Genomic DNA, 144,179 nt, shown 5'->3' on the forward strand with positions numbered 1-144,179 from the left:
TCGTTATCTTCACCTTGCATAAGTCACATGACTTTATCAAAATAAAATGAGGGTGAACAAATGCAATGTAGTTCAAACTTAGGATTTTAAACAAATTCTCTCTGATAGATTTGTTACAATTAGAGTTCAATTCGCGAACGGTCCTTTCTTTGGACTACTCACTGCTCCCGTGATTATTTTTAGCTGATAACAATGAATGCTAGGTATATAAACATGGATAATTCTCAACATGGCTTTCAGTAGGTATCGGTATTTTATCAAAATATATCTAAGATTTGAAAAGTAGAACTGCGATCTCAATATACAACTCATGTCGCTTCTTTCACTGTAAGTATTAATTCCTACTTTTTAGTGTAAATCTGAGACAAGGTGGTGCGCCAGGATCGTCGTTTTCACGAGGGGAACATACAATTATATATGAAGCAACCGATAGGAATGGGGCTTTAGCATCCTGTTTTTTCAGCTTTACTGTAAAAGGTAGATACGATTTCAAGTACTATTGCTTATTTAAATGTATCGCTAAACACTAAAAATGACGATAAATGACAGATAGCTGGATAACTTATCATTTGATTACGAAGTTTCATGTAATTGTAGAAATAAATAAAATTAATTTTGCTATTTTCTATTGAAGTTTTGTCTTGTGATCCTCCTCAATGGCCTTTACATGGTTACATTCGCTGCGACAAACCGGAAATAACACTCGGTACATCTTGTACAGTGGGTTGTTTCCCTGGATTCCAGATGACACCTAATACCAGAAGAATAAAATGTGTATCAACCAACAACAAAGCATACATGGATTCTTCAATTCCATTATGCAAAGGTATATATGTATATCTATAGTCAATATTCTTCTGTGTCCCTACTTTTGTATAACTCCTATGAGTAGATGGGCCGTATATTGTGATGGTAATGGTTCTGTATACCTTAATTGGGCAACATTATTTACTGTTCGGTTGTATTTCTAAAGATGACAAAACTTTGAATGTATAGATAAATACTTACATTTCCAATGTTTTTACTTTGATATCTTTACCTTACCTTAAAACTTTACCAATTGAAATGATGACCATTCCCTCTTGCTTGAGTTTCTGGAATTACTGCATTCTAGAAATAACTTGTCCTATGAATGTCACGAAGATGAAACCCCAACACGGCAAGCCCCTCTGTACGCACAACAGTCATAAGTTTGACAGTGCTTGTACCACGCAGTGTGACAGAGGATACAATGTCAAGACAGTGATGTTTTCGGTGTGTCAGAATGATAGAACGTGGTCCTCAAAACTGCTGGATTGTGAAGGCAAGTGAACTTGTTTGATTCCTTCTTTATTCAATAACATATAAAATATCAAACGTTATGTTACACGCAATGATGCTGGGGTAAACCCTAAATGATACATAAGTATAGTCACAATTTCTGCTTAGACGCATATACATCTAGTTACAAGACTTTTAAATTTGCCAATCACAAAAAAAAAAAATGAACGGATTTCGAGACTCTAGAGCAAATAATTATGGTTACATACATGGGTACGTTAAGACAGGTTATGAAAATCTTTACGGGGATAAAATCCACGGAACAATGTGACGTCATAATTGAAATAATTATATCACTAAATAAATAATGAATTCCGATTTTTTCTTTTATGTAAGTTTTATTTATGCATAAAATAAGCCATGCAGCTATTTTATTAAGATCTAAAGAAATTCGAAATATACTGCTGTCGTGTAATTTTTGTCTGATCAATATGAAAGTAAACTGATGACGTCATGACTATACATCGAGTGACGTTGACACATGGAAGGAATTTGTTAATATGTGCCATGTGAATATATCGACAAAATGTGGAGTATTTGAAATATATGACATAGGATATATGGAATATATATGTGCAACGCTGGGAATTTATTGATATTATGAAGGTATGTTGATTTCATTCATTGACAATTTTGTTTAACGGGAAAAACATTCCATTTAGCATGTCGATCCGATTTTCCTCTATCACACACTAAAATAACACTGCAAAAGTAGCACACTGCGCCGCATACTTTTAAAGACTTTTTATACACCATGTGAATAATGTACACGGCAATTACTGCTAGAATCGTCTGTTAAGAAAACTTTTAAAGAAAACTGCGGAGCATCAGTGCTAAATGTAAAACATGGTCTAGAGGGTTTAGTGTTTCAATGTTTAATAATTATTTCTTACCATAAGTGGCACGATTCAATCAGTAATTCTGATAAACTATAAGTGTTTTATCGTCATTATCGTCAGTTAGACCAATATTTAAATCCTGGGGTAGTGTGCTACTTTCCATTTTCTATTCGGGTACATCCGTGATCTATTTATAACAGTCATGCAATGACGCCATACGGAAGCACATGTTTGTCATGTTGTTATGATACAAAATGTTTTCATGTAAACAACCAAAATAGTTTTTAAGAGTTAGTAGCTCCCTCTCTCTGAGTAGGACAGCTTTTAAAAAGTATGCAGTTTACGTGTATAAATGGAGCATGACCTGCCTTAACATAAAAGCGTGTGTACGTTTCTAAAATGTAATTGCGCGCCGCGCCAAAGTGCGATGGTTTGTTGACGTTACGGACGCCAAATTGCGATAGTTTCTTTCTTATATACATGCTTCATTAAAATGTGATGGTCTGTATCACCAACGCGAAATGGTCTGACACTGCAAAGTCCGATAGTGCGCGTAATGTTTATGAGGTAATTTTCATATGACGGCATTTGTAACGTCGTGCGTCAGTTTGCCCCTATGGAGGATATTAATGGATAGATTGAAGCAGGGAACAAATGACCACTTTGGCTGTCATAGGAAAATTAAACATATCTGCAAGTTAAAAACGGATAACCCTATGTAGGGAGCGACTAGGATCAAAGAAGAATTAGGTTTACAGATGGGGTAAACGTCTATCCTTAAGTACATCCCCAACTACAAGCATATACAGAAACTGTTAAGAACAGCAAAGTACATTTGTTGTCGAAATGTCTACTCCTCTCAAATATGCTTTGATTCATGATCTTTGATTCCTTGCTATGTGCATGTAATAAATTCCTGGATGGGGGAGGGGGTACGGAACAAAGATAGGAAATATTCCAAAAATGTGTGTTTAATAATACAACAACTAATTAATGATTAGATAAATTATCACAGTTTTGTCTGTATTCTTTGTTAAGTTTTTGCTATCGATTTTGCCAAAACTTTGGTAGAGTCTGTATAAATAGATTGTGTTCATTATATTTTGCAAACGAATAACTTCGTCGTGTTACATCACTGCACTTAGGCATATTGGTCTCACAAATTCGCAGTTGGCTTGTGTCATTCGATATTGGTGTGTCACATATCGCGCACAGACACAAGATTGTGGACCATTTCTCTTTCCGTGTCACACCAACGGAGTTTGGATCCCGTGGAGATCCGGGTTGAAATAGGTAATTGTTATCCTTGCCTATCGAAAGTGGTGACTACATGGGGGAGGTCCTCCTCAAAGGCCTTAAGCGCCGAGCGTAGGCCTAAATATTCGGCCCTTCATCGACAGTGGTGACGTCATATTAGTGAAAAATTATCAAGCTGATTATAATCAGACATACTCTTAAGTTAGCAATTCTTTGATATACACTGTACTTTGTGTAAATGATATATAAAAGAAAAAATAAAGATAAGAAATAGTGAAAAGAACACGAAAATTAATGGAGAATTACGGACTCCTGGGTATACAAGAGGTTGGATCAGGTGCATAGGAGTTCCGAGCATCCCCGTTTATGTGTCTTACTCACCATGATCCCTATGTCTGAATAAGTATCTGTCTTAATAAGGTAAACGGGGTAACGCGTAGTTCAAATCAGTACATGGAAGTAAAGATTTGTCCAACATTTGGTATGAAACAAGCCAGAGAGCATTTCACGTAATAGAAGTTTGTATTTGCAAATAGGATAACTAGATAATGACAATATAGCACCAATTCGAGAGTAGAGCTAACACATACCCCAGGAATTACAAGGCATGTGTGACCGGTCGATAAGGAATACTTACTCTTCATAGACACCTGATTCCAAATTGGTATGCCTATGGGACCTTCTTTGGTGTGCCCTTCTTTTAATATTGTACTCACTCTTCATTGGATTTCACTTCCTCGTGATATCAGTTTTAAACACAATAAAGTGATATCAGGAGTAAAAACACCACAGAGTCTTCCACATCTGCTTCATACTTTGATATTTTGTTGAACATAGAAGTTAACGACAAAGCAAAATCTCAATAATTCAACTTTATGACAAGTGGGGTGAGTTCAACTTCATCGTCATCTTCCCATAATTATGAACTAGTCCATTATTCACTGGTATTAAAATGGTGATAGTAACAATTGTTACTATCATCTCAAGATGGCGGAAGGAAATTCCGGAAAGACCACATTTACTTATTATATCTATTTGTATTGTTTATTTGCGAATGATATGTAGGTAAGAAATATCATACACTAGCAACAATTACGATCAGGTGTTATTTTATCTTTTATACGGCTCATATGAACAGAAAATTCGTCGTTGAAAAAACAGCGAGGATGATAGTAACGGAAATGAATGATGATAGTAACGTAAAACTTTCGTTACTTTCATCCTCGCCGTTTTTTCAAGGGTGCTGTCACCTAACATTTTTTATTTGTATATGAAAATAATTGAAAATGGTTATTGTCCATAATGGGAGGGGGCGTGATTCTACATGCACGTGTCTCTATTGCATTGCCTACTTCCCTCATTCGATTAAACATAAATCTTGTCAGTTCTGTAATGCCAATAAAACGAACATGATCCCACCCCATGCTTATTTGGGATGGGGACACACGCTTCGATAAAGGATAGGGATTAAACATTAATGATTTACCATTTCCTTTTCATAAACATTACAATGTTTGCTCTTTGCTATGAGTTGCCATTGTTATTCATTAGAGGCATCACGGCGGTTGTGACCGCGTATATGTAAGTCTCATTTATGCAACTATTTTCGTCAACATAAATGGAAAAAAGGAAATAATCATACATGTATGTATTGATCATTTATTCAAAAATTACTAAATATTACTCGTATGAGGTTTCGATAAATCCTTGTGTAGCAAAATACATGAGCGGATCAAAGGATCTAATTTAAATTAAGTTGCAAGTTTGTATTGTCTGTTGGATTATGAGATTAATCACTGATTATTGTTTACAACTTTCTAAGTCATCCGATTCACACATGTTCTATTGTAATTAGCCTCAGATCGTCGTCCATCTGGATTTGTCAATCGATATGAGTTTTGTTTCATGTTAAAAAAAACAACCGCGACCCTTGCCATTCATCAATTGCGGGTTAAACTAATATCGGCTGAGATTCGAATCCACTGAATATTTTGACTGACGCCTTCACCAAATCCCGTACATGTCAATCGTAGAAGTTAGAAAATTAATTCCAGGTCAATTAAAAGACATCAAGGCAGGATATGGTATTTCAATTGTCGCACATTAAGTGTCAGTATCAATATATTTTATATAGACTCAGAACGGCCAGAAATCAACAACTGTCCAAACACTATTTACGCCTATACTGATCGTAGCAAACATACAGCTACTGTAAATTGGACAATCCCAACAGCCACTGACAACTCAAACAAAGTCACAATAAAAAGGACAAGAGGGCCGGCACCAGGATCTTCTTTTAGAGTAGGACTAACGGAAATACGCTACAAAGCGACTGATTTAAGCAATAATGAATCTCCGGAGTGCATATTTTTCGTTGCAGTTGAAGGTAATTATTAAGAATAATATGAATTGATGATAGAACATAAACATCCAATACCACGATTAAACTTATGGCGTATTTTCTAGAGGTGCGGTGTGTCCCACCATTGATAACAGATCGATACATGACATATCGGTGCCCTGATGGCTTTACCTATGGATCCGGTTGCCGTCTTGAGTGCATGGGCAGATTTCCTCTTGTAGGAAATGAAGACATTGTATGTGAGAGGAATTCCACGACTGACCCTCCGCGTGGATATTGGGATTATGGAGGTGTTAAACCCTACTGCAAACGTAAGGTTATACTAATTATTCAAAAGAACAGATAATCGTCAATAGCGATATCAATATTAGCAATACATCCTAATAATAATCCTTTATTTTGATAATTTTACAGATGTAAGATTTTATGACATACTGTCATTTAATTTCATTTAACTGTATTTTATTGTTGTATTTCTCACGTTTCCCCTTGTAAAGCGCCTTAGAGTAATTTGTTTTATATAAGGCGCTATGTAAATTTTATTAATTATTATTATTATTATACATGCATTATGTATGAATAGATGTTTGCAGCAATCTTTATATAGTATATCAATTTAACAATTTCTTAGTAATTCATATTTAACCAAACAATTTTGATCAAATTTGAACGCCAGTTAATTATTCTTATTTACTAATCATTTTGATCAGGAATACCGTGCCATGACTTGCCAGCTCCCATCAATGGTGCAATATCATGTGATACGTGGATGTTCGGGAGACAATGTCAAATGCAATGTTCTGACAAATATGACATACCTGCTCTAGGTCCTACAGCTTTCAATGGTGTTTTCACCTGTTCTGAAAAACAGGGTATCTTTAAGCCTGTAAACATTGTTCCTAATTGCACTGGTAAGCTGTTGAGAAGACACATAAATGTTTTTGCGAATTGTTATATCACAAAAATTCAGTAATAGTTAATTTTTCTTTTAACAAATGTTTTAACATAAACTATTTTTAGAAATTAGACTTCCAGGACATATTGAAACATTGGGTGAGTTTTTTTACTACACGGGGACATGTGGGGATGGAACGGTTTTGGAGCAGATTAAAACGAATTTCATCAAGCAAATGGAATATTTAGAGAAGAACGGATTTGCTGGTGTTTGCTCCGACTCAAATCAATGCAATGTTGGAAATGTCTCTGTAACTTGTGGACCCAGTTCCACACGAAAGCGGAGATCTTCAGACTCTATTATAAATACCTTTCGTTTTAAAAGGGCTGGCAGTGACATTCGGGTAGAAATAAGACTGTTTTCCGTCTGGCGGAATTCGAATTCTTCCAGATCAGACTCCTTTGAGTTTGCCAAGGAAATTCAAAAGCAGATGTTCGATCAAGTGCAAAATTTAAGTAGGACTGGAAAGCTAACGGTGAATGAACTTGTCCCAGATTCTGGGAGTTTCATGCTTGGTTATTCTGCGCCAGTATGTCCAGAAGGCTTATCCATCCGTATGACTACCCTTACATGTGGTTAGTTTCACATACTTCATTACATCTGTTTCACTGCTTCGTTATCTTCACCTTGCATAGTACAAATCTTAACTTCGATTAAACTATTTCAGTACCTTGTACAAGTGGTTCATATCTGACTGTCAACCATAGAAGAAAGCCCGTTTGCTCACCTTGCCCCAAAGGTTCCTATAAGGAGAACGAATTTGACGTACTTTGTACACAATGCCCAGACGGCACTTACACAGAGGAATTTGGCAGCACACATGTATCAGATTGTATAGGTAAATCAATCATTTTTGATCAGTCATAAGGAGCTGGTTATTCCTCCTGGGCACACGATTCCACCTCCGGTATGTCCAGGGTTCAATGTTTGCCCTCTTCTTAAAATTTCTTATTGCGTTGGTCAGATTAAACATTGGTCGTTATCTCTACTTTTTGTATTGCATGGATATGTGAATTTTGTTTTCAGATATCTGTCATCCAGGGGAATATTCCAATACTGGATTATCTCCGTGCACACCTTGTGACAAATCGACTTATCGAAATACTTCGATGTCAACAAAATGCATTCAATGTCCAAAAGACATGGCAACAGCATTTACAGGGAGCACAAACGAAAGTAATTGCTCCGGTATGTAGTATTTAAGCATCAATATTTTGTATAAAGCTACAAGACAATTTTTAATGCTTATATTTTTTTTCAGACTTTGATGTAGTGTTTAAACAACATGGGCGCAAAATTGAACTGAAGAAGTCTTCAAGATCTGGTGTTTCCCTTGGTCTAACCATAATGGTCTGGATTAAATCATCTGACGTCACAATGGAGATGACAATTTATCAGTCCCGAAGTTTCAGTGTTAAAATTCAAGACAAAATTCTAATCGAGAAAGCAAAATTAAGGTGCCTTTAATCATTATGATAAGAATATTATCCCACTCTTTGAATTCTAAGAAAATTTAGAAAATATAATGAAACATAATTATTGCTATTATCAAGAGAGTGGATGCCAACAGGTGTATCTATACAGAATGGAACATGGACGCATGTTGCGGTGGTAATACAGAAAACCGATCCTGTCGTGTCTGTGTTTATTGATGGAAAACAAGAATTCATTTCCCGAAATGGTCTTCTCGTTTCTGATGCAGAATTAGCAGTGGGATTAGATGATGCTAACATGATGCTTAATTCTGAGACAATTTCAGGTAGCTGTATAGTTTGTATACTATCAACGTTATATAAATTCATTGAATATACGAGTATGAATACAAAATTATGATTTTCAATACTTAGGTGTGTTTTTAAGTGGATATCAAGTTGTGCCTCAGCCATTTTCTAGAGATCAAATTGTCCAGGTAGCCAAGACGTGCAGCAGCAAGTCAGCGCAATCAATTATAAGCATGGAAGATCTGAAAAATGCAAATCCAAGTGGAGTAGAAATCATTGTACCCAGTCAATGTGATAGTAAGAATATGATTTTTTATGCTAAAATTAGCTTTCCAAACCTGTATCATGGAAATTAATGATTTGATTGCAATCTACGGTAACCATCATATATTGATAAATCAGTAATTAAATAACACTATTTTTGTACGTGTATTTAAAAAAGTAGCTGTAACCCCAATTATGCAACAAATAGGACGCTGTTTGAAAATAAATGCAAGGTGAAAATAACGAACAGTGATCAATCTCATAACTCCTATAACCAATACAAAATAGATAGTTGGGCAAACACGGACCCCTGGCCACACCAGAGGTGGGGTCAGGTGACTAGGAGGAGTAAGCATCCCCTGTTGACCGGTCACACCCGCCCTATATCCTGATCAGGTAAACGGAGTTATCCGCAGTCAAAATCAGTGTGCCAAGAACGGCTTAATAATCGGTATGAAACACATCAGACAACAATGACCCAATGCGAGGTTGTATTGACGAACTAGATCGTTATAACGACCATATAATTTGCGAAATGCTGACTTCAGTCGAGACTGTTGAAACCCGTGCACCATCAACTTGTTTGTCAGTAGCTTACCTCGATTTAAAAACTGACTATACACAGAACAAGCTCTTGCATATCGAATCAGTTGAGATATATAAACACCATATACAGGTGATAATGGAATATTGCTACATAAATATTGGAAGTTGACGATGGAAATGTAATACTGGATATATATTGAATGTGGTATAATAACTTGGAAAATGTGACAATACACACTAACAAAAAGCGATAGTATCATGGTCATTTTGCTCATTTAGCAACCGCAAGATCTTAGGTTCTATCCACTGCGGCCATGAATGCGGAAATCATATGTTGTGTGTTCCATCGCCAAGCACCAGGTGCGTGTTCGACCTTTCCGTAATTTCATAGGATTTATGTGATTGAGCAATGTTCGCTATCTCTACTTGGCTATATGTATTGCGTAATTTTATTTGCCATACCATCATCCTCGATAAAGCACAAGATGAGTTAATTTTTCATAGGAATACACGATACCTTTTAGAAAATAGTCTTATGATGATCTTAAAGGTCATTAATTACATTTGGCACTTCTAAGGTAGAGTAATTGAACTTAGCTTAAATCATAGCAAATCAACAATAATTTTGATACAACGTTTAAGATGGGAAATTGCAATTACTAAGGTGATCAATGTGTCATATTGGCCACTTTTTAAAATCACAGATGTAAATGAATGCCAGAGCAAGCCTTGTCATGGTCATACGTGCATTGATAGAAAAAAGGGGTATACCTGTCAATGTCGGAACGGCTACTCTGGAATTAATTGCGAAGAAAAACCCGACTTCTGTAAACACGAGCCATGTCAGAATGGTGGGATATGTACTAATACAGATGGTGGTAACTACAACTGTTCATGCGCTGAAGGTTTCAAGGGCACAAGATGTGAAAAGAAAATTGGTGAGTAAATGGGGAGGGGGTAGAAATTTGAATGTTAGGATTTTCACTGTTCAAAGCACAAATGTTTTAGGAACGAAAGTGACTTCGATTGCAAAATATTCATAAAAATGTCATCTATGAAAGCTGCCCCGACTTTATATCGTATAGATTAGAAAATATCCTTTCATTTCTTTGGATTTGATTTTACAATGCATTCCCTGTCATTTGACGAATATTAATATAAAAAAAGGATTGTAATCGACGCGGAGCAATGCTGCCGTGGAATAAAATGGTTACAAAGGAGCTAAGTGTATATTGACGTCATTTCCAGCATGTCATATGGCACAATATGACACAATTGATATTTGACATTACTCTCCATAATCGTAGCGAACGGTGGTTGGAGCACTTGGAGCCAGTTTTCTGATTGTTCTGTGTCCTGTAATGGTGGAACAAAAGTCCGAACGAGAGTTTGCAATAGTCCACCTCCTGATCCAGAGGGCATTCCTTGTAACGCTTCTGAAGCCACAGAACATGCGTCCTGCAATTCAGAAAAATGTCCCTGTAGGTATTTGTTTAAAGATGGCTATTGAAAAGAATTTTTATTTGCGTTTGGAATATTATTTTCATTTGTCTTTTCATTTTTTTTTTTTTTTTTTTGCTTTTAGCTTGTTCACATTTACGAAGGCAGTTTGGAAATATATTACATTGTCAACGCTCAATTGATGATCATGAAGTATGCACAGTAACTTGTAGACCTGGATATTCCTTTGTTCCTGGACATATTCCATTACCGGAATATACGTGTGGCAGAAACACTTCATATAAATGGACAGGAACACCTCCTGCTTGTGGCGGTGAGATTGAAATGATGACGACTATTTGATCGATCAACGAAAGATAATTGTTTTTCGAACATATGAAAAGGAAGAGATTTTTCAGACATAGAAGATGGTGATTCATACATAGCTTGTAAATAATGAATCTTTGAAACATCTGTGATTTGACTTTTTATTACAGAGGTAGACATCCCGGAGCAAATCTCAACGATAACTGTGGTATCTTATAAAGATCCAATACCATGTGATAAAGCATCACAAGCATCTCGGAATCTCCAACAAAAACTGGAATCCTCCTTGCAATGTGCAAAAAATAAAACATGCACATTAGCAGTCGAGGCAAAGGGTACAAAATGCAATGTAGTTTTGTTTTCTATTTAAACCAAATACATGCACAGTGCAATTACTAATGTTATCTTCAAGGGAAATATTTCCATAATTGTGATATCTATGTAAATATATCGCATGCGGTCTTTCGTTGCAGAATGCTTGTCAGATCATAGGAGGAAAAGGTCAGTGTCCACGCATTCTCATCATGTTACTTTAACATCGGCAGTCAGTGAGAAGATTGACGTGGAGACCATTGCGAAAACGCAAAAACGTAATTGATTTATAAAATGCTAATACAACCATTGGGCCAAAGGTTGTCTGACATGTTTCATACCCATTGTTAGGCCGTTCTTGGCACACTGATTTTGACTACGGATTACTCTGCTCACCTGATCAAGACTTAGGTCTCACGAAAGAAGTGACCGGTCGACAGGGGGTGCTTACTCCTCCTAGGCAACTGATACTACTTCTGGTATGTACAGGGGCCAGTGTTTGTCCAACTCTTTAATTTGTATTGCTTATAGGAGTTTTCAAGATTGATCACTGTTTGTTGTCGTCACCTTTCATACTTTAGATTATTAGTTGTTCAACTTATTCTTTGAAGACAATGGTATTATCTAAAATCTGTATGCATATTAGTTTCCATATATCTTACAGGGGTTGCAACAGTCTCACTTGTATCGGTAGGACGGTCGTTATAATGTTGTAATTGCAAATGCAACCAGTCACTACGTCGAATGTTGTCCAGCGTGATTAAATCAATTGCTGGACTGTTTCTTGCACGTGAATGCGAAATAAAAGACACCACAATGTCATCAATTTTGGAATCAATTGACATATATTCAATTGTTAAAACAATTATGTGATGTCATCTTGTGTTCTATATAGTCTCACATATTTCATTTTGTATTAAGTGTGTCCAATAAATTACCTGTAACACTCCAAGAATTCTCACAAACTCACATGTGATGACTAGATATAACTAATAGAAAATGTTTGTAGTTTTTATTACAACTCAGAACTTAATGCAAGGTGAAGATAACGAACAGTGATCAATCTCATAACACATTGATCTAACAAAGGTCTCCGGTTTAATGACAATACAATGCTGAAATCTCAGCTAGACCACAGGCGACGAGATATTTAAGAATCCTGAGAATTGAATTGCACATTAACGGCAACACATATATCGATATCAAATTTGACAGACACTATAGGACAACATTCTTTTTCTATAATTTTCTTACTTTTCCAAGCATTGCTCCCGACAATTTTGACAAATAGCACAATGTTACAAGGGTTTCAAATAGTCTAAATATCGTAATAAAAAACCCAATACGAATCAGTTGAAAGATATAAACATCCTAAGCAGGTGATAATGGGATATTGTTGCACAAATATGGGAAGTTGACGACGGATAAGGTGAAATCATCCTGTTTTAGTTTACCGTTATGTTAATGTTTATGTTCAATAAGATATCCAAATATAAGGCAGATATGAGATACTCTGCTTGTGGTTTTTACATTGACACATGGATTAAAGTGAGCATTGTTAATATATGAAACTTCGTCGATATATCTAAAGACCGAGTTATTTAGGCATTCCAATAATCTTATTTTAGTCGTTTACAATAAGCTTTAAGTCGCATATATTTCCCAATCTGGTAATGGCAAGGCAAATGTTGTGCATATATCTTAACAGTTCTTCTGTAAACTAATGGGCGTATAGGTGATCAAGGTCGTTGTCCGTGTTAGAGTATCTTTTTTGTGGTAACCCCACGTCTCTTCTTGGGCGGCATAGTGTGAATGCTAATGGACTTTATGACAAAGGCTACTGCTTACAAAATGTGCTAAATCTGACGATACAATGCTGCATGAGATCACTGACCAAGGAGGCTTGATTGAATAGTACAAAATATGATTACTGCATATAGTCGCCAAAACAATTGGATTCTAACAAGGCCACAGGAGTTGTCACACTTGCCGTAGGATTAAAATATTTTTTCTAAATAATGATAGATGGCATTTTCAGAGAAAAATATATGGACCCTGAAGCTTACAACATAAGGCAACATTAACTAATGGTATTTACATCACATAAAAAATTGGGTTCATTGTGTACAATAATTCATTCTTATTCAGTCATTTTGTTTTAGCAAATGATGCGGCGAAAAAATTCATGTTGGGAGTGTCGGAACTAGAGTTATCCGTCCAACAGCTAAATTCATCAGGCGACATGTTAAATCTAAACGTGAATGGGACAATCTTCATCTCTACTGGTCAAATAACCAAATCAGTGATTCATTGTCCAAGTGGTCAAGGAAGGGTTTTATTTTTCTGTGGTATGTATTTTCTATCGCTTTGAATACGCAATACACTAGTAATCTATATTACATTTATATATATATATATCTATTTTGTATTGCTTGTAGGAGTTATGAGATTGATCACTGTTCGTTATCTTCACCTTTTATATATATAATCTTGCTAGGCAGCGGGTGCCGTACGACGCTGGTTCGACCCCGGGCTGGGGCGAACATTTTCAGTACCTAGTTGTGATTATTTAGTGCTTTATATATATATATATATATATATATATATATATATATATATATATATAATTCAATAAAAAAAAAAACAATAATTATTAATTGGTATTCATGTGAGGATGAATGTTAAAATCCAGATAACGCTGGTGATTTATTTAAATATATTTTGGAACTGTATATTTTCCTGCTTCTTATTGAATTATTTTGACATATATTGGTATTACTGTGCTTTATATATATATATATATATATAGATATATATATATATATATATATATATATATATATATATATATATTTCAATAGAACAATCGTTAAATTTGTGTCTCGCTAAAAATCCACTCATACGGTACCTTAAATACAAGAAATTCATGTATTATTCATGTATTAGAGCACTGGTTCGCATAGACAAATATTTGCAATGATGAGGTTCTAGCAAACCTTTTAAAAATTTTAAATGCATCACGTGGTCTTGTTTGAAACATTGACATTCTATAGTAAGAACATGTTGGTTGGTATGAACCTGTAGACAATGTGTTATTCCTAGCTATATATTGTTTTATTCAAGAAAACAATGTATGAGATTAAAACGTGCTAAAATAACACTTAAAACATTTAATTACGCTGAATCTGTCTTATGACGATTGTAAACAGTTACCTTATCTTTTAAGCGAACTGTCCTCCCGGTACCCACTCGTCGTCTGGAGAATGCGTTCTGTGTAGTATTGGAACGTATCAAGATGAAGCTGGACAGACGGAGTGTAAAAGATGTCCACTAGGAATGACCACCAAATACGTTGGGAGCCAAGACCAGATAGACTGTGCTGGTAAATATATATACCATGCATGCACTTTAACAAAGTATTTCTAATCCATCAACATTGTTGTACTGTATGTGTATGAATATTCACTAAATAAGACGCTTGATCAGTATCTGAAACATAATGCTTCAATACACGAATAACTCGCGCATACAACCGGTATATCACTAAATATGATCACTGTATATTATCATATATTCTAATTCATGTATTTTAAACAACACTAAAAATTGTTACAAAGCCAGGCTTGTGCCGGCAACATTCAAGTTCCTGTAATATCCCCACAGAAGGATATACATGTACATGGGGCGAATTGTTGTTTCATTTCTGTCTTTTTTCATTCTTGTGTACAAGATTTAATGAGAGAATCGTTGAAAATTTAGGTTCCAATGAATCTTAAATCTAAATATATTGTAGACAGAGGTAGAAGGTGTTACCAACATAACCTACTACTAACACCCTTTAATGATAGATGCTATAGATATATCACACAACGTGCATACATATATTTGTTTCATCTCGAGAAAAAGATGACAATATCATGTCATTTTAGAAATCATGGCTTTTTATTACATGTTCGTCATCTTCGCCTTTCATGTACATGTGTATAGTGATGATTAAACTTATTTTCATATGATATAGTAGCACCACTACTTTGTGGGTCTATACCATGTTTTATCATGAAATAGTTCACCGAAAAGACAAGTGTTTCCTTCCTGTGAATAGTTTATCCATTTTTTATATTCGCGATGTATTTCACGTTAGCAGTAATATTTCCCGGGAGTACCAGGAATGGTTTTTGGAGTAACTATGTTATGGTTACCACCACTCATTCCCTTCCCACTTTGTCAATCCCCTCATTAAATGCTACCGGTGTTGTAAATGGTAAATATGATACATTACAAGTGGGAAGAGCGCGCATGTAAGATTATGTATACATGTATACATGTATCTACTGAAAATATTGAAGATAGCGCTAAGATATACAATAAATCGTATAAATCCTACGACGAACACAAAATTAAAAGTAGGTAAAACATGGATACCTGGACATACCACATTTATACGAGTAGGGTAAACACGAATCCCCAGAGAAACACCAGAGGTGGTATCAACACCCTGTCACCATCTTATTGTAATGTAAAACTTATACGGTACCAATTTTGATTCACCAGATGCGCATTTCGACAAATAATGTCTCTTCAGTGATGCTCAACCGAAATCTTTGAAATCCGAAATAACTATGAAGTTTTAGAGCTAAATATAGCCAAAAACAGCGTGCCAAACAAGTGGAGCCAAATTCGTCCAAGGACAAGAGCTATGCACGAGGGGGATAATCCTTAATTTTGAAATGAATATATATCACATGCAATTGTGTTTCTGTCGTGCAACTCGTTCGATACATGTGGATTCCGCTAATGACTAATTTCTAAGCCGATGCAAGTTTCTGACAAATTACAAATAAATTCAGCATATCGCAAATTTTATGGTCGTTAAATTGATCTCATATGCAATGACAACCTGTTGTTAGGTTTCATATCAATAGTATGATCGTTCAATTCTTATTTATTTTGATTACGGATCACCCAATTCATCTGATAAAGAAAGAGGGCTTAAGGAGGATGTAACTGGTCAACAAGATACGATTACCTCTTCTAGGTACTTGATCCCACCTGATGTTTCTAGGGGTCAGTGTTGGACCTGTTGTCTTTGTATTCTTTTGAAGGATTTATGAGATTGGTTGCCCGTTCTCTACTTGTTCGTTGATCAATGTTGCGATGTAGCTATGTTTATATTTTCCATGTAATCTACACAATGAAAACCCAGGTTTTCTAGACATGCAGGATTGGTATAAAGACTGGTGTTTAAGCCAGATTTATCAAGGAAACTGGACGAGAAATTCTAACAAAATGAACAGGGACCTGATACACGTACAGCCAAATTGCCTTGTCAACTACTTGTTCTGGTGTGGCTTGTATTTGATTTCAAATATAGCCCCAGTGATGGTATCCCTACATAAATACCTTGCACATTCTTTTACTATTATCCACTTTTTTGACACGCTGTTTTTGGCTAAATTTAGCTCTAAAACTTCATAGTTATTTCGGATTTCAAAGATTTCGGTTGAGCATCACTGAAGAGACATTATTTGTCGAAATGCGCATCTGGTGAATCAAAATTGGTACCGTATAAGTTTTATATACAATAGAGTAAAACAATACATGGACTGAAATCCCAAGATTCTGTGTGTTTAAATTTTATAAGCACTCACGAGGTGTTGTCTATTACTATTGTATGCTGCAAATTGATGTTCCCTTTTCGAAACCTTTGTGTACATTATGGAAAGCAGGAAAAGTAGGATTTACATCCATTTGCACTTACTGATCCAAGATTATCATTGTATTTTAGCGAATTCCTTTAGTTCAGCTTTCTCTCTAAATGGACAACTAAAGGCAGTGTAGAGTTTCGGAATACTGCCATTAAATGTTCAGTCGTGGTACTACAATTAGATCACTCTATTATCATTCTCAATCAATCTATTTATATTCTTTCAAGTTAAGGGAGAAGACTCATCCGAAAGAAGGGATTTGTCTCGGGGAAACGGTAAGTTCTTGTCATAGTGGATTTTGTTTAGGTGCATATGGATATTTTGTTTTGCTTTTGAAGAAAAAGCAAATCCCACTAATTCTTTTTATATATTTCAGCTGATGAAAACAAGACCCTTATAATAATTACTACGACCATCAGTGTGTTAATTTGTCTCGGATTAGTCATAGGATTCAGCATATTTGGATACAAAAAATATCTCAGGTAAATTGGTTGGTATTACATATATTGTATATTATAGATTTGATACACAAGTATAGTGTATTAATCAAAATATGAAAAATTCAAACTCACAAGTTTGTAGATTGTCTGAACTGAATTGCTTTGCTGATGTGATTCGTCTATGTCTTTCTATATTCTCACGATTAAGATACCCTGCCCTGTACACAATGCGTGGTTTTCAATCACATTTGATAAAGATCATCCTTTTATTACAAAGTTCATATTTCTCAATTTAACTTTATTATCAATTAAACAGACGTACAGCAATGAAAAGGGCGTCATTCAAAGTCTTCAGAACCTTTCACCCAGAATAAAGAAGCCACTAGATTTTCGCTTAGTCTTCTCCTACAATTGAAGTTCTGTACTTTATTTATTATTTTTCCTCTAAGAGGAAAGTAACCCATGCGAACATTGAAATCCATCTTCTCTTATTAAAATTTATTTTATTGTGATAACTTTATAGGTATAAAATTCATTATATTTGGATACCAAAAATATCTCGGGTAATTCAGTTGAGATTAGATTTGATGCACAAATATTGTAACATCTTCATATCCCTATGAAGCGAACTACATTGAAAACAATTAAATGTCCTCTGGTTATCACTTTACGAAGCAGATATATCTGGGTATGCATCACTGACAATATTATTAATCATGAAAGGATAATTTCAATAAAAACAGATTCGGTTATTTCTTGTACCTGTACCTTTTTATTTCGTTTGGTACCGATTTCCATCAATCCCTTACAACTTAATAACATTGAGATGATACAGTAACTCGTACATGAGCATTGGTGAGTTTGCAGAAAAGTAACTGATTCTATGAATGGATAACATGAAATAAAATATATCATAGATTGAATGCATCGTGTTGTGCTCTTATTAGATGGGCACTTTCATAGGTTATGGGTGACAATAGCCCGGAATCCCAGCTAAACTTCATTAACACAATTCAAGCAATGAACAACTTATTTGTAATAAGACATATCAATGAAAAATTCTATCTCACGGTAATGTAGGTCCAGTTTCCGATGAAGTAATATCCTATATAAATCCACAGAATGTAATTCTCTACCCAGAGTTCCGGCTTTTTACAGAAATCTTGTAAAAGTTTCTTTGATCCAACATTTATGTTTTGGACTAAATATTTAGTCATGTTATGATATGTTTTGGTGCAATTAAATTGATGCTTACTGTAAATTGTTTAAAATCACCGTTTTCTGATCATAAATTTGGAACTACTTCGTAATATGCGTATGAATGTAGGATATACACGTGGTGGAGATTTAAATGTAAACATGGAATCAAAAGTAAAAAAGGCTGTAAAAATACGATAAAACTTGTAAAATAAGAGACAAACAGCTAAACGGTAAATATGCACTTACTAAAGTGTCAGTTGGCTATAAAAAGAGCCTGATGTATAACCTGTTGTCTGAACTTTTAAAGGGAAAGGAAACCGAGAATGATTGTTTATATCATGTGATTATATTGCCACGTGATTCCAAGCGTTGACAGAGGTGTATGTGAAGCTTGCGTAACACGCCCTCTGGTGAGAGAATGACAGACTGTTTGTAATCAAAAAGTATTTATGCTAAAACACGTACATGTATATAAAATTCTAGCAAATTCCGTTCTAGAAAATGTAAAAGTGTTACTAATGAATGCTTCGAAAAATTTCTGGGCATCACTTTTTCTAAAATAGTCACACTTGTTTTCAATTGATGAATACCGAGGTAGCTCAAATGCCTCAATTCCATCAAAGTTGATTTTAGAATACGGAAGTAGCACTTAACTCTTAAATAAATATAACTGTCCTAAGTGAATAAATATTTTATATCAAGCACAGAAAATTTCACAATGACACGAACAACCAGATTGTCAAAATTTCGGGACGACCTGTCCCTTCTTCAGGACAAACGAAGATAAAATTTGTTCCTATCGTTTGCAATTTAATGTTATACATATGTATGTATGTATGTATGTATGTATGTGTGTGTGTGTGTGTGTGTGTGTGTGTGTGTGTGTGTGTGTGTGTGTGACAGGATGAAATAATTCATATTTAACATACTAATATAATTTCATTACGTTACTCATTTCATCGTAAGTCGTTTCATTTCATTCATATTCATCGGGATCAACGCTGATTGGTAGAGAGAGAAGTGTGAAAGGTCAGTATGTTTTGTGTATGATTGTGAGTATCTTGTGGGTTGTTTTACTGGTTTGGTGCTATATAAGCAATATTCGCGCCAATTCCAGAAACTAACCCAGCAACACTCCTACCCGGACTGAGTGACCATATTATTCATTATCATATCCTAATCCTGGAGTGTAACTGTCATGTATTTTAGTGAAAACACACTGGTGGTTTGGGTTCATAAATATCTTTATTATTATATCCTAATCCTGCAGGATGATCGTAAACTCGGAAGAATAGAAACTGTTGTAAAACTTATTTTCTTTGATCTGACGATATATATAAATAATATGGTATATTGATATATTACCGAGTGCATAATGGGCAAGAACACATCGTCTGTTCAATGTTGACGCTCGTTCTGAACAGACGTGTATTATTCTGTTCTGGGAGGACTTTTGCAGCTGATAAATACATTTTATATAAATGCGGCCTTTATACTTAGTAGACTAATCAATAAATGATACAGTGTGTGTACTATGATGATTTTCTGTTTCAGACTCAGACGTAGACGCAATTCAAAAGCAAACGGAAGTCTGGCGTCTCTAAGCATGGTGTCTCCAAGCAAGTACACCTCACGTGACTATATACCAATGGAATCCAAACCCAAGTTTTCTATGTAATATTACATGTCAAGGTCTTGTATGACATTGAAGACCATTGGTTTCCATGTATCATTGATTATTTCGTATATTTCTTACTTTAAATGATTTAGATATAAATTGAGTAATAGAATTGATTGAGTGATTAACGCAAAGAAGAATTGACAGAATTTGTATATATTTATGTGTGTGTACTATTACTAATGTTAATCATTCAATATGCGATAAGCTGTGATTTCATATCATAAAGCAGAGATAAACAAAATTCAAAATGGTTCATTGTTCTTTCCGTTATCTATCTCTTTTTTGGGATCATTGTATCCAATAGGAAATGAAAATATGTGACCAGCCATGATATTTTCGTTCCAAATGAGGATTTTTATCAAACATTGAGATTTTCGGTTTAAAATGACACACATGTATGCATAATTGCGCTTTGCAAATTGTATGGTCTTATCTTGCATGGTTCCCGGGGTATGAAGTCAGGAATATGATATTGTATATTGTAATGTATTAATTCATTTAGAAAAATCAATGATACACACAATTTGAAGTCAATTCTAAACAATGCTATGATATTTATTAAGAACGAACATGTATATCATACGGAAATTATCTTAACTAACAGTTACCATAGGAAACATCCCCATTAGAATACTATCACAATAGCAACCATTACAATTATATGATTATAAATGAAAAATGTTGTTTCTTTAACTTTCTCGGGTGAAAAAATTACAAATTACATGTAGCGCTGTGTTGCAAAATACTTCAATCCAATAGATGATAACTACCAATACCCATGCAGTCAAACTCCATACACCATGCTATCAAGGTAATACAGTATCTATATATAATACGGTGAAAAATGACGGCCTAGTATTCCATTAGATGTCGAGAATTCTCTCTTGTGATTTAATAATTATGCTCACTTGCTTTTAAAGCTAACATGGTAAGTTTGTATTCTAAACTAACTTACCATGATAGATTTAAAAGCAAGTAAGAATTATGGTATACAAAAGTCTGAAAAATGTTGTAATATACCGGGTGTCGAGTTTTATAATAACTAAGATCATTTAATGATTATTAACATTATAATGTACAAGTAACAAGTTAACGTTTTGCAACTTTGACTATTCAATGTTGTCAATTTATTTTTGAATTCATTCAATGCAAGTTACATTTTTCATCTCAATTGATAGGCCGACCAATATTTCATAGACGTACTAATTTGTTTGAAAAAAAAAATGAATAAAACTGATACTTTTTTCAAAGTATATAGTATGTACTGGTACTCATGATACTGTATGAAATCTAGAAGTATGGAAATACAGTGAAGCGAACATTCAAAGCAATTTTCATAGGTAAAATCAAATGTTATGATATTTCTTTTTTTTTCTCCTGCAATGTTAAGTCGTAATGAATTACTGCCGTATATTAAATTTCTATCATGAGACAATAACTGATATTCAAGAATATAAAGTACCAAATTCCTCTGCACAAATGTCAAAGCTCCGACACTTTTTTGATGTTTTAAAGAAAAAAGTGACCCAACTTTCTGATCATAATGTTGGTTGTTTGTTAAACGTCCCGTCGATAATTTTTCACTCATATTGAAACGTTATCAGCTGTATGTCAAGTACTCAGGGTCGTAGCTGTGATTTTTTTAACGTGCCAACGCCAGCCGCGACAGATTTAAGGTCATATCCAAAAGACCCGTGATCTATAGTATAGAGCGTTCTCCTTGTAAATGGGAGGTCGTGAGACAAGGCTGCGTCAAACCCAAGACTCTAATATACATATATAGTTCGTCTATTGTGATTACTCTTTCTCCAAACACTCGGTATTTAGAAGTGAGGATCACGGGTCCTGAGCTTAATATGACCAATGAACTTGATATGTATATTTATATATAGTTAAAACTGTAATGGAATGCTGCTTGTAGGGGTGAAACTTGGATAACCCACAAAATCAAATCATGGTGCAATGAATTAACTACTTGACATGCGTATTAATTACATTATCAACTGAATTCGTATAGTATCCCCCATTAACACACAAACCAGTTGGTATAAATTGCATATTAGTACAGGAATTGATACTGAAATTATATTCATCAGCTATCATTTCTACAGGTAATGCAAATTTGACATCGTCGAATACCCACGGTTGATCTCGTCTTTTACTCATTAAGTGATTAACAGAAGATGAGATCAGTCGTGGGTATTCGACGATGGCAAATTTCTTGAATTTTCATAATCGATGCACAAACTATTATATCTATTTTGATAATTAACCATGGGCCTATTAACATTGATGTTGCCAATTCACAATTGAATTCGAAACTAAAATATAGATTATTAAACATATCATTTTTATTTTCATGTATATGAGAGAGAGAGAGAGAGAGAGAGAGAGAGAGAGAGAGAGAGAGAGAGAGAGAGAGAGAGAAATCCTTCTTTTTTGTTATATCCAAGTGAAAAGTTCCATGCATTGACTCGTTGCCACCACTCACGTTTTGTTTATGGCAACGAAAACAAAAGATTAAACCAAAGAATTCAACCTTTGCCCCCCCCCCCCCCGATTTCCAACATGTTCCCTTGTTGTCACACCCCTCTCCACTTTGGTACTATGCCCCTGTCATCACATTGTTCTCGGTGGTGATTTCTCTGCATTTTAGCAATGTTTCCAATACAAGTCTATGCATGCAACCACGCGAGTTTCGACAAAAAATGTACTTGCGTATTTATTTTTTTCTCCTGTAATACCTGTTGAATCAAACTCACAAACTCAATGATTGTTTATTTCTGTTTTCACCGTTATAATTAATTAACCATCCTAACAACTACCATCGCTCTCAGATATATAGGCCTAATTCTATACTTCGAATATCGTTCAGGAAAAAAACCCGGGTCGTTTCTTCTTTGTCGTATACAATGGATGATTGAAAAGTGCAGAGTACAGACACTCGATTGACTCACACTGAAGTTTTACATTTGATCTTTCACATTCCTATTTAGCACAGCTGTTTAAAGCTGAATGACTCGATGTTCATGTATCATTTTTGTACATTTAATTACTTTAAAGCCGATCGATTACTTTACAAAGTTATTAACTTTCCCTTAATTACATGCTTGAAAACATCTGCATGTAAAAGAAAACAGTGAGAATATTATTTAGAAAGTAAATATAGTGTGGTACATATATAAATCATCCGGAAAACCTCGGGCCTTTCACCCAAAGCACGGTGTATTCGGTGAAAGGCCCGAGGTGTTCCGGATAATGCATAAATTATACAGTGTTAGACGTCTATAAGTAGCCCCACGCGCGTCGAGGAATCCCAAGATGATGTATTAACTCAGACGGAATTGTCTAGTTTTAAGGCTGAAAGAGCGTAAAACAACGAATTACTAAGAGGTGTTTGATATTTTTATTTCTATTAAACTTATGTCACGATACTGTTGTAACAAAATACACAGCTTTACACAGATAAGACCACCAATGATCTGAAAGTTTGAACTGGTCACGTGACTATCACTTGAAATGGCAGAGTGACGCGGCTGTTTGTAAACATCGATTTAGAATTAAATTATTTTTTGTTAAAACAGGTGAAATAATGTATGCCATGTCATACAGCCTCATAACTACATACGTGCGATGATTTAATAGCGTTTTTACGAGATGGGAAAAAATGTTGTAATTCGGATCATGCAGCTTTAAAAAATTGCAAAGTATGTCATTTTTTAAAGGGGGAAAAACTCATTTTACTTTCACTCCCGTTATATATTCTACCAACGAGCAACATTTTCTCTTCTGTGCCTAAAAATTAAAGTTCTGAATATAGGTACTACTAAGTACTATAGATATTAAAATTGTTCGGTTGGTTTAGACCAGAATGTCTTATTGTTCCTAATCATAATGAGATCAAGTGTATTACCGGATCGATGTGTTTGACAATTTACAAGTTGAGTTATTTTGTTACAGTTTCATTATAAACAACGACAGAGCACATTGATCAAAAATACCCTTAAATAAAGGTACAAGTTGATAACAATTGAATAAGCAAAAATGTGTTTTGACGTCCTTGTCATGACCATTTAATAGAAATAAAATAATCAGAAAAATACAAATAATGAACAAATGTATGCGCCAATGAGAGATATTTGGCAGCATAAACAGTCAGCAATAGAAGTGCCATCTTGATTCAGGGGGCCTGGGAAAAAAAACAGTACTCCCGGAGATCGCAATCTATGCAAAATTATGCCAAATGGGTCACGGGACGTCCTCCCAAAACCCATCCGCCATAACCAAGGTAAGGCGGCAATTTCGCAGCCCCAAAACAAATACATAACTAACTTGGATACAGATGGTTTCATTAATATATATAAATATGGAAACACAGATTGTGCTTCGACACTAAATTTGAAATTCAGATACTTTTGGTACAGATGGTACTCTCTCTCTCTCTCTCTCTCTCTCTCTCTCTCTCTCTCTCTCTCTCTCTCTCTCTTTTCGCTCTCTCGCCGGCCCTTCCATTTCCGCCAAGATGGCGGCTCTTCCGTTTCCGCCAAGATGGTGGTCCTTCCGCTAAGATGGCGGCCCTTTCCGTTTCCGCCAAGATGGCGGTAGTTCTGCTAAAGTAGCCATCACCCTTTACCAGGACTTTTGACCTGCTGCCCGTAGGCAGGTGGGTTTACTACTTTTTTCAACGGGGAAAATGAGTCAGATCTAGGCACACAGCAGCACAAAGCTAGTTCTCGTACCGACCGGATCAGCGTTCATAGCCCAATCATCGATATGAGGATGAACGTCCTCGAGTTGGTTTACGGGTTTCTCACGACCGCACCAGGGACCCCTCAAAAGGCAGCCTGACCCACCCTTTTCTTTTTGTTTTTTAATCGTTATTCTAAAAAATACTATTACGCGTGTACATTGATACATATAAAACATAAATAATACCTAATACATTCTTATACTGACCCCCTTTTTTATACATTGGGTTTTTAAATAATGTTAAGTCTCAATCTAACGATATAATTGTATTGAGACATATATTCAAAGATTTATTCAAAAACTTCTACGTGAGAAGAAAAAATCTCTCGCTGTGACCTTCAATTCGACTTTTAGATGTATCGATGACGTTTTGTCTATTAACAATGATAGCTTTCATTCATATGTCGATTTGATATATCCCTGTGAGCTCGAAATAAAGGACACCACAGAGTCGTCCACTTCTGTTTCATACTTAGATATTTTATTGAAAGTAGACATTAACGGCAAACTAACAACTCAACTGTATGACAAACGGGATGATTTCAGCTTCTCCATCGTCAACTTCCCATATTTGTGTAGCAATATTCCATTATCACCTGCATATGGTGTTTATATATCTCAACTGATTCGATATGCAAGAGCTTGTTCTGGGTATAGTCAGTTTTTAAATCGAGGTAAGCTACTGACAAACAAGTTGATGGTACAGGGATTTCAACAGTTTCGATTGAAGTCAGCATTTCGCAAATTCTATGGTCGTTATAACGATCTAGTTCGTCAATACAACCTCGCATTGGGTCAAATGCTGTCTGACGTGTTTCATACCGATTGTTAAGCCGTTCTTGGCACACTGATTTTGACTTCGGATAAGTCCGTTTACCTGATCAGGATATGGGGCTCACGGCGAGTGTGACCGGTCAACAGGGGATGCTTACTCCTCCTAGGCACCTGATTTCACCTTTGGTGTGTCCAGGGGTCCGTGTTTGCCCAACTATCTATTTTTATTGCTTGTAGGAGTTATGAGATTGATCACTGTTCGTTATCTTCACCTTGCATACATAAAACTAACGCACCACTCCGGTCGATCATGCCCATGCAATTCAGAGCACTTTCCTGTCGTGATTAAGCTGATTGAAATTGTTTTCATATATTTATATTTTTCATGATAAAACAACCGTCCAGTTGCTGTCTAAGCATTCTATAACAACGGTCCGTTTTCTTCGACATCGTGATTTTAAATGACCAATGTTCTCCAATATCTTACAAATAATCTCACTGACTAATCCTTCCGACACAAGCTTCTTGTTTCTATCTTTCCGCGGGACATACTCTAATTATGTAATATTAAACAATTTGCTAAAGATTGAAGTATTCAAACATCAAGTTGTTATTTAACTTTACGGTGATCCGGGACTTTATCTGTCCGAATGACATGCCGTATTACGACGCGACAGACGGAACTCATGAACATCCCACCCTGGTCCTGTCTGTGACATTCTTTGAAGTTGTTTTTCCATCGATACTTCAAACTGACACCCCTTCTCCCTTTTATCCGCGACAGACATTGATTAACATCCCTCCGGGTTGAAAATAATGGACTGGTCATCAGGGTAAGGTTCAAACAATGAAGGGTGGTTTGGTTTATCCCTTCAAAAACTCAAGCAATGTAGTTAATAAAAACACATTTGATTTATGTCAAATGATTTATTCTAAAGTTTTAACATAATATTATATTACAAGCATGTCAACCTTTTCTACATAGAATTAAGGGAGAATATCTGCACTTCCTGCCCCCTCATTTCCCCCGGATAATTAAGCTATTTCAAAGTCTCCCATCTTTATACCCAAGAATACTTTGAAGGATGTGGAAGGTTATAATAACACTATGCATATTAACATCAATAAAGCAGAAATGTAAAGTTAAGAGGAACTTGGTGGAATGTCACTCAATACGGGAGAAAGTAACCTGTAGAAATGTGAGGTCCAAACTCTCGCATGCGGAGAGACTCATCTTCATTTCTCCTAGAACGCAAGTACTTAAACTCACTCCCGTGTGCTCCCCGAAATTGAGAACCATAGAACCATAGAAGGGGGACGGCAGGGTACTTTTTTCTTTTGATAACTTATGACAATCCTCCTCCTCTTCTTCCTCCTCCTCTTCCTCCTACTCCCAGCTGCTATCCCAAAAAAGTATAAAAGGACATTTTTGAGCGGAAACGACGCATGCATGAAAGAAAAACTAGGTTGTTGGTGAGAATATCCATTTAATTCTTGTGTGAAAGGAGAAGTGGTAAGGTTTATTCATTTTATCCTAGACAACAATGCCTTCAACATGGTGCACTGTTTGCCAGCGGCCATTTTCCAGATTTGATCATATGAGGAGACATGAACGGATTGCCCATGGAAGAAGTCAACCATACACTCCTAGAAGCAAAACTTATCCTCGGCTCACTGGAACATTTCCTCCTCCTTTTCCTTCCCCTACTTCTCTAGGGAAATCATCAGAAAACGACGGAACTTTTAAGTTTTTACACCCTTTCACCATGATTGTTACGGGGCCACGATGTCAGGAAAATCCACTTGGATTAAAGAATTACTACTACTGAAATCCCAACTCATAAGTCCTGTACCAGAAAAAAATCTTGTGGATTTATAAACTATGGCAACACCTTTATGATGAACTCGAGTATTGGATTCCTGGGATAACATTTATATGAGGCAACATGGAAGATATCAAATCAGATACATTTATCGACTCTCGTGAAAGAACGTTGCTGATTATTGACGATGAAGTATGCAACCCAGGATAAGGAAATATATGAATTGTTTACAGAGGGTGCACATCATCGCAACCTAAGTGTCGTATGCATCATGCAGAATGTGTTCAACAAAGGAAAAGAAAAGCGAACCATGAGTTTAAACAGTCCATGAGATCGACAGCAGATTGGTGTCCTAGCACGACAAATATACCCGGAACGTTCGGAATCTTCTAGATGCTTATGATAAAGCAGTATCAGTCCCATTTGGAGCATTAGTGTTACATTCAAAGTAAACGATCCCAGAATGGAAGCGATTCCAAACAGGCATATTTGAACCTCATATCAGAGCGCGAGAGTACTCTGTCATCATTTGCCTCTAGACAGTCAGCAAATGAAGGCGTCTTCAGAATACACGTCTTACAATGCGAGTGAAAAAGAAAGTGAGATGGCCTACCAGCAACGAATGCAGAAACATCCTCAATGTGATCCGACGATAACATTACCAAATTGTCAACAGAAATCAATTGGAACACCTGATAATTTAAAAACCTATTCATGGCCATCGCAAGTAAACATGAGAAATAATGATGACAGATACCCATCGTGCTCCGAATGTGGAATCATGTATGCAAGGTGAAGATAACGAACAGTGATCAATCTCATAACTCCTACAAGCAATACAAAATAGATAGTTGGGCAAACACGGACCCCTGGACCCACCAGAGGTTGGTTCATGTGCCTAGGAGGAGTAAGCGTCCCCTGTTGACCGGTCACACCTGCCGTGAGCCCTATATCCTGATCAGGTAAACGGAGTTATCCGAAGTCAAAATCAGTGTGCCAAGAACGGCTTAACAATCGGTATGAAACACGTCAGACAGCATTTGACCCAATGTGAGGTTGTATTGACGAACTAGATCGTTATAACGACCATAGAATTTGCGAAATGCTGACTTCAATCGAAACTGTTGAAATCCCTGTACCATCAACTTGTTTGTCAGTAGCTTACCTCGATTTAAAAACTGACTATACCCAGAACAAGCTCTTGCATATCGAATCAGTTGAGATATATAAACACCATATGCAGGTGATAATGGAATATTGCTACACAAATATGAGAAGTTGACGATGGAGAAGCTGAAATCATCCCGTTTGTCATACAGTTGAGTTGTCAGTTTGCCGTTAATGTCTACTTTCAATAAAATATCTAAGTATGAAGCAGAAGTGGACGACTCTGTGGTGTCCTTTATTTCGAGCTCACAGGGATATATCAAATCGACATATGAATGAAAATTATTATTGTTAATAGACAAAACGTCATCGATACATCTAAAAGTCGAATTGAAGGTCACAGCGAGAGATGTTTTCTTCTCACGTAGAAGTTTTTGAATAAATTCTGCTTCATATGAATATAAAAACAGGTCAGCAAACAAAGGAGCACAATTCGTGCCCATGGGAATTCCAAAAGACTGCTGGAAGACCTGATCACCAAAGACCACGAAGATATTGTCAATGAGGAACTCTAGCATATTTTTTATTTCAACTTCAGAGTACTTGTGCGTGGAATCAGAGTGGTGTTTAACAAAGTTAGTTTTTGAATGACTGATCACTAGATATGAATATTTCCGTTTTCCGTTTTTGTTGAAGAAGCAACTGTCTATGATGTCAAAAAGTCTAGTATTTAATTTATCGTGAGGAATGGTCGTGAATAGTGTTGAAAAGTCATGAGTTTTAATGCTATTGATTTGGGAAAAATTCTGTGATTTCAAGTTTACTAAAAGTTCTTTAGAATGTTTTAGAATCCACATTTGATTAACACCAAATCTGGCATATGTAGTCGCACAGTAAGTTTGAAGTTTCTCCTTCACAGCTGTTAACATTTTCGTGAGGAGCAAAGATAGGGGCTTGGTAGAGCATTTACTGGATCCAGCAACGTATCTTTGTTTGTAAGGGTCTTTATGTAGTTTAGGAATCCAGTATAGGTACGGTAACTCATATTCATTCGACCCATTGACTGGAATATTAAATGTGTCTAAAACTGAAACATGGTTTTGAAGAACTTCATCTTTTGAAAGGGCAGTTGGAGTATAAGTATGATTACCAAAAGTGGAATTAATTCCAAGTTCGTTTAAGATACAGTTGTAATAATGAGCCTTACAAACAAAGACAATGTTGTTACTAGCTTTGTCAGCTGGAACCAAAACATATTCCTCATGTAACCTATCTAATTCTTTTATCACTTCTGGTTTACTAAACACAGAAGGATAGATGGTACGTACTTTTGTTTTCATGTGTCTAATGCGGGATTTTAATATCCCTCTTATGCTTTTAACCCATTCTGACCATTATCAAGTTCTTCTTTTTCGTATTTAGCCCATCGTCTGGCATAATCTTCGACAGAACTCATAATAGATATGAAGTTCTGTCGGCAATTAAAAGATCGAGGTTCTCTGTATTTAGGACCTTTAAGAATAAGTGATTTGAGGTCCTCATTTTCAACTATATCAACATCACCAGTAATGACATGTCCAGCTGGACTGTAGTTGAAAGAAGATGAAGAACAAGAACATGTTGGTGGATTACCTATAAGATGGTCTATATCTATGCACTGCAAAGTTTGTTTATATTAAAAAGTTTGGATGCAATAGTAGAAGTATAGCTGTAGGAAATACAGGGTGTAGACTTGAACTTGAAATAAGTTGGAATACACGACTGAACCCTTTTATGACGAAGAATATTGCTTATGTTGACGGCATCTATTCCTTTGTTTGTAAATTTGAGGTTAAGGAACTGACGGCATGATTTGGAAGGAATATCACCCATGGCCCGTGCTGTTTTATAGAGCATGTGGTAGGCAATATCCATAATCATAGAGTCCAGTCTATATTCAGGTGTTGAAAAATCCAAGTTTAGACTAGCCATAGCTTCTTCAAATAACGTGTGTAAAACCCTCAAAGGAATAGAGTAAAGTTTTGTACGAATATGATGTGGACCTAATTGTCTGTTGACGTGAGGAAAGTGAATGTATGTGAGCTCTTACGATTCACAGCGCCATGTCAAACATGGTTGTCCAATGGGCGAAAATACGCATGAAAACGACACCATGTCTGACGTGAGTGACGAAGATGACGACGTGGGATTCAATTCTCTAGTGAATGAAGTATGGAAGGGAAATCTACCTTCGTTCAATAAAAAGGCTGATGAACCTATGGAGAAAAATCCAGAACTCTCAAAGAAAGAAATTCGAGAAGACGTTAGCAAAATAATGTAACCAAAGACAGAGTCTTACTTCTCAAGAAATACGGAAGAATCCTGCCAATTTGGATGCAAATTGCATCGTACTATCAAAAAGGGAGTTTCAACCTTAATCGAGAAACGGGATGTGGATTATGATAAAGTTATATCCCGCACATTCAATAAATACAGAAAAGAGTTTGATCACATGCTAGAGGCTGACGATAGTTATTATGAGAACACACAAGGTGATGACGATAGTTATTATGAGAACACACAAAGTGATGACGATAGTTATTATGAGAACACACAAAGTGATGACGATAGTTATTATGAGAACACACAAAGTGATGACGAAACCTCGGATGACCAATCCTCCTACTCCTCCCACGTGTAATAATAAGACAACATTGTAAAAACTAAACTGTATACTTTTTTCTGTTGATCCATTATAATTAATTTTCCTCCGCCTCCTCCTCCCTGGCCTTCTTAATATGATACCGATGGCAGAATTTAAAAAAAGTATAAATAGGAGGGAAGTTTTCCTGGATTTCAGTCATGTTTCATTATTTGTTTTTGTCTGGGACACCCTCTGACTTTACGGTAGAATTAAATCAGCCCCTAAATTTAGAAGAGTGGGAGGTGGGACTTGTAGAAATGGTGGAGTTTCCCTCCGTGTCTAGCCTGTATTACATTCTGTCTAATCTGTGCGAGTATAGCATCCTTAATTTTCATTTACTCCTTGTGCTGCTCAGCATTTTCGCGGAGCGTTCGTTTTTGAAAGAAGTGTATCTGCCCACTGTTTACCTCTCCGTAGCTAAATCTAGAATTGAACACGTGAGAATCTATATAAAGGACGTCAACTTTCAGATTTCCTCAAATTTTAACAACATGTTGAACTGTACACTTCATTTAAGGAAAAAATGAATTTAGAATCTAAAGTCTAATCCGTGGAAGAATTGGAGGACTATTTCCGAGCTCAAACCAACTGGAAAGGACTTTCTCCTCGTTACTGGATCGTAAGTCAAAATGGTAAAGGCGAGAAAGTCGAGCCTAAGATAGAACTGGTAAGTCCCATTGCCCAAGAATTAAAACGAGCCGAATCGTATTTGAAGCGAATGAAAAAGGAGGGACAGCCCATGCCTCGTGAACCCATTCTAACTCATTTAAAACCTCAACGTATGCCCCCGGGAAGGAATAATAAAAAACGCTGGGAAAAGTATAAATAGGAAGGTTGATTAAGGGTGGGCATCAGTCGTCATGGAAGAAGGCAAGAGTTACGATCATCGTTTGCAATTATTTTTCGTCCTCCCTTGGAGACGGCCATATAATGCATTGATTACGTAGAAATTAGACCCAAAGGCAGATAGTGAAGGACGGTCCCATTGAGTTTAATATTCAGGGAAATACATATAATTATGTAGATTTGAAAAATTCCAGGTTGCGTTTGAAATTAAGAATAGTGCAGGAAAATAATTCTCCCATTAAAGCGGAGAATAAAGTTGGATCACTCCCTCCACAGTATTTCTCTCAGTGTGAACTCAGTCTCCAACAGCAGAACACGACCAAAGGAGTGTGCTCTAATTACCTTTATAAGGCCTATCTAGATGTAATCACGGCTTCTGATATTAAATAAAGGGAAGAGTGTTTATCTAGTCAGCTCTTTTTCGAGGATTCGGCAGGATATATGGATGAAGCAGACCCAGTAGAGGGGATAACACAGGGTTGTTTATTAGATCGCAATATACGAAGGGAGGGAATATAGTGGATTTAGAAGGTCCGCTTTATGCGGATCTCTGTCAACAAGACGCGGTTGAGTTAAGGCTTTCCCCATAAATCTTTTAATACCAGTGCTGTACATAAATATACTTTACCGCACTGGCACATTGCACGACGTCACAATGAAAATTACGTCATGACGAAGGTCATGACGTGCATATCTACTGTCCTTTTGTGGTTGGAAATGTCAAAATATTGTTTTGTTATTTACAACCGCTGTCAAACGTTAAACTGCAATCGCGTAAAAGTTTCTGTCAAATGGGTTATATTAATTGTTTTTGATATTGAAAAAGTTTCAATTTCTTCTTTATATAACATAAATGCTAAAGTAATATCCATATTATATTGTGATATTGATATCGCCCCTAATCTACACGTATTGTTACTTTCACAATGGACTCATTTGCACAGGGTTTCCGTACATAAAAATTTCATCATTGGCACGACACCCCGAGGTTTTTAACCGAAAGATGTTTGATTTATGTGACATGTGAACTTCAGTGCCAAAGGAAAGTTAGGAGAACAAGTTCTGGCTTCAACAGAAAATATGTTTTTCAGGTTAGATTCAACTTCGCATGTGCAAAAATCGCTGCATCTTGCATATTCAATGCAAAAATTAGACATGTTACAAGTCACAATAAACTTGCTCTCAGCACATTTCAAATTAAGAAATTAATATGCTTTGAAGGTATTTTAACTTCAACTTGCATTGATATCTGGATATCGTGCCAATTCTACGATTTATACATACACGATACGTTTTTATCTTGATATTTGATCACGTGATAGAGAGTTGATGTTGAGACTGTCGATCTGGTGAAAAATGTATAAGAGGTCAATATGCACTTCATGATATATACATATTGTTTTTGTATAAAAGGGTTGTGTTTACAGAATTTGTCACAAATTGATCTGTTTATTAATGCTTTTTCCCTGATATATTTCTATGGCCCTACTTAACACAACTGCGGATAGACTGATCATCAACGGGGTTCAAATCGATTAGAGTTGCGTCCGCACAGAGGTGGGGTTTCCATATTGACCGTTGATAAAGTAAAATACAAGGTGGGGGTCAGGGAGGCCGTGTTCAAAGTGTGTTTTGTGAAAATTCATCCCAGCTTCATCCTGAGTCATAACAGAATCTTGGCTGACCACCCGGTTTTATACCCCATTCAAAGATCTGAGATTAAATGTTTCAGCATTTTCAGAGGAGAATTTAACTTTAGTGCCGATAACTTCTTTAATGCGGTTCCCGAGATTCCGTACGTATGATTAGTCGGTTCTGAAGCTTTTCAAAAATAGATACCCTCTAAAACCTTTCAATCTCAATTCCAGATGGGGTACCTACTTATATGTGTATTCGGCTTTTATCGAGGAGTCTTGTTTAGTATCCAGGAGTGACTTTTCCAAGGGTAACTGCATTTATGTTTTCAAAAATAAATACGAATCTCAGGGCTTGCAGCCTGTCTCGGAAAAAGGTCAACTGAGATTAGACTTGAAATTTGCCAACCCCTACCGGAAAGTGTTATGGTTATTTGTTACGAAAAATTTTCTAGTGTGTTGACCATTGACAATACGAGGAACGTCAGTGTAATATGAATACCGTGCAACTCCTCACTTCTATGTATCACGACTTGGGGATGAGTGCTAGAGCGGGTGGGGTATGGCCGGCTGATGCTTTATTACATCTTCAGTGGGAGAGACCGTCATCTATGATAGTAAACACTTCTGAAAGTCTAGAAATGGGGATACATTGGGTAGCGTTATATCTACCGGAAAGCGGACCTGCCGAATTTTGTTTACCCCTTAGGTCACCCTCCCGAACATTATCATTTTTATTTTAAGAGGGTTCTTTTAGAACATGGATATTTTTGGAATAAGGTGGCATATCAATCCCCCGAATCAGTGTTGTGTGGGAAGTATTGTTTATAATTTGGTTACCATCGCACTAGAGAGCTGAGTATGGAACGGATATCAAGAACAATACGATTAAGGGATGATGATCAAATGCATCAGTTTTATTCTCAAACCCTCGGTAGAAAAGTATAAATAGATGGTCTTTCGCGATAAATTATCAGTTATGGAGGAAACAAGATGTGAGAAACGGGTGAGGATTTTAAAAATCGTGTGGGGATTAGTCTTGTTCACTTTCATGTCGGCTATCCTGGGACTAAATGAAAATAGAAGACACTGTAATGAATGCGACGATATTAGTGGTCATGTATATAATGTTAGTGGCTGTACCCTAACTGCATCATGCGACCTACCGGATCATTACATCATCAGAGTATGTAAAAAGAAAGAAACGGTGACCCTGGACCTGCGGAAATATATGAATAGGAATTTTACATCGGAAGGATTGACATTGACCTTTAGTCAGTAGGATTATTTGTACAGAATACGTGATATTATTTCTAATAAGTTATTGGAGAAGATTGCTCATTTACATTCGTGATATCGAAGGAATCAACTGATTCGATATGCAAGAGCTTGTTCTCGGTATAATCAGTTTTTAAATTGAGGTAAGCTACTGACAAACAAGTTGATGGTACAGGGATTTCAACAGTCTCGATTGAAGTCAGCATTTCGCAAATTCTATGGTCGTTATAACGATCTAGTTCGTCAATACAACCTCACATTGGGTCAAATGCTGTCTGACGTGTTTCATACCGATTGTTAAGCCGTTCTTGGCACACTGATTTTGACTTCGGATAACTCCGTTTACCTGATCAGGATATGGGGCTCACGGCGGGTGTGACCGGTCAACAGGGGATGCTTACTCCTCCTAGGCACCTGATCCCACCTCTGGTGTGTCCAGGGGTCCGTGTCTGCCCAACTATCTAATTTGTATTGCTTGTAGGAGTTATGAGATTGATCACTGTTCGTTATCTTCACCTTGTTATAGAATGCTTAGACAGCAATTAAACGACTGCTTTATCTTGAAAGACAAACGTTTAGTGTATAGGAAAGGTGGGGAAAAGAAGTTGGATGAGATAGTTGAGAAAACGGTTCAATTATTAAATATTAAGGCGAAAACATTAAATTAGAGAAAAATTAAAGAGGGCTTTCCTTTACATCCAGACTGTTTGAGGGGGGGGGGGGGGAGGCTGACCATATTTTATTGTCCGAAATGTCTGAGTCATACCCGTAAAGTAAATATGCAGAATAAACGAGAGAAAAATAGATTAATTAACCGTGTGTACTGTGCATGCTCGGGATGAGGTATACAAAGAGTGTTGTAAAAGAAATGTTTCATAAAAATGAAGGAACCCCAGATGGTAAGTTTCCACAATCGTTTGAATACGTTTGTATATTAATTGGAAAGGATCAAATGTCCTTCATATGGCTGCTAACGGATTTTTCTTTAAAAGGGTCCGGGGATTTAATGCAATGTTATGAATGTGGTTTAAAATTAAAGGAAACTGGAAACAATTTCATTCCCCTTAAATTGAACACGATCAATGGTCTAAATCTTGTCCGTGTGTAGAACAGTACCTTGAAAACAAATTATGAAAAGAATCCGAAACAATCGATCAGGACACGAAAGTGCTCCGAACTGTATGGGCATGATCAACAGGAGTAGTAAGTCATAATGAAAAAAAGTATTGCTTGGGAACCTTCATTTGTGGTTAAACTGTTTCATTAAAAACAAAAACAAAAACGAGAAGGGTGGGTTAGGCCACATTTTGAGGGGTCCTGGCGCGGTCGTAGAGACTCGAAACCCCCTCGGGGGATGTCTTCCAAAAATGGTCCCTGGCGCGGTCGTAAAGACCCGAAACCATGAGTTAGTCCAAGGCGCGGTCGTGAAAACCAACTCGAGGACGTTCCCCCCTCGTATCGATGATCGGGCTATGAACGCTGATTCTGTCGGTATGAAAACTAGCTTTTTGCTGATGTGTGCCTAGGTCTGACTCATTCTTCTCGTTAAAAAAAAAATTAGTAAACCCACCTGCCTTCGGGTAGCAGGTCCAAAGTCCTGGTAAAGGGTGATGCCTACTTTAGCGGAAGTGCCGCCATCTTGGCGGAAGAGGAAGGGTCGCCATCTTAGCGGAAACGGAAGGGCCGTCATCTTTGCGGAAGGACCGCCATCTTGGTGGAAACGGAAGAGCCGCCATCTTGGCGGAAACGGAAGGATCGCCATCTTGACGCCGGTTCGACTCCGGTTCAAGGGGGTCAGTTTGTCTCTACTATACTACTAATACTCAAACTTTTATCTATAACGCTTTCGCTATGTAGTTAATAAATTATGACCCTAAATTACATGTAATCTATAAATACTGGTGCTGGTGCTGGTGCACAAAACCTGCTCTGAGCAGGTTCCTTTTTTTTTTTTGCTTTGATTTTCACTCATTTGGGCTAATCCGCACCACCCCCACACCATCACAGTACCAAACATGGGGATTTAGACACTGTGCACAATCAAGAACCCTATCTGCCCTTCTCAAAAATCTACCTCTCATATGGGGCCATCCACCTTTCCTCACAGCTACAGACCTTTTGCTAGACCCTGCATGTTTTCACCGGAATTTCTTCAGCAACTGACCACGTGTCCTAGTTTCGTATTTGCACCCATCTATATCCTAGGAATCAAGGTGACACCTACATGTTGTAAATCAACATTTTTATTAAGGACTCAGCTACATTTGACATGCATCCTAAAATTATTGTATACATTTTTACACATGTAATATCAGTTCAAATATGTGGTATTTCCATTTTTTGAAAAAGTTGACCGGACCTATAGTGCAAAACTGTCCCCTGCTACCTAATTGGGTTAGCTCGTTCCACTTGAGATTAATTAAGTCTATTTCTATCAATTCGTACATTTTAGATCAGCTCTTTGGACAAATAACGCATGTCCTAATTCGCTCCATTTTTAACATTGATTGGCAAGCCTAAAGACCAAATACATGTAATCTGTGTTGTAAATACGTTTGTAAATTAGTGTAGTTGTAGTACTAGATGTATGTATATGTAGTTTTTGTTATTATTATCTGTTGATATTGGCCACATTATGTAATTCTTTTCGTATAAACCTGTCGTCCCGAAAATTTGACACTCTAGTTGTTCGTGTCGTTGGTCATTTTAGTGCTTTATATATATATATATATATATTTCTATTGAAAATCAGAATGACACATTCCATAAAAAAACAATCATTGACTGATATCGCTTTCTCCATGTCTACATGGTTCATCAGGCAGTTCAAATATGTATACGAAAATTGTTTAGTAACGTCTTTGTTATGACGTCAATTAAACGAGTCCTTTATGGCGTCATAATAACGTTAACTGGTAGCGTTTGGTAATTGTCTATAATTCCCACATATTTTGTAAAAATATTATGCTAAATTGTGGTTCAATTGTTCAAATAATTATTTTCTATTAAGGCTAGGATTGAAAAGTTTAATAAAACAGTCTTCTTTGGCTTTGGGAGTTATTTCATTTTCAGTCCACATTTTAAAGAACGGGAACACTTTGAATTTACTACCCCCGCATTCCGCAAAATGTTCACTACATGGGGTGTTCCGCACACTAGGATCTTTTATTTGTTGTTTGTGCACCCTCACTCGAGCATTAAGTTTGTTCGTTTGTCCTATGTAGTTTTCTCCACAAGTTGGGCAAGTGACACAGTAAATAAGGTTCTCGGATTTACAGTTCATGTTGGCATTGACTTTCAATATTTTCTCGGATTTAAAAGTAATGGAATCACCCTCTTCTATGTATTTGCACGTCCCACAGCGTGGGTCACCACATTTTTTGACGTATTTGACCTTATTCTGGGAGAAATTGGCTCTAGTTAGCAGTTTTTTTAGGCATGGTGCCTGACGTCGGCTGTTAATAATTTGAGATGAATTCACCACATTTCTCATATTGTGGTATTGTTCCAAAATTTAAAAAAAAATCGTTTAGCTGTATTTAAAATATTGCGATTCCTTGGATTGTGTGTGACGACGAAAGGCACATTGTTGTCCTGTTTGGTATCTTTTTGGCATGTTTTCCAAAGTTCTGAAACAGGTATTTTTTCTGCTTATTGGATTCCAGTATCAATAAGGTTTTCTGGGTAATGCTGTCGTATCAAATGTATCTTTAACTCTTCTAATCGTTTTTTTTTTTTTTTTGCGTAATGTTGAATTTGGAACTATGGTGCGTATACGAGAACCAATGAGGATTTACAAAGATTTCATACAATTTTAAATAATTTACATGAATCAATCCAATTCACAATGGAAGCGAGCACTAAAAATCTACCATTTCTGGATTTATTTGTCATAAAATAGGGCTATCACATTACCACCGATTTATACAGCAAAGAAACGGATACTCATCAATATCTAGATTTTAGATCGTGTCACCCGTCACACACTAAACGTAATATCCCATACAATATGGCCAGACGTATCCCTCTTGTAGTTTCCTCAATAAATAGTTCGTGTTGCATATATGAAAAAATGCTATATTTTACGTGGTCAAGGACGCAGTGGTGTTCCTCTAGTTGGTGGTTACTCTTAGAAACTTTGGTACTTTTACATTAAGATGCAGATTTCCCTCACTGTGATTCAATGAGTTTGTGGACCCAGTGATATTCTAAAATGTTCTAGATACATACATATTTATGTAGCAATATTCTATTATCACCTACATATGGTGTTTATACATCTCAACTGATTCGATATTCAAGAGCTTGGCCTGCGTATAGTCAGTTTTTAAATCGAGACAGGCTACTGACAAACAAGTTGATAGTACAGGGGTTTCAACAGTCTCGATTGAAGTCAGCATTTCGCAAATTCTATGGTGGTTCTATGGTCAAATTATATTGTATTCGTCAATACAACCTCGCATTGGGTCAAATGTTGTCTGACGTGTTTCATACCGATTGTTACATTGGCACATTGATTTTGACTGTGGATAATTACGTTTACCTGATCAGGATATGGGACTGACGGCGGATGTGTCCGGTCAACAGGGGATGCTTACTCCTCGTAGGCACCTGATCCCACCTCTGGTGTGTCCAGGGGTTCGTGTTTGCCCAACTATCTATTTTGTATTGCTTATAGGAATTGTGAGATTGATCATTGTTCGTTATCTCCACCTTGCATACAGAGAACCTCGGTCGTTTAACGTAGGTCGCGGGTTTACAGACCTTTTTTCTCACTCGAAAATCCCATCTGAAATGTGACCGATGTATCTTGACAATGTATATACTATTCTGTGAAAATTATTTTTTCATTCAACAGCACATTTTTTTCAATAATTACGTCTTCAACATACCAATGCTTTAACGATAGCGACGCTGTTTTCCATTGAATTATAAAGAAAATAATAGTTATTAACTTTATTCATTGCTTAATTCAACTTGAATTAGACAGAAGTTGGTGCTGTTCATCTTGATGATATTGATATCAGAGCGAAACAAAAATAATTTGAAAAATAGAGTTTATGAAATAAACTAATTTTTGGCAAACTGTAGGTTTGTATAATCTTATTAGAGTTATATCTCTTGTACTGTTCATGTTTAGCGCAAGGGGATGCAATTTTGATTGTTGAGTTACGCAACTTTGCATATATTAGCGAATTCTAGAAATATCTAAAATTTATGGCTGGACAAGTCCAGAGTAAAACAAATTCTCCCACCTCCCACGCTGATGCATTATTTGTTAAGTTATGAAGGGGGGGGGGGGGTTGTGGTAGATATGTGAATAGTGTCTAGTTGGTATTTGATCGATGAAACTTGAAGATGATGTTGAAGCTAGTTAATGTTGCATATGGGGGTGTTAAGTTCCCCATCTTTGGTGGACCATATAATTGTGGATATTAAATGTATATTGATTGTGATGTTTAATCATGCATATCTTGTTTATTGTTGGTTGTATTTACCATTGTATATTATCTGTCATTTACAATAATAAATGACATTTTTCACATCAACAAGATTTTATCATTAAGACCCACCAAACTAGCACACACTGTGTTAACAAAAATATTTATGAAGAAATATTATGGGGTTTATAAAGAAAAAGATGCCAAAATTTGAAAAAAAGCATCAAAGGAACAGTTTTTAACAAATAACGTTACAAATATTCTCGACGTCATTAAACAACGTTATTCATTTACTTTTCATGCATCACTTCAAAAAGAACTTAAAACAACGTTATTGACTCCTAGTTTTAATGGGGAAATCAAATATGTATGGACAAAATAATCAATTATTTACAAAATGTATATCGCAAAATTTCTTAATATATATATATAAATGTGTACATATATTGCGTTATATATCTAAATTGTGTTGCGCGGCTAATAATTGAATTTCTTTTTTCTTTTGCGATCGCATGATCGCAGTAACAATGAGTAAATTAATATAGCCTACATGCATTAGTATGATTTAATTTTGAATCCCATTAAGGTTATTTTTTTTTAATTTCAGATACATGTAGATTAATCATGTCTTGATATTCTAACCAGAAATACAACTAAAGTTGTTTCTATTTTACAATATATTTATGTTTATCTAACACCCACCTCTAAAACAAATAGAAATGCTCACTTTCCCAAGCCGAGCAACCTCTCGAAAACATGAACGCAGTTTAAAACTATAATTATATTTTAAACTTGTATTGCAGATTCACTTCAAACGTCAGCTACTTTTACTAATTTTCGATCAACTTCACATTCTTGTTCTTTATACATGTACATTTAGAGTCTTGAGCCCGTTGCACTGTTTGAAATAACCGTGCGTCCGACCTCCTGAGAAGCATTTATTTTACCACGGGCGAATACATATCTTGGTATAGTCGCCCGATCGGACGTGATGAAATTCCCGCTAAATAAAATTTAGATGAATCAACTTCATTATTGTACCTGTAACTAAGTGGACAACTCTTGTCAATTTTATACATTTACTCTATCTTCTACCGTATATCAAACTTTCAATAAGATATAATGTACTAGAAACGAATTAGGTCCATTGTACTGCATTAGAAGATAGATACATGTAGTAACCCATGTAGAAGTAATTTTGAAATATGCAGGGCAAGAACCCGGTATGTCTTTGGCAGGGGTAACAAGTTTTTACAAGCAGTCAGCCCTGCATGTCTAGCTAATTCTACAGCGAGTTTAGAACACTCCTTGGGGTGGACAGTTGTAAGGTTCAACTTTGCTAGAATATATGTATTGTTAGTTTGATGTTCCCCAATACCGGCATTCATTAATTTTGTAAATATTATCCCCTCTCGCTCTCTCTCTCTCTCTCTCTCTCTCTCTCTCTCTCTCTCTCTCTCTCTCTCTCTCGCTCTTCTCTCTCTCTCTCTCTCTCTCTCTCTCTCTCTCTCTCTCTCTCTCTCTCTCTCTCTCTCTCGTGTAGGCAACTCCTGCTCAATTTTTTCCAGGGGTTCTGAAATTGTTATCAGACTCGAGACATTGAATTGCAGCAGGATACATTGAAACATTTCTTTATAGGATATCCTTGCCCAACGCTTTTAATTATTCAATGTTGTACGATCTTCACGTATGATGGGGTAGGAATAGAATTATGAACTCGCCATTTTCAAATGTCCGCCATAAACGCGTTAAATCTCTGAATAAATCTATCATAAACTGGTAAACTCCCGTCCGATATTCCCCGGGTTCTAAAAACGCTTACAAAGGCATCCCCAACATCACCAGCTGTCTTACATGTACCTCCCAAAGTTGTCCACTGTTAACTGTATACAGTAACAGGATAAAACATATTACTAGCCGAGATTATGCACCGGAAATGAAAGGAAGACAACAAAATCAAACGAAGCATGTTCTACTTCGATAATAACTGTGGTAATATTTATGTTATATCGGCAAAATATTTTATTGAAAGTAACTGACAACTCAACTGCATGGCAAACGGGATGATTTCAGCTTTTCCATCGTCAACTTTCCATATTTATGTCGCAATATTCCATTATCACCTACATATGGTGTTTATATCTCTCAACTGATTCGATGCACAGGAGCTTGTTCTGCGTATGATAAGTTTTTAAATCGAGGCAGGCTACTGACAAACAAGTTGATGGTACAGGGTTTTTTACAGTCGGGTTTAAAATCAGCATTTCGCAAATTTTATGGTCGTTATAATAATCTAGTTTGCAAATACAACCTATTTTTTGTGTGAAACGCCGTCTGATGTATTTCATAACGATTGTTAAGCCGTTCTTGGCACACTGATTTTATCTACGGATTACTCCATTTACCTGATCAAGATATGAAGCTCACGGTGGAGGTGAGCGGTCAATAGGAAATATTACTGATCCTAGGTAACTGATGCCACCTCTGGTATATCCAGGGATCCGTGTTTGCCCAACTATCTATTTTGTATTGCTTCTAGGAGTTATGAGATTAATCACTGTTCGTTATCTTCGCTTACATAAATGTGTCCAGGGGGCCGGGTGAGTATTCTTAAGTGTACTATTAGACTTTTAGATTTTCCAAATGTTTTCCGAGGAATATCAACTATGTTATTTTTCAATTGTAATACTCATTGTGACGCCATATTTCTGTTATGTATCTTAAGAATAACCTCAAAAAATAATTAAGTGTGATAATCAAATACCGATCACAAGGTCATAAGTATGTATTAAACTTTTATAAACCATGGATGTACTTTGCATATTATTTTTTAAAAATCTACAAGAAATGAAAAATAAGAAAATTACAGTGTTCGTAAATTCTGATCTTAATCGTAAATTTGTCTGTCGATCGATATGTAGTGTTATGTTACATGACGTTGCTATGATAAATAAACATGAACGACGAAAACCGGTAACACCGTCAAATATTTGAAGATAATGGTTAGAAATTTCATTCATACATTACAAAGCATTGTGCTGTAATTTCAATCATTGAAAGACCCCAAACTACCGTACGATTTCTTAGCAGACCACTGAATATGGGGAGGGCTTATTTATGGTCATTGTTATTTACCTGGCACAGAGGTCACGCTGTTGAGTATATTTTTGATATACACAGGAAGTGTCAGCTAGGGTGTTCTGCACGGTTTCTTTGGGCAAAATATTTTTATAATGGTTGTATCCCTACTAGTAACTGACACACAGTTCGTATCAATTTTCTCTTTCTCTTACTCTCATTCATTGGTTCGTCGAATAAATTCGTTGTTATATCGAAATAAAAAATATTTCAATAAGTTATATGAAATATAGAAATTAATGTACAAATTATTCTTTTATCACATAGTGTAGAAAAATTATGACACCTTTGTAGGAAAAATAAGCATGTAATTTTTTTTCCTAGAATGGTGTCTTGATTTTTTGTACAGAAGTCCTTGTGGTTTGATGTATGCAATTTATAATACATACATGTAGATGTAAAGAAAATACAATAATATTATAATTGAACTGTACAGTTAACATTTTGAGAATTTGAATTGTAAGCAAATAGCAGTTGTGGATAGGTCAATACGATGAAAACTCTAGTATACTGAGCTTCTTCAAGATCAAATGAATGTCGTTAATCATTGTCTGACATTGTTATCAAAACAAAACTCTTTCCTTGGGTGCATACAGACCACAGTCTCTGCAGATGTTGATCCACCTGAGATCTATTGTAAAAGTTTGATTGACAAACGGCTTACCATTGATCACAATACAGGTAAAAATTGGGGGAGTTAACTTTAAAACTGGGTCTTCAAGACATTATGCTTCTCTTAACCCAAAGCATCATACAATTGTAAGAACCATGCGGTATAAACGTTTCGTTAGCTTCATCCCCGAAGTAAAAATGTCACAGAAATAAGTAGCTGTGTATAAAATAGTGTAACTGTCCATACGTATGCCTATCACTCTCAAAATATTAACTGGTTTGGAATTCCTTTTACGAAAAGCAATTGATTCTGATGTTTTCATTGGCATTCGCATCTAGTATGACGTTTCTTAAGACATGCTCCTTATGCATATACAATTGGATACAGTTCTTATACATCTCATTATTGGGAAAACTTTATCGACATAAAAACGCATGTCACTACTTGAAATTCAAATACGAACTGCGGAAAACATACAGCGTAAGGTGCTAAATGTGTAAGGTAAATCGCATCATCGGTCATTTTTCAAAATGGAAACTAGATATACTAGAATTTAATTTACAAAAAAAAAAACCCACACCAATCACTAGTACTTAGCTTACGAATGATTCTATGTTGACAGAAACCTTTGGAATGCTTGCTGCATTTCTTTTGTTATATGTTTTGGATCCCACCCAATCGGAGCGTGTATCGACATGGGATTCATGTGGTTGTTACTGGGGAACATGGAGAAGTTGGTCTCTGTGTTCTGTGTCTTGCGGAGGTGGACAAAGACACAGAAATAGGATGGTTTGGCATCGTGATGTACCCGAATGTGACGGCTTCGCAAAATGTGCCACCTCTGGTTCAGGGCATGAGAGGGATTGTTCTTGTAATAGGATTTGTTACCATGGATCATACAGAAATGGTGGATGTCATTGCCCAGCAGGATGGCGTGGGAGTTGCTGCAACTACCGTATTTCCCTTTAACTATATTATATTCTTTTGTTTACCTTCATGTATTGTTAATTTTTATTCTAACACGTTGTAACAACAGATCAGTTACAGTGATTTCTGTGACACTTTCCTCGCTATTGGAGCGGTTTACATTGAAAAGGTAGCAAAAATAGAATACACTTTGAAAATGTGGAGTAAGGCTCCATGAATATTTAAAAATGTTAACAATTTACAAATACTGACAGTTTTAGGTCAACACGATGCTTCAGTAACTTGCGAAGCACCAACATTACCAATCCTGGTATATGAGGTGAATAATATGGCTTGAGGGTAGCTAAATAAAGCAAACCACAGCAGGTGTGTTCGGTCAACAGGAAACTATTACTAGTTAGGCACCTGATATGTGGTGTATCCAAGGGTCTATGTTAGCACTACTCTTAATTTCGTATTCTTTATAGGATTTGTGAGATTGATCATTGTTCGTTATCTTCAAATTTCTAATGCGTGCGAAGCAGCCAATGATCGATTCATTATATGGTTTATTAATTCAAAGCATTGAATCCGTATACTAGAGCTTACAACACCATACCTGGTCCGGTATTTGTGTTTATATCCTCAAGTGAAAGACTGAATAAAAAATTATTAGAAATGCAATGTTTTAATAAAAGTAGCCAATGGCATCAAGTTGGGATTCACAAATTATTTTTGATGCGATGTTGAAAAATCAAAGATTATATTTGGGGTGAATATAACGATATATGATTTTATACTGTGCTGAATCCCACTCAAGTAAGCGATCGGGAGGATTCAATCATATTATAAAGTAGCAGAGTAATGAATGCTCGTCATCGGAACTCGATTTACAATTCTTTTTAAAGGTTTGCATTTTTACTCATATCTAACTACTTACATGTCATTATACATTGTGCATAGTATGATTATCAAATACTTCAACTGATCTATTTATTGTGGATAAGTAACCGTGGTTCAAGTTTTGAAAACAGGTCCAACCCAAATAACAATCGTTCTTGAATGCATGACATATGCACGTACGTGAATCAGACATATCATTATATTTGCTACGGTTGGGGGGTGGGGGGATGAGTGACCCAGTTATTACCACATTCAGTATCTAGTCAACAGTTATTCGAAAATCAGGGTGTGTGTATTATATTAGCATAAACGTTTGCTCTATTTGCGTTTTAGAAATAAGATGTGGAGATCCAGGAACTATAAGGAATGGATATGTAAGTGGATCTGTATATACATATGGTAATACCGTAGTTTATTACTGCAATAAACACTATAGATTGACAGGAGATCTACAACAAGGAGATGTCAAGCTGATGGGGTATGGGTGGACGGAAACCTAGGTGTGCTTGTGAGTATATGTTTGAAAACGTACATTCATATGATGATATATTCTGGAAAATATAACATATTTTTAAAAATATACCAGTGAATACCGTTTGATTTTCCATAAAAATGCAATGTTTGTAAATATTAAATATTGTATATTATACAAACTGTGAAATACAATTTCAATTATTATCATTCAGTTGTAAATTCATGTGGCAGCAATCCATGCAAAAACAATGGGAGATGCAATGATGGTCTAGATCGATATAGTTGTCTCTGCACAAAAAGCTTCACCGGAACAAACTGCGAAACAGGTCCTTTTATAACATTTTGAAAGCTGATTATATTTTACAAAACATGTTGTCTTAATTATCTGAATTTATAACATAATTCATGGCTAAATATAATCTCCAAAATTAGAATAGTCATATTAATACTGTATGTATAAATTAGACATTCAGCCTCCAGTGGTGAGCGGTTGCCATGGAAACATGATGGTGTACTCTGCAGAGCCGCTGACTTTTATTAACTGGACTGAACCCAAATTTTATGATCCAGTTGGGAGGCATGTTATGGTATCAACGAATTATCCTCAAAATATCTCCAAATTTTCATTGGGAGACTTCATAGTTCACTATGATGCAGTGAAACCCTTCAATGGTTTGAGAAAAAAGTGTCAATTTCGTGTGAAAGTCCGACGTAAGTTACACAATCTATTTCTTTAATCTATCATGGTCAGTCATCAGTATAGTGATATTGTATCTCAAAATATATGTAGAAATGTTTGAAGAACGAAATTCAATTCATAATGAAAACAAGTAACGTTTAAATCAGCTCATCCTTGTGGAGATCTCAATATACCTGGAAATGGAGCCAAAGTTTGTAATGGATGGAAGAAAGATTACGGCGAGTTGTGTTTGGTCTTCTGTGGACTGAGGTACAGTCTGGACGTGAAATTTAGTCATAGTCAGTGGTGTGTCTGTGGAGTAAGTCGAAAATGGGTACCACGTGGACTAATGCCTAATTGTACAGGTACATACATGTATATGTTGGTAATGGAACATGTACACACTTCTTCCAATCAAAACGTTGTTTATTTACAAGGGTAGGTGTGGATTTTATTTGCGATTATACAATTGTTGTATGTATAGTATTTACTATCTCATTTTAGGAATTTTCCTTACAACGAAGACAGCAAAAGACAAATTTAGATTTAGCAATTGTTCTTCTCATGATCAAATTACCAAAATGCAGGAAACCTATCTTGAATCGCTAAAATCGTCTTCGTATTATTACTTCTGCACAAAATTTGATGAGATGTGCCGGAAAGAAAATGTTGACGTTTTTTGTGCATAAATAACAAATTTTTGTAATTCTCCCTGTGGCCAATGAGTGACACTTTATAATCATATTTCTAATGTGATCACAAGCTGGCAGTCAGTGAGAAGGTTGACGTGGAGAACATTGCGAAAACACAAAAAAGTAATTGATATTTAAGATATGTTAAAATTACATATTATCAGGTTTTAAGCTGATGATTTGAGGACAGATTAATTATCTTAAAGATGTATAACTTGATATGATATTCCGTACTAAATACTTTTTGCTTTTTCTTCATATAAATCATAACTTTTTTTACACATGCTATTTTGCATACGCTACTATCGACTTCCCAATATGCTTCTAATGATTAATAAAAAAATAATTTCTCAAGATATAGGGCTGACGACGGGTGTGACATGTCGGCAGGATATGCCTACTCTTCCAAGGCACTTTATATCACCTCTGGTATACCCAAGGGTCCATGTTTGCCCAATTCCCCCTATTGCATTGCCTATAGGAGATATGAGATGATCATTGTTCGTTACCCTCACCTTTCACAGTTTACATTTTTTAAGAAAGCGCGTTCTTATTTGCATTCATGTATAATACTTATTATTTGTAATCACTGAATCTCTTTTCTTATATTTCTTTTGAAATTGGCGTTGCTTTCATCCTACAATGAATACAAGTTTGTTGCAAAGTAGTTCGATCCGGTTTTTGAAGACCACTTCTCTGTGTAATCCATACCAAATATGGAGCGTCATCAAGGTCAAATGGTGCATTGGTTGTTTCGTTTAAAGTAAGAAATGGGTCAACCCTATGATATTTTATTCTTTACATATAATTGATATTCATTTTCAAATATAGATATATATAAACAATAAAACGTCTTACGCGAGTTATGATTGTTTCTTCATCACCCGATGAAAACAGAAACGAAAGCACTTTATTGCTTAAATGAACTATCTTTTGTATGAAATTGATATCGACGTTTCCATAGAAAAAATACAGATCATGCAACTTTGAATATACGATACTATTTATGTAGTTTAATAAGAATATGTACATTGTATGAATTGAGTGTATTATTTACATTTCATTCTCATTCTATATTTTTTTTTAGAAAATGATGCGTTCACAAAGTACGTCTTAGGTGTGTCGGAATTGGAGTTTTCTGTCCAACAACTGAATTCACCAGGCGACATCTTGAATTTAAACGTGAATGGGACAATCTTCATCTCTACTGGTCAAATAACCGAAGCAGTGATTCATTGTCCAAGTGGTGAAGGAAGGGTTTTATTTTACTGCGGTATGTATCATTTATCAATATAAACTGAAGTAGTTTTCATGGATCATGTAAGGTTGGCGGAAATGCTACTAATATTTAGGATATTCAAGGATGGGTGGAATATGTATCTCGGTCAATTGATGAGGTATATTTGGGGTTCCTCTCCCATTGTCATTCGTCTTACGCAACAAAGCCCTGGCCGCCATTACGTTTCCTCATGAACATTAGGCGATATTTTACACGTCATACTACTTCAACGAGGAAACGTTTTGAAAAGTTTTATTAAGTTACCATTTTGGTCGCTATTCTAATTAATCGATTTCAGGTTTAGTAAATCTAAATTACAATTTTGTAAAGAATCAGATTGATTGATTGATGTTTCCCGCCACACTGAACAATTTTTCAGTTATATGGTGACGCCAAGTTTTTATTGGTGGAAGAGAGGACCCAGATACAATGTATCTGGGAAGAGACCACCGACCTTCCGAAAGTAAACTGGGAAACTGTCTCACTTACCGGCGCGAGCAGGATTCGAACCCGCGTCGACAGAGGTGAGAGGCCGTGGGAGTTTGAGCGCGATGCTCTAACCACTCGACACGGAGTTAAAGAATCAGATCAATAGCCTTACAAGACTTGGAATCCAAACAACCATGGCACTACTGTTGCAAGAAACGAACAAAATTAAATCAAAATGTCATTTGATTGTCCTAACTGTTAGCCCATCTTCATTGCTGTGCTTGCGCTTAATTCAAAGACAGGAAAATGAGCACCGTGTGACTATGTATAACATGCCAATCCTAATGTTTGTTGTCTTTGCTTTCAAAGTGTAAAATTTTTGTCGGAAGAAACTGATCTCTTTAGGGAATTGGATTTTTAAAAATATATTAAAAACCCGAAAAAGTTTCCAATGAATGCATGACAGTGGCATTGATTTAAAACGTACACCCACTTGATATTTTAATCATTAAGTATACTCATGCAGTGCGTCGAGTGTGATCGGTCAACAGGGATGCTTAATCTTCCAATGCACCTGATCCCACCTCTGGTGTGACCAGAGGTCAGTGTTTGTTCTAATCTTAGTTTCGTATTCTTTAAAATATGATTTGTGAGTTTGATCATAGTTCACTATTCGCTATTTTTGCTTTTTCATTATCACTTATATCAAAGTTTACCGGTGCATTGCATGTTCGGATTTCTTTTGTATAAGGGACAACAAGAGTGAAATATATTTCATTATTTTCAATCCATCTAGCAATCAGCTGCGATAATGTGTAATATTCGTGCTAAATGTAAAACATGTGCATTCTCATTATGGATTGACATAAACAATACTGTAGACACAAATTACCAAATACATATTCATAAGAGTTATGAGATTGATCAATGTTCGTTATCTTCACTTTTCATTCAAGCATCCGCGGAATAATTAAAGAAAACAAATAAAGTACATAACTATCTAATCAGGAGAGCCAACCCTTTTTGTGATGGTTGTGATAATTTTATCAAGTGAACTGTAATTTTGAATAGTTGTTCTGTTTAGGACCTCATTAGCATATCCATAGAAATAATTTGGTATTATTTACATGTATTACTACACCTTTGAGATTCTGCATTGAATGTCTAGTCACATGTAAAAGGAATAGTGTATATTGTTTAACGTCCCACTCGAGGATTTTTCACCCACATGGAGACCTCACCAAGACCAATGAAGAGCTCCAAATTTAGGCCTTTGCTCAGAGTTTTCGGCCATTGAGTAATGAGGCTTCTTTAGCGTATTACACCTACTGTGATACAGGACATCCGTTTTTAAGGTCATCTCCGAAGGTCCGTGACATTCACATATCATGGCAAACGTTTGGCGATGGAACTGTCAATACCTGTTTTAACGACTTTAGTCTGCAGCAGCCGGTGTTCGAACCACGGTCTCCGGCATGCGGAACGAACGCCCTAACCTTTAGTCCACCACGGCAGTATAATCCATATGAATGACGTAAGCAATCAAGTATTTCATCAAAACTATCAGGGATGTGTTGAATACATTAATGAACAAATAAAGAAAACGGATGGTGTAAATCTACTAAATCCTAACCAGACCCCAAGACACACCAGAGGTAGGATCAGGTGCTCAATAAGACACACCAGAATTAGGATCAGGTGCTGAATAAGACAAACCAGAGGTAGAATCGGGTGCTCAATAAGACCAACCAGAGGTAGGATCAGGTTCTCAATAAGAGTAGCACCCCTTTTTGATCGGTCACACCCACATGAATCTTTAGATAAACTGAGTATTCCGTAGTCAAAATCAGTATGTAAAGAACAATCTAGAAATTAAAAAATATATAGATAATCACACGTTTACGTAGCTGATGTAATGCTTTAGAAATGAATTACAAAGTTCGTTTTGTCTTGGCATATTATGTGATCTGCAATGTACCATAATCTGGTAGTAGAACAAGCGTATTCAGTTTGTCATATGTGTTAGGTGTCTTATGGAGTATGCGTCTTATGTATTATGTTGATTATGTACAATGTGACCTTGTTTTAAATGCTGACTCTATATGCATGTAACCACTGGAAGTTGTTATCGTCTAATAGGCAGTGTGTTGTTTCTTGATCGATTAAGAAGAAAACTCTTCTTTATCTCTCTATCTCTGTTACATTCAGCTATTTCATTAAAACGTGATAAAATGTTACTAAATACATTGCAAATCTTGCTTTCATAATTTAATTACGCTTAGACTGTTAGATGAAGAATTTGTATTTTCAATTTACTTTGAAAGCGAAATGTCCTTCCGGTACCCATTCGTCTTCTGGAAAATGCATTTTGTGTAGCATTGGAACTTATCAAGATGAAGCTGGACAGACGGGGTGTAAAAGATGTCCACTAGGAATGACCACTAAATACGTTGGGAGCCAAGACCAGGTAGACTGTTTTGGTAAGCATACAATTGCATCAAAATTGGTACCGTATATGTTTTACATTATGACCCCTGGGTCGAGGCCTCAGCTAGTGGACTGTTAGTCCCCGAGGGTGTCTACAGCCCAGTAGCTAAGTACTTCGTTACTAGCTTGAAAATACAGATGCATATTTAATTGCTGTTATAAAATTTAGAAATTCATTTCAAAATGAAGGATTATCTCCCTCATGCACAGCTCTTATCCTTAGACGAATTTGACTCCACTTTTTTTTTTGGCACGCTGTTTTTGGCTATAATAACTCTAAAACTTCATTGTTATTTCGGATTTCAAATATTTCGGTTGAGCATCACTGAAGATACATTATTTGTCGAAATGCGCATCTGGTGCATCAAAATTGGTATCGTATAAGTTTGACATTATGACCCCTGGGTCGAGGCCTCTGCTAGTGGACTGTTAGTCCCCGAGGGTGTCTACAACCCAGTAGCTAAATGCTTCGTTACTAACTTGAAAATACGGATGTATAATTAATTGCTGTTATAAAATTTAGAAATTTATTTCAAATTGAAGGATTATCTCCCTCATGCACAGCTCTTATCCTTAGACGACTCCACTTTTTTTTTTTTTTGGCACGCTGTTTTTGGCTATAATAGCTCTAAAATTTCATTGTTATTTCGGATTTCAAACATTTCGGTTGAGCATCACTGAAGAGACATTATTTGTCGAAATGCACATCTGGTGCATCAAAATTGGTATAATTAGGATATAAAGGAGTTTCTTTCAAAGTGTGCATAATGCTAAGACCACTGTGCTATTATGTGAATGTTCTATATCAATAGAATGCTTAAACAATATCTGGAATATGCGATGTTGCAGGAAGGACTTGCACTACTGTTATTATGTTTCTGTGGTACATATACATTATATTACACGTACTACCTCTCAATAGGACGGTGGATGGATATAACCAAAGTCCGTCCGTTTGTTTGTTATTTCTGTCCTACACATGTACATGATTTGTTTGTTGTGTCTGTCCTACACATGTACTTTATTTGTTGTTTCTGTCCTATGCGTGCACATGATTTGTTTGTTGTTTCTGTCCTACACATGATTTGTTTGTTGTTTCTGTCCTACACATGTGGATGGTTTGTTTGTTGTGTCTGTCCTACACATGTACATTATTTGTTTGGTGTGTCTGTCCTACACATGTACATTATTTGTTTGGTGTGTCTGTCCTACACATGTCTGTCCTACACATGTACATTATTTGTTTGGTGTATCTGTCCTACACATGTACATGATTTGTTTGTTGTTTCTGTCCTACACATGTACATGATTTGAAGAGGATATTTAAAGATTCATAGAAAATTAACGACCCAATACTTTTTATTTGTACTTGATTTGTAACTGTCGGAAGAGGTAATACATTTTTAAAGTATCATAATCATGCCGATGGACTTTAAATATACAGCGCACCTTTTAAAAATATATCAAATAATAATAAGTAATATTCTTAACATTAATTGAAAAATTCACTGATGATACATCGTGCTGGACTCTAAGATGTAACTTTCAATATAGAAAAATAGAGCTCACACCGGCGGATGTTACCGGTCACCAGGGGTGCTTTTTCCTCCTAGAAACCTTATAATGGAATGGTGTTTAACTGGTGATTTTGTAGTATTTAGATTTGCATAATACACATGACATTTCACAATCATACCTTATGCGAAACTTCATGCGCAAGAATGGTACATTGTATCAGGACCTCTGTATACCATGAGGTTTTCTTTGGTTATAAGTTTAGCTCTAAGTGACTTGATAGGAAATTACAAATAATTGTATTTTCATGTACTGTACAAGAGGTAAGCTTTTTACATAGTGCCAGGATTGGTAGGTTGTTTAAAGATCTTGATTTGTTCTGGTTTTCTTTTAAGTTAGAATTTGATATGAAAAGTTATAGAGAATTTCTGGACAATTTTGTGGACAACCTTTTAGCTAACTACATTTCTGATCAAATTTGAGTAAAGGCTTTTGTATTGAACTTTATCATTTCCTATAAATGCTGAAGGTCTCAGGATTGATTTTTTGGGGTATCTGTATGCAAAATTAAGTTACATTTCTAATAATTTTGTAAGACATCTAGGAATGAAAATTTGATAACAATTAGAGTCTCTTATTGTAGACTACTGTTTCAAGAACATAAATGCCACTGACATGGATTAACCAAATTTCCTTGTATGTTACTTTTACGTGTTTGCGTTGTATTCGATTTCAAATGCAATTGCACGAATAGAATCCGTACATCAAGATGATGGTTCCTAGTGACTTTAAAATTAGATATATTACCTCATTGGACTGAAATTCCTTGTGTCCAAATTTAAACAGCTATCTTCTGCATGTTAATTACAACACAGCATGCTGCGATGGATGCCCCGCTCTTTGAAGTCCTTGCTTAAAATGTGGGAATTAGGAAGTAACTGACCCATTGATTGTAATTAGTTGTGAGTGTTGTTTCATCAAACTCTGTACTTCATAGTTTCGATCATTATATTACAGTGCAGCTAAATGTCATGTTGCCACCATTCTTGTTGTGACTTTCACGTAACGTGATTAAGATTTCAAAATCATATTGCGTTATACATTTTCATTAAATCCATTTATTTTCTTTTAAGTTGAAGCAGCAGACTCAGTAGATAGGAATTCGTCACAGGGAAACGGTATGTCCTTTTCAAATTGGATTGCATACAGGAATGAATAAGCTACCCCGTAGAGAATGAGTGCATCACAAATACTCTTAATTTCAGCTGCCGAAAGCAAGACCCTGATCATCACCACAATCGTCGTCTGTCTGCTATTGTTTCTTGGAGTAGTTACAGGAGTTACTATATTTCGATACAAAAGGTATTTTAATTATTATTGGTTAGAATAATCTGTGACCAGCAGAAATCAATCACAAAGAATTTGAAAACATTAATAATTTATTTACAATTATTTATAGACTGTTTTTTTTAGAATTACTAACTTACAATAATTCTAAATACAGTTCACAACAAAAGAACGTTGTCCTCGGTTTATCTACTGCCAAGTTGAATTAATGCACGAGAAAACTCGTTCTCGCATATCAGACGTTAATTTCTATTCAGTCCCCAGATGAGAATTGTGTAGTGTTTATTACAACAACTTTTACAGCTTACTTATACTTAAACAGACTTCCGGAACACCCTGTCTCTAAAAAGTGTATAATGGAGATACAAAAAGGTTTAACAGTTTTTAAAATTATTCATAGCAGGTATAGATGTTTGTTTTGTTTATCTGATCAAGATATTGGGCTCATGTGGATTTTTCTTAACATGAGTGAAAATATTTTTAAAGGGGTGTCATTCTAGCAATGAAAGAAACAAACTTATGTTGGAATAAAGGATAAAGGGTTCAATGTGATTTTATAGATATACGTAGTTGCAAGCGAGTCACTGGTGGTGTGGTGCTCTTATTGAATGAGTATTCAGAAACATATGCAGTAGTACATTGTTTGCACTAATTGTATTTCTATATTTCAGACTAATGTGTACACACGCTCCGTTAACAAGAGAAAGTTTAACACTCCTAAGCATGCCGTCGCCTGACAATACACCCTTGGGATCCAAACCACAGTCTTCTATGTAGTATCTTATGTCAGGTTCTTGTATCACATTAATAAAAACTTATTTCTACGTATCATTTATCATTTTCAAGTGTACAAACAATGTAGTGGTTAATGATCATAGAGAGTTGATGGGCATTCAAGTCTACATTTTCTATACACATGAAAGGTGAGGATAACGAACAAATAAACGTAAGATCTATGATTAAATTTCTCTCATTAGTAGTTGTAGTAGGTTGTTGTTCTCGAACGGTGGCTTTGTTGTATAATGCCGATAACCGTTTTCAACGAATCGCTGATTTATTCTGAGTTTTTTTAAAGCTTATATTAATTAGACAATGCATCAACAAATTGAATATCGTTTTGCAGTGACATTTGACCTTTGTTCATTACAAATACGACAGTGTATGTCTGCAGCTTATTATTTAGAGGTATTACCGCGGTAAATATTGAAATAGTGGAAAACAATCAAATGCATCCATTGTTATCTGTACAGTATACCTCTGCCGGTGTTTTGGATTTGAGAATATCAGGCTAATGTGTTTATTGTAGAAATATATGATCCAATCTCAATCTAATATTTACATTTCCAATGTTTTTGCCGTTGATATCTTACAAATCGCAATGACACTCATTTCCTCAGAAACATGTTGCAGTTGTTTGCGTGAATGAATCTTGGTACAATACATATATTTCCACAAATTCCGACAAAATTGAAATAATGTAAATATAAGGAATTTAATTTTTCAAAAATACATGAGGGTAGGAACTGCAACAATTCACACCGGTATGCAGTTTTCATATGAAGTATGTCGGCGTGAAGCTTCGCCGTTAAACGCACGTCATGAAAGGTATACCACGTGACGTATAGCAGTTCTGAAAGGTATACCACGTGACGTGTCGCAGTTCTGAAAGGTATACCACGTGACGTGTCGCAGTTCTGAAAGGTATACCACGTGACGTGTCGCTGTTCATACCCACATGCATTTTCAAAAATGAAAATTGTTTCTGAAGTACTAGTAGTGTGAAATGCATAATGATAATGTAAAATAAATTCTCATTCCCCTATCGATGTCTATCTGTCCTTCCTATTATATCTCTTAGTTCCTGCTTCATTTGTTCCACTCGATTCTGACACCGTATTTTTGCTTTCATGACGTTCGTGTAACGGCGGTGCTTCACGCCGACATACCTTTCGTGACGTACTTTTGGCAAACAAGGACCAGAAGCTGAGAGAAAGTACCCCGGAAGAGGAAGCATCCACTGTCGACTCTGTGTGAAATTACTTCTCTACACATTTTTTCAATACACTTGATAAAAGATATGACTTTATAATTCAACGTAATACTCACGGCGCATGTGACCGGTAAACAAGCTATGCATACTCCTTGGCACCCAATCCCAACTAAGAATGCAAATCATTTCGCATTCTTTAGAGGAAATGTGAGATCGATCACTGTTCGTTATTTTTATTTTTTCCCTATGATGCTGTGTACTTGAACTCTCTCAATAAAAACTGCATATCATATTCAAATTTTGTCATTGCTGACCCTAAGAGAGCCATAACCATTCGCATGGAATCATTAATCACACTATTGTCGTTAGGTCAAATGTTGTCTGACGTATTTTATATCAATTGTTAGACCGTTCCTTGCATCCTGACTTCGCTTGCCTTATCAAGATAGAAGGCTTAGAGTAGGTGTTACTGGTCAACAACTTACTCCTTCCGGACACTTAATCCCACTTATAGTTTGCTCGGTGGTCTATAACTTATAGTGTGCTCGGTGGTTTATAACTTATAGTGTGCACGGTGGTCTATAACTTATAGTGTGCACGGTGGTGTATAACTTATAGTGTGCACGGTGGTCTATAACTTATAGTGTGCACGGTGGTCTATAACTTATAGTGTGCACGGTGGTCTATATCTTATAGTGTACACGGTGGTCTATAACTTATAGTGTGCACGGTGGTCTATAACTTATAGTGTGTACGGTGGTCTATAACTTATAGTGTGCACGGTGGTCTATAACTTATAGTGTGCACGGTGGTCTATATCTTATAGTGTGCACGGTGGTCTATAACTTATAGTGTGCACGGTGGTCTATATCTTATAGTGTACACGGTGGTCTATAACTTATAGTGTGCACGGTGGTCTATAACTTATAGTGTGTACGGTGGTCTATAACTTATAGTGTGTACGGTGGTCTATAACTTATAGTGTGCACGGTGGTCTATATCTTATAGTGTGCACGGTGGTCTATAACTTATAGTGTGTACGGTGGTTTATAACTTATAGTGTACACGGTGGTCTATATCTTATAGTGTGCACGGTGGTGTATAACTTATAGTGTGCACGGTGGTTTATAACTTATAGTGTGCACGGTGGTCTATAACTTATAGTGTGCACGGTGGTCTATAACTTATAGTGTGCACGGTGGTCTATAACTTATAGTGTGCACGGTGGTATATAACTTATAATGTGTACGGTGGTCTATAACTTATAGTGTGCACGGTGGTCTATAACTTATAGTGTGTACGGTGGTCTATAACTTATAGTGTGTACGGTGGTCTATAACTTATAGTGTGCACGGTGGTCTATAACTTATAGTGTGCACGGTGGTCTGTAACTTATAGTATGCACGGTGGTCTATAACTTATAGTGTGTACGATGGTATATAACTTATAGTGTGCACGGTGGTCTATAACTTATAGTGTGCACGGTGGTGTATAACTTATATTGTGTACGGTGGTCTATAACTTATAGTGTGTAAGGTGGTATATAACTTATAGTGTGCACGGTGGTCTATAGCTAGTCACAATCAGTGTGTAAAGAACTGCCTAACCATTAGTATGAAAAACTTCAGACAATATTTGACCCAAATGAGAGGTTTTATGGGCAAACTAGATCGTTACAATGACCATATAAGTTACGAACTGCTGACACTAAAAGAGACTGTTGAAACCCTGTAACATCAAATTGTTTCCCAGTAGTCTTCCTTGATTTAAAGAGCGATCATAAGCCGAACAAGCTATTACATATCGAATCAGTTCAGAGACACAAACACCATATGCAGGTAATAATTGAATATTGCTACAGATAAGTAATAATTGGTGGAGAGGCTGAAGTCATCCCGTTAGTCATAAAGTTGAATTCGTATATTGCCGTTATCAAATATGGTCAATAAAATGCTTAAGTTCGAAGATATGAGGAATAATGTGGCGTCGTTTGTTTCAAATTCAATGGGATACATCGAATCGGCATATGTGTGAAAGTGATTCTTGTTAAAAGATAAAACATTATCGATATATCTCAATGTCGAGTTGAAGGAAACAGAAAAATATCTTTATTCTCGTGTAGACGTCGTGTAAGTAAATCTTGTCTTTAGCAAAATGTAACAGTTCAAGGATCGTATCCCTTTGTAACGTCCACCATGTCTTTGGGGACCTTCTGATGTGGTATTCGTCCCTGCATAACAGTTCTTAGTTTCGCAGGCGGAGTATCTGTATGTGGACCACGAAACATCTAGCGCTGTGCTATTGGCGTCAAAATGTCTAGAGTCCATATTCAACATTTGCATTGCATTTCATTGGAAGAATATAATTCTTTTAACCTTCCAAAACATTCAAATAAATTAAGAAAATCATTTTACATACAGAGAAGACTTCGATAAGTAATGTTCGCTGAGTACAAATCATGTAAGACACTTGTCATATTTTTTTCCTTTTGATGTGTAGTGTTGCAAGCTCCAAGAGTTGCGGTCAAACAGGTTTTTTCATAAATTTGTACCATAATCTCTAATACATTTGAAGAAAAAGTCGTTGTTCAAAGTACATATGAGCTTGAAGTACGACGCTTTACAATTTCATTATACTTGATATTTCATTCATTTCTAGCAAATTACGACGACAACAAAAACTTCAGGAATAACAACATATTGAACGTTGTTAAGCCCGAAACATCTAGACATTCATGACTCTAGCTTTCCAATCCTTGAATTCACCACACTGATATTTCTTCATGCGATCTTTCATGTCCTGTCACACATCTACTATCGGTGGTAAGTCCGGTAAGGCATCGGGTCATTCTATAACGATAACGTGATCATGTGTGACGCGGTTCCGGGTGTACACTACTGTGTGCAGCCTCGAATTCTACTGTTCCAGAGCGTACAGCGGATCACATGTCATGATATTTGAATATAACAGTCTTTCCTCCAATGTTTCATAATTTATAGCATGTATGGTAAAAACGAGCCAGTTGTTTACTCTACTCCACACTTATACAACTGGTGGAAACGTTTGCACCATTTTCTGACAGTGTCCAAACCTGATACACCTTTTTCTAGTACACCTATAAAGTCACACTGTCCACATCAATCATTGAAGCCACAGTTCGATTCATAACCCACTTACCCTGTCTACTTACATTCACTCTAGATTTGCTCTGCTGACCACAAATAGTGAGAAGATTGTACCACGTTTCGTCAAATAATTTCCTCGAGTCCGATCCCGAGCACTGTATCTGGGATTTCACCTCACCACATATCTTGTTTGTTATTTACCAGGATAATTTTTACATTCGAAAAGATGGTGTTCTTGCATAAAATGCGAATTTTGATAACCTCATAATTACAATCCTCAACACCATGATGGCGTTTTCATGATGGCGTTTATTTTACCCAGAGATCCACAGAGGTAACTGCCATTTATATGCTCCATCTATAGTCAAGGGGTTTGTCAAAGTCGTAGAACGGAAGTATTTATGTATCTTTAATTGATTGAAAGTATGTTGTTTAGTGTGGTTCCCGAGAATTCTTCACTCATGTGGAGACGTCACCTTTACCGGTGAAGGGTTGTAAAATTTAGGCCTATGCTCGGCGCTTATGGTCTTTGAGCAGGGATCAGTCTTTATCGTACCACACCTGCTGTGACATGGGATCTGGCTTTTGTGGTTTCACCGCCCCGTTTAATCGCTTCTTCCGACAAGCAAAGGTAACTGAGGACTTCTTTAACCCGAATCCCCTCGGGAATTGTATGTTAGACGCTATATACTTGCTTATTTGTGTAACTTTATTTGAAGAATATTTTATTCACTAATAAATGAATGGGATTGAGTAGCAGGCATGACCTATCTTAGCCCTCTGACTTGATTATATGATGAGGCAAGCTCTTTCTAGTGCCATTTACCTCAGGCTACAAATTTCTCTGAATATGGATCAGGAAAGATTAATTGAAATTTCAAATTGAACATACCTATATTACAGTCCCTGAAACGTTCTATTTTACCATTTTGCGTTCACTCACCGTGCGTTCATCGTTTGCTTTCCGTGCGTTCATCGTGCGCTCTCCGTTTACAGTTTTGCGCTCAGCGTGCGTTCACCATTCACTGTCATTCGGAACACCAAAGTTAAAGGATTGATTTTCATAGCAAGGCAAAAAGGAAAAAGGAACTTGTGCATAAGAGTGAAAGTATATTAACTTCTTATTATATCAGAAATTTAATTTATAAAGTACAAATATCAGGATTATCAACTGCGAAAATTCAAGGAAAACTGCGGATCATTCATCAATATCAAAGAATAGAATAAATCATTATTATTATCATTACAAAACACAAGTATTGTTTGGGTAAAAAGTGGGAGAAGTTCTGAATAAGAAAAAATGCAAGAGCCTTCAGTTATGAATTTAACCGTTATACATGAGCATATAGCGAAGAACGAGCAACGAGCGCTGGTACGTGTACGAAAATGAGGCAGTTTCAGTTAATAGATACCTCGCCCTCACCCGAATTATCATTTTAATACATGTATTTTCAAGAATGGACAAAATCACAATTTTTCATATTTTATTTTGTCTCAGTTGACAGGAATTTTAAATAAGTTTATCATTTTTCTTACCCCCCCCCCCCCCCCCCCTTATCTTTCTCCCTCTCTTACTTATGAAACAAAAGTTGGAATCGAAATTAATTTATCCCATTCTGTCTGTGGAGCCAGTACTTCCTGTTTGTTGCACACTTTAGATTCCCCGGGATCACGTGATTAATTAGGGTATAAAAGCACCGACATCAGAGCTCTTAGTCAGTTCCAGACTGAAGTCGACCAGAGTTAGTCCTGTGTACAGCTTAGGTGAGAAATCAAACTTGGTTAACAAGTCTTACGTGCCTGTAGAAGGCTTTCGAAACTTTTTTGTTTTTATTACGAAAGGTGTGAATGCTATTTCACTCAGTTAGGAAGCGCACGAGCTCCAGGACGGAATAGGATATTTGTACATATTTATAAAATACTTGATTGAGAGCTTTATCATTTACTTCATTATTCCTCAAATTGCTCAGACAGAGCAACCGAATCTTCGAACCCAGAAACGTTACACTTAAAAAAGCTATGCTACACTGTACGCTTCCATGCACATTCGTGCTCAAATGTCAAATTGATTTGACAAATATTTCTGATTATTTTACGCCTATCTTTATGAGAGACATTGTCAATAAATATATTTACTCCTTTCCCAAAACTTGAAAGTTTTGAACCGTTTGTCTCTAATATAAAAAAGGAAATATCCCTCGTATATTTCTGCCCAACATATGATATACGTATAGTTCAGTTCAATAAACAGTTTTATCCGCATCAAAAATATACAAATATTGCACAATCTAAATGTAAATTCATGGTCACACTATTTATTTTGTATGTACGTACATTAATTCTGGAGGATTATTTCCTCAGTTCGATATACTATATCTGTATTTACAGTAAAGTGAATTACGCAAAATATACGTGGGAATAAACCTTTTATACTATTTAGAAGCGTTCAGGTGTCAACACGAGGTACATGATGTACCTGTTCTGCCCGTGCTAGTTGTTCAATGCCCTTATATTGAGTCCTTTCGGGGATTTATTTTTAATTGTACGTAATCCAAACGAGCGTCGTAAATGTTGAAGTCATGCATGTGCATCTGTAAATTCTTGGCGCTAATTACTAGACTATCCTTAATTCACATGCATCATTTATACTATGTATGTTAAATCAAAATATATAAGTACATGTAGCATACCGAGATGACGCACCGATATTCATGATTTATGAAAACGTCAAGAATTCTAAATATTATGAAATATATGGTTCTAGTTTTCATGTATACATGTATCTGTAAAGAATATGCAATTCTGTAATTAATGAACATATGAAATTTTCTTTCTTTGTCCATCATTGTTACGTGCATTGATGTGAAATTTACGATTGTTTTCATGAGAAGTATACATTCAGTATTTACACAAAAATGAACAAACAGATGTATTCATATAATATATATTCTCTACGTGATTATAAAGTAAGTACAATCCAAGGGGGAAATCCGAAATATACCGAATGAATAGACCATTTTGCGTTCACCGTGCTTTCACCGTCCACTTGCGTTCACCATGTGCTCACCTTTCACCAATTTGCGTTCACCGTTCGCTCTGCGTGCGTTCACCGTTCGCTCACCGTGCGTTCACCGTTCGTTCACCGTTCGCTCTGCATGCGTCCACCGTTCACTCACCGTGAGTTCACCGTTCGCTCTGCGTGAGTTTACCGTTTGCTCACCGTGCGTTCACCGTTCGCTCACCGTGCGTTCACCGTTCAAGTGGGAAAGTAGAACGTTATATGAATGAACGTATATTACTCATGTAATAATAAGGGTATTACCCTACTTGAATGTAGATTTCTACGTACAAAGATAGCAAAAAAATTTCCTGACACATGTTTGAAAGATAATGACGCTTAGAAAACGGTATCTTATCTGACATACGGGCTATCATGCGATAAATGACATTGATGTTCATCATGCACGGATAACTTCAGGCACTATTATATGAACAGGTAAAGATGAAGTTAAAGATTCTTTTTGTAGTCTTCAGTTTTTTCCCCAACAGTTTTGGGACTGGTGGGTTTTATCCTTACGGACAATCTAATGGAGACACGGCTGTGGGAAAAAATGATGACAGTAGCTCCCCAAAAATTCCAATATCCACCCTGTTTCCGTTTTTCAACCACCAGCATAATCATTTGATTGTAAGTATTCAATAAGATGTACTTTGTTTTAACTTTAATTTGGTGTATTTCTGACAATATGCATTCCTAGTTGATATGGAGATTAAGTAAAACTGTTTTTATTACCATGTCTTGCTCATCATTTATCATCAATTTCATGTAATGTAGTTTGTATACCATGTTCCTGGAAATCTATTAATGCTATATATGCAATTAAGTGTACCTTTTGTAGATTGATTTATTTCGGTGAAGGGGTCACCAAATAAATGAGTATCAGGACATACGGTTCTAATCAATGATGGAGATAGCTACCTTTTCTTCTACAAAAACAAATATACAAGATATACCATTTGGTTAATTCCTACATTACGTCAACAGACATATTAGGACAATGTATCCGCACAAAACTTTACTCTGCTCGATTGAAATTTTGAATGCACTATTTGAGGAAGACAAAGCTAGTCTTAAACACTAGAATGCAGACTGAATTCCCGTGATTATGAATGTCGCCTATCACAGGGTCTTCAAACCAGTGCGGGTTACGGATGATGATGATGATGATGAAAAGGGAAAATGGTTGGCCCTGCAAGTTCCTTAACCATAATAATATATGTTACATAAGTTACATTTTTCGTCATAAAAAGTACAATCTTGTATTTCAGCCTATTCTAAGTGCAAATCAACATCCGGAGATGATTTTCTGGCCCAGCTACATATTTTACTATCCTATTTCAATTGATTTTGGGGCAAAAGTTATTCAAGGATGTTTTAGTAGGCGCTGACAGGAGTAAACTCGCGTTGTCGTCTTTGTGATCGAAGTCTGCATAAGAATGGATAAACCTTATATAATTTCGTAAACACCGGTCTAGATACGTCCGTGCTTAACACTCTTTAGTACTGATCAAGAGAATGCTTGGTTCGATTCTCAAGTCCAGTCATACGTTTCCTCAATTTATCATGCAATGACTTACAAGTACCTGTAGTATGAGTAAACTCTTGCATACATGTCAAAGATACATAACTACACGCATTTGATTTTATTATAGCATTTAAAAAACATTTTGCTCTATACTTTGTTATTGTTAGAACCGCTATTTTGGATATATAAATCATACTTTAGAATTGCATTAAATTATAACAGATTGAAATCGACAACCATAATTGAATAACTTTTTTGAGTAAATATATTCTAATTATGATTTCAGTGAAAAACATATAATGTCTATATGATCCCACCTCCGGTATATCCAGGGGTTCATGTTTGCCCAACTCTATTTTGCATTGCTTATAGGAGTTATGAGATTGATCCCTGTTTGTTATTTTCACTTTTCATACAATGATTTCAGGTTAACACGAATGGCGTCATTTCCTTCCTGAAGACAGTTTCCACTTTCACACCAAATCCTTTTCCTCTGGATGATGACAGACGGTTGATTGCTATTTTCTGGGCAGACGTCGATACAAGAAACGGAGGAACTGTGTGGTATCGCGAATCAACCAACCAAACAATACTCAACAGAGCAACAGAGGAAGTTCGAACATATTTCCCCCAATTTTTTCGTTTTCAAGCTACTTGGGTCTTCATCGCAACTTGGGATAATGTCGCTTTCTATGGATGTTCAAACTGTGACATAGTTAGTACAAATTATTCTCTATCTCTCTCTGAAACACATACAAACATACATACATGTCTGTTAATCACATAATATTTTTCACAGAGAAATACATTTCAAGAGATCCTAATAACAAATGGGCAGCATTCATTCACTGTTTTCAATTACGGACAAATTGAGTGGACGACAGGAACTGCAAGTCATGGAGACGCCTTGACAGGATTAGGTGGAGTCCCTGCTCAGGTGATGCTCCAATGGAAAGACAGAACGTCACTTTTAGAATACCTTTGCTTCTTTGGTTTATTAGTAGTCGGTGTATTACCTTTTTAGACGCATTATTTATTTACTTCATTTATCCTATATTTTCAATAAAACATTAATCAGCCAAATGGACGCATACTAATATACTTATTTGAAATATCCATAATTTGTTTTTCAAAATAGGTTGGATTTAATGCAGGAGATGGCAGGGTATTTTATGTTGTTAATGCGTCGAGAACACCTGACATCATCAGTGTAAATCACATGTCTAACATAGGAATCCCAGGAAAATTTGCCTTCCGTATTGATGCTGCTGAAATCGACAATGGTGGATGTAATACCTGGGGTATCCAAATATTTTAACTTTGATTTCATGTATCCTATAAAATTCTAGCATGTAAACACATGTAGAAAATACTTCATTAACGATATAATTTATCAATACAACCTGTCACTGGATAAGATGCTGTGTGATATGCTTCATGCAGATTAGGGTCATTCTTCACACACTAATTTAGACTGTGAACTACTCCGTTTACCCGATCGAGATACAGGGCTCAAGTGTGTGTGACCGGTCGGCATGGAATGCTTACTCATGAAAAGATGATAAAGAACAGTGATCAATCTCATAACTCCTATCAGTTATAACAAATATGAGTTGGGGAAACACGGATCCCTAGTCACATACAATTGTAAGAAGTGGGATTATGTTCCTGGGAGGAATTAGTATCCCCTGTCGGCCGATCACACCCACCATGAGCACTAAATCAATACCACTAGTAATGCCATGTGCATTTGGACTATAGTTGAAAGAAGACGAATAAAACGAACATGTAGGTAAATTATGTATACGATGGTCTATATCTACATTAGGTACTGTAGAATATGTTTGTGATTAAAAGGTTTGGATGCAACAGTAGAAGTATATTTGTAGGAAAAACAGGGTGTATACTTGAACTCAAAATATGTTGGAATAGAAGACTGAACTCGTTTATGACAAAGAATGTAGCTTATATTGACAGCATTGTTTTCTTAGTTAGTAAATCGAAGTTTAAGGAACTGGCGGCATGATTCGGAAAATTTATCAGTAATACCCTCCAAGTGGTATGGATAATCTAAAAGGCCAATGGAAGTGAAGATATCGAACAGTGATTAATTTCATAAATCCCCAAAATGCAAAATCGATAATAGGAAAACAGGAACCCCTGGACACACCAGAGGTGGAATCAGTTGTCTATGAGGAGTAGGCATACCCTATTGGGTGGTCACACCCACCGTTAGCGGGATATAGATAGAATAAAGATATAGCGTTATTTCTTCAGGTAAAAGCTTAGTTTTATTTTTTTCAGAAGCATGTTTCAATCATTTCATACAGTGAACAATTGTTCCAGTATATTTACACATCCACATACATGTATATCGAATTTGATGTACATCCTTCTGTAGTTCCAACATGCTGTATTTTGTAAACAGTGTATGTCGTGTATTATAAAAGAAACTCGAGAATAGAAATAGATAGTTCAAAATAACAAGATGAAAATTGTTTATGTGGAGTACAAATATTGGCCGATGCTACGCGGGTATGTTAAGGCAGGTCATGCTCCATTTATGCACATAACCTGCATAATTTTAAAAATCTGTTTTACACAGAGAGAGGAAGCTACTAAGTCTTAAAAACTATGTTGGTTGTTTACATGAGAACATTTTGTATCATAACAACATGTCAATGAATGACGTCAACATACCTACATAATATCAATCAATTTTCAGCGTTTCACATATATATATCCCATATATCCCATGTCATATATTTCAAATGTTCCACATTTTCTCAATATCTGCATGGCACACATTAACAAATACCTTACATGTGTCAACGTCAACATCACTCGATGTATAGTCATGACGTAATAAGTTTGTTTTCATATTGATCAGACAGAAATTGCACGACAGTAGTATATAACATTTCGAATTTCTTTGGATTTTTGTAGCTGCATGGTTTATTTTATGGATAAATAAAACTTACATAAAAATAAAATCGGAATTTAATATATACTTAGTGATATACTTATTTCAATTATGACGTCACATTGTTTCGCGGATTTTATCCCAGGAAAACTTTTCATAACCTGCCTTAACGTACCCGCGTAGGCGCACTCGGTCATGCAACCAAAAGACCCATGACATTCACTTTGGAATTAATATCCATAGCTTTGCGAAAGGACATTTGTTATGAAAATTTAATGTATTAGGACTACTCAGATCTTATCTTGAACCAACGGCCTTCTGCCCTCGACGAGAGTATCTTCTCATTGTTTGCTGCCGTGACATTGAGGGTTTTACACCTGTATCTCTAGAAAAGCGAAAGAAAGGTTTAGTCAATTCAAACACCACGTTTCAGGCCCAGTTGAACACAACACGAAGAATAGTGAATGCTTTTAAATATCTTTGACATTTTACTAGGATAAATACTGTTTTCTACGGAGTTGAGTGTTAACAGAATTAATTTTCTTGATCAATAAATAGTTGAAGAAATCTACGAAGATTTGTGTACATTTTTATCATATGTAAATGTATCACTTTACAAAATAAGAATATTGGTATCATTTTAGTAGACTATCATTTACTAATCCATTGAAATAGGCACATTGATGATTTCCCCTCGGTATGGCCCAATGCTGGGTGGACAATACGTCGTGATCGGAGGTCCCTGTATGAATCCTGATGATAGTATCCAAATATTGTACTCACCGATTGAAAGATCATTTTCGTGTCGGCGAGAGTCCAACTACAGTGTTGTATGCATCACGCCGATGTTTAACTTGACCGGTGACATCAAAATCGTCCTTATCATCAGAAACGTCAATGGAAAGACACGGAGACATTCTGGAGTATATACAATTGGTAGTTTTTCTAACCTTTATGACAATTAAAATTGATAAAATATGGAAAGCTTTGTTCCTGTACACCATAGCATTTTATGTTTATTAATTGATTTTTTGCTTAATTTGCGTTAGTGAATCCTGCTATATCCAATAATCCAGTCAGGCGACACGAACCCGAGAAATGGATTAATGGACAACAATATGGCATCTCATGGGACCCACAGGCATTTGAACTACGAGGCTCGGAACGAATTCACATACATTTATATACGTTGAAGGTACGCTTTATACAAATTTGCATTTTGTAAAAATGAAAATAAACATTGTAGTATGGATAAATTTACATCTGTTTCGCTGTGTGTTTGCAGGAACATTTGAATAAACAATTAGTGTGGGAAAAGTCGGTGCTGCATGACAACATCAACAACCGTCGTCAAATATTCTATATAAGTCTTTATTCAGAAGGATATGTGGGAACCATACTTGTCACACCAGCTATACAGACAGAATTTGATATGTAAGTCTTCAGAATATTCCATTGCACAGTCATTTAATCATAGTCATCTATACTTTCTATTTTGTTTTTCTTTTCAGACCAACAAGGGGTATTTGGTCAGATATCTTTGCAATAGTGCCCACACAAGAACACTCAAAGCAACTGTGTTTTTCATGGCTAAGAAATGAAGTTCGTATGCCAGGAGTCTCTTCTGATGATTTACCCCCATGTCCCTGTACACTGCAGCAGGCTTTGATGGACACAGCACGATACCAGCCCGATCCCGACTGTAATATGATAAATACTAGAAAACAAGACTTGAATTGTTTGTACAGAGCTGATGCCCAACATTGTGTTCGGCTTAGTGCGCCAGGGTATGACAAGATTTTATACCAAAGCTAATATATGATGCCTTGGAACATCTAAAGTAATCGGGAAGAGGAATAAAACAGACGATAAATGATACGTACAGTACATAAAAAGACCTAAATTGAAATGATAATAATAATAATAGTAATAATAATATTTCAGAGAGCATCACATGAATCAAAATACAATTAGTGCAAATTCAATTTCTCATCATAAAGATTAATACACGCATTAAAATTGAAAAGAATCAACATTATGAAAAACAGCCATTCAACACGAAACCCTGCCCTACACTATGTTCTTTTTGTATTGTAGACCTTTCGGAAAAGACAATGTGTGTTGCTACGGGGTGGACCAAAATCTCATTGATTCTCGAATAAAAGAAGGTGGTACCCTCCAACGATATCACTATTTGGGAGGAGAGGGCAATGTACCGTACTTGACTAACTTCTACTATGATGTGCTCCCGTACCTACACTGCTGTAAATACGGATCCAGTGTAGATTTGGGATACGAAGGGATATCTGTCTTCTCCGAATGCCAGGATTACCTGCACTTCAGAAACATCAGTTCCTGTTTCAATTACGTTCCACCACGACCAGGTAATTAGTAGAAAACGTTTATGAATGTAACGGTTAAAAGTGAAGTCAGATGATACACGTTTTATGGTATTTTTGCATGACCCAGAAAACAGTTTACACAGTAAGTTATTTATAAATGTAGAGATGAATAACTGATTCCTTCACTTTCTTGAATCTTAAGCTGGAGCAAATGGGGATCCCCACATGAAAACCTTAGACGGCTTCGGTTATAACTTCAATGGAATAGGAGAATTTAGTTTCATCATATCGAATAATGCATCATTTAAGAGCCAAATTAGATTTGAACAGGCAAAGAACAGTGCAGGTAGTAGATTCAACAATTTCTATCAAGTTACATATGAATGATTTTACAATTATGCCATATTGCATCGAATATATGAGAATGATCGACTGTATACATGTGCATTAGTGTCTCAGAAATAATATTGATTAAAAAGAGAATCAATTCATAGAATGTATCATTATATATGCCTTTCAGGACAGTACGTCCGAGCCAGTGTCTGCACATCATTCGTAGCACAAGTGACAAATATAAGCGATAAAGTAGAAGTTCGTCTAAACTCCATCCGAGTAGCGGACGTTATTATCAACGGACAAACACAAGATTTCAGCGATGTATCCTGGCTCCGATACCGAGGTAAACACAGGGCATATAGTATGAAATAACATATTTAGTGTTATCACTACCGAATTAAATGATTGAGTATCTCCTGATAGTATTGATTACAATTACCAGAATCTGCAACGCCGGCTGTGAAATGGATAGATTAGTTCGAAATGTAATGTTGAGTACGTTATCTAAAATTGATAGATGATATCATTAAGGGACTTTGTTCCCAAATCACAAGTAAATGTAGGTAACTGACAAAAATATCCCCCATCATGTAAAATATATAAATTATAAAGAGCACAACAATGATTAATTGCATAAAAGTATGATTACATGAATTGATTAATACTCTCAAAACGTTAGTTTTCATGGTGTTTCAATATTAGCACACATCTTGGTCAACGTTGCACTACGGCATTTATATCAACAACCCCACGAAATCAATTATCTACCAAAGAAATAGTCTTTATCTTAGCCAATACTGTATTTGAATACACTGTGTAAGTCAATATCGTCACTTTCCTTTGTTTATTTCCAGGTGTTTCTGTACTAAATTTACCCAAATATTCCGGAAACTCCACAGGCAGAGAGATAATGGTAATGTTTGCTGATTTGGGCGTTTCTTTTCGGATTCTTGCCACTCAAGAAGTGCTTAATGTTATGCCCATCATTGGCAACATCCATTTAAAAGGTATCAAATTATTTACCATTAACCAATTAAAAAGCATGCAGGGGGTAACGTTTAATTTTCTGTGAGAAAAAGATGAAAATCCTACAAACAATACAAACTTGAAAGTAAGACAAAACACTCCCAGACACACCACAGGTGCGACCACGTGCCTAGGAAGAATGAGGATCACCTGTGAACCCTGTATATGATCAGTAAACTGACTAATTCGTGGTCAAAATCAAGATTTAAACACAGCGCCAAGAGAAACATTTAAGAAAGAATGAATCTGTATCTTTTCACTGATTAATTGTTTAATCATACATCTTACATAACTCCACGGTGAAGACTTTCCACAGAGACCACGGTATTCAATTAGAGTAGCCAATGAAATATATAAGTTATATAGGGTCACAAACAAAACATAACATAGACATATTCGACATGAATCATATTATCGTCTTCATAGTCTTTTGCGAAACAAACAAAGGTTTCTATCATGCTAGTCTTTAAAGCGGTATTAAAATTTTCATAACCATATCCTGACGTGTACAAGCCACCCTCTGCCCTTTTAATGCATAGCATGAACACCAACCATAGAATTCATTATTCACGTAGGCACAGTCAGTGGTCTTCTTGGCGATTTTGATGGAATTCCAACCAATGATTTGATTTTGCCAAATGGAAACGTTTTAGAACCCAACGCAACAGAAGAAGCAATATTCCAAAAATTTAATACGGCATGTAAGTAACATTAAATATCTTGAAAGAAAAGGAAGTGCATAGAGCCATTAGTCACTTCAGTTATTGTAATTAGTTTTGTTTTCTGTTAAGGGAGAATTCCAAGTACGGACTCATTGTTCACTTATCCTAATGGCAGAAAGTATGCGGATTATAATGTCATGCATGCTGCTTTCCTCCCTACATTTTTTACATCTGTCGCAAGTTCTGTTACACCAGAGGCTGTGGAACTGTGTGGGAACAACACAGATTGCCTGTTCGACTTCCAAGTCACTGGATCCAAGGAAATCGCCCAAGAAACTCTGGACTTCACAACTAAACTTGAAGAAGCAGAGGATGCCGCTGTACCAGGTAGATTGGAAATGCTTTCAAATAGAATCCATTGTATACTCAGTAGAGCATTCTTCATATATGTATGAAAGGTGAAGATGAAGAATAAGGGATAAATAAAGAGTTGGGCAAAAACGGAGCCCTGGATATACTAAAGGTCACTCTAGCCTTAAATCCTAAATCTTGATCAGGTAAACGGAGTAAATTGTAGTCGAAATCAGCGTGTTGAGAACGGCCTAACAATCGGTTTAAAATACGTAAGACAAAAGTTGACCAAATGATAAGTTGTATTGGCAAATCAGATCGTTATGACGACCATAGCATTTACGAAATGCTTACTATAAACGAGACTGTTGAAACAACTGTCAGTAGACTGCATCGATTTAAAAACAGTTAACACGTAGAACAAGCTCTTTCATGTTGAATCAGATGAGAGATGTAAACACATTATGCAGGTGATACTGGAATATTGTTACATAAATACGGGTACAAATTAACGCGTACCAGAGAAACATTTTCTTGAATGAAGGCATCATTAATTAACAATTTGAATAAAATATCTTCGAAGGGCACATGTAAGAATGTTCATGCTCATACTACCTTATTTGACAGAAGTAAAACCATCATGTTTCAGTCATAGCCTGTCCCATGCTTAGATCCACAGAAGGAGGGGTATGGCAGTCAAACAGTACTCTGGAGAATGCAAAAGCTGTCTTTATTTGCGGTATGGGCTACCGAAGGAAAAATCCATGTATTCCAACAATTTGTAAGAATGGAACATGGTCTAATTTTCATCCGTGTTTCTGTGAAAAGATTTTACGACTTACACCCTCGTCAACCTTGCAACCAACCCACACAGCGACACCTGTATTGAACGACAACTCTGATTTGCTCAAGTCTATATCTAGCAAGGTTCAAATGATGTGGTTCACCATTGGGGGAGGAGTAATTATCATCATCATCATTACGCTCATTGCATCTTTCGTATTATGTTTTAAATTCAGGTATCTTAAACTTTTACATTGTACATTCAACAAAATTCATTAATCAAATCAAAGATATGCTTTAAGCACCTCAAAATATATTTCAGCATATTTGACAGAATGTTTATATTTATGTAGTAATGATTAATCCTATATATTAGATCACGTGAAAGGTCTACCAGGAGCACTGAAGGAACTTCATCATCCATTGGAACAATAGGCAGCTTGTCGGGCTACCGGAAATACACTGGGGGATCCCAAAAGTATCATGGTCATTTCAATACAGATAGAGGTCAAATGTACTCGGATTGTCATGATGACAGCACACGTAGTCTGCCTCGGTATAATGTTTATGAAAACAGGGCATTTAGATACTCAGAAACTGATTCCAGATATGACGATATTCCTTTCAGAGAACAACGACATCCAGATATACTCTACTGAAGGAAGTGAAGGAAGTGAACGGACACACAACATCTGTAAAATTAATGAATATTGTAATCGTTATAATAATCAGGTGAAACTGTTTATGCTGATCGATTTATTTTCAATCGGTGGATAGTCAAACAAATTATGAATTAATTGTATGTACAAAATAGTATGAAATGAAGAGAAAAACTCAATCAACTTGTCAATATGTAAAAATGCTGTATTTGCAGAATTGTACGCTCAAATGCTGATAAACTTACTAATTAAAAGTAATGCTTTATAAGAAATAAATTATATCTGATAGTGTATGATGTATAATGAAGAAGAAGTAATTTAACATCACATTTTTAATATCACTCCGTAGAGTCAGCGTGGTGTTTGCCAAATTAATTTATGTTCCTTAGTTAATATGACTAGCTGAGTAGCCTTTGCTTGTTACTTGAGATAGGCAGTGAAAACAGGACAGTGATGTGAATTGAAAAAATGTCATTTATTTTGAAAATGACGAAGGTATATAACAGAATAGCTAATGGGGGTCAGAATTAGTCGAAAACAAAAATACCAGAGCATATGTATCACATAGGTATGGTTATGTAATCTGACCCCCTACAACACATAATGAAATATCGAAATGGTGCTGTCTGCAATCAAATAAGGTGGGTTTTACAAATAAAACAGGCCACATTCCAATTGCAAATTGGATCCGCCCACCCAAAGGCAACTGGCAAGGCTGATGAACCAAAATAAATTTTGTACGTCTTGGCACAATATATGAATATTTCCGACTTCCGTGTTCATTAAAGAACAGCTGTCTATATGGACATGGCTTTTTATTTATCATCAGCAATGGTCGTATGAAGTGTTGAAAAGTCTTATGTTTTGATGATATTGATTTCAGATTTATATAAACGTGTTTGATATTTGAGAATCCGCGTTTGATTTACACCACTTGTTGTTGTGGAACAATATGTCTGAAATTTCTCCTTCACAGTAATTATCATTTTCGTGGAGATTAGTTACACTGGTTCTTGTAAAACATTTGCTAGCTCCTGCAATATATTTATGTTTGTAAGAGTTATTGTGTACTTATAGAATCCAGTATATCAATTTGTTCTATTCACTGAGATATAAAATGTGTTTAAAACTGAAACAGGATCTCGAATTTCGTCTTTTGAAATGGAACTTAGAATATAAGTTCGATTACTAAATATGGTACAAGTGTTTAATATACAGACAAGTATATGACGTATATTTTCCAGGTAATTCACAGTTTAACTGGAACACGTGTTGCTGTCGTGTGTGCATTATTCTATATCAGGATAACAAATACACATAACACTATCAAGGGATGAAAGATAAAATTTAGTAGATTTGACACAGACCTTTTTGAACTGTGCACTTTTATCTGTGAACACGTCTTATCTCAATCTGAAACTTGACTTTACTTCAGTATACCTGTCAACCCCTGTACCTTCAACTTCTTTGTCAGTAGCTTGTTGTATGGCAAGGTGGTATTTATTGCAATTTTCCGTGCACTGTTTTGGTCTATAGTGAACATAGAGTTGATGATTTGCATGCAAACATTTGACTGCATACAATGATTTCAATGATGTCCAACGACTTTAATTGGATATGATAAATCGTAATATCAAGATTGTATTATAACTGATGGACGCTTTCATCAAATTTTATAAAATTATCCCGATATAAATAAGATAGTGTCATTCGCGGAATCAGACAAAAATGTCTAAGGTCGAATTAAATTTGAAACTCGTAAACATTGATTCTGGCACAAAATGAGATAATATTTATATGAGACAGTTAAAAAAGTGATTACACAAAATTACTACAGAAAAATGATTCAACAGTTCGATAATTTACGATTATGAGTGTGTATCATCCCGTATTAGTGTTTGCTCTGTTCGTTTTGTATGTCAGTCTTCAAAATGTTGGCTATAACATTTGAATGGTTAATGACAGTGCTTTCCTATTTCATATGTGTATTCCTTGTGACAAAACGTTTGGATGGTACCACACGTTTTGATTTTGTGACCTTCATGATTGACCTACTTTTCATGACCTTTGAAAAAACATGCTTGGAATATTGGGATTTGCGTACCAGTTTGAAAATTAACGCTACATATTAGGTGATAAATTGAATCGGTTGTATGCAAATTAGCCGGAAAGAGGATGCAAGGTGAAGATAACGAACAGTGATCAATCTCATAACTCCTATAAGCAATACAATGTAGATATTTGGGCAAACACGGACCCCTGGACACACCAGAGGTGAGATCAGGTGCCTAGGAGGAGTAAGCATCCCCTGCTGACCGGTCACACCCGCCGTGAGCTCTATATCCTGATCAGGTAAACGGAGTTATCCGCAGTCAAATTCAGTGTGCCAAGAACGGTTTAACAATCGGTATGAAACACGTCAGACAGCATTTGACCCAATGCGAGGTTGTATTGACGAACTAGATCGTTATAACGACCATAGAATTTGCGAAATGCTGATTTCAATCGAGAATGTTGAAACCCCTGTACCATCAACCTGTTTGTCAGTAGCTTACCTCGATTTAAAAACTGACTATACGCAGAACAAGCTCTTGCATATCGAATCAGTTGAGATATATAAACACCAAATGCAGGTGATAATGGAATATTGCTACAAAAATATGGGAAGTTGACGATGGAGAAGCTGAAAGCATCCCGTTTGTCATACAGTTGAGTTGTCAGTTTGCCGTTAATGTCTACTTTCAATAAAGTATCTAAGTTCTAACCCGGATCGTCATGGGACGAAACACTTTAGAAAGATAAAATATAGTATCTGGGATGTTATAATAAACACATTTCTTTATATGAAAAAGTGAAAACAAGGAACAGTGATCAATTTAATAAGAGAACAGCAAACACCGACCCTTGGACACACGATTCGGTTCGGTTTCGATTCAGAACAGAAGGGTTTGGTTCATGTTACGTCCAATTCATCCAATGCTAGTAAAAATATTAGAACTCATTATGAGTACAGTACCATGCTTAATCTAACTTCATCTGAGTTTTATTTGACTGTAACTTATATTTACAACTCCATATCCTAACTTTGATCTCACACTCCTTCAGTAGATACATGTACATGTATAGGCGAATAAAATTTAAAACTTCATTTCTCAGAAACATCTGATGATAAAACGTCGTGTACATTTGATTTCCACTTACAACAGTCAAACTTTCGTTGGCACAAAACACGGTTTTATCTAAAAGGATTGTTCAATTCATGTTTGTTGTGAATATCGCATATGATCACAGAGAGTGAAATTATGTAACTTTGAGCAGGTTCTTCATATCTGAATACCCGGCATGTTTGTGTTCCTTTGAGATTTGTTAGCTCTTATTTATACCTCACAAGTTGCAGGTGAAGTATCACAGATTTTGATTTTTGCTTAACGCAGGGTCATAGCGATTAGGGTTCTTCATCCTGTTGACTCCGTTGTCAAGTCATATCCGAAAGACCTGTAATATTGACTTCTAACCACCGAGCGTTTGGCGAAAGAGCAAGGACTGCCTATGGTTACGTCTTAGGTTCGGTACGGTCATGACACGATCGAATTCAAGACATCCCGGTGACGAAGCAAACACTCTACTACAAGGATAGTGACATTTTGTTACACCTATACATATAACATCAACGTATACATCAGTAGCCTGCATGGATTTGAAAATTAATCATGCACTGAAAATATTCTTGCGTATCGTGATATTAGAATATTGTTACTTATGTACAATATGGGTTGTTGACGATCGGGAAGATGAAGTATTTTCGTTTTTCAGAGTTGTTTTGAAAGTATGCCGTCGACATTATATGTAAACTTATACGGTACCAATTTTGATGCACCAGATGCGCATTTCGACAAATAATGTCTCTTCAGTGATGCTCAACCGAAATGTTTGAAATCCGAAATAACAATAAAGTTTTAGAGCTATTATAGCCAAAAACAACGTGCTAAAAAAGTGGAGTCAAATTTGTCTAAGGATAAGAGCTATGCATGAGGGAGATAATCCTTAATTTTGAAATGAATTTCTAAATTTTATAACAGCAATTAAATATACATCCGTATTTACAAGCCAGTAACGAAGTACTTAGCTACTGGGCTGTAGAGCCCTCAGGGACTAACAGTCCACCAGCAGAGGCCTCGACCCAGGGGTCATAATGTAAACTTATACGGTACCAATTTTGATGCACCAGATGCGCATTTCGACAAATAATGTCTCTTCAGTGATGCTCAACCGAAATGTTTGAAATCCGAAATAACAATAAAGTTTTAGAGCTATTATAGCCAAAAACAACGTGCTAAAAAAAGTGGAGTCAAATTCGTCTAAGGATAAGAGCTATGCATGAGGGAGATAATCCTCAATTTTGAAATGAATTTCTAAATTTTATAACAGCAATTAAATATACATCCGTATTTTCAAGCTAGTAATGAAGTACTTAGCTACTGGGCTGTAGAGACCCTCGGGAAGAGGCAGAGGCCTCGACCCAGGGGTCATAATGTAAATTTAATGAAATATTTAAGGAGTTGGAGCAGGGTTACATTTAGGATTAAGAGTTCCGGTTCCGATAGAGGAGTGTCAGTAGACTTGGTCATGTAAGTTCAAATCAAATGATTTTTGTGAAAGTGGTTGTCGAATATGCTTATCATAATCACATGAAAATCGAGAAAGGGGTAAGTCGTCTATTTGTTAATTTAAGTTTGCATAATTTCATAACATAACGTTTGTTACAACATGACTTCCATAGACGCAGATAAGTTTACAAGGGAGATAACTCAAGTTATGCAGACGCTTTTTGTAGAACTGCATATATACCTGTAGATCAATGTTATATTCTAAGATACTAGCTTGCTTCAAGCATATACTAATTTTTGACAAGCAATTACATTTTCATACGAAAACAATGTCTTTGTATAAAAGATAATGAAGTTACTATACACTATGTATTGTATTCATATTACGGTGAAACTTACTACATTCATCAGTTCCAAAGCATCTAAAACCAAAGGATCATATAATCAAAGAACTACAATTTGAAAAATACGAAATATTCGACTCTAACTTCTCGCCAGAACAAAAAAAAAAAACATATTGATATACAAGACCTCACCACCAACAACAAGAAAGTATGGACAGCCATTCTTTTCATTTGTAAATAATGTTTGGCGTTAAATGTCACAAAAACATAATGACAACAATAAAATATTACTTATCAATTTTCAAATCTTTCAAACGTTTATGTAACGTTCATTTGTTTGTTTTATGCCCCTCGTATTGAGACGTTACCAGTCGTAGGTGAAGTGCCACAGATGTTGACACAATTTAGACCTATGCTTGTGATGAAACTTTAACGATCCAACATCTCCGCGTCACGGGATCTCCGTTTTTAAGGTCATATCCGAAAGATCTATGATTCTCACTTCGAAATGTCGAGAGTCTGGTAAAAGAGTCTTAGGTTTGATGCAGCTGTGGCACGAACGGACTTGAACTTAGCCTCCATATTATAGAATACAGGAGAATAAATTTCAACTGATTTAATAAAATCAAATGTTTTTCAAGCATTAGACATTCGTCCCTCACAGTGAATTGCATCGATTTTTAAATTTTCAGGCAGTGCGGAATCTTTCTGTTTGTTGCTATATATCTCTCGGTGATGGTCCGGATACTGTACAACTAAAAAAAGGGAAGAAATAAGTGTGAACAAGACGAGTGCCAAAGAAAAGGAGTCCATTGTAACTTATATATTTTGTCGAAAGTTGGTGGTCGTGCATTGGGAAGGAAGGTCTCAAAAATTCGTTTTTCCAGATACATAGAAATTTCATATATATATTTGAAATTTTTAAGTATTTGGAAAAACATATATATATATATATATATATATATATATATATATATATAGCACTAAATAATCACAACTAGGTACTGAAAATTTTCGCCCCAGCCCGGGTTCGAACCAGCTACAGCTACCTACGGCACCCACCGCCTAGCAAGACTGTCAAACCAGTGTGTAAGTCCACTCGGCCACAACGACTTCCCTAAAAAAAGAAGTTTTGTTATGCTCCTAAAGCGCTACTTATACAGACTGATGCAATCTCACACAGTCGCTGTGTCATTAAGTGTTTAAGATACTTTATAAAGAGAGTGGATCTCTCGATGCAATTGTATAGAATATTTAATATAAAGCACAAACAAACAATTATAACACCCAACCTTGCGTTTACCCCTAGGATCTAAACGATACATGTGATAATCAATTAATTAATATATAAAGCACTAAATAATCACAACTATGTACTGAAAAATTTCGCCGGGGTCGAACCAGCGACCTACGGCACCCACCGCCTAGCAAGACTGTCAAACCAGTGCGTAAATCCACTCGGCCACAACGACTTCCCTAGAAAAGGAAGTATATATATATATATATATATATATATATATATATATATATATATATATATATATTCAATAAATTCTTTTTTCTTGGTATCGGGGTAGAATAAAGTCAAAAAATAAAATCCAATACTCAAACTTTTATCTATAGCGCTTTCGCCCTGCGGGCTCGTCAGTAGATTTTTAAACAATGTAAACAAGTTCCATTATGACGCCATCCTCGTGACGTTATGTGGGCAACGTCAAACATAATAAAGTCATGATTGTGACGTCAGAACATTATACAATGTTAATGTTAGACACTTTTAAAAATACAGACATATTTAAAATAGTTCAGTCTATAAGTTTTAAGCGCCTCTGAATATTGCTGTACATTAAAGGAGACATTCTATGTAAAATGTACATGTTACATAACATGAAGTAAAAATATTAACAGTTTAGTTTCGGCTTAAACAGTTTTATGAAATAGTTTTCCTTGGCTCTGCGTAATTGTTCATTTTCCTCTTTTACTTTGTAAAATGGAAAAATATAAAAACTGCCTCCCCCGCACGAATCAAATTAAAATGTCCGATACACGGTGTGTTTCTTATTGTAGGATCTCTGATCTGTTGTTTATGTACACGAACACGGTCAGCCAATTTGGTTTCTGTTTGACCTATATAGTTTTCTCCACATGTAGGGCACATCATACGATAAAGTAGATTTTTAGATTTACACGTCATAGTTGAATTTACATTGAAGTTCATTCCGTTTTTGAAAGTTATGGAGTGGCCGGTTTGTATAAATTGGCAAGTACCGCATCGTGGATCCTCGCATTTGAAGACTGCTGGTTTTTCGGGGTTTGATGTAAATTTGGCTTTAGTGAGAATTTTTTTCAAATTTGGTGGTTGACGTCTGCTGTGGAGTATATCCGTGGGCTGAATGAGGTCATTTAATGTTTCTGATTGTTGAAGAATAGGGAATAACTGCTTGGCTGTTTTGAATATGTTGTGATTTCTCGAGTTGTGTCTAAGAACGAAAGGAATTTTGTTGTTGGTTTCTTCATGTTGTTTAATAGTTCGCAATTATGTGATGGAAGTTTCTTTAGCCTTTTGTATAGCTGTTTCAATTAATTTTGGTGGATATTTCTGTCTACATAAAAATATTTTAAGTTCAGATAATCTTGAATTTCTGCGATCCTCATCTATTACTATTGTGCAAATTCTCCGGGCCATGTTAAAAGGGATGTTTCGTTTGGTGTGAGATGGATGACATGAGTTAAACATCAAATATTGGTGGGAATCTGTATTCTTGTAGTAGAGATCTGTTATGATTTTCACCCCCTCCTTTACAATCAGGATGTCTAAAAAAGGTAATTCATTTTCGCTAATTTCCATTGTAAATCGTATGTTATCGTGTAGGTGATTTAGCATGTTGTGGAAGTGTTGTAGATCTTGTAAAGAGTTGGTCCAAAAAATAAAGCAATCATCCAAATAGCGTTTCCAGCTATTCTCAATATACAGGCCAAATTCTTCTCCAAAAACTGATTTGCATTCTGTAAAAAGTTTCTCCTCAAGAAAACCCAACACTAAAGTTGCGTAAGTGGGGGCGACTTTTATCCCCATGGCTGTTCCTTTTGTTTGAAGAAAGTATTTGTTATCAAAAAAGAAATGATTATTTTCCAAAACTATTTTGATTCCTTCCAAGATAAATTTCTTTGAAAATCATGATTGTAATACACCTTGATGTTTATCAATCCAGAAGGAAATGGCTTCTATACCCAAGTTGTGTGGGATATTTGTATACAAACTTGTGACATCAAAACTCACCAATTTTGTATTTTTTTCAACGATGTTAGGAATGTGGTTTAAGAAATCCATGTCATCCCGAATATAACTCGGAACTAATTTGCAGATGGGTTTTAGTATGATATCTAGGAAATTACTAAGTCTTTGTGTTGGACAAGAAGGGCCAGCTACGATTGGGTGTAGTTTAAGGTCTGTTGGGCGCGGTATTTTGATATATGGTTCACATGATTTCTGTATTCCGTTTTGAATTTGCTTAGACTTGTGGATTTTTGGTAATCCATAAAAATTACTTGTTTTTACCTCAAAATTGAGTAATAATGCTGCTTCTTTTTCCGTTAAATTGTCAGAGAATTTTGATATATATTTCCTTATCCTAGACATAGTTTTATTATCTTCATTCGAAGGTAGTTCTCGATAGAAGTTTATATCATCTAATTGTTCTAGGACCATTTCCTTGTAGTGGTCTTTATCCATAATAACAATTGCTCCGCCTTTGTCAGCCTCCTTTAGAATAATGGTATCATCACTAGTAAGATTTGACGTTTGAAGTTTGACGTTGTCCACATAACGTCACCAGGATGGCGTCATAATGGAAATTGTTTACATTGTTTAAAAATCTACTGACGAGCCCGCAGGGCGAAAGCGCTATAGATAAAAGTTTGAGTATTGGATTTTATTTTTTGACTTTATATATATATATATATATATATATATATATATATATATATATATATATATATATTGGGAATAAGTTGCTTATTGGGAATAAGCTCTTAAGTTATCTCTTCACAAAAATCTTAAAATAAATTTTAGAACTGAAAATTATATTTCAAGATGATCAAGATATAGGGTTCACGGCGGGTGTGACCGGTCAACAGGGGATGCTTACTCCTCCTAGGCACCTGATCCCACCTCTGGTGTGTCCAGGGGTTCGTGTTTGCCCAACTATCTATTTTGTATTGCTTATAGGAGTTATGAGATTGATCACTGTTTGTTATCTTTAACTTGCATTTCCATGAGCATTCCAAGATATCGAAGATCTTTACCTGCATTAATATTTGGTAAACTTTCAGAGAGAATAGAAACGGGACGATACAAAGGAGAAGCATCAGAAGCCAAAATATGTACTCTGTGTTCCCGTGGGGATCCGGGTTAGAATAGGTCCGGTATTTCGTGTGGTTAGTAATCGATGTGAATTGTTTGCATTCATTGACAGTATTCAATATATTGAAACCGGAAAATATTGATTTTTGCAATAAACTTTTAATTGAGAGATGTACCGCATAATTGTCAATGATCGCTTGCGTGCTAGAAGCTGGACTGCCCCAAAGCAATGTGACAAGGCAGTGTGGAGTTCATAACAACACTGTAAATGCTTTGCAGAGATGATATCAACAACCTGGTACCGTTCGGGACCACCAACGATTAGAATGTTTGCCTGTGACGTCGCGTCAGTAAGATATGTATATACAGGTGTCACATTTGCGTAATCGATTCCAATCAGCTTCTTTGACCGCTAGAAGCATCCTAGGGCATAGACGGATAAGTCCTTGAACCGTAAGGAACATATTACAAGAGGCCAACATCCGTCATTGACGTCCTCTTATCCTGTTCTTCTATGATGTCACCGTGTTGCGAAGTTAGGGTGGTGTAGGAGGCAATGTCGTTTCAATGCAAGGTGAAGATAACGAACAGTGATCAATCTCAAAACTCCTACAAGCAATACAAAATAGACAGTTGGGCAAACACGGACCCCTGGACACACCAGAGGTGGGATCAGGTGCCTAGGAGGAGTAAGCATCCCCTGTTGACCGGTCACTCCCGCCGTGAGCCCCATATCCTGATCAGGTAAACGGAGTTATCCGCAGTCAAAATCAGTGTGCCAAGAACGGCTTAACAATCGGTATGAAACACGTCAGACAGTATTTGACCCAATGCGAGGTTGTATTGACGAACTAGATCGTTATAACGACCATAGAATTTGCAAAATGCTGACTTCAATCGAGACTGTTGAAATCCCTGTACCATCAACTTGTTTGTCAGTAGCTTACCTCGATTTAAAAACTTACTATACCCAGAACAAGCTCTTGCATATCGAATCAGTTGAGATATATAAACACCATATGCAGGTGATAATGGAATATTGCTACATAAATGTGGGAAGTTGATGATGGAGAAGCTGAAATCATCCCGTTTGTCATACAGTTGAGTTGTCAGTTTGCCGTTAATGTCTACTTTCAATAAAATATCTAGGTATGAAGCAGAAGTGGACGACTCTGTGGTGTCCTTTATTTCGAGCTCACAGGGATATATCAAATCGACATATGAGTGAAAGCTATCATTGTTAATAGACAAAACGTCATCGATATATCTAAAAGTCGAATTGAAGGTCACAGCGAGAGATTTTTTCTTCTCACGTAGAAGTTTTTGAATAAATTCTGCTTCATATGAATATAAAAACAGGTCAGCTAGCAAAGGAGCACAATTCGTGCCCATGGGAATTCCAACAGACTGTTGGAAGACCTGATCACCAAAGACCACGAAGATATTGTCAATGAGGAACTCTAGCATATTTTCTATTTCAACTTCATAGTACTTGTGCGTGGAATCAGAGTGGTGTTTAACAAAGTAAGTTTTTGAATGACTGATCACTAGATATGAATATTTCCGTTTTCCGTTTTTGTTGAAGAAGCAACTGTCTATGATGTCAAAAAGTCTAGTCTTTAATTTATCGTGAGGAATGGTCGTGTATAGTGTTGAAAAGTCATAGGTTTAATGCTATTGATTTGGGGAAAATTCTGTGATTTCAAGTTTACTAAAAGTTCTTTAGAATTTTTTAGAATCCACATTTGATTAACACCACATGAAAGGATCCATTTGGTGATAGTGGAGGGCAAATTAACCTGCGTACACTACCGTGACCAGATTGTACGTCAGCACGTTATTCCATTCATTCACAACAATAAGTGCAAAGTCATTCTGCAGCAGGGCAACGCACGGCCGCACGTGTTGTTAGTGACAATCTACAGCAGCGAATATGTTACTCTGGCCTGCGATGTCACCGGATTTATCGTCTATGGAACATGTCTGGGATGAAATGGAACGTTGTTTATGGCAAGACCGAAACTCTCTGCCACGTTAGAGGCTTTATGTTGTTCTTTATTGTGCGGAACATTCCCCAGACATTTCTGCATAACCTGATTTTTTCAATGCACCGTAGTTGTGACGAATGCATCGATACAAATGGCTGTCATCCACAATATTGAACTTGCAAAACGTTTTTGTTACCCCCACCCTGTATTTCCAGTGGCTGTTCGTATCAACCATAATTTATACATAATCCATTATTTGATGTTTAAATAGAAAGACAATGCATTATATTGAATAATGAGATGCATAATGCAAAATATTTTGTATATGAATCTATAAACAGAATTATTAAACTGCACGGTTTATTTTTTCAACTAGCATATCTTAACATCTTTTCTAATTACTATTTTGTATATGTATATATGTCTAAAAGCAAACCTAATTTAATTTACATCGATTTATTCTCCATTTTCTTTTGTAATATATTCCATCGCTTATGTTGACTTAGAATCACGTCATACATCCAAAGCAAATATATATGCATAGAATATTAAAATCAAAAGTTACGTATTGAATGTTGATCAAAATATGTAATCAAAATTACTTAATGACAATTAATTATTAATCAACATCTATATATTTTTTACTTCAAAGAATATGTAAATGTACATGTAAGAATAATCTGCTCATCTGTTGACTTCAGATGAGTGTTTCAGCTTTCTATTTCTTGTTAGTATAGGATATCAGGACGTCTATAACCTCCCCTCGGAGCCTCTAGATCAGAACGCCTAAAGTCTCCCCTCGGAGCCTCTAGATCAGAACGCCTATAGTCTCCCCTCGGAGCTTCTAGATCAGAACGACTAGAGTTTCCCCTCGGAAACTCTATGTGTCTGTGACCGTATTCAGAGTATCCCGATGTTCTTTTGCCATCCACGCAGTAACGAGGAAGGCTGTAATTACTTCCTTCCGGAAAATAAGAGTACACATGTGTCGCCTCTGTGTGGAAACTCCCGGGTGATTTTGCTGATCTTCCAGTGACCCCCCGGTATCCAGAGGAGCTATCAGAGGAAGATTCAGTCCTACTGCTTCTTACAACCTTCCCATGGGACCTGAAACACAACATGATGCTATTTAAACTAATCATTACATATAGATTTATCGCTGAAAGCAATCTACATTGTTAGAGATGCCTACATGTATTCAATACGTGTAATTCACATGGATTTGCACAATAGGAGTTCTGACCTGCCCATCATCCATCCTGTTCACATGATAATTCATTCAATTGATTAAAACACGAGAATACAAACATACTAAAGAAAATGTATCAATTCAAAGCATACATGAAATGGGAAAAAATCTGAAAATTCTCACAATTTATATGTATTTCGTCAAGAGTCTGTTTGGTTAGTATAACGAATATCATGGACGCAGTCTTTGTTCGTTTCCTTTCCCTTACTATGCAAATGATATTATAGAACATGTTATTATTGGCTAAGAATAAAAAAAAAATAATGATAAAATGTAATCATTGTAATTTCACAAATTTCAATGCTAGTTTCAAAGAAATTTCTTTGCAAAACGAGATGGACTGAACTTAAATTGTGTATATGAATATCGAATTATAGGACACGGTACATATATACATGTACAAGGTGTGGAAAGCTAACTGTGAGTGATATATGAGTTGGGGAGAGCTGCCGTAAGATAAACAGACTGGCACATCAATAATTAGTTATTGTAAAGACTATTGAAAGAAAATGTGAACAGAATGAACATTTATTAATATCATAACTTCTATAACTATAAAGAATATAAAATACAGATCCCTGAATATACCAGAGGTGGGATCAATAGCCTAGGGGAAGTAACCATCCCTTGTACATGTTGACAAGAAACGAAAAGCCTATCATTGGAGATGTACACGATAATGAAATAAAATACCTCATCTTGGAGCAGATTACACATGCAGTAACGAGGACAACGATCATGATGATAGCAACACCTCCTCCTACGGTGAGCCACATCATCTGAACCGCGCCGGATATCGACTTGAGTAACGCAGAGTTGTCTGTTAATGTAGTCGTTGTGGAATGCGTTATTTGTACGGAAGATGACATCGTTGTGGTAATTTTCTCACATTCACACTGCTGAGAAGGGCTCCATGTCCCGCCTCTACACGTCTTTCGTAGACAATGAGCCCCCTCTTCGTAGTCCATACCGCATGCAAAACTAGCTACTGCATTCTCCTGCGTACTATTGGAAATCCATACTCCTCCTTGTGTGGATTGAAGCACTGGACAGGTTTTGACTAAAATTTAACAGAAAATCATACAATTGAAAGAAATGCCAATGCGAGAAAACACTGCTTATAACATATTTTATTAGAAAATATACAGCATGTTTCAAGATCTCCATAAAATTCAGATTGCTGCGTTTATACTTGTATTATTATACATACCCGGTACAGAAGCATCTTCTGCATCCTCTAACTCTTCGAAGAAATAAAGAGTATTCTGGGCAATTTTCCTGGACCTCGTTACATGAAAGTCAAACAAGCAGTCAGTGTTGTTTCCACACAGTTCCTTAGCCTCTGGTGTAGCAGAACTAGCGACAGATGACAAAAATAGAGGACGGAAGTTTGCATGTCCATTACTATTATAATCTGCGTATGTTTTGCCCGCGGGATAAGTAAACAACGTGTTTGTATATGAAATTCTCCCTGTGAAAAGAAAACGATGGTTACTCAATATATATATATATATATATATATATATATATATATATATATATATATATAAATGCATGTAGATAGATAAATGAGTATATATAATTAATTTAAAAAGAAGTAGACATGCAGGACCAAAGTATATTCAATACACTAGCGCTTTCTGAATTTTAACATCCATCCTCGTATATTCAATATGTATTCACCTGAAGATGAATGTTAAAATCTAGAAAGCGCTAGTGTATTTAATACACTTTGAACCAGCATATTTTTAAGTGGAATTATTTTGATTCCTTGAAATAAAATCTTTATTTTTGGAATATATATCTGCATATATATATATATATATATATATATATATATATATATATATATAAGCACTAAAGTTCCAACAACACCCGATACCTCAAAGTGTCGGATCCACAACATGGACACAAAGTCAAATACAAAAAATTATACAAAGCACTAAAATGACCAAAATGATTTTGGATCAGCCCTTTGGACGAATAAGGCATGTCCTAATTCGCTCCACTTTTAACATTGATTGGAAAGCCTAAAGACCAAAAAACATGTAGTCTGCGTTGTAAATACGTTGGTAGATTAGTGAAGTTGTAGTGCTAGATGTATTTATATGTAGTTTTTGTTATTATTTTCTGTTGATATTGGCCACATTATGTAATTCTTTTCGTTTGTCCTGAAGAAGGAACGGGTCTTTCCGAAAATTTGACAATCAATATATATACATATTGGTACAGATGGACCACTCCATATATAAAGATATATTTTAGTGCAGATGGTCTCTCTCTCGCTCTCTCTCTCTCTCTCTCTCTCTCTCTCTTTCTCTCTCTCTCTCTCTCTCTCTCTCTCTCTCTCTCTCTCTCTCTCTCTATATATATATATATAAAGCACTAAATGACCAACGACACGAACAACCAGATTGTCAAATTTTTGGGACGACCCGTCACTTCTTCAGGACAAACGAAAAGAATTACATAATGTGGCCAATATCAACAGAGCATAATAACAAAAACTACATATAAATACATCTAGCACTACAACTACACTAATCTACAAACGTATTCACAACACAGACTACATGTTAAAATACAGACTACATGAGTAAAAAAGAAAAAAAAATGTATCAAATGAATATCTGCAAGCACCATAAAAAAATCCGAAAAACTGATAATGCATGCTATTTTTCTAAGTCCAAGGGCCATAACTTAAGGTAGCTCCATCCTATTGTGACTTATCAATATTAATGGTTAAAAGTGGAAAAACTGTATTAATTTCCACTCAATATAGTTTAATTTAATTGATAACCAAAGAAAATATATATGTTGCCACCTTTTTAAAGATGTCAGACATACAAAAACAGTAGTATACATCGATATAAGAAAATCACACATTTTCGTTGAACAGAATAATAAAAATAGATAAAAACTTGTTGAAATGACAAAATGTAAATATCAACAGTTTTAAAAAACAGATAATTCATAAATATGTATAGATTAATTGTGGATATTAGGTAAACCAATGTATAATAGACATCCAGTAGAGGAAATTCCAGCATAGGAGTTATTGCCCTTGACAAAATTATTTTAATCATAAATAATTGATTTATCTATGGAAAATATAAACTTTTTCAGTATCAATAATTTACCAGATTTTTTATTATATCGAGTGAATAAAATTCCTCGGAAAGATATGTTTCTATCATGCGCAAAGTTTAATTTATTAAGATTTTTGCAAAAACCTATGACATCACATGAGGATCGATCAACCTTAATGAAAATTTAATGGACTGCGACGAAATTTGAACTCTTTATAACTTGTTATGGCGAAGCAATGTTCCAAATAGCAAATAAGCACAACCAAACACAATCCGAAAAACTGATAATTCATACTATTTTTCTAAAAAAAAAAAAAAAAAAAAAAAAAAATCCGGAAAACTGATAAATACTTTTCTAAGTCTGAGGGTCATAACTAAGTGAAAAACCAACGGACCGGGTCAAAATTCAAACTTGATCTGTAACTTGTTATGGGAAAACAATGTACTAAACATCAAATGCATATCTGCTAGTACAACCAAAAAAGTCTGGAAAACTGATAATTCATGCTATTTTTCTGAGTCCAAGGGTCATAACTAAGTGACAAATCAACGAACCAAGACGAAATTCGAACTTGATCTCTAACTTGTTATGGCAAAGCAACATAGCAAATTATATGGAATGAATATCTACAAGAACAGAGAGAGAAAAATGCGGAAACCTGGACTGACGGACGGAGAGCAAACCTAAAGTCCCTTTCGACTTCGTCAGTAGGGGACTAAAAGGATGAAATTACAATTTGAAGAATACAAGATAAAAATCTGAGGGTTGGAGATTTTTTTGAATCAGGAGAATGTAGGTTAAGAAATGTTACACTTAGTATTTTAAAAGTGATGCAATGCATTGATGAATGTATTGATAACGTCAGATATAAAAAAAAAAACCATCCTGCCTGAATAAAGCCATTTGCTGTGCACTAATGTCTGGGTAACTAATATGTGACCCCTCTCATATAAAAGTAGCCCCCCATCCGAAATGAATGAGCCAGATGATTGAATATGTAAAAAAAAAAAAAAACTGTGTAAAGCCTTGTTCAATATGTTTCTCTGTTGATATTGGCCACATTATGTAATTCTTTTCGTTTGTCCTGAAGAAGGGACGGGTCGTCGTGAAAATTTGACAATCTGGTTGTTCGTGTCGTTGGTCATTTTAGTGCTTTGTATATATATATATATATATATATATATATATATATATATATATATATATATATATATTGGAAATACATAACATACATGCGTAATTATAATTTTGGAAAATGGTTTCTTCCAGTGCGTCGGGTTCTAAAACAGTCCCATTTGGTAAAATCAGATCGTTGGATGGATTTCCGTCATAGTTTCCAAGAAGACCACTTACCATGCCTGTGAAAATTTGAAAGTTTTTATTTACGCCATACGGCGAAATATTTATAATCATTGAACAAATACAAGAAAAGGCAAAATGTATGAATATTTTAAGACCTTCAGATGGTTAAAGTGAAACTACTTTTCGTTGTTGAAATATTCATTTTGAACGCATATCTATGCATGCCATTGTGAAAATAAAAAACAATGTAGTTAACGTAGCATTGCTTTGTATACATTGTCATATCACCTTTCAACGATTCGTTGCCGATGACTGGCATAACGTTTATGACGTCATCGTTGATCAACATCCTAAAGGAGATGCCCAGGTTGACAAACATCACGAATATTTCTCTACCGGTGGAATTTCCAGAGGTTGTAGGAAAATGAATGACTGATACTCCTACAAATAACACAAACATGAAAATAAAAATGTAAATGAAGTCTGTTCACTGTACATAATGGGAAAATCAATTGTGTATACAATTTGAAAACTTTGATATGCGAAATTCGTTCTTTTAGTAAACACTAAAATGACTCAGAAATCATTGAAATAGTTACATGCTTCAGTATATCAATCCATATTTACTGCCTTGGTGAACAACAGGATGTATAGTACAAAACGCGTATTTCAAGATGCTTACAGATACACTAGTAAATCTGATGTAATGGAGAAACAGAAGGATATCCCTGAAAAACATGTTTAATTCGTGATAAATACCATTGTATCGTAACCAGGATACTTCACTCAAATCCTGGATTTGACCGTTGATAAGTACATCAGCCATCCGGATAGAATTGAGGCGGACCTCTACTGTGTCTGTCGTGTTGGTCACGCGAGCAACAAAAGACGTACAAACGGAGGCTTGAACTGCAATACCTAAATGTAGTACAGAGAAATTTATTGTGGTAATTAGAATTATATTTATCGCCATTCATTTTGGACTATATGTCGCATGTTTAATTCTGAATTTCATCTAAAACTTTATCAGTATAACAGATTGATCGGTTAATATGCAACTTTAAAGTCAGATTTTTTTTCACTCAGATTGGGACCTTCATTTTGCCGTCAGATTTAGATCAATACAGTATCTAATATCAGGAGCATCGTTTATCGAGCTGTTTACCAAAAATTGCAAGTTTCATTACTTCATATCGAGCGTCTAATGAAGGATTTGGGCTATGAAATTTTGATAATGTCGCAATCAAAGATCCAATTAATTAAAACGCGAGCACTCTATGCCACAAGACCATGAGTTACAGAGCTATGTGAAAGTATAATTATCTTAAGTAGGTTATAAATAATGCCATGTAGTATAGACTAAGATGCCGTGTTTGTCTCTTCCTGGTTAAATCAGAAGATACTGAAAAGATAATATATAAGTAAATGTGAAAAGGGTGACGATAACGAACAGTAATCCCCCAAACAATGCAAAATTCAAAACAGGACAAACACGGAACCCTTTAAACACTATATGTTGGGGTCATGCACTTAACAGGAAAAAGCATATTCTGTTCACCAGGCACAGACGAGGTGAGCCACTTCTGTGAATGAGAAAGCATGCAATTTGTTACACATGGAAATCGTAGAAATATCATTTCATCCTTACCGTCACTGTTCTTAGCCTGCTCAAACCTCATCTGACTCTCGAATGACGCATTTTTGGATAGCATGAAAAAGAACTCCCCAAGTCCGTTAAAGTTGTAACCAAGCCCATCCAATGTTTTGATGTGAGGGTCGCCATTAGCCCCAGCTGTCAAAGTCATTAAGTACAATTGTTATGTAATCATTACTTCGATATTAGGCGAGAAGAACACACAAATGGAGTCATATCTATGACTAACTTTTTAAACAAAAAATTGTGTGCATGATGCAACGGACTTCATGTGGAGGCGTATAACTGACATGCAACATTTCAGTATATCATATCAAATTTTATTGGTGGCAAATAAATACCTGGTCGGGGTGGAATGTAGTTATAGCATGAACTGACATTTCTGAATTTGAGGTAATCCTGGCATTCGGAGTAAGTCGCTATTCCTCTCTGTCCGTTATCTATACTGGTTCCAAAGTATCGACAGCAGTGTAGGAACGGAAGAATGTCGTAATAGAAATTCGTCACGTACGGTACATTACCCATCCCTCCCAAATAGTGGTAGCGCTGCAGAGTTCCGCCTTCCTTTACTCGGGAATCAATCAAATTGGCATTTTTGTCATAACAACAAACATTGTCACTGTCCAGTGGTCTACAAACCAGATAGATAAATGATTTTCATTTCTGAATAAAACTACAAAACTTCATATCTACCATGGGCTAAATATGAAGGTGACTACCTTGGCACCTTGTCGGTATGGATAAAAGGTGTCCAAATACCGTACTAGGTCCATTAAAAGAAAAATAAATATAATATGCCTTCTGTCGTTACCAGAAGTGGTAAATAATTCCATAGGATACACGGGGAATATGTACCGGTTGTAGCTGGCGTATATTGTAACTAGACAGTATTCGTTTCTAAGAATTTTATTACAATTAAATTTTAGAAGAACTTCCAAATTTGGCAATGCAGCTGATGCTTAATCTTCTTTTACAAATCATGTTTCAGTGTTGTATACATTTAATGTCCTTCTCAATGGAACGAGGAAATTGGAGTTAACATAAATATACTGGATTCCAAAACTTCATGAAATCCCTTAGAAACAAATATACTTTGCAGGATCTAATAAATGTTCTACGAATCTCAACCGGTCACGGTAGCTCAGAGGTAGAACGTTCGCTTCGTAATCGGGAGGTCGTGAATTCGAGCTCTGTTCGTGGCATGGCCATGTCAAACTCAGATATAGGTAGTGATTGCTACTTTGGACAGCATGTGCTATTTAGAAATGCGAATCACGGATCTTTCGAATATGGCTTTAAAAAGGAGGTCCCTTGTCGCGGCAGTCGTTGGCACGTTAAATAATCTTCACTGCAACGGTTGTTAGTGCTAATCATAGTTATGAATGTCATACTAGACCTACAACTGGTCACATCTAAATATGAGTGAAAAATATCGATGGGACATAAAACTGATAAACAACTAACCATTCTGAATTTCGAGCTTTTGATGAGGAACAACTACAACCTATGTTTACATGGTAAACGCTTTATAAATAAGTCACCGTGACTGGTATGGAAATGAGTATTCCAAATAGATAAAACTTCTCAATATATCTAAATGTCGGGTTTTGACAGCCACTTCAGTTTTCCTCTGATGTAGAAACTTTTGAAAAAGTTCCGTTACTTAAGAATTTAAAAAAAAACAACAACAGGAGTACAATTCGTAGCGATGGGTGTTCCAACAGACTGTTAAAAGACCAGGTAGATCTAGTCAATGAAGAACTCGATCAACGTTTTAATATCAACTTCAGAGCACATGTTCGTAGAATCAGAGTGGTTTTAAACATAGTATTTTTAAAAATTGATTGAATGATCACAAGATAGGAACAATTTGGTGTTCCATTTCTATTGAAAACGTTTCCATGTATGAAGTCTAGTTTTTAATTTATAGAGAGGGATAAACGTGCAAAGGTTTAAAAAGTCAGACGCCTGATGATTTGGGAAAGGGGTTTTGTGATTTTAAATTAACTAAAAGTTTGTTGGAATGTTTGAGAATCCAGTTTGATTTACACCACTTCTTCTACAAGTTGTGGCATATTACGTATGAATTTTCTCCTTCAAATGATTATGATTTCATTTACTAAACGTCCTTTGGTATGTTGGAGAATCCACATTTGATTTTCAACACTTCCCGCATACGTTGTGCTATACATCCGAAGCTCCTCCTTCACAATTGATATAAAAAAGATGCGGGAATTCCTCATTGATAGTATCTATATAGTCGTTGGAGATCAGTTCTTCCAACAGTGAACAAGTATAGATAACAAAAAGCGATCAATCTCACACATGCTATAAAGAATTCAAAGTGAAAAGGGGGATGAACACGACCTCTGGACATATCAGTGTGGGATTAGATGCCTAAATGAGTACGTTTCCCTCTGTTTCCAATGCTTACTCGTCCTAGACATCTGATTCAACCTCCGATATTTGCAGAAAGACGTGTTTGAGCTGTTCTCTATTTTGTATTCATTATATGATTGATGAGATTGGTCACTGTCCACGATTTTACATTTTCATACAAGCCGTTCATAATGCCATATATTTACAAAACCTTCCACCGAAAAAGCCTACCCAGGTATGCTGAGCCTAACACAATGCTGGGCATCATTTCTGTACTGGCAATTGAATTCATCATCGCTGGTTTTTGTAACCACATTGCAATCTGGATCAGGTTGATATCTTGCTGTGTCCATCAATGCCTGTTGCAGTGTGCACGGGCACGGTGGTGTATCCCGCGAAGATACCTCAGGAAGGCGAACTTCTTGTCTAATCCAGGAAAAACAGAACTGCTTTGATTTTTGTTGCATTGGAACTACTGCAAAAATATCCGACCAAATGCCCCTCTCTAGTCTGAAACAAAATCGAATAACAAAATGACATTTAATAGTAGTAGCTTTCTGCATTTGGTATTCAACTTTAATAGTACGATATTTCTTATAGGTAAATCATTTTCATGATATAAATGATTTGGGTATTGTGTAAAAAGCTTCAGGTGATATCATATGATAATATGTATAACGCTTTTACGCAGTTGTCTTCACTAGCCACGTTTACGGCGTTCGGGAGAACCTACCATCGAATTTCATAAATATTTATGAAATGACAAAATCACTTCTTGCCCAATCACAGTCACAATAACATATTTCGATGTTTTAATGATTACACCCACAAATGAACCGTGTAACATTTGTTTACAAATGAAAAAAGAAAAAAAGCTTACAAATCCTTATTTCAGAAGTAAGTTAAGTTTATTCCTACTTATGAAATTAAATTTGGCATGACATCAAAGGCTCTGTTTGTGAATTTTGTATCATCAAACCTTTCGCGATTGCCTTCTGTGTCATTTCTTCCAAATCGACAATCCTTGAATTATTCCGCTACGAACCACTCGATGATCCGCAGCCGTTTCTCCATCCTCCAGAAAAACTAAGAGAGCTTCCCTAGTGACTAATATATGGACATAGATATTCATAAAGTCGAGGGTTTTCTTAATCATACAACCACGGCTACGACGTAGTGGGAACCGAGAAAATAAGCTTGGTTAGCGATGATGCTATAAAGCAACTTAAGTACACTTAGAAAAATTTAGTAATTCCATGTTTTTCTTCTTCTCAATAAAGACGTTGTTTTTCTCGAATGTTTTACTAAGAAAACAAACTTACAGTTCAAATTCCGTTTCTAACTCGGCAGTGACACGAATGGCCGCCATGTATCCCTCAGTCTGGAGATGAATAGCGTCTGTTCCGAGGGTTTTCCTGATGTTGCTTTGTATTACAGACTTTTCCCAAACGAGATGATTGTAGGCATATTCCTGCAAAGCATAAGACAAGCATAACAAAACATAAGACAAGCATAACAAAACTATAATGCTTGCATTTAGATAATATTTTTATCCCTACGTATTCATAGTATGCCTTCTTACCTTCATTGTAAATAGGTGTATGTGAATTGTGTCTGAATCTTTCAATTCAAACGCATGTTGATCCCAAGAAATACTGTATTGTTCTCCATTGATCCAGGTGTGAGGTTGGTGTCTTCTAACAGGGTTTTTAAATGTAGCAGGATTCACTAAGAAAATTCAGCAGGTATCTATTTAGCTTAGTTGTTCATTTGTTTTGTAGAACTTTGAAGATAAGAATCAGAAGCTTACGTCATTACCGGTAGCAGTTATAGAAAGATTATTTACAATATACATTTTCGTACGTTTATTGACATATATTACCAATTGTGTATAGCCCAGTGTGATGTTGAACATTGCCATTGTTGTCTTTGATAGTGACGTTGACCGTGACATCACCGGTTATGTTGAAAATGGGTGTAATACATATGACGCTGTAATTTGATCTTCGTTGGCATGGAAAAAGGGTTGTCATAGGTAGGAACGCTATCTGGATGACGTCATCAGGGTTTATACATGGTCCGCCAATTACAAGGTATTGTCCTCCGAGCATTGGACCGTACCGTGGTGATATCGTCAGAGTACCTTTTTACATTTTCAAATCAAGATAGATTATAACGAAGAAATTTCATTTGTTGGATAATTAGAATATGCTTGACCCATTAGTATTTCTAAGAGCTTCATTCAATATTAGTATCATTTATTTCAAGAGATATGGAAAATTAATTGTATTTGATTAGTGATAAACTTATGCATAAAAAATAAGAAGAAGTATCCTGATTTTTTTCAGCATGTCTTATTGAAAGGAATTTATGCAAGGTGAAGATAACGAACAGTGATCAATCTCATAACTCATATAAGCAATACAATATAGATAGTTGGGCAAACACGGTCCCCTGGACACACCAGAGGTGGGATCAGGTGCCTAGGAGGAGTAAGCATCCCCTGATGACCGGTCACACCAGCCATGAGCCCTATATCTTGATCAGGTAAACGTAGTTATCCGCAGTCAAAATCAGTGTACTTAATTCATTAAAAAATGATAACATCTTGTATCCCTTTAGCGATGCAATAGGTAAGCAATCTCAGACGAATTGTCTAGAAGGAAGGTACGGGATATAACAATATCAGGTTGAAAACTGAAAATTACACTTTGAAAGAAAGAAAACAGTCGGTTGGATTTAGGGATTTTTAAACAATGAAAGCAATTTTGACGCATATGAACTATGCGGTTGACACGCTTGTGAAGGTCACAACTTGTTGAATTATAAAATGGCAGACAGGTAGTCAAAAAGGAAGATTAACAGCATTTTACAAATCGTTTATAGATTTGAAAATGATTTTACCGTGTAAATTGAAGTCTCAGCTTTGGATAGAGATGCATAATGTAAAATGATCTGATCCAATTACATCAATCACATGCATGGTTTCCTACCTTCCGTGTTGCATCCGCCCTTTCCAATCTCTTGGTCATCAATGCGGAATGCGAATTTGCCTGGGATTCCTATGTTGGACATGTGATTAATCTTCACTATTTCACCTGTTCTAGAAGCATTCACTGCAAAATATACTTTTCCGTCTCCCGCATTAAAACCAACCTGTTTGACATATCAACATGAAATGAGAAATACATTATATATGCATTCTTTTTACATGGCAATGTGTCTTACTTTGAGAAAACAGGTTAATGTAAAGCTGTTTGTTCCCCTTCCCTTAAAATCATCACCTGAGCAGGTGTTCCTCCAAGACCAGTTTCGCTGTCCCCTCCGCTTGCAGTCCCTGTCGTCCACTCAACTTGTTTGTAATTGAAAACAGTGAATGAATGCTGGCCATTTGTTATTAGGATCTCTTGAAATGTATTTCTCTGTGAAGAAGGTCATAAAATGAATTATTTCTGAAATAGGTATTAAGACAGTGAAAAGAAAAATAGAAGGTGCGAACCTTGGTACACGGTGAACATCCATAGAAGGCAACATTATCCCAAGTTGCAATGAAAACCCAGGTAGCTTGAAAGCGGAAAAACTGTGGAAAATACGTCCGAACTTCCTCTGTTGCTCTGTTAAGTATTGTTTGGTTGGTAGATTCGCGATACCACACAGTTCCTCCATTATTTGTATCGACGTCTGCCCAGAAAATGGCAACCAACCGCCTGTCTCCATCTAGAGGGAAAGGATCTGGTGTGAACGTAGAAACTGTCTTCAGAAAGGAGATGACACCGTTTGTGTTAACCTGAAAGTTTCATTATTGTTCAGCCAATAGTTTATCTATAGGGCAGATTTTGCTTTTCATTGGGCTTTTGGTGCCACATCTTATGCATTCTTGCTTTCCTACATCTAGTCCAACAATAGACATTTCATTTATATAGCTGATTTAGTTTCCTCGGTGTTTCTTTATTAATGATATGACATTAGAATTTTTCAAGTGTCGGACAATTTAATTTCTGCATTCCTATTCACACCCTTGATATATATGAATAAACCCTATTCTAATCATTTTCATTTGTCTCTCTTACTTTAGGGTATCACATGAAAACTCACACACACAAAGACACACACACACACACAAAGACACACACACACACACGCACACACACATGTAAAATTTCTTTGATAACCAAATCAGCAAGTATTTATGTTATACGCTGACATTTCCGGTGGAACTAAGGGTCATATATATAAGTCCTCGGTATTCCTTGCTTGTCGTAAGAGGCGACTAAATGGGGCTGTCATTCGGATGAGACCGCAAAAACCAAGGTCCAGTGTCACAGCAGGTGTGGCGCGATAAAAAATATCCTTCCTGCTCAAAGGCTGTAAGACCTCAATTTTACAGCCCTTCACCGGCAATGGTGACGTTTGAGAAATGAGTTTAAAAACTCTGGAGTGTCACGTTAAACCATACACAACTAAGCAATATGCTGACATTATATTCAGTTTCTCCATCATGAACTCCATATATTTAAGTAGAAATTTTCTATTATCACTTGCATATAGTGTTTATATCTCAATTGATTCAATACGCGAGAAAATGTTTAAATTTAGACAGGCCGCTGACATATAAGTCAATGTTACACAAGTTCCAACATGCTCGTTTAAAGTCAGCATTTCACAAATTAATTATATATGATGATCTAATTTGCAAATATAAAACCGTCATTGAATACAATACTGTTAGACATGTTTAATAACAATTGTGGAGTTGTTGTTGCATACAAATTTAGACTAAGTTTTCAGGCTATAGGGTTTAAGGTAGGTGTGACCGGTGGACAGGGTATAATTTCTCCTCCTATGCACCTTATCCCAGCTCTAGTGTCCGTGGTTGCCCTATTCTTCATTTTGTATGCGGTATAGGATTGATAATATTGAGCATTGTTCGTTATGAAAGGTGAAGATAACGAACAGTGACTAATCTCATAACTCCTGTAAGCAATACAAAATAGAGAGTTGGGCAAGCACTGACCCCTGGATATTCGTTATCTCATTTCTTCAATGTGTCCGTGAATAATAAGATAGTTATGAATACCAGTAAAACATAATTCTGCGTACATTTATGTGCATACTTAATCATGAAAGGTTTAACGTACATATGTATGCATACCGTGAGTATCCTTATTACATAGGTTTAAATTCTCTAGGTATTTCAGTGGGAAAAAAACCAAATTAAAGAGGTTTACACCTGAGATTTGGAGTACTATCAACCTTTTTGGTAAGTGTATTTTTTATTTCTACATTGAAGGAGAATTAGGACACTATAAAGAACTAGAAATATGTCCATAGGACATGAATGCTCCGTTCGATGTGACATTTGTAATGCAATATAAAAATAAGGGGCCCATTAGTCAACTTGGCACATAGTTAAAATTTTGCCCTATATATTTGTATGTACATTTTAGATCCTTTATTCTGATTCCAACCTACCTCGTGGGTCATGATTTTTGCAAACATAAATCTGCACTATGTCAGAAACCTCCCATGTAAATTTGAACTTGTTTGGACTAGTGGTTCTTGAGAAGAAGATTTATAAAGATTTTTTCCCTATATATTTTCATGTAAAACTTTGATTCCCTATTGTGGCCCCACTCTATCCCCATGGGTCATGAATTTAAGAAACGTAAATCTGCACAATGTCAGAAAGCTTTCATGTAAATTTGGACTTTTCTAGCTAAGTGGTTCTGGAGAAGAAGTCAAAAATGTAAAAAGGTTACAGACGGACAGACACCGGACAAAAGGCAACCAGAAAAGCTCATCTGAACTCAGGTGAGCTAACAACGGAACGTTCTGATCAGAAACGGTCACATTATCAAGTCTTTAGCTCAAGTGAGATATATAAAACGGGTTATCGATTTCTATCGGCCTGATATTATGCCCCATTCACAATGAATAATGGGTTGATTTTTTTTATTTTGTGGAAAAAATCAAAATACTGAATCCTTTTTTCTTTAAAGAAAATTATGCAGATTAAGGATAATCATAGGCGATTGAAGGGGAAATATCTTCATGTAGAAAGTTTTATAGGTTTTTAATGGAGAGGGAAAATTGTTGCACCTGTTTTCATTCACCTTATGAATAAGAAGAGAAATGCAGTGCCTTCACTATAAGAAACACACTTTGTTGTGTTAGTACAGGGGTTTAAACCTTTAGTGAACTCAGCCTGGTGTGGTGCTAGTCTTTATACAGGTAAATCTGAGTTGTGTTGAAGTCATATCACAACTGTGTACAATATAAAGAGAACCTTTGAAGTACTCTTGTCTATTGCTATTGACTCTAAAAGCTTAAAGAAGTTAAATCTCAGTTGTTTACAAAGGGTACCTGTACAGTGCGAAACGAAATCGCAAACGAAACGAAACGAAATCTACCGAAACGAAACGAAACCTAACGAAACAGATGGTATAACCTAACTCTTTTAATTATAATGATTTTATGCAATAATATCAAGAGAAGGTCAGCATTTTGTAAAATCAAAAAGCTTATGAGCAAGGGAAGCAAAAATTACAAAGAGAACAGGAGGACATACTCAAAATCCACCGTTTGATATACTACATACAAATACACAATATCCACATGTATACATGTACATAGATTTGTCTTTAGAGCAAAAAATACTGAAACATGTATTTATGCCCAAAGGCGGATCCAACGCCGGCGATTCCACCCCTTGTGTAGTGTGTTTCCCTAGACTTCTGACATGTGAGACTGTAACCCTCCGTTCTGAAATTTATGGATCCGAAACTAATTGCACATGGTATTCAATCCACTTCGGATATGTACTCTGTGCTTACCCAACCCCCTTCCAACTTTTAAAACTTTATATCAGTCAAGCCGAAAGCCTACATCAAAGTGGAGGCGAATTTTATTTAAATGTGGTAACTTTCACAGGGGCCTAGGATACCATTTTAATTATTATGATTAAAAGAGTTCGGTTATACAATCTGTTTCGTTTCGTTTCGGTAGGTTTCGTTTCGTTTCGGCAGGGTTCGTTTCGTTTCGGTGGGTTTCGTTTCGGTTCGATTTCGTTTCGCACTTTACAGTTACCCGTTTACAAGTCACATCCCACATAAAAAAAAAAGGAAAACCTTCCTCATACATGTACTATCCCTTAGCAATCTAATGCATTATTTCTAAGGCAAAGTAAAGGGTTCTAACAAAAAAGTCACATTTTTCAGAATGCTTTTATTTTTAAACTATCTAACTCAGGTATCACCCATTCATTTCTCTTGACCGCCGCGGTGGCCGAAAGATTAGAGCTTTCGCCCCGCATGCGGAAGGCCGGGGTTCGAATCCCGGCCGCGACAGACCTAAGTCGTTAAAACAGGTTGTTAGAGTTCCATCGCCAAACGCTCGGCATCAGGTGTGAATGTCACGGGTCCTCAGAGATGACCTTAAAAACGGATGACCCGTTTCACAGTAGGGGTGGCACGCTAAAGAACCCTTACTGCTCAATGACCATAAGCGCCGAGCATAGGCCTAAATCTGAAACCTTTCACCGGTCTTGGTGACGTCTCCATACGAGTGAAAAATTCTAAAGCAAGACGTTAAGCAAGATACAATCAATCAATTAATCATTCATTTCACTCTGAATATTATTCAAGTTTACCAAAATTTTAAGAAAATTGCTATAACGATAAATAGCAATTTTGCATTGGTTAAATGTTGCCTAGCTATCAATAAAAAGATTATCATTATTCTTTATTCAAAATCACTTCTCACAAAACAAAAAAATATTATGCTTGTATGAAATACCGATCCACATTTATATACATGGATATCATAAACTGACATGATTAACACCAATTTAATTAGAATTTGACTTGAAAATCTGCTCCTCTACTTCATATCCTGGCCATATTCAGAGAGGGACAAACAATTCTTTATTAATTGCTTTGAAATTGAGTAAAACACCAAAATAGGAAATAGTGAGGTCAATGTCACAAGGAAGGTCAAGTTCATAAAATAATAACACAGTTAAATTACTACCGCTAATATGTATCAAAATAAGAGTTTTCATAAAAATGTTGTCAGTAGTTGGTTTGAAATTGAGCGAAATATCAAATATAGAAAAGTGAGGTCAAGGTCACAAAAATGTCAAGGTGAAAGATATTGATGCAGTTGAATAGAGGATACCAATATGTATCAGCATGTAAGGTTTGATGAAAATATCTTAAATATTTTCTTTGAAACTGAGCTGACCACAAAGCTAAACACAAAGTGTAACGGAAGGACGGGAGACGGACATGATAAACACTAAATGCCCCGGCCATATTCATGGCGGGGCATAAAAACCGGGTTTGTAACGCTTGTTATTAAGGTACAGTGTACTAAACGTGACCTTTTTGCGCTTGAAATGTATTCAATTAAACTTGATTAGTCTGTTGGTGTCAACAGAACATAAGCAACACAAATTAATCATTACATAAAATAGATATATAACCATATCTTTTAACACTACAGAAAAAAATTAATACTAGTAATGGAAATAAATAATGACCTTTTTGCACTTGACATACGAAAAAATCATGATATTAAATTTGTGTAAAAGGACATATAAGGATTTATGTAATTTTTTTTTAAATTTCGCATAATTTTCAAGGTCTTATCTATGGAAATGGAACTAAAAAGTGGAGGTTACAGACTAAATTATAGGCGACATTACTGAATTCTTGTACGAAATTTCGAGTGAATTAATTCAGACTTTTTATGAATCGGTGTTCTGTTTGGAAAAATATATCAACCAAATTGGTTGATTACAATATTTGAAATAGTTGCAACTCTCAACTACTTGTATCATAAATTATAAAACTGAAATACACTATATGAGTATAAAAATAAAAGATATATTGGATGAAACAGAAACTGTGATACCACGCAGATTTAGAACTTTGTGATTAATCAATCCTTCCGCCACAAAATATAGTCACTGCAAAACCCTTTTAGAATTTGAATTGACACGTGTTTTTTTTTCCCCCAACTGCATAGGGTTCCGTAATAGATGTGTAATATGTTTGCACCAATGGGATCAATATTGAACCAGTAAATACTTAGTTGTAGTATATTGTGCAGTTGTGCTCAAAACCTCAGGAGATAACTTCCTTAATTTAAGTAAAAATCGATATCCAGCGCATGTACAGGCTGCTATGTGTTTTTCATTCCTGCCGTGTAGTGTGCAATTTGAATCATAAATCCGCAATGTGAATGAATTTTAATTCATATTTAACATAGAGAAGAAAGTTGCACACACTTTTCAATTCTAGCCAATCAGAATTTAATGTCCGTTCGTGTGCATATTTGCAAGAGTTTTTACAATGTCGCTATGGTATGTAATACATATATTTACTTATAGCATACGTTTCAAAACATTCAGTAATCGTTCGCTCTAAAAAGAACTTCAGAAAAGAGAATAAGTGTAATCCATCAATGAATAATTAATTAATGTTGGCAAATCTGAAATAGGATTTTAATCTTTACTAAAAACTGTTTTCGTGTACTGAAATTTTGATACTCCTCCTACAGAATTCTACACCAGAAATGCAATATTATATTTCATTTATTTAATTCATAGAAGGTTAGTTACTCTATCATGTAAAATTTATACGGTACCAATTTTGATGCACCAGATGCGCATTTCGACAAATAATATCTTTTCAGTGATGCTCTTGCCGAAATTTTGTAAAATCGAAATAACAATACACTTGGAGCTAAAAGGAAAACTAGAGTGCCAAAAAAAAAAAAAAATGGAGCCAAATTCGTCCAAGGACAAGAGCTATGCAGGAGGGAGATAATGATGGTTATAAAGAAGTATACATTGAAAAGTCGGTTTGAAACGACGCATCATTTTCATATGGTATTGCGGACTGTGTTAAAGTTTTAATGAAGCTATTATTTCCAGCTATCCTATTCATTAAACAATTAGAATTCAAAATCAGAAATTAAGACAAAGAGATACTTGTTTTCTTTTTATTTGTATGTATTTTTTTCTCTTCTTGATGGAAATGAAATGCTAGAAGAATTCATACCGTTTGTGATATGTACATTTGTGTATTAATTCTGTACAGAGTTTCATTCACATTTATGATACTCACGATTAGGTGGCCATGTTGGTGGTTAAAGAATGGAAACAACGTTGAGATAGGAATTTCAGGAGAACTGCCATCGTCATTTTTTTCAACAGATTTGTCATCAACAGGTAACCCATAAGGATAGAATTCAACAAAGCCGTAACTTCCACTTAGTTTAGAAATTACCAAGAAAACTACAAATGTCCGCATTTCTATGTAGGAACATGTGCCTTGAGATCATGACATATGATTTTTATCAGAGTTGATCATCGTCTTTTATTTTATATCTCCCGTCAGATAAAATTTATGTGATTGAACCAGGTAACATTATATCTTAACTTCCTTTCTTATATTAAAAAGATCGAAAATACATGTTCCATATATTTACTTAGCTGACTAATCATTATCTGATTAGGCTGTATTCTCACTTCCTGGTATCAGAATTATGAAGGTATCGAAGACATTTGTTTATCAAGTTTTCAATACCATGATTATGTAATTTTACCTTAAGATATAAAGTTTCATATAGCGTTAATTGAAACACTCCAATAATCGAAACATTATTTGGTTTCCACTTGAAATACTACCATTATAGATTCCCAAACTTCCGGCCAAAACCGTGTGATCTTACTCATAAGACCTCTCCGACATGAAGATGTCAGACATGAAGTCCATATCATATCTAATCATTACAAGTTTTGTTACTCAGATTTAGTCTGCTTTTCCCAAAACGTAAATCTAGACATACGAAAAATTATTCACAAATGTGGTGTAATGTCATTCTTTTAATGAAATGCAGATTAGTATCTAATGTTCTAAACTAAACGAGAATCCAATAAATTCTAAACACTTTGCTAAAATCTTCCGACCTGTCACTGAATATAAATCTTAGCGTATATATATCACATACCATTAACAGGGATCATACACATTCAAAGGAAAAGATATGCGCCTTCAATATGATTTAATAGATATACATTATGTATATTCTTATGAAGCAGAGTTTATTAAATAGATTCTACAAACGAAGACAAACATCTCTTGCTTTTCTCGACATTTGATATCAACGACTTTTTTATTTATCAACAACAGCTATTCTTATTCATATTCCGATTCTAAATATATATGAACCCAAGATAAAAGACACCACAGAGGCCTTCACATTTGCTTTGTACTTGGATATTTGATTGGAAATAAATTGTTATGGCAAACTAACATGTCAACTGTATGACAAACGGGATTATTTCAGTTTCCCAATCGTCAGCTTCCCCCCTCTGTGTAGCAATATTATATTATCACCTGCATATGATGTTTATGTTTCTCAAGTTCTGATTCCATACGCAAGAGCTTGTTCTGCGCTAGATCAATTCTTAAATGTCCGCATGTCCGCATTTACCAAGTGGATTGATATTACATGTACAACGGTTTCAGGTTTCGTTTAAATTCAGCATTTCACAAACTTTATAGTCGTTGTATGATCTAGTTTGCCAATAAAATGATCACTGTTTGTTATCGTCACTTTTCATACTGATATATGCATTTATGTAACCGGGTTTTCAACAGTCTAGTTAAACGTCAGCAGTTTGCAAATTCTGCGGTCGTTATAACGATCTCCTTTGCCACTACAACCTTTCATGGGTTAAAATGCTTGTTCACACCAATTGTTAGGCCATTCTTTACACTCTGATTTTGACTACGGATCACTTCATTTACCTAATCAAGATATGGGGCTCACGGAGGATGTGTTCGTTTGGCGGGGATGTTCGATCCCCATGGCACCTGGTCCTGCCTCTGGTGTCTCCTGGGGTTCATGTTTACCCTACTCTTCATTTTGTACTCAATAGAATTTATGGGATCGATAAATGTCGTTACCTTTACTCTTCATACACAAACACATTCACACACGAATCATCCAACACAAAGGAGTTCGTTACTATATCCCCTCTCGCAATGAATTGTGAGAGGATAAACTCTTTTAAGTCAGCAGAGATATTGCACCTTTGCTTAGACTCGACATTTAGGTATATCAAGGTCGTTAAGAATATTCTTTGTCAATTATATTCCGATTCGATTCCAGAGCATTGAAAATAAAAGACACAACATAATTTCCACATCTGTTCCATGAAAGGTGAAAATAACGAACAGTGACCAATCTCTAAACTCCTATAAGCAATACAAAATAGAGAGTTCGAGAAACACGGACTCCTGAATATACAAGAAGTGGGATCGGACACCTAGGAAAATTAAACAGCCCTTGCCGACCGGTCACACCCGCCGTGAGCCCTACATCTTGATCAAGTAAACGGAGTTATTCGTAGTCAAAATCAGTATGCCAGGAACGGCCTAAATATCGATATTAAACACGTCCAACAACAATGTATCCAATTATAGGCTACATTGACAAATACGATCGTTAAAACGACCATAGAATTTGGAAAATGCTGACTTTCAACAAGACTGTTGAAACCCAGTACCATCAACTTGCTTGTCAGTTGCCTGCCTCGATTTAAAAAGGCATCGATCATACGCAGAACAAGGTCTTGCGTATCGAATCAGGTGGGATATATTCACACAATATGTAGGTGATAATGGAATATTGCTACATAAATAATGGGAAATTGAAGACGGAGAAGCTGAAATCATGCATGCCGTAGTATCATCAAGTTGAGTTGTTAGTTTGTCGTTAGTATCAATTTGCAATAAAATATCTGAGTATCAAACAGAAATGGACGACTCTCTGGTGTGTTTTATTTCGAGCTCTCAGTGATATATATCGAATCGATATATAAATGAAAATTATTATCGTTAACAGGTAAAACGTCGTCGATATATCTTAACATTGAATTGAAGGCAACAGTCCAGAAATTTTTTCTTCTCATGCAGAAGTTTGTGCATAAATTCTGCTTCATAAGGATGTAAAAACAGGTCAAATAACAATTTAAAGGAACACATTTCGTGCTCATGGGAATTCCAACAGACTGTTGGACCTCATCACTAAAGACTACAGCGATATTGTCAATGAGAAACCCCCAGTACATTTTTTATTTCAACTTCAGAGTGCTTGTGCGTGGAATCAAAGTGGCGTTTAACAAAGTATTTTTGGATGACTGATCATTAGATACTAATATTCCCGTGTTCTATTTTTGTTCACGAAGCAATTCTTTATAACGTCAAAAAGTCTAATCTTTAATTTATCGTAAGGAATGTTCGTGTAAAGTGTTGAAAAGTCATACGTTTTGATGCTGTTTAGTTGAGAAAAGTTTTGCGATTTTAAAATTGCTGAAAGTCGAATCAACATTTGATATACACCACTTCTGGCATATGTAGTGGCGGCTAATATTTTCGCAAGGAGCAAAGATAGGGGCTTGGTACCCGGCAGAACATTTACGGGATTCAGCAATCGATCGTGTTGCTTGTGGGGGTGATAAGATTGTTCACTGTTCGTTATCTTCGCCTTTCATCCATACATCTATTCATGTTTTACTGAACATAGGGCATAGAGAAACTTGCAACTCAACACCTTGACAAAGCTTATGACTGTAGCTTCGTCATTGTTTATGTAGCAATATTCCAATATCACCTGCATATTGTGTTTATGTCTCCCACCTTATGATGGACAACATGCTCTACGTATGATCATTTTTTAAACCGAGTCAGACTACTGACAAAAATCTAATGTTATAGAGATTTTAACAAATTCGTTTAAAGTCAGCATCTTGCAAAATCCACGATCGGGATAATAATGTTATTTGTAAATACAGCCTGCCATAAACTTGAATGCAGTCTCTGTGTTTTATATTTATTTCTTCACATACTCATTTTGATTACCAATTACCTTGTTCACCCTATGAATACAAGTTTATATTATAAAATGTTTTATATTTCAAGCTATTTCTATTACGTGTATCATCAAATATTTGGTATTCTACAAATTGTAACTAATACATGGTAATTGTAAATACAAATTCGCATTTGAAATTATGTTCGGGTTCAGTGTGGAGTGGGCTCGGAATTCATCATAATTCATAAGTGAAGCAAAGCAGTTTATTCTAGATGTGGCTCAGACACTTTCAGAGTGATTCCAGCACCGACAACTTCCCACAATCTACCGCTCCTATTACCTTTTCCTGTACTAGTCAGAGTAATTTGAATAACACCAGCTTTATCAACACCCTTCAGCAATTATCCTCAGGTGAGTCGGTCCCAGATACGTGTACATGTGCAAATATCAATATACACCTCATTCCTGTTCCCTTGACAATGACATGAGATACCCTTTGGGGCACATGTCCCTGTTCGTATCGAAAGCAACATTTCGAATGATTCAATTCATTGATCGTAAGTGCCTTTTTTTCTAATTTCAAGAATGAAAATATTTCCATTCAGATTAAAAATAATGTCATTCCAGTTAAGTCCCAGACATCCAAACACTCAGGCATGTCCTTACACCAGTGGGCCTCAGCCTTTCTTATTTTCATATCATTCTACACTGAGAAGTCACCCTAAGAACATGTAAATTTACTGTACACGGTTAAGGAAACCGCAACCTTCAGTGGTGATGATACATGGAGATACTATGACGAAAATTTCAGGAAACTTCATCGATCAAACAAGGTTCCTTGGCAACTTCTTATTACTGAAATACATGATCAACATTTTACCCACGATCATATAACTTCTGAAATACTGACTTTAAACGAGAATTTCAACTGTTACATCAACTTATTAGTCAGTAGCCCGTCTCCATGTTAAAACTTATCATATTTCGGTTGAGCATCACTGAAGAGACATTATTTGTCGAAATGCGCATCTGGTGCATCAAAATTGGTACGGTATAAGTTTTTACATCATACGCAGATCAGGTTCTAACATATCAAATCAGTCCAGAGACGTAAATACCTTATCCAGGTGATAATGCGATATTGCTAGATAAATGTGGGAAATTAACGATGTTTAACGTTTTAGTAAGAGGAACGCATACATGTATAATAATTCATTAAATCTGATTGTGTGCTTAAGGCAGTAAAATTTGTTTTTCTTGTCATATTTTGTACCAATATTACAGCAGTAAATTCGGTTGTTTATAAAAGATTTCTTAACGTAACGATGTATGGCTAAGAATTGGAATATTTTATAATATCGTGATATACATGTGGGAATAAAGACCAATTTCATTATCCAAATGAAAGAGTAAGTAAATTTCCCTGGATGGACGATTGAATATATTATTTAATTTCCATATATTTGAAATATAAGTTCTTCTGAATATAAATCATCACAGTGTGTATTGTGTAACATTATACACTCTAAACTAACTTGATATGATTATGATAGTCAATATGAACTTCATTGTGTATATATTGTAAAATGAAACTCATAATAGCAGTACGTGTTTTAGAAAGTAGAGTACATCAGTTTTAAGATTACAATGTAATAGCAGTGTCAGGCTTAAATCATATGACAAAATCTGCTACATGTTCTTCTGTCATTTTGTCCAAGATGTTCGCCATTTTATATTCAAATTATTTTGACATTCTGGCAGAAGGTTAGAAATATCCTAGGACATGTAGAAGAAACCAAACCACTTTGACATAAGTAAAACCTTGAATATGGTCAACAACCCAAGCAATAATTTCGATAAAGGCATAACGTAGGTAGTGTTAGCAAAACAAAGAACAAAAGAAATGTAAATTATGTTACAGTTTTTTTCTCAATGAAAGCTGGTGGGCATGTTTGGTCGTCGAGTATGCGGAAGCGGACGAACTGTCTTCTCCCATCTTTTGAACTTCCGTTTCTTCTTGTTTTCATCCGACCAACGCTTGCAGAGAAAGAAGCAGCAAATACACGAGGTAATCAGGACGACAACACCCAGGGTAACGCCCACAGCTATCGTCACAATGCCTGGTGTAAAAAAGATTCCGTGAGTTCCCTCCATATAGCGACTTCATGTTGTCATACAGAAGCTTAAACTTCAATACGTGTCGATGAGGATCCAGATATCATTTATCAATATACAAGCGTTAGCGTGAACCATTGCAGTTCATACCCCCATGTCTTGTTAAACATGGAATCTATCATTTATATTTACATTGGTACCGTATAAGTTCTACACATATACTTTTATTTCTCTCGACATAATAAGCTGTTAAAATAGACGTACTCAATTGATCAAGAATCTATCAATATAATTTGTAAAGATATTGTAAGCAAACAAATATGAAAATGGCATATGATAATATATAATAAAATTTGAAATGTAACAAAACAGTAATTATATATATATATGCCTCATCCTTCCCCATCCAGTCACAACTAGCAGAGTCTATTTGAATTTCGAAGAAAATATTTGATAATATACAATGAAATATTCACTAAAATTATGAATGCAAAGTATGTTAAAAATATAGAATTGACCTTTAAATCATCAATTTGACAATAGAAAGATTTATAGTGTACTTATACATATAACCTTTCTTTGATAATTAGAAACGAGGATAATGGCTATACATCGGGTACATATCAGTAGTATAACGCGACTAATTGGCTGGTTCAACTGAGTGCAGTGGGGTGATCACTGTCATGTAAATTTGGACTTTTCTAGCTAAGTGGTTCTGGAGAAGAAGTCAAAAATGTAAAAAGGTTATAGACGGACAGACGCCGGACAAAAGGCAACCAGAAAAGCTCATCTGAACTCAGGTGAGCTAACAACGGAACGTTTTGATCAGAAACGGTCACATTATCAAGTCTTTAGCTCAAGTGAGATATATAAAACGGGTTTTCGATTTCTATCGGCCTGATATTATGCCCCATTCACAGTGGATAATAGGTTAATTTTTTTTATTTTTTGGAAAAAATCAAAATACTGAACCCTTTCTTCTTTAAAGAAAATTATGCAGATTAAGGATAATCATAGGCGATTGAAGGGGAAATATCTTCATGTAGAAAGCTTTATAGGTTTTTAATGGAGAGGGAAAATTGTTGCACCTGTTTTCATTCACCTTATGAATAAGCAGAGAAATGCAGTGCCTTCACTATAAGAAACACACTTTGTTGTGTTAGTACAAGGGTTTAAACCTTTAGTGAACTCAGCCTGGTGTGGTGCTAGTCTTTATACAGGTAAATCTGAGTTGTGTTGAAGTCATATCACAACTGTGTACAATATAAAGAGAACCTTTGAAGTACTCTTGTCTATTGCTATTGACTCTAAAAGCTTAAAGAAGTTAAATCTCAGTTGTTTACAAAGGGTACCTGTACAGTGCGAAACGAAATCGCAAACGAAACGAAACGAAATCTACCGAAACGAAACGAAACCTAACGAAACAGATGGTATAACCTAACTCTTTTAATTATAATAATTTTATGCAATAATATCAAGAGAAGGTCAGCATTTTGTAAAATCAAAAAGCTTATGAGCAAGGGAAGCAAAAATTACAAAGAGAACAGGAGGACATACTCAAAATCCACCGTTTGATATACTACATACAAATACACAATATCCACATGTATACATGTACATAGATTTGTCTTTAGAGCAAAAAATACTGAAACATGTATTTATGCCCAAAGGCGGATCCAACGCCGGCGATTCCACCCCTCGTGTAGTGTGTTTCCCTAGACTTCTTACATGTGAGACTGTAACCCTCCGTTCTGAAATTTATGGATCCGAAACTAATTGCACATGGTATTCAATCCACTTCGGATATGTACTCTGTGCTTACCCAACCCCCTTCCAACTTTTAAAACTTTATATCAGTCAAGCCGAAAGCCTACATCAAAGTGGAGGCGAATTTTATTTAAATGTGGTAACTTTCACAGGGGCCTAGGATACCATTTTAATTATTATGATTAAAAGAGTTCGGTTATACAATCTGTTTCGTTTTGTTTCGGTAGGTTTCGTTTCGTTTCGGCAGGGTTCGTTTCGTTTCGGTGGGTTTCGTTTCGGTTCGATTTCGTTTCGCACTTTACAGGTACCCGTTTACAAGTCACATCCCACATAAAAAAAAAGGAAAACCTTCCTCATACATGTACTATCCCTTAGCAATCTAATGCATTATTTCTAAGGCAAAGTAAAGGGTTCTAACGAAAAAGTCACATTTTTCAGAATGCTTTTATTTTTAAACTATCTAACTCAGGTATCACCCATTCATTTCTCTTGACCGCCGCGGTGGCCGAAAGATTAGAGCTTTCGCCCCGCATGCGGAAGGCCGGGGTTCGAATCCCGGCCGCGACAGACCTAAGTCGTTAAAACAGGTAGTTAGAGTTCCATCGCCAAACGCTCGGCATCAGGTGTGAATGTCACGGGTCCTCAGAGATGACCTTAAAAACGGATGACCCGTTTCACAGTAGGGGTGGCACGCTAAAGAACCCTTACTGCTCAATGACCATAAGCGCCGAGCATAGGCCTAAATATGAAACCTTTCACCGGTCTTGGTGACGTCTCCATACGAGTGAAAAATTCTAAAGCAAGACGTTAAGCAAGATACAATCAATCAATCAATCATTCATTTCACTCTGAATATTATTCAAGTTTACCAAAATTTTAAGAAAATTGCTATAACGATAAATAGCAATTTTGCATTGGTTAAATGTTGCCTAGCTATCAATAAAAAGATTATCATTATTCTTTATTCAAAATCACTTCTCACAAAACAAAAAAATATTATGCTTGTATGAAATACCGATCCACATTTATATACATGGATATCATAAACTGACATGATTAACACCAATTTAATTAGAATTTGACTTGAAAATCTGCTCCTCTACTTCATATCCTGGCCATATTCAGAGAGGGACAAACAATTCTGTATTAATTGCTTTGAAATTGAGCAAAACACCAAAATAGGAAATAGTGAGGTCAATGTCACAAGGAAGGTCAAGTTCATAAAATAATAACACAGTTAAATTACTACCGCTAATATGTATCAAAATAAGAGTTTTCATAAAAATGTTGTCAGTAGTTGGTTTGAAATTGAGCGAAATATCAAATATACAAAAGTGAGGTCGAGGTCACAAAAATGTCAAGGTGAAAGATATTGATGCAGTTGAATAGAGGATACCAATATGTATCAGCATGTAAGGTTTGATGAAAATATCTTGAATATTTTCTTTGAAATTGAGCTGACCACAAAGCTAAACACAAAGTGTAACGGAAGGACGGGAGACGGACATGATAAACACTAAATGCCCCGGCCATATTCATGGCGGGGCATAAAAACCGGGTTTGTAACGCTTGTTATTAAGGTACAGTGTACTAAACGTGACGTTTTTGCGCTTGAAATGTATTCAATTAAACTTGATTAGTCTGTTGGTGTCAACAGAACATAAGCAACACAAATTAATCATTACATAAAATAGATATATAACCATATCTTTTAACACTACAGAAAAAAATTAATACTAGTAATGGAAATAAATAATGACCTTTTTGCACTTGACATACGAAAAAATCATGATATCAAATTTGTGTAAAAGGACATATAAGGATTTATGTAATTTGTTTTTAAATTTCGCATAATTTTCAAGGTCTTATCTATGGAAATGGAACTAAAAAGTGGAGGTTACAGACTAAATTATAGGCGACATTACTGAATTCTTGTACGAAATTTCGAGTGAATTAATTCAAACTTTTTATGAATCGGTGTTCTGTTTGGAAAAATATATCAACCAAATTGGTTGATTACAATATTTGAAATAGTTGCAACTCTCAACTACTTGTATCATAAATTATAAAACTGAAATACACTATATGAGTATAAAAATAAAAGATATATTGGATGAAACAGAAACTGTGATACCACGCAGATTTAGAACTTTGTGATTAATCAATCCTTCCGCCACAAAATATAGTCACTGCAAAACCCTTTTAGAATTTGAATTGACACGTGTTTTTTTTTTCCCCAACTGGATAGGGTTCCGTAATAGATGTGTAATATGTTTGCACCAATGGGATCGATATTGAACCAGTAAATACTTAGTTGTAGTATATTGTGCAGTTGTGCTCAAAACCTCAGGAGATAACTTCCTTAATTTAAGTAAAAATCGATATCCAGCGCATGTACAGGCTGCTATGTGTTTTTCATTCCTGCCGTGTAGTGTGCAATTTGAATCATAAATCCGCAATGTGAATGAATTTTAATTCATATTTAACATAGAGAAGAAAGTTGCACATACTTTTCAATTCTAGCCAATCAGAATTTAATGTCCGTTCATGTGCATATTTGCAAGAGTTTTTACAATGTCGCTATGGTATGTAATACATATATTTACTTATAGCATACGTTTCAAAACATTCAGTAATCGTTCGCTCTAAAAAGAACTTCAGAAAAGAGAATAAGTGTAATCCATCAATGAATAATAATTAATGTTGGCAAATTTGAAATAGGATTTTAATCTTTACTAAAAACTGTTTTCGTGTACTGAAATTTTGATACTCCTCCTACAGAATTCTACACCAGAAATGCAATATTATATTTCATTTATTTAATTCATAGAAGGTTAGTTACTCTATCATGTAAAATTTATACGGTACCAATTTTGATGCACCAGATGCGCATTTCGACAAATAATATCTTTTCAGTGATGCTCAAGCCGAAATTTTGTAAAATCGAAATAACAATACACTTGGAGCTAAAAGGAAAACTAGAGTGCCAAAAAAAATGGAGCCAAATTCGTCCAAGGACAAGAGCTATGCAGGAGGGAGATAATGATGGTTATAAAGAAGTATACATTGAAAAGTCGGTTTGAAACGACGCATCATTTTCATATGGTATTGCGGACTGTGTTAAAGTTTTAATGAAACTATTATTTCCAGCTATCCTATTCATTAAACAATTAGAATTCAGAATCAGAAATTAAGACAAAGAGATACTTGTTTTCTTTTTATTTGTATGTATTTTTTTTCTCTTCTTGATGGAAATGAAATGCTAGAAGAATTCATACCGTTTCTGATATGTACATTTGTGTATTAATTCTGTACAGAGTTTCATTCACATTTATGATACTCACGATTAGGTGGCCATGTTGGTGGTTAAAGAATGGAAACAACGTTGAGATAGGAATTTCAGGAGAACTGCCATCGTCATTTTTTTCAACAGATTTGTCATCAACAGGTAACCCATAAGGATAGAATTCAACAAAGCCGTAACTTCCACTTAGTTTAGAAATTACCAAGAAAACTACAAATGTCCGCATTTCTATGTAGGAACATGTGCCTTGAGATCATGACATATGATTTTTATCAGAGTTGATCATCGTCTTTTATTTTATCTCTCCCGTCAGATAAAATTTATGTGATTGAACCAGGTAACATTATATCTTAACTTCCTTTCTTATATTAAAAAGATCGAAAATACATGTTCCATATACCAGTATTTACTTAGCTGACTAATCATTATCTGATTAGGCTGTATTCTCACTTCCTGGTATCAGAATTATGAAGGTATCGAAGACATTTGTTTATCACGTTTTCAATACCATGATTATGTAATTTTACCTTAAGATATAAAGTTTCATATAGCGTTAATTGAAACACTCCAATAATCGAAACATTATTTGGTTTCCACTTGAAATAATACCATTATAGATTCCCAAACTTCCGGCCAAAAACCGTGTGATCTTACTCATAAGACCTCTCCGACATGAAGATGTCAGACATGAAGTCCATATCATATCTAATCATTACAAGTTTTGTTACTCAGATTTAGTCTGCTTTTCCCAAAACGTAAATCTAGACATACGAAAAATTATTCACAAATGTGGTGTAATGTCATTCTTTTAATGAAATGCAGATCAGTATCTAATGTTCTAAACTAAACGAGAATCCAATAAATTCTAAACACTTTGCTAAAATCTTCCGACCTGTCACTGAATATAAATCTTAGCGTATATATATCACATACCATTAACAGGGATCATACACATTCAAAGGAAAAGATATGCGCCTTCAATATGATTTAATAGATATACATTATGTATATTCTTATGAAGCAGAGTTTATTAAATAGATTCTACAAACGAAGACAAACATCTCTTGCTTTTCTCGACATTTGATATCAACGACTTTTTTATTTATCAACAACAGCTATTCTTATTCATATTCCGATTCTAAATATATATGAACCCAAGATAAAAGACACCACAGAGGCCTTCACATTTGCTATGTACTTGGATATTTGATTGGAAATAAATTGTTATGGCAAACTAACATGTCAACTGTATGACAAACGGGATTATTTCAGTTTCCCAATCGTCAGCTTCCCCCCTCTGTGTAGCAATATGATATTATCACCTGCATATGATGTTTATGTTTCTCAAGTTCTGATTCCATACGCAAGAGCTTGTTCTGCGCTAGATCAATTCTTAAATGTCCGCATCTCTGCATTTACCAAGTGGATTGATATTACATGTACAACGGTTCCAGGTTTCGTTTAAATTCAGCATTTCACAAACTTTATAGTCGTTGTATGATCTAGTTTGCCAATAAAATGATCACTGTTTTTTATCGTCACTTTTCATACTGATATATGCATTTATGTAACCGGGTTTTCAACAGTCTAGTTAAACGTCAGCAGTTTGCAAATTCTGTGGTCGTTATAACGATCTCCTTTGCCACTACAACCTTTCATGGGTTAAAATGCTTGTTCACACCAATTGTTAGGCCATTCTTTACACTCTGATTTTGACTACGGATCACTTCATTTACCTAATCAAGATATGGGGCTCACGGAGGATGTGTTCGTTTGGCGGGGATGTTCGATCCCCATGGCACCTGGTCCTGCCTCTGGTCTGTCCTGGGGTTCATGTTTACCCTACTCTTCATTTTGTACTCAATAGAATTTATGGGATCGATAAATGTCGTTACCTTTACTCTTCATACACAAACACATTCACACACGAATCATCCAACACAAAGGAGTTCGTTACTATATCCCCTCTCGCAATGAATTGTGAGGGGATAAACTCTTTTAAGTCAGCAGAGATATTGTACCTTTGCTTAGACTCGACATTTAGGTATATCAAGGTCGTTAAGAATATTCATTGTCAATTATATTCCGATTCGATTCCAGAGCATTGAAAATAAAAGACACAACATAATTTCCACATCTGTTCTATGAAAGGTGAAAATAACGAACAGTGACCAATCTCTAAACTCCTATAAGCAATACAAAATAGAGAGTTCGAGAAACACGGACTCCTGAATATACAAGAAGTGGGATCGGACACCTAGGAAAATTAAACAGCCCTTGCCGACTGGTCACACCCGCCGTGAGCCCTACATCTTGATCAAGTAAACGGAGTTATTCGTAGTCAAAATCAGTATGCCAGGAACGGCCTAAATATCGATATTAAACACGTCCAACAACAATGTATCCAATTATAGGCTACATTGACAAATACGATCGTTAAAACGACCATAGAATTTGGAAAATGCTGACTTTCAACAAGACTGTTGAAACCCAGTACCATCAACTTGCTTGTCAGTTGCCTGCCTCGATTTAAAAAGGCATCGATCATACGCAGAACAAGGTCTTGCGTATCGAATCAGGTGGGATATATGCACACAATATGTAGGTGATAATGGAATATTGCTACATCAATAATGGGAAATTGAAGACGGAGAAGCTGAAATCATGCATCCCGTAGTATCATCAAGTTGAGTTGTTAGTTTGTCGTTAGTATCAATTTGCAATAAAATATCTGAGTATCAAACAGAAATGGACGACTCTCTGGTGTGTTTTATTTCGAGCTCTCAGTGATATATATTGAATCGATATATAAATGAAAATTATTATCGTTAACAGGTAAAACGTCGTCGATATATCTTAACGTTGAATTGAAGGCAACAGTCCAGAGATTTTTTCTTCTCATGCAGAAGTTTGTGCATAAATTCTGCTTCATAAGAATGTAAAAACAGGTCAAATAACAATTTAAAGGAGCACATTTCGTGCTCATGGGAATTCCAACAGACTGTTGGACCTCATCACTAAAGACTGCAGCGATATTGTCAATGAAAAACCCCCAGTACATTTTTTATTTCAACTTCAGAGTGCTTGTGCGTGGAATCAAAGTGGCGTTTAACAAAGTATTTTTTGGATGACTGATCATTAGATACTAATATTCCCGTGTTCTATTTTTGTTCACGAAGCAATTCTTTATAACGTCAAAAAGTCTAATCTTTAATTTATCGTAAGGAATGTTCGTGTAAAGTGTTGAAAAGTCATACGTTTTGATGCTGTTTAGTTGAGAAAAGTTTTGCGATTTTAAAATTGCTGAAAGTCGAATCAACATTTGATATACACCACTTCTGGCATATGTAGTGGCGGCTAATATTTTCGCAAGGAGCAAAGATAGGGGCTTGGTACCCGGCAGAACATTTACGGGATTCAGCAATCGATCGTGTTGCTTGTGGGGGTGATAAGATTGTTCACTGTTCGTTATCTTCGCCTTTCATCCATACATCTATTCATGTTTTACTGAACATAGGGCATAGAGAAACTTGCAACTCAACACCATGACAAAGCTTATGACTGTAGCTTCGTCATTGTTTATGTAGCAATATTCCAATATCACCTGTGTATTGTGTTTATGTCTCCCACCTTATGATGGACAACATGCTCTACGTATGATCATTTTTTAAACCGAGTCAGGCTACTGACAAAAATCTAATGTTATAGAGATTTTAACAAATTCGTTTAAAGTCAGCATCTTGCAAAATCCACGATCGGGATAATAATGTTATTTGTAAATACAGCCTGCCATAAACTTGAATGCAGTCTCTGTGTTTTATATTTATTTCTTCACATACTCATTTTGATTACCAATTACCTTGTTCACCCTATGAATACAAGTTTATATCATAAAATGTTTTATATTTCAAGCTATTTCTATTACGTGTATCATCAAATATCTGGTATTCTACAAATTGTAACTAATACATGGTAATTGTAAATACAAATTCGCATTTGAAATTATGTTCGGGTTCAGTGTGGAGTGGGCTCGGAATTCATCATAATTCATAACTGAAGCAAACCAGTTTATTCTAGATGTGGCTCAGACACTTTCAGAGTGATTCCAGCACCGACAACTTCCCACGATCTACCGCTCCTATTACCTTTTCCTGTACTAGTCAGAGTAATTTGAATAACACCAGCTTTATCAACACCCTTCAGCAATTATCCTCAAGTGAGTCGGTCCCAGATACGTGTACATGTGCAAATATCAATATACACCTCATTCCTGTTCCCTTGACAATGACATGAGATACCCTTTGGGGCACATGTCCCTGTTCGTATCGAAAGCAACATTTCGAATGATTCAATTCATTGATCGTAAGTGCCTTTTTTTCTAATTTCAAGAATGAAAATATTTCCATTCAGATTAAAAATAATGTCATTCCAGTTAAGTCCCAGACATCCAAACACTCAGTCATATCCTTACACCAGTGGGCCTCAGCCTTTCTTATTTTCATATCATTCTACACTGAGAAGTCACCCTAAGAACATGTAAATTTACTGATACACGGTTAAGGAAACCGGAACCTTCAGTGGTGATAATACATGGAGATACTATGACGAAAATTTCAGGAAACTTCATCGATCAAACAAGGTTCCTTGGCAACTTCTTATTACTGAAATACATGATCAACATTTTACCCACGATCATATAACTTCTGAAATACTTACTTTAAACGAGAATTTCAACTGTTACATCAACTTATTAGTCAGTAGCCCGTCTCCATGTTAAAACTTATCATATTTCGGTTGAGCATCACTGAAGAGACATTATTTGTCGAAATGCGCATCTGGTGCATCAAAATTGGTACGGTATAAGTCATTACATCATACGCAGATCAGGTTCTAACATATCGAATCAGTCCAGAGACGTAAATACCTTATCCAGGTGATAATGCGATATTGCTAGATAAATGTGGGAAATTAACGATGTTTAACGTTTTAGTAAGAGGAACGCATACATGTATAATAATTCATTAAATCTGATTGTGTGCTCAAGGCAGTAAAATTTGTTTTTCTTGTCATATTTTGTACCAATATTACAGCAGTAAATTCGGTTGTTTATAAAAGATTTCTTAACGTAACGATGTATGGCTAAGAATTGGAATATTTTATAATATCGTGATATACATGTGGGAATAAAGACCAATTTCATTATCCAAATGAAAGAGTAAGTAAATTTCCCTGGATGGACGATTGAATATATTATTTAATTTCCATATATTTGAAATATAAGTTCTTCTGAATATAAATCATCACAGTGTGTATTGTGTAACATTATACACTCTAAACTAACTTCATATGATTATGATAGTCAATATGAACTTCATTGTGTATATATTGTAAAATGAAACTCATAACAGCAGTGCGTGTTTTAGAAAGTAGAGTACATCAGTTTTAAGATTACAATGTAATAGCAGTGTCAGGCTTAAATCATCTGACAAAATCTGCTACATGTTCTTCTGTCATTTTGTCCAAGATGTTCGCCATTTTATATTCAAATTATTATGACATTCTGGCAGAAGGTTAGAAATAACCTAGGACACGTAGAAGAAACCAAACCACTTTGACATAAGTAAAACCTTGAATATGGACAACAAGCCAAGCAATAATTTCGATAAAGGTATAACGTAGGTAGTGTTAGCAAAACAAAGGACAAAAGAAATGTAAATGATGTTACAGTTTGTTTTTTTCTCAATGAAAGCTGGTGGGCATGTTTGGTCGTCGAGTATGCGGAAGCGGACGAACTCTCTTCTCCCATCTTTTGAACTTCCGTTTCTTCTTGTTTCCATCCGACCAACGCTTGCAGAGAAAGAAGCAGCAAATACACGAAGTAGTCAGGACGACAACACCCAGGGTAACGCCCACAGCTATCGTCACAATGCCTGGTGTAAAAAAGATTCCGTGAGTTCCCTCCATATAGCGACTTCATGTTGTCATACAGAAGCTTAAACTTCAATACGTGTCGATGAGGATCCAGATATCATTTATCAATATACAAGCGTTAGCGTGAACCATTGCAGTTCATACCCCCATGTCTTGTTAAACATGGAATCTATCATTTATATTTACATTGGTACCGTATAAGTTCTACACATATACTTTTATTTCTCTCGACATAATAAGCTGTTAAAATAGACGTACTCAATTGATCAAGAATCTATCAATATAATTTGTAAAGATATTGTAAGCAAACAAATATGAAAATGGCATATGATAATATATAATAAAATTTGAAATGTAACAAAACAGTAATTATATATATATATATATATATATATATATATATATATATATGCCTCATCCTTCCCCATCCAGTCACAACTAGCAGAGTCTATTTGAATTTCAAAGAAAATATTTGATAATATACAATGAAATATTCACTAAAATTATGTTAAAAATATACAATTGACTCTTAAATCATCAATTTGACAATGGAAAGATTTATAGTGTACTTATATATATAACCCTTCTTTGATAAATAGAAACGAGGATAATGGCTATTCATCGGGTACATATCAGTAGTATAACGCGACTAAATGGCTGGTTCAACTGAGTGCAGTTTTTAGTGGGGGCCGATGGCCGGTTCAGCGGAGTGCAGTTTTGAGCGGTATTGACATGAATGTAGGGGTCAGCCTGGGGTCAGGCAGGTGGGCAGCAGGCCACCTGGCACGGTCAAGGAGTACAGTTTTGAGTGCGGGCCCATGACCGGTTCAACTGAGTGCAGTTTTTGAGTGCAGGTGACCGGGAGGCGCAGTCAACCGGGTGTGGCGCGGTCAAGCTGGGCAGGTGGCCACAGCTGGCGCGGTCGAGCTGGGGAGGTGGGGCGATAGCGTGTGAACGTTTTGATATTCCTTGTGTATTCCTTTTTGTTTGATTTGATTTTGATGTTTTCCGCCACACTCAACAATTTTTCAGTTATATGGTGGCACCCAGTTTTTGTTGGTGGAAGAGAGAACCCATATACAATGCACCTGGGAAGAGACACCTGGGAAGAGACCACCGACCTTCCGAAAGTAAACTCAGTTACCGGCGCGAGCAGGATTCGAACCCGCGCTGACAGAGGTGAGAGGCCGTGTGATGTTTTCCGCCACACTCTACAATTTTTCAGTTATCTGGTGGCACCCAGTTTTTGTTGGTGGAAGATAGAACCCAGATACAATGCACCTGGGAAGAAACCACCGACCGTCCGAAAGTAAACTGGGAAACTTTCTCACTTACCGGCGCGGGCCCGCGCCGACAGAGGTGAGAGGCCTTGTGATGTTGAGCGCGATGCTCTAACCACTCGGCCACGTTGTTCCTTTTTGTTAAATTTCAAATAAAGAATTGAATTAAAGAAGAACAATGGTTGAAAGTTTACACATTTATTAAATGAACAATTAAACAAATTTATCAAATCAACAATTAAACACATTTATCAAATAAACAATTTACTGGCCCCGTAGTACTGCATCATGACTAAAAAATATATAGGCCTCAGGTTTCGTTTTAATTTCTCGGAAACGCGGGTATTTCGTAAACAATGAAATTAGGCACTTTCGTTTTGACTTCTTGGAAACGCGGGTATTTTCTGAAAATCGCTTTGACTTTGTTTTGTAAACAATGAGCTCAGCTATTCGGTCATGCAAAGAGTTTATGCATATGTTCACTATATTGTGGGGTTTTAGTCCGATCTTTCTGCATTAGGCCTTTGTATTGAATCTTATGTGATTGATTTTTTTTTTTACTTTTTACTCGAGAATGATTCACTCATAAGAAGACGTCATTACTGCCCGTGAAGGACTGCAAAATTTGGGCCTTTGCTCGCCGCTTACGACCTTTGTGCAGGGAGGGATCTTTATCGTGCCACACCTGCTGTGACACAGGACCTAGGTTTTTGCGATCTCATCCGAGAGACTGCCCCATTTAGTCGCCTCTTACGACAAGCAAGGGGAAGTGAGGACTTATTCTAACTCGGATCCCATATAGTTTTACTCTATATATTTCAAAATAATTCATTTTTACTCTAAAAGTACTTTGGACCTAAACTCTATTATGAATATAGCAGAACAGTTTTATAGTATATAAAAACAACTATCTGTGCACTTCGCACCCTATGAGATCACAACGAAAAAGTACGTCACGACGTACATCTTACAATTCATGTCTATATGTTGTCGTTATATTGACTGCCGTTATCAAGTGATAAGCCGTATATGTGAAAAAGTTTCTTGTCAAATAATATATTATTTTAATTTTGTATCAAATCACTCAACATTTCTATATTTGTGTGAAGGTCATAATTCATATTGTGACCATGAAATCGCCCCTCTATTTTCTCCCGATCCCGATCATCACTACGTTATGTAAGAAAATCTGATTTACATAATTATTGCGAGCAGAGTGTAAAGGGGTAACGATATACGGTGTATGGTGGTGTATAAAGTGTATATATTTATATTCTTGTTACGAAAGGAATAGTTAGGACACATTTCCGACACAAAAAGCAACCCCCCTTTCCGCATCTGATTATTTCTGGCATACTCTTGAAAATGAAAAAAAGAGTATCCTGCATTAGATGCATTTTAAACTTCCCTTTATCGAAACACTTGCTCTCTATAGGTCTGGGTTTTTACTATATCAACTATCTTTTTTTTTCTTTTTTCTTTTTAATATAGCAAGTCGCATAATTCTTCATGAAAAGTGAAGATAATGAACAATCTTATAATGATTACACAATTCAGAGTAGGATAAACACGGATCCTTGTTAAAGTAAATATGAGTGCATGTGACAACTGCGATGGCAGTAGTCGTGTTCATGAGAATGTGAGGGGTTGTATATGGTGTATAGGTGGTGGTATGTGGTACATAATAGGTGGTATATGATGTTAATGAAAATTTGGGTGGTAGTATGTGGTGTTAACGAAAATGTGAGCGTTGTTATGGTGGTGAAACATGCAAACTAATAACGCTAGATCAATCTCTTTAATCAATTGACCGCGCCACACCAGCTTGACTGCGCCCGGTGGCCTCCCGGCCACCTGCTTGACCAACGCTGACCCGCCTATAAAACCCAGCACTCCAAACTGCACTCAGTTGACCCGTCTATCGGCCCGCACTCAAAACTGCACTCCTTGACCGCACCAGGTGGCCTGCTGACCACCTGCCCAGCTTGACCGCGCCAGGTGGCCAGCAGGTGGCCTACTGGCCACCTGCTTGACCCCATGCTGACCCCTACACGCATGTCAATACCGCTCAAAACTGCACTCCGCTGAACCGGCCATCGGCCCGCACTCAAAACTGCACTCAGTTGAACCAGCCATTTAGTTGCCTTATACTACTCATATCTGCTAAATCGAAACATTTCAATATGATTCGTGCCGTTTGGCTATATCTGTAATTACATGCACTGACAGGTGAAGATAACGAACAATGATCAATCTCATAACTTCTATAAACAATACAAAATAGATATTTGGGCTAACACGGACCCCTGGACTCACCAAAGGTAGGATCAAGTGCCAAGGAGGAGTAAGCATCCCCTGTTGACCTGTCACATCCGCCGTGAGCCCTATATCCTGATCAGGTAAACGGAGTTATCCGAAGTCAAAATTAGTGTGCCAAGAACGGCCTAACAATCGGTATGAAACACGTCAGACAGCATTTGACCTAATGATAGGTTGTATACAGTAAACATGCTAAAAACAAATCACTATTTATAATTAGAAGGCAAAGAATATGACCCAATGATAGGTTGTATTGACGAACTAGATCGTTATAATGACCATACAATTTGCGAAATGCTGACTTCAATCGAAATTGTTGAAACCCCCGTACCATCAACTTGTTTGCCATAGCTTGCCTCGATTTAAAAACTGACTATACGCAGAACAAGGTCTAGTGTATCGAATCAGTTGAGAGATTTAAACACCATATGCAGGTGATAATGGAATATTGCTACATGAATATGGGAAGTTGACGATGGAGAAGCTAAAATCATCCTGTTTGTCATGCAGTTGAGTTGTCAGTTTGCCGTTAATATTTACTTTCAATAAGATGCAATGTAACTAAAACACATTAAACCAAACTTCCTTTTTATTTCATACTGAGTCATTAGAACAAAAAGAAATAATATTATCATGTTGCTAATTGAAATATGAATTGATCCGACACCCCCCCCCCCCCTTTCCCATCTGTTGCTCCGACTTTCTGATCCCTCATAATTCCATATGTTGAACGTGTGATAATTGTAAAAATATTTACATAGGTCCGTGAAAACGTCTTTTGTTTTCCCACCGATTTTTTCTTTTGTAAAGCTTGAATTATCTTTGCCCCCCCCCCCCCCCCCCCCCCCCCCCCAGTTATTTAAGTACAACATTTGACCGCAGTTGATAAGTTATCGATATTCATTTCGCCACGTGAAAATCAAACCGATATCGTTAAAATATCACATTTCGGAAAAAGGAGGCGTGGTTTCACAAATACACTTGATTGTGACGTAGGAAACCCGGTACAGTGTCAATCTCCGGGTCTACTTTCCCCTAGAAATAATGAACCGTTTTTTTGTAAATAATTCATAGATACCATAAGAACCCTTCTCTGATATGTCGGCTCGAGTTGTTTGAAACGGAGATGATATCTGTTTACACATGCTCTCAGAATGATAATATTGTCAAGTAAGGGTATAGGGGGATTTGTTCTTTTTTACCTTTTACCCCCACTAAATTACTTCAAAGTAGACGTGCACTAAAGATAAACTATGTCAATATTGTGAGGATCAACTTGTTTCTTAAAATACCAGCATCTTCTACACTATCATGGTTACCGAAATTGCACCTAAAATATACCTCACCAAATTCTCCAATGAAAACATTTTCCCCAAATACTAATGCCTGCATTTATGATATCAATGATAATTTCCTGATGCAACTTGATTTATCAAACTTTGCTGAGGATCGGAGTACCAATTAAGCATGCAAGTTTTGTTTTTCAGCATAAAAACCTTAATTTGATATTTGCCGAGCAATTTGCCGACTTGGCGACATCATCCATAATGAGTGCCATCTCTTTCTCGAAAACAGGAATACGTTCTAAACTGCACTGATGCAAAAAGAAAAGAAAAAAGAAAGAAAGAAAAAAAAAGTTTTACAAGTGAAATTATCAATACTAACCTACCGTACTAGTGTGAGCACGTGAACAATTATCACTTCCGGATCCACTTGCATCATTTCCAGATCCACCATTTTCTATATAAAATAGACCGTTTGATGCTGTATTACCCACATGGACTTTGAATGACCTAGATTTATCTTTTAGATATATAGACTTGTAATACAGGCTTTAAGTGCACAATGTCATTTCATATTTACTAAATATTCGTCAGAAATATATTTGGGATTTTTAACGAGTGGACTCAAAAGGCAGTGTGTTCAGGTTTTCACGTATCACACAGAGAAAAGTACACTCAAATTCAAAGAGAGGTAGTAGCTTCATGTATGTCCCTGAATTGTCCGGGGTCATATTCATTCTAAAAGTTCATCTCAATAGTGAATTGCTGACACCAACACATCAGATGTGAATGCAAGGTGAAGATAACGAACAGTGATCAATCTCATAGCTCCTATAAGCAATACAAAATAGATAGTTGGGCAAACACGGACCCCTGGACACACCAGAGGTGGGATCAGGTGCCTAGGAGGAGTAAGCAACCCCTGTTGACCGGTAACACCCGCCGTGAGCCCCATATAAGTTTGAAATTGCAACTTGATGCATTAGGATTGTATTAAACAGAGTGACACCGGTACCGGTCGCAATAGCCTTGCTGTGAGGGTGTCAATCTTGTAATCAGGAGTACATCCCCGGCGGCTGTATCAAATCTAAGACATTTAAAATACATAAACAAGCAAGCAAACAAACGTACACGTGAATATATGTGAGTTACAACACTCTGAGGACGTTTAATGTGAAGGGGAGATAAATATGTTGGAAGAATATTTTTAAAGTCAAAATGTGTTGATCATGTTGTATTTCAATAGGTACCTGGTGGACAATCTTTTGTAGAAGTACAGGTCTCATTATCCCGGTACTGTGCCATCGAGAACTTACACAAGTCAACCACGCACTGGCTTACGTTGTTTTCTTTAATGTCTAGAGGACAGCAGATCCGCCTTCTCCGGGTCTGCACGCCCGTCCCACAGCGATTCGAACACTCACCCCAGGGCGTCCATTCCACCCAATCACACAACTTGAAGATGCCGTCAAGACAATGCCCAGTAGGAGGCACTGTGATTTCAGCTGATATACTCTCAGAAACTCCTAAATAAACGTTAGAAATACGCAAACATCTTGCAAATGTATATCACTTTATGGAGTGCATTACATGTAGCCCTTCACGACAAATACACCGTTCATATCCGCGGGTATTTTGTAAATGAAATTCATTATAGTTACATTCTACTTTTTATTTCTGTTGAAATTCCCAGTCGTTCAACTAGTCACTCTATACTTATCAAGATTCATACGAGCATTGTCCACCACTACAGCGCGTTCATGATGAAATTACTATCATTACAAGTGGTACATTTATATTAAAGAGAAGAAAATGTGGAAATGTGAATATTTCATTTTAATTTTATATAGGAACGATATTTATCATAGGAGTCATTACAAATTTAACACAAAAATATTGACAGAATCAAATCTTTATTGCTAAATTCTTTCCTTTCCACAGCGGTTACCTTTCTTAAATATACATCATGGAATTTCATCTAGAGCTTACCAAAGTATCAGAGTCTTCAAATACATATATTGGCAAATAACCATCTTTTATAGTATTTGCGTTCTTGACACACTGATTTTGACTACGGATTGCTCCGTTTTCTTGATCAAGAAATAAGGCTCACGACAAGGGATATTTACTCCTTTTATGCGCCTGATCCCACCTCTGATATGTCCAAGGGTCTCGTATTGCCCAACTCCCTATTTTGTATTCCTTTTAGGAGTAGTGAGATTGATCACCTTACGTTATGTTCCCCTTTCGTTTAGCAATTTTTTTTTTATTTATTAAAACTTTGAACAGCATTTTCCCTTTCCTATCCTTAGAGAAAAATTCGTCAAAATACAGAAAATGAAACAGACAACAAAATGTGATATATGTAATTACAAGATACCACCCCAATGTCAATATGAAAGAGGAAGGCAACCGAAAAAAATTACATGATAAATGATAGGATTATTTATATGATAAAAATTTGCCATATATCGTTCAGTTGATATACGTCCTAGATAACCTTCCATATTAATTTGAAAACGTTAAGAATTGAAATTCCCGCTATTTTTAGAGGCTGCCATGATGTGAAACTCTTTTGTATTCAAGACCACAAAAATCAATAATTTCAACGTCCCACCGTCTATCCCGGTTTTGATTAGATTCTAAGATCATCAAAGATGTGCATTTGGTCGATTTTACGAATAAATATGTTGATTCCTTCCTGTCGAGCTATTAATTGCACTAATGCGAAGGGGAAAACGTTGGGTGATTTTGGTTTTGTTTTTTTTTTTTGGGGGGGGGGGTTCTCGAAATTCCTGACCCAACCGAATCACCTGAAAAGAAAAGACTATGTAAACTGTGGATCCATCATTTGCATAATGAGATTTGAGACATTTGTATGAAGAAACGTGTATCGTCTGCCTGGTCTTCGACTCGAATGCACATCTTCTTTTCTCAATGCCTTCGTGCAAAAGACCGGGCTTAAATCTATACGGCTCCAAACTTGATTGTTCATGATTTGTCATGTTTACAGTGCTACCGATGAAATAAACCGGAACCGATGGTGTGACATCATAAATTAAACTTCAATAAATTATTGTCCTAGACCAGTGCAAAAATTGTTCATATTTGTGTTAAAATGATACAAAATTATAGTTTGACCTTCAGGATTCGATAGGATAATTATTAGAGCGGAATGACTTCTAAATGATTTTTCTAACAAAATGAATTTTTCGATGAAATTTATGGAGTAAGACATGATCTTTGACTCATTTACAGCACGATGTTGTATAGTGTATATAAACACGCGAAATACAGGCAGCATATGTTGTCTTTTATGTATGAAAAATAACAAAATGCTATCAACAAATTGAAAACTAAAGAAACCAAAATACAAAAAACGATGAAAACAGGAAACAACGACCGGTTTCATATTGTAAGTAAATATCAAACATAACAACTGATTTTCTTATATCTTTTACTTCTAGGTTAAATAATTAGAATTTAAATACAATACTTTTTCAGCAAATCCTTTTTGAGCAGTATCATACAGTAAAGAAAGATATGTTAATATTTTGGAAATAGACAGTAACCTACCTGAAGATATGACTATCATAATCACCAGCAATGTTAAGTTGTGCATGTTATAATAACACATACTGAGTCTTCTTTAGTTGTTCTCTCTCAAATTGTTTTATATATATGTATGTGGGGGATGTGCCTCTGTAATACTGAATGAGTCATCATCAAAAATTCAAAATGTCTAGCATTGATCCGTGTGTATTACGAAAGCAACAGTAATTTGGAAATACAGGAATTATTACCATCGAAAATTGGAAAAGGATTTAGTTAATATCAAATTAGGGTATTTGAGTTCAATATTTTGTGAAAGGAAGCTCCATTATCAATTATGTAATATTGATCATTGTCTATACACATATCTCATTTTTTTTCTATTTTCATGAAATGAAGAGCAGAGTTGGAATGTGTGGAATTGAAATACACCCATCACATTTGATTCTGGGTCTGGAGTTTTGTGAGAGCAAGCCCCATTATCAATTAATTATTAGCATTATCATCCTTATAAACTTATCTAGCGCCCTATATAATGAACACAAGCACCATAAAGCGCTTTTCCTGTGAAACAAACTAAAACCAGGAACAATAGACACATTTAAAAAGGACATGGAATATCATAGACTGTTGCTTCATATCTTGTGATCAGTCATCCAAAAATCACTTTGTTAAAACTACTCTGATTCCATGCACAAGTACTCTGAAGTTGAAATCAATAAAGTGGTTGGAGTTCCTCGTTGACAATATCTGTTTAGTCTTTGGTGATCAGGTCTTCCAACAGTATGTTGGGATCTCCATGGGGGAAAATGCGTAAATTTCGTACCTGACCTGGTTTCATATTCTTATGAAGCAGAGTTTATTCAAAGGCTTCTTCATGAGAAGAAAGGATATCTTGCTGTGGCCTTCAACTCGACATTTAAATGAAAGATGAAGATAACGAACATTAATCAATCTCATAACTCTTATAAGCAATACAAAATAGAGAGTTGAGTACACACAAACTCCTTGATATACCAAAGGTGGGATTATGTGCCTAGGGGGAGTAAGCATCCCATGTCGACCAGTTACACCTGTCGTGAGCCCTATATCTCGATGACGTTTTATCTATTAACAATAATCAGTTTCATTCATATGTTGATTCGATATATCCCAGAAAAATCAAAATAAGACACCACAGAGTCCTCCATATCTGCTTCGTACTTCGAAATTTTAATTGAAAATACATATCGACAAACTAACGACTCAACTTACAAACGGGATAATTTCAGCTTTCCCATCGTCAACTTCCAATAATTATGTGGTTATATTTCATTGTCACCTGCCTATGGTATAATCGTGCAATTGATTCAATATGCAAGAGTTTGTTCTGGATATGATGAAGTTTTAAATCAAGACAGGCCACCGACAAACAAGTTGATGTGACAGGAGTTTCAATAATCTCTTTTAAAGTCAGCATTTCACAAATTACATATGGTCGCTATCTAGTTTCCCATAACAACTTGCCATTGGGTCAATTGCTGTCTGAAGTGCATCATATCCATTGTTAGGTCGTTCTTTACATACTGAGTTTGACTACGGATAAGGTCGTTTACCTGATCATGATATATGACTCATTACGAGTGTGACCCGTCCACAGGGAATGCTTACTTTTCTAGGAACCTGATCCCACCTCTAGTATGTCCCGGAATACGTGTTTGCCCAACTATCTATTTTGTATTCCTTATAGGAGTTCTTTAACATTTTGTTTCTATATGCTTTTGATGTGGCATATGTAACGATTTAGTGACACCACTCACCACGTTACATATCTTTTTTGTGAGGCCAAGATGCAATACTTTGGGCTAAAGGCTCCATACAGGAAATAATATCAAATTGGTCCTACTGGTTTCTTAAATCAGTTGTGAAGGGAATTAAATCAAATAAATTTTACGGATATGAAAATGTAAGTTGGACCTTATAAAGAATTTATTTATTTAGATGCAAGGTGAAATAACGAACAGTGATCAATCTCATAACTCCTACAAGCAATACAAAATAAATAGTTGGGCAAATACTATTCATTTAATAATCAAAACACATTAACGATGTTTATTTGCTCATCAATCTATGTATGTTGGGAAAATGTCTCTGGTGAAAGTATTTCATTATACAAGAAATATAAAACTCAATATGCAAGATATTCTAAAGGTACACACTAAAATATGCTTATCATTAAAAAGGATATCAGTTAAAAGGTCCAAAACAGTGAACAATTAGAATTTTAAAAAAGTCTACGGACACTACCAGCTGTGATATGTCAATCGACAAACCTGTAAGTGATCCTTATGAAAATACATACCACACATATTGTCAACAGGAGATGCTTACTCCTCCTAGACACATGATCCCACCTCTGGTGTGTCCAGGAGTCCTTTGATTAGATCACATGCTGTCAGGTGTGTTTCATAACAATAGTTAGGCTGTCTTTTACACAATGATTTGAACTACGCATAATTCCGTTTACCTGATAAAGATATACGACTCACGGTGGATGTGACCGTTTAACAGAGGATGCTTATTCCTCTAAAGCACCTGATCCCATCTATAGTATATCCAGGGGTCCCTATTGGCCCTACTCTTTATAAAAGTTATGAGATTCATCTCTGTTCGTTATCTTCACCTTTTCATTGATCACTGTTTATTATCTTCACTTTTTATCTACTTGTCGACTTATCAATCTTTTGCAAGATAGGGCTAAATTGGAATAGACAAAGGTTTTCATGATTCATTCTGCGAAATTAAATCTGTCATTCTGGGAGGCCCAATTCCTTCAGCTCCTGAGGCAATTTAAGCTTACTGTTGATGCTAGTAACCTAGAAATCGAGGTTGCAATGATTTAAGAACATAGTGACAATGTGGAAAGAGTGTCTTGTTTCGATCTTAGCTTTACAGCATTTTGATGTTTATATGAATGTTACTGTGCACCTAATTCTTGTTTTTACTGATCACAACCCTCTCACTTTTGTGGATAAAATGTCAAACAAGAATAAAAGACTCACAAAATGGAGTTTATTTTTGTTACCGTCGGACGCTAGCAAAACTGTTAGTGTATTGATAGGGTAAACATAACTGAATTCCATATTGCGGCATTCTAGAAATAGATATAGAAAATCTTTTGCCCTTGTTTATATTACATATTTGTGACATCATTAATAAACCTACGTACCAAAACGTAATGTTTTAGGCAAAACACTAGCAATAATGCAGGTAGTCTCCAACCTTTATCTAGATTTGCAATACAACAGCAGACTGTTCAAAAGTTCACGTTGTCCGATTGATCGATATCTTTTCCTTGACGGTACGCGGGAAAATTATCGTTTCCGTAAACTCAAATGGTAAGAATTCTGTTACAATTTCACATGTATATGTTAAGAGATAAAATACCCTTCAAGTATGATTACTACTTCACATGTTTCTAAATTTGAAAAGCAATAAAAGCAATAAAATGTGAGCTTAACCTACCGCTAATTTCATCACTATGTTTACTTTTACAAAGTCCCATTTTCTAGCATTTTTATCTACTTTAAAGTTTCATAAATAAGCATGTCTGAAGGAAATTATTTATTTGATTTACGTAGTTGCAATACACAATTACTTGCAGAAAATAGAGGTCTTTAAAAATCTATAAATCTAATTTTTATATTAATTTTACGTAATTGAGAATACTATGCAAGGTGAAGATAACGAACAGTGATCAATCTCATAACTCCTATAAGCAATACAAAATAGATAGTTGGGCAAACACGGACCCCTGGACACACCAGAGGTGGGATCAGGTGCCTAGGAGGAGTAAGCATCCCCTGTTGACACCTGCCGTGAGCACTATATCCTGATCAGGTAAACGGAGTTATCTGCAGTCAAAATCAGTGTGCCAAGAACGACTTAACAATCGGTATGAGACACGTCAGACAGCATTTGACCCAATGCGAGGTTGTACTGACAAATGACAACAATTCTATAGTCAATATTTTTTTTGTGTTTTGATTTTTGGATGTTTTTCCCTGAACATAGCCATTAATGACAACTTATCTTTATGACGAATGTGATGGCTTCAGCTTCTCCATCGTTTACTTCCCACCTGCATATGATGTTTATGTCTTCATCTTTTATGTATGTAAGAGCATGTTCTGTGTTTGATCAATTGCTAAACTGAGGCAGACTACTCAGAAATAAGTTATAGGAATTTTCAAAGTTTGGTTTAAAGTTATCATTTCGTAAATTCTACCGTCGTAATAATGTTCATGTTTGCAAACCCAACTTGTCGTTGGGTCGAATGTTCTCTGACGTATTTCATACAAATCTTTATACTGATTTTGAGTATGGATTACTCCGTTTACCAGGAAAAGATAGAAGACTTATGGCGGCTGTGAACGGTCAATAATGGATACTTCAGCTCCCCCTAGGCGGCTGATGCCAATTGTAGAGCTGCCAGAGGTCCATGTTTGCGTGGTTCTTGATTTTTTATAGGATTTATGAAATTGTTCATTCGTTGGTATCTTTACCATACGATACAAAATATCTAAACAATATGTGACGTCACACTTTAATATGCAACACGCATTACTGAATTGTAAAAAGGATACACGTTTTATTATTTTTTGTTCCTAGTTTCTGGACGTCACATTCGAGGATGTTTCATACATATAAATACATTAACAGCTCTAGGTTGAAGGCCGGGAGTAACCTAGAAAAATGTACACCCCTTCAGCAATTAAGCATATATGACAAGAGGGAAGGGCTTAGCAGTGTTATCAGAAGAAACAGCAGTCTGATGCTTGCCGATATTTTGAGCAGTGAGACTGGCATGATTTATCAAATTAAACTAAAGTTTTCCCGCATTTTTATCACTCTGCTTTATCTGTGAGGCACTGAAAGTATATGTTTATACTTTAAGAAAACTACACCCTAGGAACTACAAAATGAATTCATCATTGTTTTATCCTTGTCTTTTAAAACGTAGTTTCTTTTATAATATACACAGATATTGGTATATATGATATAATTGCTGTTATAAAATTTAGAAAGTCATTTCAAAATTAAGGATTATCTCCCTCACGCATAGCTCTTATCTCTAGAAATTTGGCTCCACTTTTTTGGTACACTGTTTTTCCCTATGATAGCTCTAAAACTTCATTGTTATTTCGGATTTCAAAGATTTCGGTTGAGCATCACTGAAGAGACATTATTTGTCGAAATGCGCATCTGGTGCATCAAAATTGGTACCGTATAAGTTTTACATACTAATATTTATGGTTTTCCTCTTCGTACGTTTCAATTATTAGAAGAATTTGGGGGGAAATTGTAGCTGTGCAATGGAGGACATGTGCATTGAAGGATTATTAAGAAATACTTTGTCCATTATAATGTTTGGAGACCTACTGTTTGTAACTGTCTCTTTTGACATTGTAATGTTTGGAGACCTACTGTTTGTAACTGTCTCTTTTGACATTGTAATATTTGGAGACCTACTGTTTGTAACTGTCTCTTTTGACATTGTAATGTTTGGAGACCTACTGTTTGTAACTGTCTCTTTTGACATTGTAATATTTGGAGACCTACTGTTTGTAACTGTTTCTTTTGACATTGTAATGTTTGGAGACCTACTGTTTGTTACTGTTTCTTTTGACATTGTAATGTTTGGAGACCTACTGTTTGTAACTGTCTCTTTTGACATTGTAATGTTTGGAGACCTACTGTTTGTAACTGTCTCTTTTGTAATGTTCACACGTAAGAGTCCAAACGGAGAGCAATTTTAGAGTGATGGTTGATCAATTGGACATTTGTCATTATTGGTGAGACAATGGAGACAATGGAAGTTACACAACTGGCCTAGGAGATCGTTGCTTAATCAGGCAAACATCATGCATGACATTATTCGAGAAAAGGTACCGGCAATCCTGCAAAACTCTAAAACAGCGATCAGACTGAACAGTTCTAATGAGTTATTTTTATAAATTTAACCAATTTTTCTAAAGGAATGAGATTATATGAAATAAAAAAAATGAAATATGGATTTACCAATGATTTGTGAGTAATTATTTTTTCACCACGTTATACAGTGATTTTATTACATGTTTCCTTTGGTGCAATCCCTCTTATATAGAACTAGACAAGCATACTCGTCCAATATGTGAGTCAACATCCGGTGTAAACAATGAAAGGCGAAGATAATGAACAGTAATCAATCTAACAACTCCCACAAGCAATACAAAATAACAGAGTAGAACAAACACGGACCCCTGGATATACCACAGGTGGGATCAGGTGCCTAGGAGGAGTAAGCATCCCCTGTTGACCGGTCACACCCGCTGTAAAACAACTATCTATTTTGTATTGCTTATAGGAGTTATGAGATTGATCACTCTATGCTCGTTATCTTCACCTTGCATACATTTCACCATTTTTACTGATTGGCATCCCGTGGGGATCCGGGTTAGAATAGGTCCTCAGTACCCCCTTACTTTTCGTAAGAGGTGACTAAATGGGGCGGTCCTTCGGATGAGACCGCAACACCCGTGGCCCCGTGTCACAGCAGGTGTGGCACGATAAAGATTCCTCCCTGCTCAATGGCTATAAGCGCCGAGCATAGGCCTAAATTTTGCAGCCCTTCACCGGCAGTGGTGACGTCTCCATATGAGTGAAATATTCTCGAGAGGGACGTTAAACAATATTCAGTCAATCAATTCAATCACCGATTGGCTGCTTTTATACCCAATTGCCGGCCTTTAAGCTCCACGAAATATGACAAATGCATGGCGCCCAGGGCCGTAAGATTTATCGTGCCGTGGACAGATGATATCCAAGAGACCCATGACTTCCACTACTAATGTCAAACTTTTGATGAAGGACCTGTTACAATTTACGTTTGATTGGTCACGGTAGACTCGTTATCAAGGAATTCACTTCGCAACCGGAAGTTCCGGGCTTCAATTCGTCCCTTAGGGATCCAGGTTAGAATAGGTCATCAGAACCCCATTGGATGGCGACTAAATGGGACAGTCCTTCGGATGAAACCGCAAAAACCGAGGTCCCGTGTCACAGCAGGTGTGGCACCATAAAGATCTCTCCCTGCTTAAAACTCGTAAGCGCCGAGCATAGGACTAAATTATGCAGCCCTTCACCGGCAATGATGACATTTCCATGTGAGTTAAACATTCTAGAGCGGGACGTTAAACAATATTCAATCAATCAATCGATCTCGACGCAGCGTCAAATCTGAGATAAATAGAGTGGTACCGAAGTAAGATGAACATTCCTTTAAAAATGTGCAGATGTGCGTAAAAATAAGAGACTGTATTACAATATTTTGAAGGTGTTGGAAGGGCACGAGGTACGAATAAAGTTTTATTTTGAATGCCAATATATACAGTGCATAATGCCTTTCCGTAGATATGCATGTAGCATTACGAATTTTTCTGCTGGCATATTCTCCATAATGTGCGCTTGCCGATTTTTAACTATCATATTGTGATACTGAGCGACATTTTGGAGAGGATTGGAAACTGGACTAGGCATGAAGAGAAAATAAACTCTTGTGGAATTAGATGGTACCTTAGATAATCACAAAAATCTAAAATGTGTTATCAAAGTCATTACATATGTACATGAGTAAACTAATACAGCATCAAATTGTGCATGATGTTACACATTTTTGACAGTACAACCGATGGGTATGTTTACTCGTCGAGATTGTGGAAGTGGTCGAACCTTCTTGTCCCATCTTTTGAACTTTTTCCTTTTCTTCTTCTTTTCATCCGACCAACGCTTGCAGAGAAAGAAGCAACAAATGCACGTGGTAGTCAGGACGGCCAGACCCAGGATAACGCCCACTGCTGTCGGGAAAAGATCTGGTGTAAAAAATAGATCATAGTGTATCCTCCTCTGTATATATCAATTGCTTCGAACTCGGAGAATTCGAATACATTCATAGGTTCGGACGATTTAACCTCAATGATAACAGACTGACAATTGCTAGTTTTTTCTATTGGTCTCAAACCTCTACAATATAACAACACAAACATTTATTAACGTGTTACAACTATTTACTAATACTCACCTACCGTATTGATCTGCCCTCGTGACCAAACGCCACACTTGGATCCACCACCAACATTTCTAGATCCTGAAATAAATTCATTTCCCTCATAGCCAATGCCAGCGCTTTCATCCGCCCCGGTCGCATTCTTTGTATCTGAATTGAAAGTTTGCCATAGGAAATTGTGTATGTCTTAGATTACGTCTGTTAGTGGTACATGTAAATACAATGGTTGTGCTCTGTTTTAGAAGATTAGAATTCGTATTCTCGGTTTATGTATTTTTTCTTTCCTGTTACAGGTGTACATTTTTATTGCTCGAATGTAATCTGAGTAATTTCTTATATAGCATGAATGCATCGGGCCAACATTGGCTTTCGATTATTTATTGAATATGAATAAGGCATATAGGGGGGGGGGGTGTATTTAGCCTATAATAAGGTATATGATAATTGTAATAGTGTTTATTAATTGATTCAAATTAATAAATCTACACAAATGTGTAAATAGATTTCAAATCAAACATTATCTGAATAACCACTACATCGAGAACAGGCAGTACCTGTTCTGAATTATTGAATTTTGCCTTAGGTCATTAATCAAACTTTTGTATATAGGTTTGGAAGTGTTTTAAATTTCTTTTGGTTTTAGTGTTGTTAGCTGGTATTTTATTGGTCAGTTCTTTTTCCCTCCAAAAGTTCTTGGTGGTGTTCAGTCATTCTTTGTCTAGTTGGTTTATAGAGAAGTTGGTGAAAATATACGACAGACGTTTGACTTTCGACTGATCATTTCTTTAACAAGGTAAGCTTCTTTTCTAACTTTAATATCATTTCTAATCAGCAGTAAACTTATTTATTTGCAGATTTAATTCCATAGCACTTGCACAGTGAGAATGATGTTTAGTGAGGCATAAGTCAGGTAGCTTGAAACAAGTTAAATTCGTATGTTTCACAGAATTGGTATATCTTTAAATACATGCTTAATATTTTTATGACGTAAAACTTCGTAATTTACAGTCAATCTTCATAGACATGTATTGTTAGTGGGGGATTATTGCCACATCACTTATTCCTATAGAATGGTATGATGCTGTTCATGATATATTCTATGATTAATTGTCTGTATAATCATTATAGAAATATCATAAAGTATCAGTGTTTTAAGCTTTTACAATATCATGGTAACATATATTTTAAAGTAATTTGTGTAAATAAGTAATACTTTGATGTATCTGATTGTAAATATAATTATTTGTTTGATATGTTTCAGAGTGTCATACACATACATATATATCTAAAGCTTAGATTCTGGCAATAAAATGGAGGTGATCGACATCTAACAACCCATACATGACTGTTGTTCAATTCAACAGAAACCCTGTTACATAACTACGATATATTTTGGTGTTTTGGTGAGCTTTTGGGTTACAGATGCATAGTTTCAATGAAAACACATTTAGCACTTCTGGATCCCCCCCGTACAATTGTATGTTACATAATATTACATTCATGGTAATGGTCAGTTTTCGGATTGGTGTACCTGACATACTTCTCAATCATAAGATAACTACTTTTACCAATTGTAAGATCTCTTCTTTTTTTTCTCTCGCTCCTACTTCAATATATACAGCATAATATACGCAACATGTAAAGAGGGAATTCTTTGAGAAAAAATAAATCATGTCATCGTTTCACAATGTTCATAATAATAATAGAATAAGTGTCTTCCCGTTAACCTAGCATTTCTTGCGTCCGACAAGCGCCTCCAAAATAGAAGAAACTCAAGATGTAGTTGTGGCCCTCTGGCGGAAAATAAAACACCATTATTCATTCATGTCACACACTTTTCCTAATTATTTTCCTTTTCCTTGAGATTTCAATTTAAAAAGCAAAATACGCCAAATTAACAATACAAATAACATTAATTTACAACGTGCACTTGTTTATATTACGATAGGAAGTAACTCTTGCGCGATCTGCACATGCGTACGTAGAAGTCGTTATGACGCTTCCTGTGGGACCGCTCAGATACAGAGCGCTAGAGGAGTTACCACGTTCGCTGCCGGATCCTAATATCCAACTAACAAGTCTGGTTGATTGGTGTCTCCTCATCGGCTATTTCTGCAGCAAATATGACACTGATGTATGAAAAGCCGCCTTTCATACGTGTCCATCACACTGCACTGAACACACGCATGTATCTGAGGCAGCAACAAAAGGTACGCCAATGCTAACACTACGAATGTTACTCACGGGTATTGGTAACCACATATAACAATGGGCCTTGATTTTTCTAAATGTAAACATTAATATCTCTTCTGTCCTCTCCACTTTATATCTTTCTAGCAATTACGTGTGCAGCTAGTCAAGAAGTACCTGAGTCCCTTGGATGTAGCTTGATCTTGACCTCTGGCATTTAACCTTGCAATAGTTGAACTTGATGTCAGGATTCTTAAGAACGCACATATAAATGTACATGCGTATAACAATGTTGGCGACCGGTAGTTTATAGCTAGTCTATTGAATGGGTCACTCTTCGCAAACAAGAGGTCCCAACCCGGTTCGATCCCAGGCATACGCCAATTAATTCATGTAGTGGAAGATCACTCGCCGAAAACTCATCTTAAGAATCAAAGCCAAGATCTTCCGGATGAGACTGTAAAGCCGAGCATCATAATGTATCACGGTAGATGCTGGATTAATATATGTATGTACATGTAGATCAAGAACACTGTGTCAGTATAAATCTGTGGCACCTCACTTACAGCTGACTAAGCCCCTATATGAATGAAATATTCTCGATTGGGACGTAGAATGACAAACAAACAAAAGACTACTTGCGTGCCATACAGGGATCCACAGATAAGTTACTACATATGCCAGGGTCTAGTTTTTCGAAAGGTGGTTAACTTCAATACGGTGTTAACTTCTCTGTTAAAGTTAACCATGTGATTAACTGTTTTTCAAAAGCGAGTTTGCATGAACACTGTGTTATTGTTCTGTTAACTTTAATCCACCTCCAGTACCTGTGTGTGTTAACTCTTAACACAGTAGTTAAAAATGGCCGCCGACTTAATTTTCTGTCTGTCTCAGACCAAAAATCATGCAAATGTGAAAGGCTGAGACATTTTGAGGTGTGGTGCTTAACTATGACGGTGTTTTGTTTATGCTGTCATGAATCGATCTCATGAAATTTACCCTGGGGGAACACCTGATGGATAAACTATGACAGTTAAATGATTGTGTTACACTTTTCTGTTAGTGGCAATACCTTGCACGAATTTATGCCGTATATAAATATACTTTCGGCATAAACTTTCAGTGAAAAGGGGTGGGTCAATAAAATTCGTATTATATTTACTTATAAGTAATCCTGCAACAGAGCCCATGCTCAAGATGTAATTGTACCTATTTTTTTGGCTTCCAAATGTCAAAGTACATAGAGGTCCTTAAGTCATGTGATGAAAATTCCCATTTAAAGAACAACTATTAAAACATCGTCTGCACTGGCCTTGGCCTATTGAAAATCCCTTGTATCATTTAAAACTGATTAAAGTGAAGACTTTCATACATGAAATTTACATATTTTCTTTTTCGAAGGTCATCTAATATAAACAGTATTCAATTCAGGCTAATACAGAATAGTTGTTAACAAAAACTTAGGAGAAAGTGTTTTCCATTGTCGATATTCCAGATTAATCTCCCTTAGTAGAAATGAAGTGGTGGATCACGTATTATGCTTTAAAGAAAAAGATTAATAAAACAAATAAATGCATTAAAAAAAAACATGGATATAAAATGTTATGGATGTGTATGTGAACAGGCTATCATAAGGTAATTTATCATTTTGATCATGTCTGTTTAAGACTAAGAGTATAAAGAAAGAAATCAGATGCCTAAATTATAGCATCGTCGTTAAACCCTTCCCCCAATTTTTATCAGATTATGAATTCAACAATGAAGAAAACAATATGATGTATTTTATTTAAATTTTCAAGATATGTACCCCCCCCCCCTTGACAACGTACGTTTACTATCATTTTTACATGCAAAATATGACACCCCGTTTTCTGCTTTTTCGTGGCCTGTAAGTAAGAAAGTTTCCCAGTTTACTTTCGGAAGGTTGGTGGTCTCTTCCCAGGTACATTGTATTTGGGTTCTCTCTTCCACCAATAAAAACTGGGCGTCACCAGATATCTGAAAAATTGTTGAGTGTGGCGGAAAGCATCTATCAATCAAGACTAATACATGATCATTTTAACAGCTATCTCCCACAAACAAGACGTTTATTTACACCTAAATTCTTCTTGCTTACATAGGAAGTAAATTTGCATTATGGGTAATCAAATGATTAGCATGTAGTTAACTTGGTTAACACAGTGTTAACTCACCACTCTGTTAAATTGCTTTTGAAAAAACAGACTTTAACCATTGTGTTAGCTAATCACTTGGTTAGGAGTTTACACTGCGTTAAACGTAACCACTGTGTTAAAGTTAACCAGCTTCCGAATAACCGGGCCCGGAGGAAGAATGTTTTGAGTGGGTGATAAATGTGTTGAAAACAAGATTTCAGAAGTCAGAACAGTTTAAAGTAGTATTTCAAAAGCTACCTTTTGGACAATCTTTTGTCGAAGTACAGGTGATATTTTCCTGGAATTGTTGCATCGAGAACTTACACAAATCTACCACGCACTTGCTGGCATTGTTTATTCTAATGTTTCGAGAGCAACATATCATCTTTCTCCGGATCCGAACGCCGGTCCCACAGCCATTCGAACACTCACCCCAGGGGAACCAATTGACCCAATCACATAACTGGTAGCGACCGTGTAGACATAATTCCCTAGGTGGCACAGTGCTTTTTGCTGAAGCATTCTCAAAACTTCCTAAAATTAATGATAGGAATAATTACGCATCGGGATCTTTGTAATGTTCATTCTATCCTTAGGCTAGATATCAATAGGAATCTTAATTATTAATCATTTGTCAGAAGGGTTTTGACAATATGATAACGAACCTCATTTCCTTTATAATCAAATACGCTTCCCTTTCCTCAGGGGAATGATATACTTAATCAAAGTACTAAAAGTACTGAAACGAGGTAACGAACGATGCAAAATGTCACAAAGATAATAATGCTATATATATGCGCATCTGGTGCATCAAAATTGGTACCGTATAAGTTTTACATATTGCATATGTATTCTGTGTAATTACTATGCTGCCCCAACACATCAAAACCGATCATATTTTATTTAATTAATCGCCATAAAATGGCTAAAAATATTGCCAATACAGCCTTAAAACTCAGTCAATCCCTCAACCTATGCTGGTAGGGAAGAATTGATGCCTCGAGGGTAAAAAGACAAACGATAGGAAGCAGACCTAAATCCAAGTTTGAAAATCCACATCCTGTCATTGTTTAGATTAACATGTCTCTCTGAACTCGAAATAAAAAAAAAAAACACCACAGAGTCGTCCACTTCTGCTTCATACTTCGATATTTTATTGAATATATATGTAGGACTCCAAAGTGCGATGACATTCCAAAGTTCGATGGTCACGCCAAACTGCGATGGTCTGTGCCAAACCCCGATTGTGTGACACGCCAAAGTGCGATGGTCCACACTCGTACGCCAAAGTGCGATGGTGTGAGACCAATGTGTAATGTGTCATAGTGCGATGGTGTGACACGATAAAATCCGACGGCACACACTACTGCTCCAAAGTGCGATGGAGTAA

General features: G+C 36.0%; 6 protein-coding genes and 1 pseudogene across 8 annotated transcripts; 4 read left to right on the top strand and 3 right to left on the bottom strand.

The window, feature by feature from the left end:
- The first annotated feature begins 1,048 nt into the window (after positions 1–1,048).
- Positions 1,049–20,621, top strand: LOC125664629 (uncharacterized). The gene is made up of 20 exons (XM_048897457.2): positions 1,049–1,303; positions 5,551–5,802; positions 5,883–6,089; positions 6,489–6,689; positions 6,799–7,308; positions 7,401–7,571; positions 7,760–7,921; positions 7,995–8,190; positions 8,287–8,492; positions 8,581–8,751; positions 9,969–10,202; positions 10,572–10,745; positions 10,850–11,038; positions 11,202–11,366; positions 11,505–11,621; positions 13,506–13,691; positions 14,570–14,725; positions 17,276–17,323; positions 17,425–17,530; positions 20,243–20,621. The coding sequence occupies exons 1-20, from the start codon at positions 1,066–1,068 to the stop codon at positions 20,364–20,366; spliced, it is 3,813 nt and encodes a 1,270-aa protein (XP_048753414.2). The 5' UTR covers positions 1,049–1,065; the 3' UTR covers positions 20,367–20,621.
- A 24,430-nt stretch (positions 20,622–45,051) lies between these two features.
- LOC125664319 (sushi, von Willebrand factor type A, EGF and pentraxin domain-containing protein 1-like) lies at positions 45,052–47,883 on the top strand (annotated as a pseudogene).
- A 115-nt stretch (positions 47,884–47,998) lies between these two features.
- Positions 47,999–55,990, top strand: LOC125664622 (thyroglobulin-like). The gene is made up of 7 exons (XM_056142086.1): positions 47,999–48,085; positions 48,181–48,232; positions 49,197–49,382; positions 52,142–52,297; positions 54,953–54,997; positions 55,085–55,181; positions 55,838–55,990. Exons 1-7 carry the CDS (start codon positions 47,999–48,001, stop codon positions 55,941–55,943), a joined length of 729 nt encoding a protein of 242 aa, XP_055998061.1. The 3' UTR covers positions 55,944–55,990.
- Positions 55,991–63,712: 7,722 nt separating this feature from the next.
- LOC125664302 (sushi domain-containing protein 2-like) lies at positions 63,713–75,084 on the top strand. 2 transcript variants are annotated; one of them, XM_048896996.2, is made up of 16 exons: positions 63,713–63,969; positions 65,295–65,582; positions 65,667–65,804; positions 66,006–66,168; positions 68,466–68,726; positions 68,840–68,985; positions 69,076–69,224; positions 69,302–69,577; positions 69,888–70,174; positions 70,335–70,478; positions 70,653–70,811; positions 71,323–71,475; positions 72,070–72,195; positions 72,286–72,543; positions 73,157–73,526; positions 73,667–75,084. In XM_048896996.2, exons 1-16 carry the CDS (start codon positions 63,784–63,786, stop codon positions 73,947–73,949), a joined length of 3,387 nt encoding a protein of 1,128 aa, XP_048752953.2. In that variant the 5' UTR covers positions 63,713–63,783; the 3' UTR covers positions 73,950–75,084. The 2 variants fall into 2 exon arrangements, with proteins under 2 accessions (XP_048752953.2, XP_048752954.2); XM_048896997.2 differs by lacking the exon at positions 70,335–70,478 and having other exon boundaries at positions 63,734–63,969.
- A 10,607-nt stretch (positions 75,085–85,691) lies between these two features.
- On the bottom strand, positions 85,692–105,643 carry LOC125664296 (protein mesh-like). The gene is made up of 16 exons (XM_048896981.2): positions 105,056–105,643; positions 98,425–98,712; positions 98,210–98,347; positions 97,919–98,081; positions 96,808–97,068; positions 96,508–96,653; positions 96,248–96,396; positions 95,157–95,435; positions 92,888–93,177; positions 92,541–92,684; positions 91,652–91,810; positions 91,181–91,333; positions 90,823–90,948; positions 87,711–87,971; positions 87,194–87,560; positions 85,692–86,358 (listed from the first exon to the last, which is right to left on the bottom strand). Exons 1-16 carry the CDS (start codon positions 105,239–105,241, stop codon positions 85,980–85,982), a joined length of 3,489 nt encoding a protein of 1,162 aa, XP_048752938.2. The 5' UTR covers positions 105,242–105,643; the 3' UTR covers positions 85,692–85,979.
- A 15,988-nt stretch (positions 105,644–121,631) lies between these two features.
- On the bottom strand, positions 121,632–130,482 carry LOC125665531 (thrombospondin-1-like). 2 transcript variants are annotated; one of them, XM_056152494.1, is made up of 4 exons: positions 130,388–130,482; positions 128,062–128,337; positions 127,198–127,268; positions 121,632–121,928 (listed from the first exon to the last, which is right to left on the bottom strand). In XM_056152494.1, the coding sequence occupies exons 1-4, from the start codon at positions 130,446–130,448 to the stop codon at positions 121,920–121,922; spliced, it is 417 nt and encodes a 138-aa protein (XP_056008469.1). In that variant the 5' UTR covers positions 130,449–130,482; the 3' UTR covers positions 121,632–121,919. The 2 variants fall into 2 exon arrangements, with proteins under 2 accessions (XP_056008469.1, XP_048754158.2); XM_048898201.2 differs by having other exon boundaries at positions 127,194–127,268.
- Positions 130,483–137,765: 7,283 nt separating this feature from the next.
- LOC125665528 (uncharacterized) lies at positions 137,766–143,314 on the bottom strand. The gene is made up of 3 exons (XM_056152504.1): positions 143,048–143,314; positions 138,462–138,596; positions 137,766–138,252 (listed from the first exon to the last, which is right to left on the bottom strand). The coding sequence occupies exons 1-3, from the start codon at positions 143,172–143,174 to the stop codon at positions 138,047–138,049; spliced, it is 468 nt and encodes a 155-aa protein (XP_056008479.1). The 5' UTR covers positions 143,175–143,314; the 3' UTR covers positions 137,766–138,046.
- Positions 143,315–144,179: the final 865 nt, after the last annotated feature.

Source organism: Ostrea edulis, chromosome 1, assembly GCF_947568905.1.
Source record: "Ostrea edulis chromosome 1, xbOstEdul1.1, whole genome shotgun sequence".
Taxonomy (NCBI): domain Eukaryota; kingdom Metazoa; phylum Mollusca; class Bivalvia; order Ostreida; family Ostreidae; genus Ostrea; species Ostrea edulis.

Coding starts and splice junctions, on each gene's coding strand:
- LOC125664629 (XM_048897457.2), top strand. CDS start 1,066: ATGATGACCATTCCCTCTTGCTTGAGTTTCTGGAATTACTGCATTCTA. Junction 7,922..7,994: donor AAACGAAAGTAATTGCTCCG/GTATGTAGTATT, acceptor ATTTTTTTTCAG/ACTTTGATGTAGTGTTTAAA. Junction 11,622..13,505: donor CATTGCGAAAACGCAAAAAC/GTAATTGATTTA, acceptor ATTTTGTTTTAG/CAAATGATGCGGCGAAAAAA.
- LOC125664622 (XM_056142086.1), top strand. CDS start 47,999: ATGCAGGAAACCTATCTTGAATCGCTAAAATCGTCTTCGTATTATTAC. Junction 48,233..49,196: donor CATTGCGAAAACACAAAAAA/GTAATTGATATT, acceptor ATTTTTTTTTAG/AAAATGATGCGTTCACAAAG. Junction 54,998..55,084: donor GAATTCGTCACAGGGAAACG/GTATGTCCTTTT, acceptor TCTTAATTTCAG/CTGCCGAAAGCAAGACCCTG.
- LOC125664302 (XM_048896996.2), top strand. CDS start 63,784: ATGAAGTTAAAGATTCTTTTTGTAGTCTTCAGTTTTTTCCCCAACAGT. Junction 68,727..68,839: donor TTCTGGAGTATATACAATTG/GTAGTTTTTCTA, acceptor AATTTGCGTTAG/TGAATCCTGCTATATCCAAT. Junction 72,544..73,156: donor AGAGGATGCCGCTGTACCAG/GTAGATTGGAAA, acceptor ATCATGTTTCAG/TCATAGCCTGTCCCATGCTT.
- LOC125664296 (XM_048896981.2), bottom strand. CDS start 105,241: ATGCGGACATTTGTAGTTTTCTTGGTAATTTCTAAACTAAGTGGAAGT. Junction 98,713..105,055: donor ACCAACATGGCCACCTAATC/GTGAGTATCATA, acceptor TGAAACTTTCAG/GTTAACACAAACGGTGTCAT. Junction 98,348..98,424: donor GATGTTCACCGTGTACCAAG/GTTCGCACCTTC, acceptor CCTTCTTCACAG/AGAAATACATTTCAAGAGAT.
- LOC125665531 (XM_048898201.2), bottom strand. CDS start 130,448: ATGTGTTATTATAACATGCACAACTTAACATTGCTGGTGATTATGATA. Junction 128,338..130,387: donor TATGATAGTCATATCTTCAG/GTAGGTTACTGT, acceptor ACGTTTATTTAG/GAGTTTCTGAGAGTATATCA. Junction 127,269..128,061: donor TACAAAAGATTGTCCACCAG/GTACCTATTGAA, acceptor TATTTTATATAG/AAAATGGTGGATCTGGAAAT.
- LOC125665528 (XM_056152504.1), bottom strand. CDS start 143,174: ATGATATGTTGCTCTCGAAACATTAGAATAAACAATGCCAGCAAGTGC. Junction 138,597..143,047: donor GACAAAAGATTGTCCAAAAG/GTAGCTTTTGAA, acceptor CTTTCAATTCAG/ATACAAAGAATGCGACCGGG. Junction 138,253..138,461: donor AGGGCAGATCAATACGGTAG/GTGAGTATTAGT, acceptor TTTTTACACCAG/ATCTTTTCCCGACAGCAGTG.